The sequence below is a fragment of the Hypanus sabinus genome, chromosome 14, assembly GCF_030144855.1.
Source record: "Hypanus sabinus isolate sHypSab1 chromosome 14, sHypSab1.hap1, whole genome shotgun sequence".
Classification (NCBI taxonomy): Eukaryota; Metazoa; Chordata; class Chondrichthyes; order Myliobatiformes; family Dasyatidae; genus Hypanus; species Hypanus sabinus.
The window spans coordinates 24303428-24447606 of NC_082719.1; the positions used below are offsets into that span (position 1 = coordinate 24303428).

A 144179-nucleotide genomic window follows, 5' to 3' on the forward strand; every position below is an offset into this window, starting at 1 on the left:
CGAGGCATGCCAGACATCTGTTGTGTATTCGGAGATGTAGGACAGACGTTGCTGCTGGTAGGACGACCAGGGGTTGGATGCCTTCGTGAACGCGAAGGTAAGAGGATTGTGGTCCATGAACGCGGTGAACGGCCTACCTTCTAAGAAGTACCTGAAGTGCCGGATTGCCAGATAGAGCGCCAACAGTTCCCGGTCGAAAGCACTGTATTTGAGCTTGGGTGGTCGTAGGTGCTTGCTGAAAAACGCCAAGGGTTGCCAGTGACCCTTGTTGAGTTGTTCCAGTACCCCACCGACTGCCGTGTTGGATGCGTCCACTGTGAGGGCGGTAGGGACGCACATTCTGGGGTGCACTAGCATCGCGGCGTTCGCCAAGGCTTCTTTCATTTTAATGAAAGCAGTGGTGGACTCCTCGTCCCAGGTAATGTCCTTGCCCTTACCCGACATCAGGGCGAACAGGGGGTGCATGATTCAGGCAGCTGAAGGGAGAAAGCGGTGGTAGAAATTCACCATACCCATGAATTCCTGAAGGCCTTTGATTGTGTTGGGTCGGGGGAAGTGGCGGACCACGTCCACCTTGGTGGGCAGAGGGATTGCCCTGTCTTTAGTAATCCTGTGGCTCAGGAAGTTGATGGTGTCGAGCCCGAACTGGCATTTGGCCGGGTTGATTGTCAGGCTGTATTCATTCAGTCAGGCGTAGAGTTGACGGAGGTGGGACAGATGCTCCTGACGACTACTGCTGGCTATGAGGATGTCGTCCAAATAGATGAACGCAAAGTCCAGGTCGCGTCCCACCGCGTCCAGTAATTGCTGAAACGTCTGTGCGGCATTCTTTAGGCCGAACGGCATGCGGAGGAACTCGAACAGGCCGAACGGGGTGATGAGAGCCGTTTTAGGGATGTCGTCCAGATGCATCGGGATTTGATGGTGTCCCCTGACGAGGTCTACCTTGGAGAAGATCCGTGCGCCGTGCAGGTTTGCTGCAAAATCCTGTATGTGCGGCACAGGGTAGCGGTCCGGTGTGGTAGCCTCGTTCAGCCTGCGGTAGTCGCCGCATGGTCTCTAGCCTCCTGTTGCCTTGGGCAGCATGTGCAGGGGGGGAGGCCCATGGGCTGTCGGACAGCCGGATGATCCCCAATTCCTCCATCCTCTTGAAATCCTCCTTCGCCAGTCGGAGCTTGTCCAGGGGAAGCCTTCGAGCATGGGTGTGTCGGGATGTGGTGCTGTACGCCGTGTCTGGGCTTGGCTGCCGTGAACTGCAGTGCCAGAACCGATGGGAAATCCGCCAGGACTCTGGTGAAGTCATTGTCAGACAGCGTGATGGAGTCTAGGTTTGGGGCCGGCAACTGGGCTTCACCCAGGGAGAACGTTTGAAAGGTCTTGGCGTGGACCAGTCTCTGCCTCGGCAGGTCGACCAGTAGGCTGTGAGCTCGCCAAAAATCTGCTCCCAGGAGCGTTTGGGCTACGGCGGCCAGTGTGAAGTCCCATGTGAACCGGCTGAAGCCGAACTGTAGCCGCACCGTACGGGTGCCGTAGGTCCTTACTGTGCTGCCGTTCGCAGCCCTCAGGGTGGGACCCGGTTCTCTGTTGCGGGTGTCGTAACTCATCAGAGGTAAGATGCTGATCTCGGCTACGGTGTCGACCAAAAAGTGGCCTCCCAACTACTTATCCCAGACATACAGGAGGCTATCCTAATGGCCAGCCGCCGTAGCCATCAGCGGTGGCTGACCCTGGCTTTTCCTGGGAACTTGCAGGGCGGGCTATAGCAGCGGGCTTCTGCGCCCCACCGCTGGTGGTAGAGGCACCATTGTTTGTTGTTCTCCTCACCCCTGCCTCTGGGGTTAGTGGGCTCTGCGGCCAGGCCTGGTCTGGTCTGCTGCCGGGAGCATGGCCTGGTGATCTGTGTGACGGACGCCCACTCTCCTTCTTGGCTTTCCACAGCACGTCTGCCCGGGCCGCCACCTTCCGGGGGTCGCTGAAATCCGCGTCGGACAGCAGCAGGCGTATGTTCTCAGGCAGCTGCTCCAGGAATGCCTGCTCAAGCATGAGGCAGGGCTTGTGTCCTTCGGCCAGGGACAGCATCTCTTTCATCAAAGCCAACAGTGGCCCATCCCCCAAACCATCCAGGTGCAGTAAGCGGGCAGCTCACTCGCGCCGTGAGATTCCAAAAGTCCTTATGAGCAGGGCTTTGAATTCTGTGTATTTGCCGTCCTCCGTGGGTGACTGTATGAACTCCTCAACCTGGACGGCTGTCTCCTTGTCGAGGGAGCTCACCACGTAGGAGTAATGTGTGGCATCTGAGGTTATCTGCCGAACGTGGAATTGGGCTTCTGCTTGCTGGAACCACAGGTGAGGTCCAGAAGCTTGGCAGTTTTAATGAAACTGCATGAACAGATGCGGCGTCGATCATCTCCAGTCCAAAAATTGTTTGGGCCGTCGGGGTCACCAATTGTAGCGGTGTGCTACAGTCCCATCTCCAGAGCCCAACACCAGGTAGAAAGGCAAAGTTGTGGAGCACAGCATCTTGGGGACCAATAAGATAAGGCAAAGCATTATGTCTCATGTGTGAAGGACAGACTATTGCGACCAGATCATAATGTGTTTGAGCAGAATTTTAGTATTCTCAGAGCATCAGAAATCCTCACAGTCCCTGGCAGTATGCAGTTCAGAGGAAGAATCTGTTTGAAAGGTATAAGACAAGCAGCTTACCAGAGTTATCGGAACTTCTGAGCCATTTCAGGAATCCTGAAGCAAGATATTGATGCTTGTAACAGAGGATGTAGTGTGGTCACTTAAATCGAGTCAGTTGCTGGTGCTGCAGCTGGTGAGAGTGCACAAGTTTTAGCGAAGAGCTCAGACAGTGTTATAGAACGACTGACTGGGCCGATTTAAACTCAGACTGGGTTTTTCCCCAGATGCTCCAGTTTCCTCCCACTTCCCACACTCGTGCAGCTTTTTGGCTGCTGCAAATTGCTCCTGTTGTGTAGATGATCAGTGGAACCTGAAAGGAGTTCATGGGGATTTAGGGAGCAAAGGTTAACAGGGAAAATTAATGGAGAAAGAAAAATTAATGCTCTGTGAGTCAACAAAGACTCAATGAGCTGAAGTGAGGTCCTACAGTATATCATAAAAAAATCATAAGAACTATGATTTGTTGGTAGCTCTGTCTTTGTTGTTTGCCTTAACAGGTAACAACATGCACACAACAGTGGCTGCCCCAATGCTCAATGCACGTCAGAGGTGGAAAATCCAGGTTACAACAGTTCTTTTGCAGTTCTCACTGTTTATTGTTGATATCTCAGGGTCATTTTTCTGTGCTCATTTGATGCAAAACCTTCATTGAATTGGACTTTGATTTCACTTGCCATCTCTGGTCATACCTTGTACAGTTTGTCCCAGGCCTACAAACACCTGACTTACAGACACATGTACATGCAAACAAGAAATTCAGAAGTCTTTGACATGTGTACATACGTTTGTTTGGACTAATTCAGAATTATTTTTCTCTCTCTCCCCCTCTCCCACTCCCCTTTCTTATGTATTCTGTGTTTTAGATACCTTTTGTTACTATAATGTGGAGGTATATATATGACATTGAGTGCATTTGTTAGTCTATTTTGTGATATATGGACTAAATTAACTGAAGGGTGTCTGCAAAAATGGAACCCACTCATTAGCTGGGTATGCCCTGTAACTTGAAGGAGCCATTTAAAATGATGAATTTGAGTGATTCGAGTGGAGATCACTTCCATTAACTGAAGGGTTAGACATGCATAGTATGTCTAACGCTTCATAGACATAGGTAAGCAAGTTAGAGAACAGCAGAAATTGATTCTTTACACAGTAACATTTCGGACTCTGCATTATAGCAGTGGAGCTAGTAACTGAAACAAAGAAGGTGGAAGCAACTTTTATTTGCCAGTTCCTGCATCATTGCTTGGCAATCAGAATGTGCAAAGTTAAGGAGTGGATATGGAGGGGAGAATCTTCACTATTCCATTGTCCAATGCAATTATCAGGTAGTTCCATTGATTGTTCAGCAGCAGGCCTACCTGTTCTGGCCAGATTAAATATCGCGTGTTTCCCATGTTAACATTTAATAGGACATTAGATAGGTCTTGATAGAAAAGGAGATAGAGGGAGATTGGGAGCTGCGTAGGTAAATGGGATTAGTTCTCGTGGTTGTGCAATATTCGAGCCAAACCACAAGTTTCCTTTATGCCGTTTCAGTGTAATTGAATGCTTTACCACCTTCTTTGATTTCAGATGCAGTGCAGCTGCAGCGTCAATTAAAGTTAGTCTCCTGACTACGACAGTAATGTCAATCCCATGACCGGGCTGGTGAATCTGACACCATTAAGTGGGCAACAAAGTCAAATATCAAACATTTGCTCATTATTATATCTTCCGCAGCTGAATGATAAAAACAGTTCAAGATAAAATTTTAAAAATTCAGTTGCATGAAAGAAAACTAAATGACTGTTGTTGCAATGTGAGTATTATTAAAGGTAAGTTAATACTAATCGGTAAGCTGTTGGTACGAGAGCCTGGTTCCGCGGTTTGCGGGGTTTTTACTTCTAGTATGCATTGTGTATGTAGTTCCACCGCCCATGCCGCACGAGGTACCTGAAAGCCTCTGTATTGTAAATATCATCCCAGATAAAGATGTTCTAATAGCCATAAAATTGTCAAGTTGTCCTTTTGTAAAGTAGAAGTTACTACATATTTTTGGCGACGAGGTGAACTGGTTTTGTGGATGTGTCAGTACATTTCAACCAGGAGCTGCATAGGGACGAGGAGCCTGGTGTTCAGATGGCTATATTCGGGTCTATCGGAGAATTTGTGGAGGGAACCGAGGACTGGCTGGAGTATGAGGTAAGGTTGGGACACTATTTTGTGCTAATGGAATTACTGCGGAGGCTGAGAAGTGCTCTATTCTCCTGAGTGTGTGTGGGGCAAAGACATACAAACTGATAAGGAACTTAGCCACACCGCAGAAACCGGGAGAAATTCCATATGACGAACTGGTCAAGCTCATGCGTAACTAACACAATCTGAAACCTTCGGTGATAGTTCAACGGTTCAAGTTTCACAGCCATGTCCGGAAGCCAGGGCAGTCTGTGGGCGCTTTTGTGGCCGAGCTTCGGCAGCTGTCGGAGCATTGCGATTTCGGAGCCGTGTTGGATGACCTGCTCCGTGATAGATTAGTATGCGGCATTAATAATGACGCCGTACAACGCCGCTTGTTGGGGGAAACCCCACCGTTGGCTTTCAAGAAAGCCCTAGAGATTGCCCAAGGCATGGAGATGGCTGCTGATAATGCCAAGGATATACAGAAAGGACATGGGGGGTCGCAGTCGACGGCAGTGCTCCAAGTCAGGAGGGAGAGTCGTAGACAGGAAAAGCGGGTGGAATGTTTTCGGTGTGGAGGAACACATTATGCAAATGTTTGTAAATTCAAAGATACTGTCTGCCATGCTTGTAGCAAGAAGGGACATTTAGTTAAAAAGTGCAGGAGGATAAGGGGTCAGGTTAAGCCCGGGCAGGGGAAAGCTCAGCAGACTCAGGCAGCCACACACCACCTAGGACAGGGGTCAGCAACCTTTACCACTGAAAGAGCCACTTGGACCCGTTTCCCACAGAAAAGAAAACACTGGGAGCCGCAAAACCCGTTTGACATTTAAAATGAAATAACACTGCATACAACGTTTTTTTTGCCTTTATGCTATGTATAAACAAACTATAATGTGTTGCATTTATGAAATTGATGAACTCCTGCAGAGAAAACGAAATTACATTTCTGCATGCAACAAAAACATTTTGAACTCCGAAAAAAAGACGTTGGGTTGAAAGTTACTTTTAAGTAAAATACTCAATGTCTATTTGAGTCCTTCTTGTATTTATGAAAAACGCCGAACTTAAATTTTCCGCCAGCAGCAAACCAAAAATAACGTCAGCCAGCTGTCAGCCTGAAAAATAAAAGGACTATTTCACTGAACAATGAAAAAATATGAATATACATAAAATAATAGGCAATTAAAATATTTATCATACTTGGTTAATGGGATTTCTGCTCCTGGACCTCAGCGCACAGCGTCTGCACATCAGGGCTGTATGACGTCACCTTCATCTTTACACAGGATCGCAAGCTGTCATCTGTGAAGCATGCGCGATGTTTGTTTTTAATAAAGTTCATGTTGGAGAACACCTGCTCACATACATATGTGGATCCAAAGATCGACAGGACTCCAAGCGCATACTTTTTCATGTTTACATAAATGTCGGGCACAGCATTCCATGTTTCAAACACAAGTTGGTCCGGATTTGGAAGGTTTTCAATATCACTCCATTTGTGATTCTGAGCAAGAACGGCCTTCTGACGGGCAACATCTTCAAGGTCTGCTGTCAAGCGTCTAAACTTGGACACCCATATGTCTTTGTCGGCTATGTCGGCCAGTTCCATCTCAAGATCAGGTTGACTCACACCTGCCAATGCAGTCGTATTCAGTAGGGAAGGATCGATGCTTAAGGGAGTGACCGGGAAGGATAATGTGTTTTTTTCCTCTCTGAACTCACAGAAGCGTTTCCCAAACGATGTTTGCATTGCGATGATTGCAGAATGTAAATACTCCGAAATTATCATGTCGTGACCTTGTTTGAACTCTCTCAAATTGGGGAAGTGAGACAAAGTGCCTTTCTGTAAATCTCTGGCAAGCACTGTCAACTTGCGCTCGAATGCCAAGACATCCTCCAACATGTGCAGGGCTGTGCGTCCTTTCCCCTGAAGAGCTGTGTTCAGCGTGTTCAGGTGCGCTGTCATGTCTACCATGAAGTGTAGCTTTTCCAGCCACTCTGGCTGTTCCAGCTCAGGAAAGTTGAGCCCTTTGCTGCCCAGGAAAGTTTTCACTTCTTCCAGACACGCGACAAAGCGTTTCAGCACCTCCCCTTTGGACAGCCACCGGACTTTGTTGTGCAGCAGGAGATCAGAATATGCGCTTTCCATCTCGTCCAGTAACAAACGGAATTGACGGTGATTTAAACTTTTTGCCATTATTTTATTGACAATCTGAATGACAACATCCATTACTTCTGTGCATTCTGGAGGAAATGTTTGAGCGCACAGTGCCTCTTGGTGCAAGATGCAGTGAAAAGTCAGCAGCTTTCTGTCCAGCGACTTCTGCAGTAAAGCCACAAATCCCTTGTGCGTTCCCGTCATATTCGGAGCCCCATCAGTAGCTACTGACACCAGATGGGTGGTCTTTATTCCTTTGGCTCTTAAACAATTCAAGACAGCCTCACAGATGTCCTCCCCCCGTGTTTGGTCTTTTAGAGGTATCAACTCAATCAGTTCTTCCTGTGGCCCGGCAGAGTTTACATACCGGCAGAACAACGCTATTTGTTCAATATCGCCTTTGTCTTTAGACTCGTCACAGGCAATCGAGTAGGCCACAGCTGAATTGATGTCTTTAATTTGCTGTCTTGTGATGTCTTCTGCCATTTTTATGGTTCTGTCTTTGACAGTCTTTGCAGAGAGGGGCATATCCCTGATTTTCTGCACAATTTCACTCTTGTTTTTAAAGTCCGTGAATAGATGTTCTGAAATCTTAATGAAAGATTCTTTTATATATTCACCATCTGTAAACTGCTTCCCGTGCCTGACTATTTCCTGAGCGGCAATATAACTGGCGTATGTCGTTGATTTTCCTGACTTCATCCATTTCTGGAAATGATTTTTGCTCAGATCAACCTTCCGCATCAGTTCCGAAACGGCTTTTTTTCTCTCATCTCCATCCGGATATTTTTGAGCAAAGGCTGCGTGTTTACTCTGGAAATGCCTTGCGACATTTGACTTTTTGTTGTTTGCTAGTTTCTCATTGCATATTAAGCATACCGGTAAACCAGTCTCGTCAACAGTGAAAGCAAATGAATCTGTCCACGTATCATTAAACGTTCTGTTTTCTTCAGTCACTTTTCTTTTTTTAGAATTCTCCATAGTTGGCTTACCTTGGATCGAAAAATTAAAGAAATCGCGCACTGGCGGGTGTCAGGTATTGGCAGTGGTGACGTATATTAATAGCGATAAAAACACGTTGCAGCGGTGTGTTCAGGCAGTCAGTAAACTGCAGTCGAATAACTTTATTCGAACTAAACAGCCTTGCTTCTAAGCCTCCCTCAACCCAGCCCCCATGGACGCAGATGCTGCAAAAGACACGTACTCACAAACCCCCGTAGGCAATCTCCCTTAGCCGGAATGCTGGCTAATTGAGAGCCGTTTCGGATGTGTCAGAAAATGTGTCGCCACACTTACATTGTACAAGATCACCATAATCTTCAAATTTAGAATTACATTTCAAAAGCTAACAAACTAACATAAAATACATTTTAATTAAATACTGACCAATTATTTCCCAAAGCCACAGGGAGCCGCAGCACAGCGGTGAAAGAGCCACAAATGGCTCGGGAGCCGCAGGTTGCCGACCCCCGACCTAGGAGAAGCAGACGAGGAGGCAGCGGGTGCCTACAACATACTTGGGGTGGAAATGGATGAGGGACCACCTGAACCCTATTATGCCACAGTCACTGTCAAGGGAAAGGACATTAAGTTTGAGATTGATTCAGGGGCTACTGCATCGGTCATTAGTGAGGAGAGCTACAGGAGGACATGGGGATCCAACCTGCCTCCCATCAGACCATCTAAGCTCCAACTCAGGACCTATACAGGGTAGCCCATACCTCATTTAGGGGTGTTATATGTGGATATTTCAGCCGTGGGCCAGAAGGCTGAAACCAGGCTGGTGATAGCTAAGGGCAGTGGGCCCAGTCTTTTGGGCCGTGATTGGCTTCGCAAATTAAGTATGTACACACACAATGGAGGACATTCTGCAGTGGTATAGTGACATTTTCAGGGACGAGCTGGGCACACTGACGGGCGTGACCGTGAAACTTCATGTTGACCCTGAGGCCACACCACCTTTTTTAAAGCCCTATGCCGTGAAAGGCAAAGTCAAGGAGGAGCTGGAACGTTTACAGGGGCTGGGCATCATTGAGCCCATCCAGTTTTCCAGGTGGGTGGCTCCTACTGTTCCAGTTTTGAAGGCAGATAAAACGGTGAGGATACATGGGGACTACAAGCTTACGGTGAATTGGGTCTCTAAGCTGGAGGAGTACCCATTGCCACAGGTGGATGACCTGTTTGCGACCCTGTCAGGGGATGAGCTGTTCACAAAGCTGGACATGAGCCATGCCTACCAACAGCGGCTGCTCGACGAGGATTCAAAGGAGTACGTCACAATCGATACGCCCAAGGGATTATTCAAATACAATTGCCTGGTGTTTGGAGTGGTGTCTAGCCCCGCCATTTTCCAAAGGACAATGGAGTCTTTGCTGCAGGGGATTCTGCATGTAGCAGTATATTCTGATGATATTTTGATCACGGGAGCAACGGAGGGGGAGCATCTGGCTAACTTAGAACAGGTGCTGAAGAGACTCTCAGACACGGTTGCAGTTGAAACGTGGAAAATGTGTGTTCCTGGCTCTGAGTGTGACCTACCTGGGACACAAGATTACAGCTGAGGGGCTTTGCCCAGTGGAGGACAAAGTGAGAGCTATCAAGGAGGCCCCAAGCCCCAGGAGCTTCACTGAACTCAGATCATTTTTGGGCATGGTGAATTATTATGGCAAGTTCCTTTGGGACCTCTCAAAGGTTTTGGCCCCACTGTATAAGCTGCTTCACAATGACACTAAGTGGCAGTGGGGCGAAGAGCAGGAGGAAGCCTTCAATAAAGTGAAAGAACTCCTCCACTCAGCGAAGCTGCTCGTTCTCTATGACCCAGACAAGGAGATCATCCTTTCTTGCGTTGTTTCACCCTGTGGAGTCAGGGCAGTTCTCTCACACGTGATGGAGGACCGTTCAGAGAAGCCTATTGGTTTTGCTTCACGTACCCTGACGGCTGCTGAGAAGGGATATTCACAGCTAGACAAAGAAGGTCTGGCCTTTGTTTGTGTGGTCAAACACTTCCATCAGTACCTCTATGGACGTGTATTCACAATTTATACGGACCATAAACCACTGATGAGCCTTTTTGGGGAGACCACCGCTAGCCTCAGCCAGGATACAGCGTTGGGCTCTCACATTATCAGCCTACCAGTATACTATCGTGTACAGAGTGGGTGGGGATAATGCAAACGCCACTGCGCTGAGTCGACTCCCTTTACCTGAGACGCCTGTTACTACATATGTGCCTCCAGAGACTGTGTTTTCATTAGAGAGGCTGTCTGAGACACCTGTAAAGGTGACCCAGATCAAGCAATGGGCAGACAGGGACCCAGTCCTGTCCCAAGTCAAGACTTTTCTTTCACTAGGTTGGCCCAGAGTTGTGGAAGGAGAGGAACTGAGGCCTCTTGCCAAACGCAAGACGGAACTGAGTCTGCAGGATGGTTGCATTTTCTGGGGGGGGGGGGGGTGAGGGTCATCGTGCTTCCCCCTGGACGTTCACAGATTGTGGAGGAAATTCATGAGACTCACAGAGGGGTGTCTCAAATGAAAAGCTTTGCAAGATCCTACATCTGGTGGCCAAGAATGGATCAGGATCTGGAGAACAAGGTAAAATCATGCACGCAATGTCAGACCAATCAGAACATGCAACCACCGGCTCCTTTGCACCCATGGGAGTGGCCAGTCTACCCCTGGTCTAGGCTACATTTGCACTTTGCTGGCTCCTTTATGGGGCAGATGTTTCTTGCAATGGTAGATGTGCATTCCAAATGGATCGAAGCTCACATCATGAGCAACATCACAGCCCCCTCAACCACAGACAAACTCAGGCAAGTGTTTGCAGTCCACGGGCTGCCTGACACTCTGGTCACTGATAATGGCCCGACGTTCACCAGTGAGCTGTTCAGTGAGTTCATGTGGCAGAATGGCATTCGGCACATTCGGACGGCCCCTTTCCACCCAGCCTCAAATGGTTTGGCTGAGCGGGCTGTTCAGACAGTGGAGGAAGGCCTGAAGCGGATGACAGGGGGCTCTCTTAGTACCCGGCTTTCACGTTTCCTGTTTAAAGACTGCCTCACTCTACAGACTATAACTCCACGCACTCCAGCAGAGATGCTGATTGGACAAGATTGGACCGCTACACCCAGACATGAAGGCAAAAGTGGAGCGAAAGCAGGAAAAGCAGAAGGAGGGACATGATCAACATGTGCGAGAGGGACAGTTAGAACTGGATGACAATGTCTATGTGAGAAACTTCAGCAGCAGCAATAATCAGCAATGGCTACCTAGGGTTATTCTTGAGCAGAGTGGTCCAGTCTCCTATGTTGTTAAGCTGACTGAGGGGTGTGTCTCCTGCAGACATCAGGACCATGTGCACCTGAGTCATGATTCTTGGTTCAGAGGTGGACAGTTCCGTGGAGTTTCCAATGGTGAGACAGACTACTGAGGAAGCATGTCCACCAGTGACTCTGCTAAAGGGAGAGACATTGGCAGAGGGGGCAGTGTCCCCTGAAGAGGATGGACATTCTCACACAGACACACAGACCCCTCTCATGTCTCCAACAACAGAGCTCACCAGCGGTGCCTGCTGGGTCACCAGGGGTAGTGCGTAGATCACAGCGCCCTCTCAAACCTCCTGACAGACTGAATCTTTGATTGGATAGTTTCTTTTGTGGCTAGATTGAATGTTGAATTTGCCATGTTTTTTAGGTGTTTTTGTATTGGTAACCTGTTGCTAATGATACTATTGTTTTTATTTCCCAGTTCTTCTGTATTTGGATTTTTCTATGTTGGATTTTAAAGGGGAATAAGTGTTGTAATGTGAGTATTATTAAAAGTAAGTTAATACTAATCGAGAAGCTGTTGGTAACAAGAGGCAGGATCCGTGGTTGGTGGGGTTTTTACTTCCAGTATGCATTGTATATAGTTCCACCACCCATGCCGCATGAGGTACCTGGAAGCCTCTGTATTGTAAATATCATTTGCCGTCCCAGATAAAGATGTTCTTTTGGCCATAAAATTGTCGAGTGATCTTTTGTAAAGTAGAAGTTACCACAACTATTTTATTCCATTTGAACAAGTTGTGTTGTCTTAACCATCAAGCATTGTCTTAAGCAAACAAATTTTGACCCACTATCTTTTTGATCATCAGACACTAAAATCTAACAGTCATAATATAACAAGCAAATACTTACAGAAAGAGAAGACAAGATGAACATTTTATCCCTAACAACGGCATTCTGTACTTTGCCAGAGTTTATTTGTTTGTATTTTGTAAGAGCAACTTCACAGCATGGAGGCAGTCACAGGGAGAACATACAAACTCCTTGTAGGCGGCAGCGGGAATTGAACCAGAGTTGCCTGTACTGTAAAGCATTGTGCTAAACACTGCCCATCTGTATGGATGGTATGCAAGACAAGCTCTTCCCTGTATTTTGGTACATGTGACAATAACAAAACGACTTCCCCAATTTCTCCAGTAATATTTAGAAATAACTTCCATATTAACTCAATCACAAAACAAAAGACATACTGAAAATGTGTCCACTTGTAATGCCTGCCAGTATGCAGATAAAAATCTACTCTCCAGTTTAACACACTCAATTCATTAATCCTTTAAATATCTGAAGGTTCACTTTACAATCTGAGTAAGTTCAAGACACACTTTTCTCAAATCTCAAAGATCATGCTTCCTTTTCAAGTTAACTAGGGCTAGACACTAAAGATCAGTTCTACCAATGGTACTAGATGCAAAGTATCCAGATCCGCACCAAATCCCAGTCATTCTATGTTCCCTGGCCTGCAGTAGGTTGAGTTACAGCAGTGCCTCTGATTTATCATCAGTTTCAATAACATTATCATTTCCTGTCTCCGTAATTTTCTCCAGTACTGCCATCCTCTGGAATGTCAGTACTCATCTAGAATTAGATGACATCTAATTACTGACATCTGCCCTTCTGCTCATCCCAGAATGTAATCACACCACTGATTATTTTATGTCACTCTTGCAAAGCACTTTGAGGTGTTTTTCCTACATCAAAGTCATTAGATGGAGATGGGTTTTTACAACAAAATGAATAATAAAATGCTCAGCACATTTGATGTCACAAACTGAGCAACTAGCTTGCCTTGATCCCACCATGTTGTCTCTATGGTTATAAAAGCTCACCAACGTCTCTACTTCATCAGGAGGCTAAAAAGAGTTTGGCATGCCTCCTTTGACCCTCAACGATTTTTATCGATGTACCACTGAAAGCACTCTATCGGGATGCATCACAGCTTTATGCGGCAACCGCTCTGCCCATGGCTGCATGAAACTGCTGAGAGTTGTGGACAAAGTTCAGCTCATCATGGAATCCGGCCTCCCGTCCGTGGGCTCTTGTCTATAATTCTCACTGCCTTAGTAAAGCAGGCAGCATAATTAAAACACCCACCTCCCTCAGAGCAGACGATATAAAAGCTTGGAAACGTGTCCTGCCTGGTTTATGGATAGGTTCCATCCTGTTGTTATAAAACTATTAAATGGTTCCTTACTATGGTACGATAGACTTTTGACCTTACAATCTACGTCTTTTTAACCTTGCACCTTACTACCAACCTAACTGCACTTTTTCAGCACTGTATACACTTAATTCAGCTCTTCCTTATTGTTTACCTTGAATTGCTCAATACACTGCCATAATTTACTTACTTACTTATTGAGATAGGGTGCAGAATAGGCCCAGCCAGCTCTTTGAACTGCACCGCCCAACAATTCCCTGATTTAACCCTAGCATGATCACATAGCAATTTACAATGACCAATGGTATGTCTTTGGACAGTGAGTCAAAACCGGAGCACCCACGTAGTTACGAAGAGAACATACAAACTCCTTAAGGCAGCAGTGGGAATTGAACCAGAGTCACCTGCTGTACTGTAAAGCAGTGTGCTAACCACTCTGCTACCGTGTTGCCTAACTGTATGGATGGTATACAAGACAAGCTCTTATCTGTACTTTCTACATGTGACAATAGCAAAACAATTTCCCCAATTTCACCAGTAATATTTAGAAATAACTTCCATATTATTAACTCATCACAAAAAAAGACTCTCTGAAAATTTTTCCACTTATAATGCCTGTCAGTATGTAAATAAAGATCTACACTCTATTTAACACATTTGATTAATTAATCCTTTAAATATCTGAATGTTCACATTATAATCTGAGACTGAGGTCAAGGTACATTTTTCTCAAGCCTCAAAGATCATGAACCTAGGGAAGAGACGAGTATTTCTGCACTGCGATCCCTTTTACAAAAATTATTTCTGCAAAAATTGATGCCAACTAGTTCACTGGAATATGTGATGTGACAGCAAAGTTTATTTATTTGCCATTTAGTCACCATGATTGGGGAGGCTGTCAACTCTTGTCTGTACAATGTGAAAGCTAGCCATTAAACTAGTCATTTAAATTTATCATTAAAATAGCTACTGTTTTGTGTTTACGTGATGTGACAAATCATGACAAGCAGACATTTTACTAATGTGCATTTGTGTTGAAGTCAGAAAGTTTATTGCCTTTATGTGTAAGCCAGAAATATTTTAAAAAGTTTGATTTTCATAAATGACGAAGGAGGTTTGGAAGAGAGGATTTAAGGACCTAGGTAGAAAGCTTAAAAGCAGGACTTCCAGGTTAGCAATCTCTGGATTGTTGCTTGTGACATGTGCCATTGAGGGTAAAAATAAGATGATTTGGCAGAGTAATGTGTGACTGAGTAACTGATGCAAGGGGCAGAGTTTCAGATTTCCAGATCTCTTCTGGGGCAGGTTATTCTTAAACAAGAGAGAGACCAATATCCTTGTAGGCAGGTTTGCCAGTGCTTTTGGGGAAGGTTTAAACTAGCTTGGCAGGGGGATGGGAACTGGAGTGATAGAGCTGATGGTTTACGAGCCTTTGCAGTGTGTAGTGAGACTGTCAGAAAGGACAGGCAAACGATAGGGCAAAATTACAGTCAGTAGGATAAGTTGCAGTTTAAATAGGGGACAAAACCAAAAAGGGTGATGGGTACAGGATGAAACATTTTATATTTGAATGTACGCAGTATACGAAAAAAGTAGATGATCTTGTAGCACAGTTAGAGATTGGCAAGTATCAGTCATGGCTGAAGGAAGTTATAATTGGGGGATTAAAATCCAAGGATACACATTATATCATAAGGACAGGCAGGTAGGCAGAGGGATTACATGCTTCATTGGTAAAAAATTGAATCAAATACTTAGAAAAAGGTGACATAGGATCAGAAAGCATAGAATTCTTGTAGATGGAGTTAAGAAACTGCAAAGGTTAAACGACCCTGATGAGAATTATATACAGGCCTTCAAAAAGTAGCCAGGATGTGGGCTATAAATTACAACAGGAGATAGAAAAGGGATATCAAAAGGCAACATTATGATAGTTATTGGAGGATTTCAATATGCAGGTAGAATAGAAAAGAGAAAGTTTGTAGAATGCTTGCAAGATGACTTTTTAGAGCATCTTGTGATTGAACCCATTGGGGGATCAGCTAATCTGGATTGGGTGCTAAATAATGAAACAGATTTGATTATGAAGCTTACGGTTAAGGAACTCTTGGGAGTGAATGATCATAATATGATTATAATACACCCTGCAATTTGAGAGGGCGAAGCTAAAGACAGATGTATACACATTAAAGTGGAATAGAGGAATTAAAATGTCATGACAGAGGAGCTGGCCAAAGTTAATTGGAAGGGGACATCTGCAGGGACGACAATAGAGCAGCAATGACTGGAGTTGCTGGGAGCCATTAGGGAGGTGCAGAATAGATATATACCAAGAAGAAGTAGTATTCTAAAGGCAGGATGACACAACCATGGCTGGCAAGGGAAATCATAGCCAACATAAAAGTGAAAGGGAGGACATATAATAGAGCAAAAAATAGTGTAAAGTTAGAGGATTGGGAAGCTTTTATAACCAGTAGAAGGCAACTAAAGAAGCCTAGCTAACAATATTAAAAGGAATACCAAATGATTCTTCAGATACATAGAGAGTAAAAGGGAAGTGAAAGTAGATATTGGACTACTGGAAAATGACACTGAAGAGGTAGTAATGGGGGGGGGGCAAGGACATAGCAGATGAACTTAAATATTTTGCTTCAGCCTTCACTGTGAAAGATACCAGCATTATGCCAGAAGTTTGAGAGAGTCAGGGGGCAGAAGTGATTGCAGTTGTTCTTGCTGTGGAGAAGATGCTTGGGAAACTGAAATGTCTGAAGATAGATAAGTCACCGGGACCAAATAGACTAAACCCCAGGGTTCTGAAAGAGGTAGCTGAAGAGATTATGGAGGCACTATTAAAGATCTTTCATGAATCATTAGATTCAAGAATAGTTTGAAAGGACTGGAAAATTGCAAATGTCACTCTACTCTTCAAGAAGGGAGGGAGCAGAAGAAAGCAGATTATTGACCAGTTAGCCTGATCTCAGTGGTTGGGAAGATGTTCGAGTCAATTGTTAAGGATGTGGTTTTGGAGTACTCGCCGGTGCATGATAAAATAGGCCAAAGTCAGCACAGTTTCCATAAGGGAAAATCTTGCCTGACAGATCTGTTAGAATTCTTTGAGGAAATAACAAGAAGGATAGACAAAGGATAATTGGATGATGTTGTGCACTTGGATTTTCAGAGGGCCTTTGACAAGGTGCCGCACATGAGGCTGCTTAACAAGATGAGAGCCCACGGTATTACAGGAAAGATCAAAAATATGAGGCTAACAATGTCTTGGGAGTCATTTTGCAGAATTCCCTAAAGGTTAATTTGCAGGTTGAGTCAGCAGTGAGCAAGGAAAATGCAATGCTAGCATTAACTTCAAGAAGACTAGAATATAAAAGCAAGGATGTAATGCTAAGGCTTTATAAGATACTGGAGGGGCCTAACTTGGAGTATTGCAAGCTAATTTGGGCCTCTTATTTAAGAAAGGATGGGATGAAGTAGGAGAGGGTTCAGAGGAGGTTCACTGGAATGATTCTGGGAATAGCAGGGTAATCATATGAACAGTGATTGATAGCTCTGGAACTTTACTCCCTGGAGTTTACAGTAGAAGAATGAGGAGGGATTTCATTGAAACTTATCAATTGTTGAAAAACATGGATCAGGGGTTCCCAACTGTTAACTGAGGGGTCTGTGGATCCCAGTTTGGGAACTCCTGGCCTGGATGGAGTGAAAGTGAAGAGAATGTTTCCTGTGGTGGTGGAGTCAAGGACCAGAGGGCACAGTCTCAGAATAGAGAATTTAGAAGGAGTGGAGGAGAGACTTCTTTAGCCAGAGGGTGGTGAATCTGTGAAATTTGTTGCCACGGGTGGCTGTGGAGGTCAGGACATTGGTTATATTTAAGACAGAGCTTGATAGTTTTTTGATTATTCAGGGTGTTAAAGGTTACGGGGAGAAAGCAGTAGATTGGGGTTGAGAGGATAATGGTTCAGCCAGGATGGAATGGTGGAGCAGACTCAATAGGCCGAAAGTTCTTGTTCTTCTCCTATGCCTTATGATTTTATAGAGTTACATGGAGTTATTCAAATATTTTATATGGAGGTGATCAGTCATAGTGCAAATTAGTCCCAGATCTGCTTACTTTGCTTCCTGTATGATTTTCAATCCCAAATGAATTCACATCAAATGGTGCACATGTATTCATCTGTTTGCCATATATATAATTACACCAACAATATAATCTCATTGTATTTGATTCCAAAAGATACTGTAGGTTTTATTCAACTTAAATGAGTAACAAATCACATGTTTAAGTTCTTAATGTGAAACATGAGATTTTGTTATATTAGATGCAATGTTATTTTGTAGCTCTCTTCCTTGCAACCCTTTACGCCATTCCTTAAGAGTTTCCATTGATTTCCATTGAAAGGGTAGTGTGCTATCGAGACGACCTGAAACAAATTGGGGCCTTATAGTGACTGCAGCAGATGAGCTAATTCAATATTAATTGCACTTTACCCTTGGCAATCTCTTGGTTTTATAAGCTCAGTTCCACAGTGATTAGTTTATCTGCCAACTGCTTCATTGAGGCAGATGAAATCAATTTAAATACTGCTAACAAAATTGAATTCAAGCATGTCCCTTAACTGGAGCCTGTGCTTGATAGTTAATGTTATACAGCAATGTGCAGAGTTTTAAACGAGAAGATAACTCAAAAGGTCAATTTTTCCTTCCAGGAACTACCAAAATTAAAATAAACCATCTGAGTTCAAGGCGCAGCAATGTTTGTATGCATCTTAGTAGAAGCACCTACAGATACAGTATATATCAAGAGCTCCCTTATAATCATTATTTCAGAAAATAGAAATTAGTTTATTATTTGACTTGGCCTGTTATGATCACTTGTACAGATTTCTATTGAAAAGCATACTGGTGAAACAAATCAATTCATTATACAATACATTGAGATAGTACGAGCTAAAGGAATGCAGAACAAAGTGTCATGGCTACAGAGAAATTGCAATGCAGGAAGACAACAAGGAGCAAGACCATAACAAGTCCATCTTATTGTACTAAGGAACTATTCAATACTCTATAACAGTGGGATAGGCGTTACCCTTGAGATTACTTTCAGGTTTTTGTATCTTGTGCTTGTAGGAGAGGGGTGAAGAGAGAACGTCCAGGGTTGATGATGTCAGGGTTGGAATTGGAGCAGAACCTGGCCTTGCAGTGTTGAGAGTACAGGGTAAAGTGGGAGGTCTGAGGATGCAACATTAAAGAGTACGTGTACTAAGAGTAATCATGGCAGAGATGTTGCTGCCCATCCTTAACTGATTGCTGTCTGTTGGTTGGAAAGTCAAGGATCCATTTGCAGAAGGAGGTGTTAGCTTGCGGGTCTTGGAGATTGCTGCTGACTTTTCTTGAAATTATATTATTGTAGGTGGACTGTAATCAATAAATAACAGTCTAATGTAAATTACTTTACTGTCCAGATGCTCCAAAGCTCAGAAAAATGGCAGGAGCCATCAACCTGTTTCAGCGATAGGAGAATAAGTGTGTGTTGGGGTTGACTGGGAGGATGGAGTTAATGTGTGCCATGACCAGCCTCTTAAAGCACTTCATGATGCTAGATCTCAGAGCCGCTGGGTAGTAGAATTAAGGCACAGGTACTGGTGTAGCAGTGACTTTCTTAACACAAGTTGGGATCTTCAGATTGATACAGCTGAGGTTAAAAATATCCACAATGCACTTGTTGATAAAATCCATAATGGTAGTGACATACTCACTTAGGCAGTCCCTAAGCAGCTAATTAACTTCCAACATGAGGAAATCTGCAGATGCTGGAAATTCAACAACACACACAAAATGCTGGTAGAACACAGCAAGCCAGGCAGCATCTATAGGGAGAAGCGCTGTCGACGTTTCGGGCTGAGACCCTGCATCAGGACTAACTTCCAATTTGGGTGACTCCATTCCAGGACTTCCAGTATCAAATAGACACAGCCACTTTCCTCAGCAGTGAAGTAGGAGGCTGGGCTGCAGGTTAAGCCGAAAAATTGTGAGTTCAAGCCCCCTCCCAGCATATTACAAGCTATTGAGAACAAAGTTGATGAGACTGACCTAGCAAAGAGAACTGAAGGACTGTTGTGTGCAAAATATCACCAACGTATGCCTTACCCCTGCCTCATATGACTGCCCACACAATTCACCAGGTGGACCCCATTGTGTTCTTGAGCAAAGTTAGAGATGGATGGGTTTCCCTTATTAACCAATATTGCAAGATGTTTAGGCATGCTCCTGCTCACCTATCTTGGAACATCTAACAACGAAATATCACCCATACTATCTGCAGCGGGAGTTTTCTTCAACTATCCTGAAAGCAAACTACATCTCACTTCAGGTGGAGGTGAAACCTGCATTCAATGAACTATACTCTGGTTATTATTGCTGGTGTTCTTCTCACATTAGGGTGGCATGGTAACACTTTACAGCATGCAGCTGTAAGGCTGGGGCTCGATTCCTGCCACTGCCTGTAAAGAGTTTGTACAGTCCCCCGTGACCTGGGTGCTCAGTTTACTCACACATTCCAAAGACGTACAGGTTAGGTTTAGTAAATTGTGGGCATGCTGTGTTGAAGTCAGAAGCATGGTGACACTTGTGGACTTCCCAGTACAATCCTTGCTGATGTAAATGATGCAAACAACACATGTTATTGTCTGCTTCAATGTACATGTGACAAAGGAAAGCTGACCTCTATTTGTGCCTAGTAGGGTGATTACTATGATGAGCTTCTACACTTATACTTCTTCAAAGAACCAGGCCTCAGGTTAACTCACAATACGTGCTCCATCATGTAGGAGTACACCAAAGAATTTATCAATTATTGTAAGGTGCCCGCAATGTTCACACGATTCCAGCAAGAGGGAATGTAAAGGCTGTAGCAGAAAGAAGTGCTGTTTACATGATGTAACAGCAGATTGCGTGAGTGACTGGAACTGCAGATGGTGTGTACGTGATTGGGAAAGCAGAGTTTTAGAACATAACGTGGGAGGAACTAGAACCATATCTACTTGAAAGGACTTTAATAGCAGAGCGTGAGAGCATTGGGGCAGCACAGAGTAGGATTGATGAGAACAATATGCAGTTGGACTGAGTGGAACAGTACACAGTGGGTATGATTGGAAGATCATATTGTGAGCAGTCTGCTGGAAGAAAACAATGGAAGAAATAAAGTAAATGAACAAGCTCGTTTCTGACCTGAAGCTAAATGTGCCTTAACCAATGAACAGTGGACAGTGATCTCAAGGGCTCTGACATGAAAGGAAAAATGTTTTCATGTGCTGACATGAAAAAATGATGTGCTGATATGAAAAGAATTTACCCTAAAAGAAGGTCTAACATCAAGGTACAGCAAATCTCCTAAGTAAAAATAGCAATAGAGGTTGTGCCACAACTCAGTTCTCCCCTGCAGCCTAACATCAGAATGGGATTTGCTATAATTCAGTTCGAAGAGTTTCTGCTGTCGTACAAAGTACACAGAGGCATCCTCCGCTCCTTTGTGCAGATACTTATTCTGTGGTTTATACTGACAAATTTAGTGGAGGGAATGAAGAAACCAATGGTGATGAATGAATGACAGCGAGTCCTTGTCATGCAAATTTAATTGTAATTACTGGAACTACTTTCTCAATTTAATTCTCAATGGGTGTCATCATTGATATTGAAACCGAAAATGACAGAAATATTCAGAAAGTCAGGCAGCATCTATAATGAGGGTAGGAAAGTTAATATTTTAGGCCAGTGACATTTCATCAGAATTAATTTGGGAAAAAATAGTTTAATTGACAATATACAGAGTCACTGTATATTGTCTCCTACTCTGTCTAAAGGAAGCCTTTCATTCAGGAAACAGCCTTCTTTCTGGGCACCTTGTAGTTCTCAGAACTCAATATTGAGTTTGATAGTTTCAACTAGCCAGCTTTTCCAGTTTGTGCCTGTACTGGCCAGTTCTAATGCAAGATAGTCAACTTGTAACATTAATTTAGTTGTTCTCACTCCACATTTGCCACCAGACCTACTGAGTGTTTATTTTATTTCAGATTGCCCAGATGCTTGTGTTCAGAAACTTATTTATTTATTATTAAATATTTATTAATACTTTTTATTATTTAGAGATACAACATGGGAAAAGGCTCTTCTGGCCCAACAAGCCACACCACCCAATTACTGTGCATCCTTGTGCTCAATTAACTTATTAACGTTCCATTAGCCTTCTTACTTGCCAAACTTTTGCCCATTATTTAACCTATCACTATCCCTTTGCAAGCTCTTGCTGTCCTCCTGTCACTTTGGATCAGCATATTCGTCTAGAGTAACATTATGCCTTTATCTAGGTCATTAATATAAATATTATTAAGATATTATTAAGACTCAGCACTGCTACCAGTGGCATACCACCAATTACTGACTGCCAATCCAAAAAAAATCCATTCATCCCATTTAGTTTTCATTGATTTGAAAGTAGATCTGAAAGTGCCCCTCCTACTTTCAAATCTCTTACTATCTTTCCTTTCAGTTAGTCCTGACAAAGGGTCTCAGCCCGAAACGTCGACAGTGCTTCTCCCTATTGATGCTGCCTGGCCTGCTGTGTTCCACCAGCATCTTGTGTGTGTTGCCTGAATTTCCAGCATCTGCAGATTTCCTTGTGTTTGTCATTCATTTATCCATTCAGTTTACTACACATCCTCAAGGGACTTTAATAAATTTGTCAAATACATTTTCCTTTTCATAAACTAAAGCATATTAAAACATGTTTGTCATCTCAATTAACTAATTCCAATGAAAGTCATCAACCTGAAATGTTACCACCATTTCTCTCTCCACAGATGCCACCTGATGAGTTGAGTGCCTCAAGAATTTTCAGTTTTTATTTTAGATTACCTCCATCTTCGGCTTTTGAATTTTGATTTTACGTCTACCTTCACTGGAAAAGGAACCGTAGTGTTTGTGATGATGTCAGACACAAACCGATGTTAAGCCAGGAGTTTTAGGATTTTGGAACAGAGATAATGAATGTCAGGGCATAAAAGGAAGAGAACTTGGAGATTACATTTATATGCTTGCTAATACTGTCTACAGAATTTGGAATTGCTGTGGGAGAAACTTGACAAACTGTTGTAACCTATTAGATGTAAAATAGTCACATACATTGTTAAAAGAGGAATGGCAATGCTCACATTGGTCTCAATGCTCAAAGTTCGAAGTAAATTATTCATCAAAGTACATATATGTCACCACATACAACCCTGAGATTCACTTTTTGCAGTAAATGCACAGAAGCAACACATGATCATTGAAAACCACACACAAGACAGACAAACCCAACCAGTGTGCAAAAGGGAACAAACTTGTAAATGCAAAGAAAGACAAAGTAATAATAATAAATCAATAGGCAATAAATAATGAGAACACAAGGTGAAGAGTATTTGAAAGTGAATCCATGGGTTGTGGGAACATTTCAAAGATGGGGTGAGTGAAGTCATCCCCTATGGTTCAAGACCCTGCTGAGGAGTAATAACTGTTCCTGAATCTGGTGGTGTGGATCCTGAGGCTCCTATACTTTCTTCTTGATGGTAACAGTGAGAAGAGAGCATGATCTGGGTTGTGGGGATCCCTGATGCTGGATGCTGCTTTCCTGTGACAATGTTTCATGTAAATGTGCTCAATGGTGGGGAGGGCTTTACCTGTAATGGACTGGGCCATATCCACTATTTTTACAGAATTTTCCATTCAAGAGCAGTGGTGTTTCCATACCAGGCTGTGATGCAGCCAGTCAATATACTCTCCACTGCACATCTATAGAAGTTTGTCGAAGTTTTAGATATCATGCCGAATCTTTGCAAACTCCTCAGGAAGTAGAGGCGTTGTTGTCCTTTCTTGGTAATTGTACTTGTATGCTGGAACTAGCTCAGATCCTCTGAAATTATAACACTGAGGAATTTAAAACTGCTGACTCTCTCCACCCCTGATCCCCTGATAAGGACTGGCTCATGGACCTCAGGTTTCTTCCTTCTGAAGTCAATAATCAGCTTCTTGATCTTGCTGACATTGAGCGAGAGGTTGTTGCTGTGGCACCACTCAGACAGATTTTCGACCTCTCTCCAATATGCTGAAAATGGCATTGGAGTTGTGCTTAGCCACACAGTCATAAGTGTAAAGCGAAGAGGGCATGAGGCTAAGCACAGCCTTGGGGTGCACCTGGGCTGATGGAGATTGTAGAGAAGATGTTGCTGTCAATCTGAACTGACTGGGGTCTACAAATGAGGAAGGCAAGAATCCAATTGCACAATGAGCTATTGAGACCAAGGTCTTGGAGCTTATTGATTAGTTTTGAGGCAACAATGGTATTAAATGCTGAGCTGTAGTTGATAAAGAGCATCCTGGTGTTTGCATCTTTGCTGTCCAGATGTTCCAGAGTTGAGTGAAGGGACAATGAGATGGCACCTAATATGGACCTGTGCTTCAGTAGACAAACTGGAGCAGATCCAAGTCACTTCTCAGACAAGAGTTGTAATGTTTCATCACTAACCCCTCAAATCACTTCATCACTGTGGATGTAGGTGCAACCGATTGATGGTCACTGAGGCAGGTTATCACATTCTTCTTGGGCAATGGTTTAAGTGAAGTCTGCTTGAAGCAGGTGGGTACCTCAGACTGCTGAAATGAGAGGGTAAGACCTCAGTGAACACTGCAGGCAGTTGATCAGCATAGGTCTTTGCTACTTGGCCTGGAAGCGCTTCTGGGCCAGATGCTTTTCATGGGTTTACCCTCCTGAAGGCTGCTCTCACATCACCATCAGAGACTGAAATCACAGGATCATCATGGGCTGTGGAAGCTTGTGATGCTCTGTTCATGTTTTAATGGTCAAAGAGAGCATATTCAAAGCATGTACAGCTGAAGCAATCCCATGGCCACTCCTCTGCCCCTGTTATCTTCAATTACGAAGAACTACCTAAGAAGACAAAGAAGAACGATATTTAAGGTATTTTGTTGGTAGATAAGGCTATTCATTCATCTTTAGTTGATGTAATCAGCTGAACTGTCAGTAAAGATTTGAAAAGTAATGACCAAATTCCATGAATTACACTCTCCTGGAGCATATTTTATTTTTTCCTACTCAAGAATGAACTCCTGGTTGAAATCTCTTTTCTCCCTTTGAATTTGATGCCAAAGTAACTGGAGGGTGCATAAGAAATGCTTGTTTTATTGAATAGCTGATCAGTTTTGCACTGGATTCCTGGGGTTCTCAAATCTGTGTATGAAACTTACTCTACATATTAAACTTACAAGTGACTATCCTGCCCACGCCAGAGTCTGCAAATTTCAATTGTTGACACTATTCATTTCTAATAGGTGTCAAAACAAAGAGTTGTACTTAGGAGTTATTTTGCTGTCTTATTCTTTCATTTTTGTCTTTATGAGGTTGTAGACCATTTCCTTTAGCTGTGAACTTATGTTAAAAAAACTGGTAAGGAAACTTTTCAAGGTCTAATGAACCTTTATGCAGAAAATCAGAAGCAGAATCAGAATTAGGTTTAATATCACTGTTATATGCCATGAAAATGTCATCGTGTGGCAGCAGTACATTGCAATACATAATAAAAAAGAAACTATAAATTACAATAAGAAAAATATATAAATTAAATTAATATAATAAAAGAAGGCAAAAAAATTGTGAAGTAGTGTAGATAGGTTCATTGCCCATCAGAAATCTGATGGCAGTGGGGAAGAAGCTGTTCCTAAAACATTGAGTATGTGTCTTCATGCTCCTGTACCTCCTTCTTGTAGCAATGAGAAGAGGTTATGTCCTGGATGACCGGAGTCCTTAATGATGGATGCTGTCTTTTTGAGGTATCAGCTTTTGAAGGTGCCCTTGATGCTGGCAAGACTAGAGCCCATGATGGAGCTGGCTGAATTTGTAACTTTCTGCAGCTTTTTCTGATCCTGTGCAGTGGCCCCTCCAAACCAGATGGTGATGCAACCAGTTTGAATCCTCTTCAGGTACATCTGTAGAAATTTGCAAGAGTCTTTGCTGACATACCAAGTCTCTTCAAACTCCTAATGAAAATATAGCCAAATTCTGGCTTATTTGTAATTGCATTTATATATTGGGCCCAGGATAGCAACGATGGATCCAACTTCCTGGTTAAGACTTGAATCAAAGCTTTTAGTCATTATTTTGTGAGAATATTAGCTAACATGAGATTTTTTTTTTTCAAAAGAGAAGTGTAATGAAGCAGTGATTGAGTAAAAAAATTACTATTTTCCAAAAGTAGAGATATGAAAAATTTTCTTGCTCCACATTTAAGAAAAATCTACACTTATCTTCAGTATGCATGTTAAGATGTACAAATGCCCAATTATCAAAATGAATTAGCATTTTTGAAGTATTGCAGGGAAACATAAAAATGGCAGCATCTATTTATAACAGATTGCCCTTGTCAGGGGACTCCACCTTTAAACAAGTTATCCTTAATACTCTACGAACTCATGATGAGTAATATGCTCATTACTGAGGCATTACTGTAACCCTGAGTTTACAAAACTACAACTCATTGACTTTGAACCTTCTCTCAATCTAACAATGAGTTTACTGTACAGTAAGAAATTATTTTGTTTTGTTTCTTTCTGTACCATTTATGAGACAGCTAACTTATGGTTATCAGAGATAAAATTAAATCCTTCTGTCGTCATCTGTAACCACTGTACTTTAGACTTCACTGATTTATTCACCTTCAGCCTCTCGGGTATTGCTTGGTCAAATCATATAACATATAACCATATAACAATCACAGCACGGAAACAGGCCATCTCGGCCCTCCTAGTCCGTGCCGAACTCTTAATCTCACGTAGTCCCACCTACCCGCACTCAGCCCATAACCCTCCACTCCTTTCCTGTCCATATACCTATCCAATTTTACCTCAAATGACACAACTGAACTGGCCTCTACTACTTCTACAGGAACCTCATTCCACACGGCTATCACTCTCTGAGTAAAGAAATACCCCCTCGTGTTTCCCTTAAACTTCTGCCCCCAACTCTCAAATCATGTCCTCTCGTTTGAATCTCCCCTACTCTCAATGGAAACAGCCTATTCACGTCAACTCTATCTATCCCTCTCAAAATTTTAAATACCTTGATCAAATCCCCCCTCAACCTTCTACGCTCCAATGAATAGAGACCTAACTTATTCAACCTTTCTCTGTAACTTAAGTACTGAAACCCAGGTAACATCCTAGTAAATCGTCTCTGCACTCTCTCTATTGATATCTTTCCTATAATTCGGTGACCAGAACTGTACACAATATTCCAAATTTGGCCTTACCAATGCCTTGTACAATTTTAACATTACATCCCAACTTCTGTACTCAATGCTCTGATTTATAAAGGCCAGCGTTCCAAAAGCCTTCTTTACCACTCTATCTACATGAGACCACCTTCAGGGAACTATGCACTGTTATTCCTAGATCTCTCTGTTCCACTGCATTCCTCAATGCCCTGCCATTTACTCTGTATGTTCTATTTGGATTATTCCTGCCAAATTGTAGAACCTCACACTTCTCAGCATTAAACTCCATCTGCCAACGTTCAGCCCATTCTTCTAACTGGCATAAATCTCCCCGCAAGCTTTGAAAACCCACCTCATTATCCACAACACCTCCTACCTTAGTATCATCGGCATACTTACTAATCCAATTTACCACCCCATCATCCAGATCATTTATGTATATATTTACCACCCCATCATCCAGATCTAATTCAATTTTCCCACTTCTTTGAAACTGTGCTAAATATCCAATTTTTTGTGTGGATAGTCCAGAGGAAATGGTGAAATATGCCACAATGGACAATTGGATTTTCCAGTAATTAAGATTAAAATTTTTCCACAGTGAACGCAGACTCAAAGTAATAACTTATTCTATTTTGGAGCTGTCATGAACTGCATAAAGACTAGCACAATACCAATAATTAGCTTTTGTCACCAGAAATAAAATCAATTATTTTTTAAATGGGTAAGGCATTGCTGCTTTCTATTCCAAATATATACTGTTGAGTTTTTCCATTGTGAAACCATTCAGATCCATTTCACATGAAGTAAATATACTTTCTATTACATGCACTGAATGTGTGATATTGCATGTGCCTTGAACTAAGCTTGTGGTAATCTTTTTCATTGAAGTCAATACAATAAAATTCACAAGTGGAGCTCAACATGTGAAAACCACTATATTGCTGATTAATGGCAAGCATTTTTTGCACGTAGCACAAAAAAGCTATTTTTGTTCAGCAGGAAGTTTTTCCCAACATTCAAAAAATCTGAATAATGTATTTAGTCTGCAACCTTTCCAAGTGTATTCTTTCCGTGTGATCCTGTTTTACAACAAAGAAAGGTTTTCAAATTCAAGTAGACTTCAGAGGGAAGGTATTTTACAAAGAACTCAAGACCGATTGCATAAACACAAGAGACTGCAGAGACTACTGAGTAACGCACATAAAATGCTGGATGAACTCAGCAAGTCAAGCAGCATTGATGGAGGGGAGTAAAGCATCAATGTTTCATGCTGAGTCCTGATGCCCGGTCTCACCCCAAAATGTCGACTGCTTATTCCCCTCTACAGATTCTGTTTGGCTTGCTGAGTTCTTCCAGCGTTAATGCGTGTTATTCCAATCGCACAATACTTTAACCTATTAAAATGTGAGCTCCTAAAATAGGCTACAAACACTTTCTTTAGTCCCTTCATCTCTGATAGTAAGGTGATAATATTAAAGATACATCTCAGTGTCTATGATGGATGTATACAAAATTTAATACCCTTTTTGAAGATGTCGATGTTTTTATATCTAGTCTCCCATTTCATGTAGGTAAAACTCACTCAAAACAAATTACAAGAAGTAATAAGTCAAGGATTTTATAGAATGCGTGGGCTGTCTTGTGTCATCGCTTGTACAAACAAATAGCAACAATACAGCTATCAACTGAACAAACTTCAGTGAAGGCAGAAACACACAACTAAACGTCAACGTCAACGTTCATATTACATTCTTTGCCCATCACCTACAGGAGGCGCTGTCTCAAGAAGGCAACATCCATCATTAAACATTCTCACGATCTGGATCCTTACTCCTGCAGCTACCTTCAGGCAGGAGATTCAGAAACCTGATCACCCGGCACAACAACAGCTACTTCCTTCAACCTTTCGTCTTTGAATCAACCACACTTTGGCAACACTACAACCACTTCAATACCTTTGCATTATCATAAACTTTATTTTAACTGTGTTCTTTATTGTAAAAATTGTGCATAATTTATGAACACATATTTCTGCATATGGTATTAGCTTACAGCAACATACACAAAATGCTGGAAGAATGCAACAAGTCAGGCCTGACTTCTGAGTTCCTCCAGCATTTTGTGTGTGTTTAATTTTTGTTTTATTTGTTTTTCTTGTGAATGCTACTTTTATGATGCTGTGATGCTGCAGAAGGTAAGTTTTACGTTGCTCCTGTGCATATTTGCACTTTTGCATTTGACAGTAAACTTGGCTTTTGACTTTGACTTTGATTCAGTTTTGAAAGATATTGTGAAAGTCTTCCATTCCCTGGTGGGAGTCACAAGGGAACTGGGTGATGCGCTTCGCTGAATCCCCTGAGTTGGGGAGCCTGGGTTCACTCACTCCATTGGGTTTCCCTGGGAAAGCCTGATGCTCAGTTTCCAGGCCCTCCCTCCAGTTCAGCGACCCGTCTTTGGGAGCACAGCCGAGGCTTCTCAGTCCCTTGACTACTTATTCCTTGGGTTTTAGGGCAGTCGATCTGACATCATAGCTCTTCAATCATGCCGCCAATTTCTAATTCCAGTCCTGACATCAATGTGACGAGCATTCAGTTCATGATGACAGACTAGAAAAGCTCGTTTAACTCATCAGCGGTTTTTATTGCAACAAAATCAAAACCAGACAGTGGGCAGAACCCACTCAGCCTCATAAACAAGGGAGAGGTGATTATTACACACCCCTGGTGACAGAGTGACCCACAAACACACAAGCAAATAACCGTATAACCCAAGCTGAAATGTAACAATAAATGAACTGGAACATCCCATCATAATCCGACAAAAGCATCTTAACAGAAGAACAATAAGTAGCACTGGTCGTTAAGAATATTGGGATGGGCTGTCAATCACGTCCCCCTCTCCCCGCCTCCCCCCGAGTGCCACAATATATATACACTTAATTTGTTCATTTTTGAAATAAAAGGAATAAGTGCATTAATTGACTATCTGCAGTATGTATGTAGATACAAGGCTTATTGTTAAGTTTCTGAACAGACTTCATGTAGGATGGCCACATCACTCCTAAAGGACACCTTTAACTTATCCATTCATAAAGAGCTGCTGTCTCCCGGCTCCAGTCAGAATGGGAGTGAAATGGAAATTAAACTGAGAGGTGACAGGGAGCTCTGACAGACTATCTGACAAGGAACTGTTTTATATTCTCCTGCTCTTTTATGGCAGGGCAATGTCAATTGAAGAACAAGAAGCTCCTTTTTCATCTGGGCGTGTTGCAAGCTTCTGGATTCAGTATCAATTTTACAACTTCAATTAGCTTGCTTTCACTGTCTAAATCAGAACTGGCCAGTTTTGCCTTAAGTCATCCATCTGTGTGTTCCTCCGTTTTCTTTTCTCTCACTAGTACTACAGCCTGAGCGGCTGGGCATATCCCACAGCCGGACCAGCTGGGTATATCCCACAGCCTGACACGCTGGACATACCCATGGCCTGATCCGCTGGAGATACCTCGCACTCTGACCCACTGGACATACACCACAGCCCTGAAGATTGCAACTTCCTGCTTTCCTTTGCTTGTAGCCTCACATTCTAACCACCCACATTTCATTGACATTAATCATGTTCTCTTTGCTAACTGCCAATAGACAATAGGTGCAGAAGTAGACCATTCGGCCCTTCGAGCCTACACCACCATTCTGAGATCATGGTTGATTATCTATTATCAATACCCGGTTCCTGCCTTGTCCCCATATTCCTTGATTCCCCTATCCATAAGATACCTATCTAGCTCCTTCTTGAAAGCATCCAGAGAATTGGCCTCCACTGCCTTCCGAGGCAGTGCATTCCAGACCCCAACAACTCTCTGGGAGAAGAAGTTTTTCCTTAACCCTGTCCTAAATGACCTACCCCTTATTCTCAAACCATTCCCTCTGGTACTGGACTCTCCCAGCATCTGGAACATATTTCCTGCCTCTATCTTGTCCAATCCCTTAATAATCTTATAAAATACAATCAGATCCCCTCTCAATCTCCTTAGTTCCAACATGTACAAGCCTAGTCTCTGTAATCTCTCTGCGTAAGACAGTCCGGTCATCCCAGGAATTAACCTTGTGAATCTACGCTGCACTTCCTCTACAGCCAGGATGTCCTTCCTTAACCCTGGAGACCAAAACTGTATACAATACTCCAGGTGTGGTCTCACCAGGGCCCTGTACAAATGCAAAAGGATTTCCTTGCTCTTGTACTCAATTCCCTTTGTATAAAGGCCAACATTCCATTGGCCTTCTTCACTGCCTGCTGCACTTGCTCATTCACCTTCAGTGACTGATGAACAAGGATTCCTAGATCTCTTTGTATTTCTCCCTTACCTAACTCTACACCATTCAGATAATAATCTGCCTTCCTGTTCTTACTCCCAAAGTGGATAACCTCACACTTATTCACATTAAACGTCATCTGCCAAGTATCTGCCCACTCACCCAGCCTATCCAAGTCACCCTGAATTCTCCTAATATCCTCATCACATGTCACACTGCCACCCAGCTTAGTATCATCAGCAAACTTGCTGATGTTATTCTCAATGCCTTCATCTAAATCATTGATGTAAATTGTAAACAGCCGTGGTCCCAATACTGAGCCCTGTGGCACCCCACTAGTCACCACCTGTCATTCCAAGAAACACCCATTCACCATTCCCCTTTGCTTTCTATCTGCCAACCAGTTTTCTATCCATGTCAATATCTTCCCCCCAATGCCATGAGCTCTGATTTTACTCACCAATCTCCTATGTGGTACCTTATCAGATGCCTTCTGAAAATCGAGGTACACTACATCCACTGGATCTCCCCCGTCTAACTTCCTGGTTACATCCTTGGAAAAACTCCAATAGATTAGTCAAGCATAATTTGCCCTTGGTAAATCCATGCTGGCTCAGCCCAATCCTATCACTGCTATCTAGATATGCCACTATTTCATCTTTAATAATGGACTCTAGCATCTTCCCCACTGCTGACAGGACAATAGTTTTCTGTTTTTTTCCCTCCCTCCTTTCTTAAAAAGTGGGATAACATTAGACATTCTCCAATCCTCAGGAACTGATCCTGAATCTAAGGAACATTGGAAAATGCCCTCATTAACCATTTGACTGGACGACCTCAACTTATCAGCATGGCAACTCTGTCCGCTCATAATTTTGTAAGCTTCTACCAGGTCTCCCCTTACTCTCCAAGGATGTGGAGAAAATAATGCAGGTTTGGACATCCTCTCTCTATAGCTAATACACTCCAGTCCAGACGTTCTGGTGAAACTCTCCTGTGTCCCTCCTATAGTGGGTGGCCAGAATTTCACCCAATACGCCAAATGTAGTCCATATAAAGTCTTACATAGATGTTTCATGATAAAAGCTGGCTTTTATATTCAATGCACCAATGAAGGCAAGCATTCTGTATACCTTATTTGCCATAATATTCACCTATGTTGGTACTTCCAGGAAGCTACGGACTTGTACCACTAGATCCTCTGCACACAGTGCTCCAAAGGTTCTTACCATTTACTGTAGATTTTTCTTTTGCATTTGACCTCCCAAAATGCATCACTTCAGATTTGTCCAAATTAAACTCCATCTGTCCTTGTTTCTTCTGAATTTCCAACTGATCTATATCCTAGTGCACCCTTTGACAATCTTTCTCCCTATTCTTACCTTCACCAGTTTTCATATCATCAGTAACTTTACTAATCTGATGTACATTTTCATCTAGATTGACACTAAGTTTGGGAGTGTAGTGGACAGCAAGGAAGACAATAGGAAAAATGGGCTGAAAAATACGGGTGGAATTTACTGCAGACCAGTACGATGTGTTGCAACCAGAGTGGGTCTTGCACAGTGAACGCTAGAGGAACTGAGGAGTGTGGTAGGACAAGGGGTTCTGGAAATACAGGTCCACAATTCATTGAAAGTGGCATCATAGGGTCGTAAAGAAAGCTTCTGGCACCTTGGTCTTCATAAATCAGTGTATTGAGTACAGAAGTTGGGATGTTATGTTGAAGTTGTATAAGAAGTTGGTGAGGCCTAATTTGATGTATTGTGTGCAGTTTTGGTCACCTACCTACAGGATAGATGTAAATAAGATTGAAAGAGAACATAGAACATTTACAAAGATGTCACTGGAACTGGAGGACCTGAGTTTTAAGGAAAGATTGAACAAGTTAGGACTTTATTCCTTGGAACATAGAACAGAAAGGGGAGATTTAGAAGTATACAAAATTATGAGGGTATAGATAGGATAAATGAAAACAAGCTTTTTCCACTGAGGTTGGGTGGGGCTACAACTAGAGGGCATGGGTTAAAGGTGAAAAGTGAAAATTTTAAGGGAAACATGCGGGGAAACTTCTTCACTCAGAGGGTCGTGAGAGTGTGGAACGAGCTGCCAACACAAGTGGTGCATGCAAGCTCAATTTGAACATCTAGAGAAGTTTGGATAGGAACAAGAAGTTAGCAGTATGGTGGGTTGTGGTCCCAATGCAGATTGATGGGAGTAGGCAGTTTAAATGGTTCAACATGGACTGGATGGGTTATAGTGCTGCACTTTTCTATGACTCTATTACTATTATTAATGTACTGTATACTTTAAACAAATAACCTTGCAGACACCAGAGATTACAGACCCCTGGTCAGAGAAACACCTCTCCACAACTATCCCTGAATATCGGCAAACTGAAGGAGCTGCTCATTGTTTTCAGTAAGGGAGCAGTGCACACATGCCTGTTCACAGTAACCGTGCTGAAAACAAGAGGGTTAAGAGCTTCAAGCACCTCGGAGTGAATATCTGTCCTGGTCCTGGTCTAAACATGTAGGCACAACAATCAAGAAAGTACACCAGCACCTCTGCTTCCTTGGGAGGCTAAAGAAATTCGGCATGTTTCTTTTGCCTCTTACCAATCACTATCAGTGCACCATAGACGGTATCCTACTCAGATGCATCACTTGGAGTGACAACTGCTGTGCTCATGACCATATTTCCTAGTTTGCTGTACTCCAGCGCCTGAAGCAAAGGAATAACAGAGGTATTTTCCTCACCTGTGGCTAACGAGGTCACAGTAATCTTTGTCACGGCCCCAGCAATCTTCTCTCTTGCTTTTCTCAGTATCCCATCAGACCCTGAGGACTTATCCACCTTACTGTTTTTCAAGAGACTAAACACCTCCACTTCTTAATATCACAATTTTTCCCTTTTTCACTCGTTTTCCACTACTTATTTAGTTTAATTTTATAGTTTTTATTCTTCTGTATTGTAATGTAGTGCTACCACAAATCAACAATTTTCCCAACATATGCCAATGATATTAAACCTGATTCTGATTCCGATCCTTACTGGAATATCAACATAATCCCACCTAATCTCACCACTATCGATGTTCTTGGTGAATAATATAAAATACAAAATATAAAAGACCTCGCCCACTTCCTCTGCATTTCTAGCCACCCTTTTTCTCCTAATATACAGATACGTATAAAATATCATGTGATTCTCCTTAATCGTACTTGCCAAGGACACTTCATGCCTCATTTTAGCTCTTGTAATTTTGTATCTATGCTTTTTTCCTCACTTCTTTTAAATTCCTCAAGAGCATTATCTGAAATCGGGTTCCTTAACCTTATATATGTTTCCTTGTAGACCATTCCAGTTTTGTCCTTTAAAATTCAAACATATTTCCATGCATAATTCTATTTGACTTTGATATTCATATTATGATTTTCTGAGGTCTCCTTACCTTGTAACTTCTCATAGATTCCAGCTCTTTTCCTTTTGATACTGTCAGAATAACTAGAATCCGGTTCTTTTCTGCTTCTCTCCATGCTTAGCCAACAGAGTTGAATGAGACACCGTAAGATTTGTAAGGATCATTCTAAGACCAAAGGAATTCTGAAATATCATTGCCAGTACATCCACTATGCCAACAGCCATCATAAGGAAGATTGTCATCAGTTACATGTGATTCTTAGTTCTTTCTTCCTTCAGGTTCCTCATTCTCATGAGTTCTAAGTTTCCACTATTTCCAAAGTTTATTTTGCTGTCTGCTGCTAGTAAGGCAGATTATTAATAGCTTTGCCCTTAAGGAACACACAATTGCACTCCCAAGTCACTTTTGCAGATTTTGCAATTTCTTTGTTTGTTGTTTTTGTTTCACTAGTTTACTTCCAGTCTCTAGCTTTTCTCCACCTATGCCCTGATCATCCTTTTCTGAATTGTGGTATTCTGGAAGGGCCTTGACGCTTTAATTAGGCTTCATCCAAATGGCAATGAAGAACTCCCTCAATTATACTGGTGGTTCTGCCTGGAGTCATGAGCGCAGCTGACTGCACTGAGACTTTAACCCACTACCTTCTGATTCAAAAGCAAGAGTGCTAGTACAGCACAGCACAGTGGAAAGAAAAACCTAAAAGTTTGTTCTTGTTGCAAGCAGAGAATAGAACATAGAACATAAACCCTAGAAACCTACAGCACATTACAGGCCCTTTGGCCCACAATTTTGTGCCGACCATATAGCCTACTGTACTCTTGAAACTGCCTAGAATCTCCCTACTGCAGAACCCTCTATTTTTCTAAGCTCCATGTACCCATCGAAGAGTCTCTTAAAAGACCTTATTGTATCCGCCTCCACCACCGTCTCTGGCAGTGTATTCCAAGCACCTGAAAACTCTGCCCCCTCGTGTTAGTCATTTCAGCCCCTTTGGCTATCCACATGATCCATGCCCCCAACATCTATCATAGAGGATCGAGGATCATAGAGGATACACCTCTAACCCATCACCTCTCATCCTCCGTCACTCCAAGGAGAAAAGGCCAATTTCACACAACCTATTCTCATAAGGCAAGCTCTTCAATCCAGGCAACATCCTTGTAAACTTGCTCTGCACTCTCTCTATAATCTCCACATCCTTCCTGTAGTGAGGTGACCAGAACTCCAACTGGGGTCTGACCAGGGTCTTATATCGCTGTAGCATTACCTCACAGCTCTTGAGCTCAGAATAGTTAAATCAGGTAAATTTCACCTAAGCTTCACACGACCAGACTTCCACATGTGCCTGAGTGAGAAGGAAAGTGAAATAGATTTAGCTTCTGGCTATAATCAACAATGTTAAGTGTTGGAATACAATAACCAAATTCCCTTTCGCTGTTTGTCAATTGCTTTGATTGGGCTGTGAAGATTTACTTTCCATTGCATGTCAGTCTCTCTGCAGCATCTGAAGCTGAGGAGTAATCTGACTGAAGTATATAAATTATGAGAGGTAAAGGGAGTGTGGAAAACTTTTCCCAGGACGGAAATGTCAAATACTAGAGTGCAAGACCTTAGGTTGAGAGAGGGAAAGTTTAAGGGAGATTTGTATTACAAATTTTTACAAAGAGAATGTTGAGTGCCTAGGGCATGCAGTCAGAGGAAATGGTGGAAGCAAATCTGACAGTGATGTTTAAGAGAAATTTAGACAGGTACTGTATAGGTATAGTCTTGGATGAAAAGTTTAAACAAGTGTTATTGTCAGCACAGGCACCTTGGGCTGAGGGGCCTGTTTCTGAAATGTACTGTTCCATGTTCTAATCAGCTTTTAGATCTATAATATTATTTTTGAAATTCAGAAGCTCTCCGGTCTAATGTTGTGTCTACAGGAAGTGACTGGCAAGTTAATTCCAAAAAGGTTAGAATTAATCAGTGGCCTCTACAAAAGCTTGTTAGCATCGTGTGGTCCCACATTTTTGTTCATTGTGACTGTTGATTCATTATTTTCATTGATTTTTGATTATCATAGAGTTTTTCAGCAGGAAAAGCGGTCACTCAGCTTTCCAACCACATCCACACTAACCAGTGGGCACCGAACCCCATTAATCTGCATCTTCCAGTGCTTGGGTCATGCATTTCTATGCTGAGCAATCCAAGTGCTGTCTGGAGATTTGCTAGATGCTGTCAGCATCTGTTTCTGCTACTCTCTCACGTAGTATATTCAACACCCTCTCAGCATTCCAGGTCGAAAAGGACCACCTTGGATCCTCACTAAATCCCATCCCCCTGACCTTAAATCTAGAAAGACGAGAAAGTCTGCAGATGCTGGAAATCCAAGCAACACGCACAAAATGTTGGAGAAGCTCAGCAGGCCGGGCAGCATCTGTGGAAAAGAGTGAACTTTCAACATTTCAGGCCAAGATCCTTCATCAGAATTGGAAAAAAAGGTGTGGAGTTAGAGCAAGAAGGTGGGAGAGGGGAGGAAGAAGTACAAGGTGGTAGGTGATGGGTGAAACCAGGAGAGAGGGAAAGGGAAAGCAAAGGGCTGGGAAGCTGATATGTGAAAGAAGCAAAGAGCTGGAGAAAAAGGAATTTGATAGGAAAGTGCAGAAGATCATGGAAGAAAGGGAAGGGGGAGGAGCAGCAGAGGGAGAAGATGGGCAGGTAAGGAGATAAGGTGAGAGGAAAATGGGAATGGGGACTTGTGAAGGGTGAAGGCATGGCGGCGGGGGGGATTACCAGAAGTTTGAGAAATTGATGTTCATGCCATAGGTTGGAGACTGCCCAGATGGAATATAAGGTGTTGTATGCCACAGGTTGGAGACTACCACCAAGCACATCTTTCCCTCTCCCTACTTCCCACTTTCCACACTTCCTATGTGATTCCCTTGTCCATTCATCCCTCCCCACTGGACTTCCTCCGGGTACATCCTTGTGAGCGGAACAAGTAGCATATCTGTCCCTACACCTCCTTCCTCACTACCATTCAGACCCCTTTCCAGGTGAGGTGACACTTCAGCTGTGAGCTTGTCTGTTGGGATCATCTCCTGAATCTGGTGCTCCTGGTGTGGCCGCCTGTGTATCGGTGAGAGATTGGGAGAGCACTTCGCTAAGCACCTACGCTCTGTCTGCCAGAAAAGTGGCCACCCACTTCAATTCCAATTCCCACTTCCATTCCCTTATGTCAATGCATGGTCTTTCTACTGTCGCAATGCAGCCACACTCAAGTTGGAGGAGCACCACCTTACATTCTGTCTGGGTAGCCCCCAAACTGATGTCATAGAAACATAGAAAACATGCAGCACAATACAGGCATTCAGCCCACAAAGCTGTGCCGAGCATGTTCCTAACTTAGAACTACCTAGGCTTTACCCATAGCCTTCTATTTTTCTAAGCTCCATGTAACCATCCAGGAATCTCTTAAAAGACCCTATCGTTTCCGCCTCCACCACTGCTGCTGGCAGCCCATTCCACGCACTCACCACTCTGCGTAAAAAACTTACCCCTGACATCTCCTCTGTACCTACTTCCAAGCAGCTTAAAACTATGCCTTTTTGTGCAAGCCATTTCAGCCCTGGGGTAAAGCCTCTGACTATCCACACGATCAATGCCTCTCATTATCTTATACACCTCTATCAAGTCACCTCTCATCCTCCGTCACTCCAAGGAGAAAAGGTCAAGTTCACTCAACCTATTCTCATAAGGCATGCTCCCCAATCCAGGCAACATCCTTGTAAAGCTCCTCTGCACCCTTTCTGTGGTTTCCATGTCCTTCCTATTGTGAGGCAACCAGAACTGAGCACAGTACTCCGTGGGGTCTGAGCAGGGTCCTATAATGAACATAAATGTCTCAATTTTCCGATAATTGCCACCCCTTCACCATTCCCACTCCCATTTCCTTCTCTCATCTTATCTGCTTACTTGCCCATCACCTCCCTCTGGTGCTCCTCCCCCTTCCCGTCTATCCTCTCCCATCAGATTCATCTTTCTTCAGTCCTTTATCTCTTTCACTTATCAGCTTTCCAGCCTTTACTTCACCCCTCCCCTTCTCCCGGTTTCTCTACCACCTTCTTGCTCTGACACCTCATCTTATTGTTCCAGTCCTGATGAAAGGTCTCGGCCTGAAATGTCGACTGTTTGCTCTTTCCTTGCCTGGTCTGCTGAGTTCCTCCAGCATTCTCTGTGTGTTGCTTCAAACTATAATCTCTGGTCAATCTATCATTGACATGGAGAAAAGTTCCCTGCAGTCTACCCTATCTATAGCACTCATAATTTTATTTAATTCACTTATGTCGCCACTTAACATCCTCTGTTTCAGGGTCAACCGAATAAATCTCTCTAGTCACTCTTTGTAAGTGAACTGCTCCATCAAAGACAATTTCATATTGAATCTCCTTTGTACACTCTCCAGCACTCCTACATCTTTTCAGCGTGGGGTGACCAGACTGTATGAGGTTTTCCAGCTTTGATCTGACTGAGGTTTTCTAAAGTTGTTCTTGGACTGCAGTTCAGCATTCAACACCATGACTCTCCCAGGCTCGATAAGAAGCTCAGTATCTCAACTTGGATCCTGGAATTCCTGTTGGATTGGTGACAGGTGGTAAGTGTGGTGTCCCTCACCTCTGCCCCTCTGACCCTTAACCCAGTGCTGTGTCCTAAGACCCCTCTTCCATTCCCTATACATCCACGACTGTGTTGCCATGCACAGCTCCAATATGCTGATCAAATTTGCAGTTGACATGACATTGATAGCCTTATTTCCAACCGTGATGAGACAGGAGAAGTGAACACCCTGACACAGTGGTGCCAAGAAAACAACCTCTCCCTCAATGTTGAAAAAAACAAAGGAGTTGATCATGGATTACAGGAGGAATAGAGACAGGTTAGATACTATTGACATCAATGGGACTGTAGTTGAGAAGGTGAGTGGTTTCAAGTTCCTCTGTATACACATCACCAAGGATTTCATCTGGACTGTACCTACTGGTTGTATGGTGAAAAAAGCACAACAGCGCCTTCTTCACTTCAGACAGCTGAAGAAGTTTAGTATAAGTTCCCACATTCTCAGGACTTTCTATCGGGGCACCTTCGAGATCATCCTGACTGACTGTATCACTGCTCTGGGACAGCTTCTTTCATCAGATTTATCAATACATGTTGATCTGATGGCATATTAGATGGTACACTGACTTGATTGTGTATCTGACTTGTGTACATGTATACAAGACAATTATGTATACAATCTTAGTGTCTAGGCAATATCCTCTCACATTTCACATCTTTACTGCGATGGAGATTCAACATGAAGATTTTTACTTCCTTGGATATAAGAAATAAATAAATACAAATACCTCTTTGCTCTTGTATTCATTGTCCTTACAAATGAAGGTCAGTACCACATATGCTTTAATAACTACATTATCTACTTGCCCTGCCAGCTTCAAGGATATTTGGATGTACAGCAAAATGACTCTGTCCTTACGTCCTCCCTACCATTCATCAACTATGCCTTATCCTCGTGAGTGCTCCCAAAATGCATCACCTCATAATCATATGGATTGAACTGCATATATTGGTATCATCCCATGACCTACTGTAAGACTACCTTCTAATAAGTTCATATTTCTTTATGTCATCTGTGAATTTACAGACCATGCTTCCACATCCACAGCTAGACTGTGAATACATCATTACTCACAGGCATTCAATCATATGCACCTCAACTATCATTGTGCCTCCAATTGCCAAGTGTATTTTGGATCCTATTAATTAAATTCCAGGATTCCCTGGGCCATAACGTTTTGGACCAGCTCCCATATTCAAAAGGCCTTATTGAAGTCCATGTGAATCACATTGGCTACACTGATTGCGTTTCCCTAGCTAACATTAGTTTTGAATTGAGATATCAGACCATAAGACATAGGAGCAGAGTTAGAGACTGGTCTGCCATTCTATCATGCCTGGTTTATTATCCTTCTCAACCCCATTCCTCTGCCTTCGACGCCCTCACTAATCAAAGAGTGAAGACAGGCTCCAAATGGGAGCTCCACAAATAACACATGCCGGTTAAACTTTGGAAATTAACATGCTAACTTGGAGTTTATTTCTAATTAGATTAATTTAAACTAGAGCTGAAATATTATAAAAGGCATCCATGGATTCAGTATTCATCTGCTGATTGGGAGAATGCTACAGGAGTAGTAAACTATAGTCTCCATTCACTGGCTTCCACTGAAGGTGTGGTGTGTCCTGATTGAATATAGCAGCTGATTAATACACCCTGTCCTAGAAGAACTGAGGCTATTCACCCCCGAGAACAACTGATGGTGTGAATAAGCACAGCAGGATTTCAGATGGCAAAAGCATCATTTAAATGGCCTTTTGCACGTCATATGTCATCTCAGAAAATACAGTTGATCACAAACCATCGGGCTCCCATTTTCTCAACCTGCAGCTGGGTTTCAGGAATCTGAATGGAGAAAAGGAGAGCCCAGAAGCCTATAAGACATAGAAGAAGAATTAGGCCATTCAGCCCATCGAGTCTGCTCCACCATTCCATCATGGCTGACATTATCCCTCTCAACCCCATCCTCTTGCTTTTCCCCAACCCCTTTGACACCCTGAATAATCAGGAACCTATCAACTTTTAAATATACCCAAAAACATGGATTCTACAGCCATTGCTGGCAATGTATTTTTCAATGTGATGTGCGATGAGTTGAGGAGGAAATTTTAAAAAAGCACGCCCACACCATTTGCAGCTTTATAGACATGGAGAAATTGTGGAATAAGTAGAAAATGAGTTTGAAGATGCCATCATCATCTAGGTTCCACTCCACTGATGTAGTGACAGCAGCATTCTAGTGTAGTGGCTTGCATAATACTTTTCAAAACCAGTGACCAGTGATCAATTCCTGCTGCAGGACAAACGGATCAGTAGGTTAGTTGTGAACTTGGTCTTGGAGCGACGGAGGATAAGAGGTGACCTGATAGAGGTGTATGAGATGATGAGGGGCATTGATCATGTGGATAGCCAGAGGCTTTTTTCCAGGGTTGAGATGGCTAACTCGAGGGGGCATAGCTTTAAGGTGCTTGGAAACAGGTACCTAAGGGATGTCAGGGGTAAGTTTTTCACATAGAGAGTGGTGGGTGTGTGGAATGCACTGCCGGTGGCGGTGGTGGAAGTGGACACAATAGGGTCTTTTAAGAGCCTCTTAGATAGGTACATGGAGCTTAGAAAAATAGAAGGCTGTGCACTAGGGAAATTCTAGGCAATTTCTAGAGTAGGTTACATGGTTGGCACAGTATTGTGGGCCAAAGAGCCTGTAATGTGTTGCAGATTTCTATGTTTATGTTCTATGATATGTATCGGGTATGGCATGAGCCTTGCAATGTTACTAAGTATGTGAGGGTATATTGAAGATCATAAATAATCGGCCCTAATATTGAATTGGACCTTTGTGCATTTGATAAGTGCTTGAGTCCACACATAGGCCATTGTCTCTTGAGCTGTGCCATGTTTCTCAAGGACCTCCAATAATGTTTTCCACTCTCTGTTGCAAACACAAACAACCTCTCCCTAAGAGGTGGAGCCACAGTACAGCTCCACTTTAAGAAATGCATGTGGCCTGTCTTAATGAAGTCCATCCTAGTTTCAATTGACTTTACCACTATCAGGCTGGGAATCCTGCTGATGTGCTAAGCCAAAAAAGAATTTAATACTGAATGGATGTTGAAATCGCTATAATGAATTGGCAACACCGCATACTTTAGTCAAATAGTGTGGGGTAATTATGCCTTAGATTCTCCGTGTTCTAGTTTCAAAGGCTTTGCAGTTTAGCCACCATTTACTAAGCTAGCTCAGTCACATGCTGAAAATGGGCTTCTCCCTTCATGAGAAAGAGCATTCTGTCTCAAGCTCTTTATTTCTGATTCACTCATTAAGACACAGGAGGATAACTGTCAATTTAAACAAAGTGCTTTATTAAACAAAATAACTTGAAGAGGGATTTCTCTACTGTATGCCATCTACCACGCAGGCAAAACCAGTTCTGCTCTATTTGAAGCCCAAGTTTTGTAGCAATAAAATAAAGAATAACAGGTCACAGGTCAATGCTTAAAGGGAGGCACACCCGATAACATATCTTACAATATATCTTGCACTATCTTACATGTTAACAATTAAAATTCCAGTTGTGCTCTTTTTACCAAAGGTCATTCCATTTTATAAATCAAAGTGACAAGCACATTGCAACACCACCCATGTAAGCTGTTTAAGGGCCCCAAACAGTCCCTCCAGATGATGCAACCCTTCTATCTGTTGGGGTCATCCACTGTATACAGTGCTCTTCTATACTGGTGAAAACTGACATAGATTGGGGGACCACTTGCTCAAGCATCTCCAAGTACATAACTTCCCAATAGCCAGCCATTTAAATTCCTATCCCCAATCCCATTCCAACATGTCGGTCGCTGGTCTCCACTTTTGCCACAATGAGGGCACTCGCAAGTTGGAGGAGTGACACCTCATATCCCATTTGGGTAGCTTCCAACCCAATGACATGAATATCGATTTCTCCTTCCAGGAAAAAATTTCCATCCCCCTTCCCTCTTCTTCTATGCCGCACAGAAGTGTGTTTTCCGAGTACTGAATGGACTCACCCAAGTTGGGCTGTGACATTAGCCTCTCCTTCCGAATTACCTCCCCCCATCTTCCCCGCCTCACTGCCGAGCGACTTATGGGAGCAAACAAACTATCAGTGTGGGGAAATTTTCATTTTAGACTCAGTCCAGTGTGGTGATTTTTGAAGAAGATTATTCTTCGCCTACGGACAATTCTGATAAGGTTAATGATGAAGAATTACAATCTTCTGAGTTACTTCATTAGTCCAACAACGGATACAAAACTATAAAAAAGTTTATTTTCACAACCAATACACAAAGTACAAACATTAAGTATTTACAAGGCAGTGAATGAATTCAAATTAAAATATGTTTATTACTGTAGATAAAACAGTCAATTTCCACTCTTGGAAATCCCCCATTGTACCCATTGTGACTGCATGCGCCAGGCAGGCACGAACGTATTCTCGGAAGGCAGGCAGTCAGCCCTGGCACAGCCCTAAACTTTTTGTCACGTAGACTGTAACTGGCCATCTTGGCCTGGCCCAGAACCAAGACCACCAGTAGGTCCCCCACCCAATCCACCCCTTCTGTACTGGGTGGCCATATAAGGAGGAGGAGGCTATTGTACAAGCAGAACTTCAGATACTGTACTTACACAGGGGCTGCAGCCTGTCACATGTAAGCGAAGTACACCGACTCCTCCCGGCCACAGAATGGACAGGTGGACGGGGTGTCAGTACCTGTCGCACAGTACTGCCCCATGCAACACCCTCCACCCCAGGTCCCCATTGTACAGGGGAAGGATCCCCTGCTTAAAGGGGTTTCCACTGGGGACCTCCTCAGGTGGCAAAACAGACCGCCAAGGTGAGTCTGGTCAGCAGACGAAGACAAGGAAGTGAAAGATGTGCTGGAGCAGAACGTACAAGAAATGCTTTGGAGCATCACGGAAGGGCAGGGTGTGCATCCCCGCGAGACGGCTCACGGTGTGGGACCCCTGCCTGTGTGGTATCCTGGGGCTGGGTCCGACAGGCCATTCCAGCCCATCCAGGTAGTGCAGACGGAACCCTCTCCACTTCCCTGAGCCCTCTCTGCACCCACTGCACTGTGATGGGATGAGGACCGGTCCCCATCACAGCTGGAGAACCCTGTCTGGATAAGACCAGGCCCCCTACCCCCAACAGCTCCAGGTAAAAGTGAGGCAGCTCCCTCAAAGTGACACAGCTGATGCTGCCCACTGGATGTCCCATGCCCTTTTTTTTAAAATAAAAATTATAAGTTTATTTTACAACACATATACACAGAGGTATAGTTACTACAGTCTACACCGTGGGGGGACTATCACTCACAGAAGCCCCACAATGTGCCCACCGTGACCGTGTGCCCTCTCTCCTAGGACAGCCCAGCTCGGACGTACCCTCGGAAAAGGGACAGGCAGTTGACCCGGACAGCGCCCTCCATCTTCCATCACCTAGACCCGTTAATGGTCATCTTGTCCAAGACTAGGACCAAGCTCTCCAGGAAATCCTCCTGAGCCCCGTCCCCTTCCGAACTGGGTGCCCGTAGATGAGGAGTGTGGGACTGGGACCCTCGCCCGTGTGCTATCCCGAGGCCTGGGTCCGACAGGCCATTCCATCCCATCAGGTGGTGGTGGTGCAGACGGAACCCTCTCCATTCCTCCGAGCCCCCTCAACACCTATTCTGATGGGATGGGGACCAGCCCACCCACCCCGGCACCTGGAGCACCGTCCCCCACCGGCTTGGGGGCATCCTGTCTGAGTGAGACAAGACCCCATACCGTCAACAGCTCTCAGTAAAAGCGAGGCATTTCCCTTAGGGCTGATGCTGTGCGCTGCAAGTCCCGCGCCCTTCAGGCAGTGTCTCTGGAGAAAGTGCCTCACCGGTGCATGCCATCTCGGAAGGTGGTCAGTATAGGGGTATCTCTGCAGGGTGCTGAGGAGGAAATCATCTCATTCCAGTTGTAGGTGAAATCCGTGTGCGCTTATCTCAAGATCAACCCAGAATTGATAAATTCATTATGCTTGCCTTTTCAGTTTTTATAATTTAAGAGAAAGAAAGCGTAATTTTAAGAAAGGTAAGATAAGCTTAACTATCTTTTTTTTCGAGAAAGATCAGTGTCATGGTCCGGTCCGTGAAATCCACATTCCAGTTCACGGTCCAGGCAACGCTCCTTATTCCAGGTTTTCCGGGTTTCCAGTTTCTGTTGAAGCTGCTGAGTCTTGTTTGGGCTGGCCTCATAAATAGCTTCAGGATTCAGCCTCTGTCTGCTGGATTGTTCCTGTCCAAACCCCTTGGCTGTATCCCTTCTCTTCACCTCTCTGCCTCTGCCTCGCCCTGTTTTGAACTGTCTGTCTGTGTCCATGCCTTTGCTAGGTAGATCTGGCTGTTTTGCTGCTACCTAGTGTTGGGAACTGTTTTGTTGTGTTCAGTGTACTGTGTAATGAGTCCCAGCCCTACGTCCTGTACCCAACGAGAGGTCCTGACTTGGTGTTCTGTGTTCCTGTCTCTTCCTCGACCCAGGCTCTGTGTTCTGTGTTCCTGCTTTCCCTCGACTAAGGCTCTGGGTTCTTGTCATGTCCATGTGCCTTGCCCAGCACAGGAGTACCTTGCCCAGCCTGGTGCTGGGATTCCCTTGTCTTATGCTGAGGTTCCCTTGACCTGTCTAGAAGTCTCACATCCAATCCTGTGCCTCTTCTCGTCCTGTAGCCACGTCCTGTCCTCGCCTGGTTCTAGAGTCCGAGCTCAAGTCAAGACCCAGGTTCTGGGTCTTTGTCCAGTCTCTGGCTCGGAGTCCAAGCCCAGGCTTCTAGTTCCCAGTTCCATGTCCTGGTTCCGCTATTCTCGTCAAGTCCTAGCTCAGGTCTGGAATCCTGGTCTTGTCCAGGGCTGGTGTCATGTCCAGTGTCCTTTCTTCCCCACTTTCCTTGCTTCCTTCTCACACCTAGTCCTGTTCCTGGTAGTTCAGTGTCTGTGTCTTGCATTTGGGTCCACTCCCAACACCCCCCGTCTGTCAGTCGGTTAAAATTTAATTCTCTATTCAAAAGAGAATTGACAATTATTTTTGGATTATTATCCCTACAACTTACCGATTACTCTAACTTACTGTGAGCTCTAGATATAACATTTTTATGCAGGGGTTCACTGAGACCTCAAAACTATTTCAAGGGTCTCTCCAGGGCAACAAGGTTGAGAAAGGCTGCTCTAACCTCTTACAACTTCTCCTTATCAGCCTATCATCTGGTGCCCCCCTTCCCTTTCCCTCATGGTCCACTCTCCTTCCCTATCAGATGCCTTCTTCTTGGTCCCTTCATCTTTTCTACCATTTGGCTTTGCCTATAGTCTTTTAGCTAGTCCTCCCCCTCCCCCTACCTTTTTATTCTGGCATCTTCCCCTTTTCTTTCCAGATCTGAAGAAGGGTCTTGGCCTGAAATGTTAAATGTTTATTGATTTCCATAGATTTTCCCGACCCGCTTAGTTGCTCCAGTGCTTTGATGTATAACAATGTGAAGTCAGGAAAATATAGGTAGGTTTGGTACACATACAAGGTCGAGTTAAGGTTTTTTTAAGTTGGTTCAAGAACCTGATGGCAATGGGGAAGAAGCTGTTGTTGAACCTTGAGGACTGAACCTTTAGGCTCTTGTACCACCTGCTTGATACCAGCCATGAGAAGAGGCCTTGACCTGGATAGTTTTAAAGATGGGTTGTTTTAATAGTCCAATTCATTTGAGAATAAGGGATAGGGTATTTAGAACTAAGAAGAGCAGAGATTTCTACAACTCAAGGCTAGTGGACAATTGGAATTCCCTGCTCTGGGTGCTGGCGAAGCTCAGTTCGTACATTCACTGAAAACCGATATCGATACAGTCTGTCCACATGAGTAGAGTGCAGGAAAACGGCACTGATGCAGATCAGCCACGATCTTGACAAATCACAGAGCAATCTCCAAGGATGGTATACTCACAGCTTTTCTTTATATTCTTGTGCTATAACTTTTAAAATATTTGACCCATTTATCTTTGTCGCCAGGTTTGTGGATGATACAAAGATAGGTGGAGGGGCAGGTAGCGTTGAGGAAACAGCAGTCCGTAGAAAGACTTAGACAGATTAGAGGGGGAATCTCATTGAACCTATCAAATATTGGAAAGCCCAGATAGAGCTGATGTAGAGAGGATATTTCCAATATTTGGGGAGTCTATGAACAGGGGCTACAGTCTCCGAATATAAGGACATCCCTTTAGAACAGATGAGGAGGAATTTCTTTTAGCCAGACTGTGGTGAATCATTGCGACAGATGGCTACAGAGGCAAATCATTGTGTATATTTAAAGCAAAGGATGATAGGTTCTTGATTAGTAAGAGTATCAGTGGTTACAGATAGGAGAATGGGGTTGAGAGGGATTTAAAAAAATCAGCTGTGATGGAATCACAGAGCAGATTTGAGGGGCCAAATGGCTTAATTCTGCTCCTAGGTCTTGTGGTCTCATGGTTTGTGGAAGTCAAGTTCTGAGATCATAATCAGTCGCAATAATATTCAAATCTATTCATGGCTTTTGTTCACAAAGGCATAGGATGCTTTTCTTCATTTGTATTTCTCTCCTTTATCAGGTCAGGTGCTTCTTGATGTAGTTAAAGCCTCTGTTGAGTTACAATGCCAAATGGAATTCACTCACACAGAACCTGAGCCGAGAGTAGCAACATTGACCAAACGCTGAAGGAACTCCAGTCAAGCGGTTTATATGGACGGAAATAAACAGGTGACCTTTCAGACAGAAATGGCAACTGTTCATTTCTCTCCATAGATACTGCTTGATTTGCTGAATTCCTCCATGATTTTGTAGGTGTTGCTCAAGAATTTTAGCATCTCTAGAATTTCTGGTGTTTTCAAAGTTGCCAGAGACCTGGCTGAATCTAAGTCTACTGAGTTCTACTCTTCCAATGACAGCTATTGGTACAGAAATCATGACGCTTTTGATTTGCATATTCATTGCTGAAGAAATATCTTTGTAAATCCAGTGTGACCTGTAAATTTTGAAATGCATTACAGTCTGTCTGAAGCCTCAGCTTTTCAGCTTCTGAGACTGATAAAGGACGTTGAAATATTGATGATTCAAAGAACAAAGGGAAGTGCAAAGAGCCTAAAAAAAGGGGAAGCAGGATACAAAGTTGAACATATCTTCAACAACAGTAAGTGTGAAGTGATGCATTTTGCAGTAATTAAACACCGTATGGTGCTGGGAATGAACAAAGGGATTTGGGAGTACAAGTTCACAGGATAATAAGGCAGTGACGCTGCGCTGGAGCTGCTGATTCATCTGGGCCAGACCTGTGTCACACTGGGCAGGAAGAGCTCTGACAGCCATCTGCTAGTCAGGAATACATTTGCCTATATGTGGTACAAATATGTAGACACTGACTTGATCACCTTGGATCAGGAAAAGGCCTTTCATAAAATGTTGCAAAACATATACACATGATGGATCTTTTCTGATAGGGAGGGGATCCACAAAAGGATACAATTGCTCCACACAGCCATCAGAAACACAGTCCAGTGTGGGAAATGAAAAGCATCCTGGTAAAATATGGAGTTGTGGAGACCCACTTTCTGAGCAGGCGAACCGGCTCACAAATAGCCAGCGCGCGGGGGGGAGACTTTGGTAGTGCACCTCTGACATCATTTCCGCCTGGAGAGGGCGGGCGCTAGGGATTAAATGCCAGCTCCGCGAAGTTTGAATAAACTAGTCTCGAAACGACTTACCGACTGCGTGTCATCTCTAGCTCTGTATGTAGTACATCGCTACATTGGTGATCCCGACGGTCCAAACGGGATTTGGACCAAAGATGACCGACTCTTCATCTGTTCACAGAGTTTTGCTAAAACTGCTGACTTTCTAGATGCTACGACCACGAGTGTGGTTTAGCCAAGTAGAAGCCCAGTTCCAGATTCAGCAGATATCCTCTGATTCCACGCGTTACTACCACGTGGTGAGCACCCTTGACCAGGAGACGGCCGCCCAGGTTGCGGATTTCATACAGTCGCCCCTGGAAGAAGGCAAATATGAAGCATTCAAAGTGCTGCTCATTGAGACCTTTGGCCTCTCACGGTGTGAGCGAGGTGCCCGCCTGCTTCACCTGGACGGTTTGGGAGACAGGCTGCCGTCAGCATTGATGAACGAGATGCTGGACCTGGCTGACGGACACAAGCCCTGCCTCATGTTCAAACAAGCGTTCCTAGAGCAACTGCCTGAGGACATACATCTGCTGCTGGCCGACGCAGATTTCAATGACCACCCGGAAGGTGGTGGCCCGGACAGATGTGCTGTGGAAAGCCTAGAGGGAGAACATGGCATCCATTGGTCAGACTACCAGGCCACGCGCCCATCAGTGGACCAGACCAGGCCCGGCAGGGGGGCACACACAACACAGAGGCAGGAGTGAGGAGGCCAGTGAACAGTGGTGTTTCTGCCACCAGCGGTGGGGCACAAAAGCCCGCCGTTGTCGCCCGCCCTGCAAGAGCCAGCTGCCGCTAATGACCATGGCGGCTGGCCACCAGGACAGCCTCTTGTATGTCTGGGACAAACAGTCGGGATGCCGCTTCTTGGTTGACACTGGAGTGGAAATCAGCGTCTTTCCCCCGACGGGGTATGAGACCCGCAACAGGAAGCCACCCTGAGGGCCACAAACGGCAGCACGATACAGACCTACAGCACCCGCACAGTGCAGCTGCAGTTCGGCACCAGCCAGTTCACGTGGGACTTCCCACTGGCCGCGGTGGCCCAACCACTCCTGGGTGCGGACTTCTTGCGAGCTCACAGCCTGCAGTTCGACTTGCAAGGGAAAAAAATGGTACATGCCGACACTTTCCAGACATTCTCCCTGGGTGAAGCCAAGTTGCCGGCCCCACACCTGGACTCCATCATGCTGTTGGATAACAAATTCACCAGAATCCTGGCGGACTTAACATCGATTCTGGCACCACAGTTCACAGCAACCATGCCCAGACACGGAGTTCAGCACCACATCCCAACCCAGGGACCACCCCTCCACGCCCGTGCATGAAGGCTCCCCCTGGAAAAGCTCCACCTGGCGAAGGAGGAGTTCAAGTGGATGGAGGAATTGGGGATCATACAGAGGTCCGACAGCCCATGGGCCTCCCCTCGGCACATGGTGCCCGAAGCAGCTGGGGGTCAGAGACCATGCGGTGACTACCACAGACTGAATGAGGCTACAACTCCAGACTGCTACCCCGTGCCGCACATACAGGACTTTGCAGCAAACCTGCACGGGGCAAGAATATTTTCCAAAGTAGACCTCGTCCGGGGATACCATCAAATCCCAGTGCACCCTGAAGACATCCCCAAAACAGCACTCATCACCCCGTTTGGCCTGTTCGAGTTCCTCCAAATGCCGTTTGGCCTGTAGAATGCTGCACAGACGTTCCAGCAGCTAATGGATGCGGTGGGACATGACCTGGACTTTGCGTTAATCTATTTGGATGACATCCTTATAGCCAGCAGTAGTCGCCAGGAGCATCTGTCCCACCTCCACCAGCTCTACTCCCGCCTGAGTGATTTCGGCTTCACGATCAACCCGGCCAAATGCCAGTTCGGTCTCAATACCATCGACTTCCTGGGCCACAGGATTACCAAAGACGGGGCAACACCTCTGCCCGCCAAGGTAGACGCGATCCTCCACTTTGCCTGGCCCAACACGGTCAAAGGCCTGCAGGAGTTCGTTGGTATGGTGAACTTATACCACCGTTTACTCCCCGTATCATGCGCCCTTTGTACACCCTGATGTCGGGTAAAGGCAAGGACATTACTTGGGACGAGGAGGCCGTGGCCGCTTTCGTTAAAGCCAAGGAAGCCTTGGCAGATGCCGCGATGCTGGTGCACCCCAGAACGGACGTTCTGACCACCCTCACGGTGGACGCATCCAAAACAGCAGTCGGTGGGGTGCTGGAGCAGCTCTTCGAGGGTCACTGGCAACCCTTGGCGTTCTTCAGCAAGCACCTACGACCACCCGAACTCAAGTACAGTGCTTTCGACCGGGAGCTGTTGGCACTGTATCTGGCAATCCGGCATTTCAGGTTCTTCTTAGAAGGCAGGCCGTTCACCGCGTTCACGGACCACAAACCGTTGACCTTCACATTCACGAAGGTGTCCGATCCCTGATCGGCTCCCCAGCAGCGACATTTGTCCTACATATCCGAGTAAACGATGGACATCCAGCATGTCTTGGGAAAGGACAACATCGTGGTGGACGCACCCTCCAGACCAGCTGTCCAGGCCCTGTCCCTGGGGGTGGACTATGCAGCACTGGCGGAGGCGCAGCAGGCAGACGACGAGATGCCCAGCTACAGGACCACGGTCTCGGGTTTGCAGCTGCAGGACTTTCTCGTAGGCCCAGGTGAGAGGACCCTCCTGTGCGACGCGGCTACCGGCCAACCTCGCCCCATCATCCCGGCAGCCTGGAGGCGGCAAGTTTTTGACTCCATACACGGTTTGGCGCACCCATATATCAGGACAACTGTCCGGATGGTCTCCAGCAAGTTTGCGTGGCACGGACTTCGCAAGCAGGTCAGTGAATGGGCCAGAATGTGCGCGCAGTGCCAAACAGCCAAGGTGCAGCGGCACACTAAAGCCCCGCCACAGCAGTTCGAACCCACCCACCGGAGGTTCGACCACATTCATGTGGATATCGTTGGCCCCCTACCAGTGTCCCGAGGAGCGCGGTACCTCCTAACGATGGCAGACCAGTTCACGAGGTGGCCAGAGGCGGTCCCGCTCACCAACACATCTGCCGATTCCCGTGCCCGAGCACTGATTGCAACCTGGGTAGCACGTTTCGGTGTACCAGCCCACATTACCTCCGACAGAGGCGCCCAGTTCACCTCCAGCCTGTGGTCGGCTGTGGCCAGCCTGTTGGGAACGCAGCTACACCACACCACTGCCTACCACCCAGACTAGTGGAACGCTTCCACCGTCACTTGAAGTCGGCTCTCATGGACCGCCTGAGAGGACCTAACTGGGTGGACGAGCTTCCCTGGGTCCTGCTTGGAATTCGCACAGCGCCCAAAGAGGATCTGCACGCCTTGTCGGCTGAGTTGGTATACGGCGCACCCCTGGTTGTTCCAGGAGAGTTCATACCAGCCCCAAGGGGACAAGAGGAAGGACCTGCCACAGTCCTGGACAGACTATGTGAGAGGCTCGGCAACATGGCCCCCGTACAAACTTCACAGCACAGACGGACCCCGTCCTATGTACCCAAAGACCTACAGAACTGTAAGTTTGTGTTTGTACAAAGGGGCGGACACCGGGCACTGCTACAGCGGCCGTACGAGGGGTCGTTCAAGGTGATCAACAACAACAGGTCCATGTACGTTCTGGACATTGGGGGGAAAGAGGAGGTTTTCATGGTGGACCGACTCAAACCAGCCCATGTGGACTTGGAGCAGCCGATCAAGGTTCAGGTACCGCGGCGCAGAGGCAGACCTCCCAAACAGAGGCTGATCCAGACTGTGGACATTGGGGGGTGTATCGCCAGTTCTGGGGGGGGGGTTATGTGACGACCCACTTTCTGCGCAGGCGAACTGGATCACAAATAGCCAGCGCATGGGGGGAGACTTTGGTAATGCACCTCTGACGTCATTTCCGCCCGGAGAGGGCGGGCGCTAGGGATTAAGTGCCAGCGCCGTGAAGTTTGAATAAACTAGTCTCGACTTACCGACTGCGTATCGTTATTTCAGCGCTGTGTGTAGCACATCGCTACAGAGTTAACAAATCTGCCACTTCCCTTGTTTTGTTTTTTCTCCTGTTTGTTGTGCTAAGTTCTTTGTTGAGTTCATCGGGAAAGTTGTGAGGATCAAAGGTCTGACCGTGCAAGCCAGTGGAATATCCTAACCTTATGTCAACCCTTCCCATACACAGTTGCTCTTGTTTGCTCTGATCCGTTGTTGATCCACGGCTGTATGAGTTTCTGCAAGCAGTTCAAACTGAGCTTCAAAGCTAGGGAATACCTCAGCAAAAATTAACTTCCATCGGCAATTCAGAATGCTATATTCTGGTGGCAGACAGGATAAACTATAAAGTAAAGAACACAGTTCCAAAAGGACCATAGCAACAGAGAGAACCTGAATATGGTTCATTGAAAGTGGTTAAAAGTATATGGGATTCTGGGCATACAAGAGCAAGGAGGTAATGATGGCCTTTATAAAACACTGGTTCAGCCACAACTGGAGCATTTTTATCAGTTTTGGCAGCCGCACTTTAGGAATGATGCTGAAGTCTTGGAGAGGGGGGCAGATTAAATTTACCAAATGACCCCTATGATAGAACAGCAAAACAACACTCTTACCACCTCAATCCTGTCTCATCCAGAAATGCACCAGTTTACATGTTTAAAATTTCCTCAGCACGTTCAATGGTATTACAGATCATTAGGGATAAAATTAATGATTAGATAAAATAGTCAACCAACTGCTAAATTACTAAGAAAAGTTCAGAACTGCTCAAATTCTTAAAATATTCCTTCACATTTATTTCATCCTTCAGTTTCCACTCCCAAAGTTAAGATTTATAACCTCAGTGATACAAATAAATTATATATAGTTAGGAATCATAATCTCTTAATGCACAGAAAATTGATTAACATTGATTAAGTCCAGTAAAAAGACTCTTCCAGCTAGTTGTACTTCTGTGTTGGGCATTTCATGATGCTCTTCATTATCATTTACATCTGTTACAATTGCATGTTGTTTAAAAGGTTGTCCTGTTGTAAATAGTCCTACATTGCACCATGACAACACAGTATATCTAGATAAGAAGGTGGCATAGTGGCATCAGTGCTGGACTTTGGAGAGAAGGCTCCCAAGTTCGAATCTTCCTCTTCCTCTTCCCCTACCTCCATCTTCTGTGTAACATTTTGCCTGGGCTGAATCTTCCAAAATGGCCTTTCTAGACAATGTTTATGGTGTGATTTATGCTGGGTTCTGTACTGGTAAGGCCATTTGAAGTTTGCAGAAAAAAAACTGATCACAATGTCACGTAATATGCAGATTTATGTTCAATACCCATCTGTGCAAAACCCTATTATTTTCACATTGGACCTCCACAATCATCTCAAAACCAGAGTGATACAACTTATCCTTAACTGGGGGGGGGGGGTCCATCAGAAAAAGAATATCTTCACACTTGTGCACAGCGATACATGCACCAAGAAGCAGGAAGGGCCCTCAATTTTTGCCTAACAGAAAAGTACCATCAACCAGAGGACTGGCAAGTGGCAATTGTTGTACCTCTATTTAAGAAGGTGTTACGGATCCAGCAACAATAAGTATATAAGTGAGGCAGAGTTTTTATAACAAACAAAACATTTATTAAACACTGAAAAGCAAACCCCCCCAAAAGTAAGCAAACCACTAACGTAACCGGAAATCAGCTGCTGTGCGGCAGCTTAAACAGTTCTTAAAGCAATGAAGCTTAAACAGTTCTTAATGTGATGTTGCAAAAACAGTTCTTCAAAGTAGTACTGCAAAAGTTCAAAATGCTTACAGTCCATTAAAGGAGAGACTTTTTAGACAATTTAAATTCTCTTTCATGCCATCTTGCTGCGGTTCCCAGTCGAACTATACTTTTCCTACCGAAGAATTTACGAAGATGGGAATGAAATGGCTTAAAGGCACTGACAAAACTGTTCCCAATCCTTTCTGCTATTTCACAGGGATTACCACGGGCACAGCCAACGAACTCCTTCCGAATGAGGACCTGTTTCACCATCGAAATCGATTTTCCTCGATCTTTTAACTCCTGAACTCCGATCTTCACGCTCCACTGATTTTTAACTGGCAGTATTATAAAGAAACTGCCGGCAATGACCTTTTAAACTTTAGGCATTAAATAAAACTCCACCTTTCAACCAAACTGCATCATAATATTGGACCATGCAGTGGCATGGAGTCAAAATGGCTAATCCAGCCTCGAACTGCCCCTCCTCACAAGAAGGGGTCTTCCTTTTATACCCTGTAAAAAAAAACCTGTCACATGACCTCTACTGGCAGGAAAATGACGTCACTCCACCATCACAAGACCACTACCTTAAGTCCAGTATAGCTTCAACACCACTGTCACGTGTCATGGGTACGTAACAAAGGGAATAAGGAAAAATCCTGGGAAATATAGACCAGTGAGCCTCATCGGTTGCAGGGAAATTGCTGAATACGAAAACATAGATAGGACCCCAAATTTTTGCCAAACAAACAAGAACCATCAACATCTGAGTTAGTTACTAATCATTTTCTAAGGCTGCTGTTATAAATTTTCATAGACTTGCTGTTCTCTTGAATTATTTTAAAGTGCCAAAAGCTAGAAGTTTGCTTTATTTGGCTTTTGCAATAAACCAATTGCTTCCTGACATGGGCACAGTGGTTGGCACTCCCCTTTTCAGTTCATCAATACAAGGTGAACAAACAAAGGGTTGATTAAACTGGATAAGCTCTTGGAAGAAGGAAGAGCAGGAGAGGAGGAAGTTTCCCAGCTGGAATTCATATCTAACTACAGCATACCAGAAACAATTTCCCCCTTTGAATTAGAGTGACAGATAGTGAGTGAAATATCTGTGTTTCAGTAAAATGTGCTTAAGGATATAATAATAGCATCAAACTGTTAGTGAACCTTTCAGCCAACACATGTTGTGATGATGTTCACTAAAGAATCAAAATTTATATTATTAGAGATGAAAGTATAGTACTTATATTTAATATACTTCACCGCTCACCAGTACAGTGTACTTTGTATTGGAATTGGAATTGAAATTGGTTTATTATTGTCCCATGCACTGAAATACTGTGAAAAGCTCATCTTGCATATTGTTCATACAGAACAGATCATTACACAGTGCACTGAGGTGGAACAATAACAATTTCATTGTATCTCTCATCAGCACATGACCTGTTATCTGGAAATAAACACACAAGTCAGATTTGAGTTTGAGCATGTAATTAGAAATACAAACTCTGGAACAAGGCAAGTGATCTAACTATTAAACACCATGCAAAATAAGTAAATATTGAACTTGACCCAAAGAATATTTCCAAAAGATATAGGAGCAGAATTAGGCCATTTGGCCTTTCGAGTCTGTCCATTATTTATATAACCATATAACAATTACAGCACGGAAACAGGCCATCTCGGCCCTTCTAGTCTGTGCCGAACACTTATTCTCACCTAAACCCACATATAACCATATAACAAACAATTAATCATCATTGCTGATCAAATTTTCCTCTCAGCCACAACTTCCTGCCTCCTCCCATATCCCATCATGCCCTGACCAATCCAGAATATATCCAACTCTGCCTTAAATATTCATAAAAACTTGGTCTCCACGACTGCCTGTGGCAAAGAATTCCACAGATTCACCCCTTTCTGGCTAAAGAAATACCTCCTCATCTCCAACAAGAGAAAATCTGCAGATGCTGGAAATCTGAGCAACACACACAAAATGCTGGAGGAACTCAGCAGGCCAGTCGGCATTAGGAAAAGAATACAGTCGACTGTACTCCTTAACATAGATGCTGCCTGGCCTGGTAAGTTCCTCCAGCATTTTCTGTGTGTTATCTCCATTCTAAAGGACATCCCTCTCTTCTGAGACAGTGTCCTCCGGTCTTAGACTTCCACCAGAGGAAACACCACTACTCATTCATGTTATCAAGGCCTTTCACCATTCAATAGGTTTCAATGAGGTTACCCCATCATTTTTCTGAATTCCAGTGAATACAGAGCCATCAAACGCTCTTCATATGGCAAGCCTTTCTATGCTGGAATAATTTTAGTGAACCTCCTTTGAACCCTCTGCAGATTCAGCCCATCCTTTCTAGGGTAAGGTGCCCAAAACTGCTCACAATATTTTATATTGATATTTCATATCAATCTACAATGATTGCATATGTGAATGTGTGAGAGATGAGTGTAATATGAGAAGACTTCCAGCCAATGATCTGAGAGGTGAAAGATACTACGCAGAACACCTATGCAAAAATTTGAACTGGTATTCAAGAGTTTTCCAAAAGGAATGAATGGTAAAAAGATCAGTTTTACCCTGTTGTGGTGGAGGGAAAAAGCCTTAAAAAAGGGAAGTAGTTGCTTTAGGGTAAAAGTCAACAAGATCTTTGGACCTCTGTGTGCATGACTAAGCTCAAGAAAAATTTAGATCATACATTGAATGACTGGACTACGTGGAGCTTGAAGCAGGAAGTGATGTCAAAATCCAAAAATGGAACATATATGAGTGCAAAAAAGCAGAAGTCCTGACAGGCACTGGGCCAGAATTTTATGACATGGCTTCTTTCAAAAAACAATCTGAAGTTTGTTTGATATCTATCGTGTGGAAACTTGAAGTCATTAGAGTCGTCAGTCAAACCACAGTCATCAGAGTTGTTTTGAAGATGTAAGTTAAGAACATAGAGCCAGGATCAGTGTGAATATACATTAAAAATGTTATCCTTCCATTTCAGTCTTGGTGTCTTTACAGTAACTGACACAGGCAATTGAGTAAATACTGTAAAACCAGATATTTGAACATGGATGCAAGGTCACTGTGTTGATGGAAATGGCAAGGAGATTGTCTGCACCACGTAATGGGTATGGCTACAGCCTGTGGTCAGGGAGCCATTGCAAAATCCAATTTTCTGAAATGATTCTCTAATTTACCATTGATGTTGTTGAGTACCACAATCTTGTTAGATGTTTCAGTTGCCAATCTACTATTCTTGTAAATAATGTAACATAAAATAATACATGATAATACAGCGTGGGCTGTACCATTCAGTTAATGCAACCCTTTATATTGCCAGCAATCGCAAGTCAGGATTTGGTTCCCACAGCTTGTACATACTCCCCATGACCATGTGGCTTTCTCTGGGTGCTCCAGTATTCTCCTACCTATAACAAAGAAGTACCAGTTGGGATTATTGAGTTTTGGACATGCTTTGTTGGTGCCAGAACTGTGGCAACTCTTGTGGTGCACACAGCACATCCTTGGATTGTGTTGATCATTGATGTAAATGCGGCATTTCACCGCATATCTCGATGCCCAAGTGACAAATTAAGCTAATCTTTACTATCATATAATATTACATCTCTGCAACATACAGATCCAAGTTAGGACAAGCAATAAAAACAGTTCCAGTGGGAATATAAAACTTTGTCGGAAAGGAGTCATTCAGACAATGGCAAACTGGGATTATTCAATACATATGCCACAACCATTAGTGTCAAGGAGTAAAAGTGCAGATTACAATCTAGTGCATTACCATGAAAATTGATACTGTTGTACTCTACTCAACAGAGTGTTAAGGTATTTTAGAAGTTGAGCTGAATACTGTTGTCAGAAAAGACAGTCAGACAGAAAATCTACTCTGGTGAGCTTTTACAGATGTTAGTGGAAATGGAATGCAGTTACCCCCTAATCCAGATAATAATGAAAATAGTGAATATCTGTAGGGATGGACTGGTTAGGAAAATCCATGCTGGATTGGACAAATGATTTCAGCATTGACACTTCAAAGTTTTCTTTGACCTGGTGCTGGAAAGACATGGTAGCATGTGCAACGGGATACACCGTGCACAGTAATATCAGATTAGATGCAAGGTAGGATATTGCAAGCCCGGAGAATTCTTGTATGCTCTAAAGAGTGATATTGAGAAATAACTGACTGAGCTGGAATGAAATGGTGTACTTGTGTAAACTGACCAGACTGCTTGCACCTTTTGTGAGGAAGACAAAATAGTGCAGTCCGTGGAGACCACACTACCGTACTAAATCAAGCTGTAGCCATTGAACGATACCTACTAGCCTCTTCGAAACCCCTGAATGTGGAATTAGCAGGAATAAAGGTATTCAACAAAGGGAAACTCCACCGTGCCCACAAGGAATTGAATATTGACAAGGATGGTTAGACAGCTGGCCATCAACATACACAAAGGACTCTCCTGAAACTACAGCAGATGAAATTGCACTTGTGGTGGAGCACTTGTTTGTTGCCAAGAGAATATACAGGACAGTACGTGAGCAGCACGTGATCTTGAAGTGAACTCAACACGTGTTGAATTTTGGCAAATATCATGTTTCCCTGGTTTGATGGTTGGTGCCAGTTGTCTACCATGAGTTTAGAAGCCACAAGGAATCATTACCAAAAATGAATACCAAATCATTCAAGATCCAGTTTATGACCTTTTACTGAATATATTTGACAAGGATTGCTAATTGAATTCAAAATTTATTTTTGATATCATTTTTTAAAGATCTTCAGTTTTCCTAAACTGATTTTTATTTGAACATGCGGGCAAGAAATAAAGTTCAAAGTAAATTTATCATTAAAGTACATATATGTCACCATATACAACTATGCAAATATAAAAGGAAAAAAAATAAATAATTAAGCAATAGATATCACGAACATGAGATGAAGAGTCCTTGAAAGTGAGTCTATAAGTTTTAGGGCCAGTTCAGTGATGAGCTGAGTGAAGTTATCCTCTCCTTTAGAGCCTAATGGTTGATGGGTAATAACTGCTCCTGTACCTGGTGGTGTGGGTTCTGAGGATCCTGTACCTTCCTCCTGATGGCAGCAGTAAGAGAGAGCATGGCTAGAATGGTGGGGGTCCTTCATGATGGTTGCTACTTTTCCATGACAGCACTCCATGTGGGCGTGCTCAGTGGTGGGGAAGGCTTTACCCATGATGGACTAGGCTGTATCCACTGCTTTTAGTAGGATTTTCTATTCAAGGGCACTGGTGTTTCCATACCAGGCCATGATGCAACTAGTTAATAAACTCTCCACCACACATCTATAGAAGTTTGTCAGAGCTTTACATATGCCCAAATCTCCGCAAACTTCTAAGATAGTTGAGGTGCTGTTGTGCTTCCTTCATAATAGCACTTAACTGCTGGACCCAGGATAGATCCTATGAAATGATAGCACCAAGTAATTAAAAGTTGCTGACCCTCTCCACCTCTGATCCGCCAATGAGAACTGACTCATGGATTTCTAGTTTCCTTCAGAAGTCAATAATCAACTCCCTGGCCTTGCTGAAATTGAGTGAGAGGCTCTTCTCGTGGTACCACTGAGTCAGATTTGCAGACTTCTATGTTATAATTTACAATAACATAATCTTCCTAATTTATCACCACCTTTGATTCAGCCAAAGGCAGAGCTATTGTCAGCAAATTTAAATATGGCATCTGAGTTTGTTGCTGGATCACAGACACTGTTGGGGCAAGCGAAAATGCCCTGTACAGGGTTGGCAAGAAATATTTGCAAAGGGGATATATTATTTGCCCATCTTGCTGGACTGTCTAAAAGGACTGGACATGGGAGAGATGAATTACATTGATTTAGAGAATATATACTCAATTACAAGAAAACCAAAATGTATGTTAAGCTTAAAATTAGCATGTTGATTCAATATCAAAGTGAGTTTCTGTCAAAAGTACTCATAGATATACTGCGTTTTGTTGGGTACAAACTGAGGATTAATTTTTAGGAGAATTGGAATAATGACAATATGTATATTTCAGCAAGAAGTCCAGAAAGACCAGCATTGTTTAATGTATTTTTAAAAAAAACTAAATATGTAAAATTATTCGCAAATAGCTTTATAATAGAAAGTTACATTATCCTTAAATTGAATTCATAAGAATTTTGCCATGAAGTAGTTTAGCTGGTCATAACATTTTATGGCTTTTCAGTTTATAACTGCTTGACCCATAAACAAATTGCACAGATCATGCTGTCTTCTCCAACTAACTAAAAGACACAGTGTTATGAAATGTCCCAGAAAATTTCTTTCTCTGTTCTTGATATGATGTGAGGTTTTGACCTTGTTTTGACAAATTTATGTAAATTACCATCACCCTACTATTTTAGGAACAAGAATAGAACTTCCACAGATACATATGTCTATTAGACTTATATTTAACAGAAATTATATTATCGAATTATTTGTGTGTTTCAACTCAAACAGAATAACAGAGCTGTGATATTACTTTCAACAATGATATTGCATCAGTGTATTCTCAGATATAATATGATCATTCCAAGAGAAACATCATTGCAGAAGAAATTTATGATATGGTTCCAATGAATAATTCAACAATGCATGCAGGAAGTTGATTTGGGAGTTTAGACACAGCATTCCTACAATTGTATAGTGTTGCCTTTCCTAACATAAATACATAGATATGCTGGCATTTGTTATTTTAACTATCCTAAGATTTGAAATTAAATTCATTTTGATCACCATCCTTGCTTTATCTTTTACTTTTCTAATCTCCCAGCTCCTTGTTCTATTCTCCTCTTCCAACCTCCCCCATCTTCTTAATATTTAAATGTCGACATTGATGTGGGGAAACTGTCTAATGTATCCCTACATGAGCAACAAATATTCACACACAAGAAACAACAAACGGCATTTTCCATTTTACACAGATCCTTCAGCAAAATATACCGAAGTACTTTACAGGGCATTATTAAGCAATAAATTAATGCCAAGCCACATAAGGAGATGTAAGAGCAGATGAACAATGGGTTGATAAGAGGACAGGTCATCTCAGTCGAGGAGAACTGAAGAAGTAGAGAGATGTTGGGAGAAGTTTCCGAAGTTAAGGTTCTTAGCAATTCAAGTAGGTTTAATGATTAAATTCAGAATGCTCAAAGGCCAGAATTGTAGTGATGCAGGTATCTCAGTGGATATAGGATTGAAGGAGATATCGCATTTGGAAAGCAAGTAAGATCATGCAAGGAGTGAAAAACAAGGATGATAATTTAAAAATCAAGTTCTTGCTTAGATATTTGCCAGGATGAGTCAGAAACCACAGATGTGATGGGTGGCTAAAATATGGTGCAAGTTAGATAGTTGGGGAAATTTCAAATTTACGGCAACTGGAGTTAAATATGTAAATGTTGAGTTCAATGCATAGATAAGAACAGAACCCAACAATAATGGTCCCATCAAACAGATGGCATGGGAGAGTACAGGGGTCATATAGTGAGATTGTCTCTGTCAAAGACTGCAGGAGTGTAGCAGGACATCTGCTTGCAAATTTTTTGAGAGACTTCTCTGAATGTCAAAAGGAGGAAGGCAGATGTCTGCCTAATTACATTTTGGGAGGCCATAACACTTGAAGGAAGGAATGATCAGAGCAGGATTAATAGTTTGAAGAATTCATGATTTAAGGCTTGCTGTTCTAAGGATCTGAGTGATGCCTGCACATGTGAAGAAGGGAGTAAAGAGAGAACATTGCGTGTGCTTTGGAAAGAATTCTGGCTTGTATAGGTAAGAATGGAACTGAGTTCATGCATCATATCCATCTGGATGACAATGAAACATGCTTACAAATGCAGCTGTCACAGAGGCCAGGCAAAATTCTGGGTGGTCAGCAATTCAGTGAGAGTGGAAATGTGGATGCTGAGGTGTCTGTATTGTGGACTATGTAATTTTGGAGAAGACTAGACAAGAGAAATTGGAGAAAGAAGCAAGTTTGGGCCAATTTTCTTCTCTATGCTGAAAGAAGAGAAAGAACATAAGGAAATTTCATCATTAGCTGAAATTATTCAGTTTGGGAAGCTGGAGCCTCAAACCTGACGGCCTCCTGGGGCTTCATCATTAGTTTGCAAGAAGGCAAACTTTCACAATGAACTGTGTATTGTTTTACACATGGGAAGGAAGCTTTATTGTTAGATTATAAGAGATTAAAATCACCCTGATATCTTTCTCATTCAGGAGCTTGTGAAGGTGCCAGAATAATTCAGCCATTGGAGTCTTTCCTTCTGCATGTAGTCAGTCTCATTCTCTCCTGTCACCCTGCTGCCTGCATGGCTGTAATTATACTGGCATTCTGCAGCAATGTGGCAGAGTCTAAAGTAACATGAGGAACCAAATAAAAACTGGGGGGTGGGGGTAACACTCACCCCAGAATCTGTGGTGTGATGGCCTCTGAAAATCTCTGGCAGTTTGCCAATGTTTCTGGCAGCTGAGCGGTCGTAGGAGCTGCCAGATAAGGTGGCATTTGCAGTTGGTGGTTTTAGTGAGCATGACCATCTTTTCATTGAGGGAATGGAAACTCAGCGGCTGACAAACTTATTAGGTGTTCTGGGGCTATTGAACTACAGGATTAGGCCATTTAATCCATTAGGACCATTCTGCAATTCAATTGTTGGTGTTTCCTTTTAAAGTATTCCCCTGCATTCTTCGCATAACCCTTTAACAATCAAGAGTCTATCGGTCTCTGCATTAAGTACACCCAGTGGTGGGTGGTGGGAGTGCTGATGCTTTATGCTGGAATAAGTGGGAGAGGAGAAGGGGTTTTGGGGTTCTTACATTTTTTTTTCTGTCATTCATTCTTTCTGGTTTTTCTTCTGTTTTGAGGATGTCTGAGGGGAGTGAGAATTTCAGGATGTACATTGTATACATACTCTGACATTAAATGGAACTATTGAACTAAAGTTGAAATAGAGCAATTCAGCCCATGGCAAGTCAAGTGCTCGTGTGACCTTGCCAATGCTGAAATGAGAAGCACATGTCCTCCCCGTGGAATACTTTGGTTTTCCCTGGGTGCTCCGGTTTTCTCCTCCAGTACAAAGGCATACCAGGTAGTATCATTGTAAATTGCCTTGTGATTAGGTTAGTTTAAATAGGATGTTGGGGGCTGCTGGGGCAGTGTGGCTTAGGGGCTGGAAGGGCCTATATCATTGCTAAAAAAACAATAAGGCAATTAACTATTGCACTGATTTGTAAAGATCTAATGGTGAGGTTGCTGAGGGTTTTGGTCATCTTGTCCTTGGTAGAGAGCTGTCCAGGCATGAAAAGATATTTTTGCAGCAAATATGTTGGCAATGATGCTCAAGGAAAATCTGAGGCTAATCCATTTGATTCTGCTTTCATTGGCATTTAGAAGAACAAAACTGAGGGAGAATGCCAGTGTAAATGTTGAGATGTTTTTACTGGTATGAGAACCGTGGATCATGAGACATAGTTACAAGATTAAAGGCCAGTTCTTTGAAACAGAGGTGTACGGGAATTTCTTCATGAAGCATGGTAAATGTCTAGAATGAGTCTTAGAGACTATATTTCAGATGGAGATGGATAATTGTTTTGAAAAGTCAGGGAATTGAGGGCTAATGGCACCTTACCCTGAGGAGGAGTCGAGAGGTTGTCTGGGTTGATCAGCCATGATCATATTGAATAACTTGAGGAGCCAGGTGTTTCTATTTCCTTGTGCTCTCAAGGTCCAGGTAAAAGGTTCTCTGTCTGAAGACACTGAAAGGAGTTATGTTTTCATTGCCTGTGTATCCTGGGTTGAGAAACATGACCTGCCATCCGTAGCCAGACATTACCATAGCAATACTTACAAAAATAAATAGTAGTGCATATAGAAGTATCCCAAGGAATCAGAATGAGCAGTAAAATATTCTAAAAAGGCAGCTCACTAAAAACAGCAGTACTCTATGGAATTTAAAGTAGCCAACAAGTAGTTTGAAGATGTCAAGTTAGATGTTGCAGTATTGCACAGTGTCACCTTAGGACCATATGATATAGGAGCAGAATTAAGCCATTCAAGTCTTCCCACCATTTCATCATGGCAGATTTTTTTTTCTCCTCTCAGCTCCAATCTCCTGCCTTATCGCTGTATCCCTTCATGCCCTGGCTAATCAAGAATCTATCAACCAGTGCCTTAAATATACTTAATGACTTGGCCTCCACAGCCACCTGTGGCAATGAATTCCACAAATTCACCATTCTCTGGCTAACAACATTCCTCCTCATCTTCGTTCTAAAGGGAAACCCCTCTTAAATGGGCAGTAAGTGGATTAGACTAACATCTCCTACTCCAAGATGAACTAAGAGGAAGCAAAATGGATATGTTGCACAGAAGAAGTCCAACTTATTTGGATACGATATTCTGCTGCAACACTTCTGTTGTAACTCTGCATTCTGAATTAAGTTTTACTTTATTACCTCAGCGTAATTAAGAATGGCATGATGTGTCTAAATAGCAAGCAAATCATAACTTTTCACTGTTGATAATAAACCAATGCCAGTGATAAGGGACGTGAATGTTGCACATATTGTTTACATCTTCTAGGGCATGCATCCCACTAGGAAATTCAAGATTCAAAAACTTTATTGTCATTCCAACCACACATCAGCTCTACAGGGCAGAATGAGACAGCGTTTCCCAGGAGCAGTGCAATCATAACATAACAAACACAACAAATATTAAACACTAGGATAAATAGTAAAACACAACAACCACATGTCAGTTAAAATCAAGTTATAAGTGTCCAGTGCAAGTTAAAAGTGTCCAAAGCAGAGTCAGGTAGAGCAGCTATTTGGCAATCTGACTGCCTGTAGGAGGAAGCTGTTTAGTAGCCTTGTGGTTTTAGTTTTGATGTTCCTGTAACGTTTACCTGATGGCAGAAGAACAAACAGTTTATGGAGAGGGTGTGAGGGGTCTTTAATGATGTACCATGTCTGCTGGAGGCATTGACTCTGAAAGAGGTCTTGGACAGAAGGTAGGGAGACTCCAATAACCTTCTCTGCTCCCCTAACCACCCTCTGCAAGGCTTTTTTGTCGGCAGCACTGCAGCTGGAGTATTAGGTTGTGATGAAAAAGGTCAGCACACTCTCAACCACGCCTCTGTAGAATTTAGTTAAGATGTTAGTGGGGACAGATGTTTGTTTAAGTTTCCTCAGAAAGTGCAATCTCTGCTGGGCTTATTTCACAATCCCAGTGGTGTTCCTGGACCAGGTGAGATTGTCCGAGATCTGCACCCCAAGGAACCTGATGTTTTCCACTCTCTCCACTGTGGAGCCACTGATGCTGAGGGGTGTGTGCTCAGGCTGAGACCGTCTGAAATCGACGATCATCTCCTTGGTTTTGGTGACATTAAGAATCAAGTTGTTGTCACTGCACCAGCTCTCTATGTGTGTGACCTCCTCCCTGTACATTCTGATGAGCCCCACCACTGTGGTATCATCAGCAAATTTAATGATCAGGTTCTCCTTGAATCTGGCTGCGCAGTCATGTGTTAGCAGTGTAAACAGCAATGGGCGGAGCACACAGCCTTGTGGGGATTCAGAGCTCAGTGTGATGGAGTCAGAGACGTTCCTGCCAATACGGACTGACTGTGGTCTCTCTGTCAAGAAATCCAGAATCCAGCGACACATGGCAGTGTTAAGGCCAAGTAGCGACAGTTTCTCCACTAGTCTCTGCGGGATGATGGTATTGAACGCTGAACTGAAATCAATGTACAGGATTCTGACATAAGTGTCTTTATTGTCCAAGTGAGAGAGAACTGTGAGCAGTGTGGTGGATATTGCGTCCTCTGTAGATGCTAAGCAAATACATGGAAAATGATGATAGGAAAATGACATGGTGGGTCACAAAATCCTCACATAGCAGGAGGATGCCCTTCACCCAGCAAGTCCATGCCAAGTGATGCTGTCAATCCAATTTGCCTGCTGTTTTCTCACATTCATCCAATGTGTCTTTTTTTATTCAAATGCCTAAGCATTTCTCTTTGTAAGTCTGTTTTCACTGTTCTTGCAATAAATTAATCTTCTTCATAAGAAAACTCTTCCTTCACTACCCACCCCTCTGTATTTTTTTGCCCATCACTTTAAATCTAGCAGTCGCTGAAGAGTTATCTGTGCTGTTAAATTTATGGAAATAAGAGCGTCTCATTGACGGTTACTCCAGGCTTAGATTATCAGGAGCACTCTTTACACTGAGAGGCAATTTTCTTGCTTGCTGATGCAGCACTTTGCAAGACAAGTCTGTAAACCAATTAAGGAGCAGAAACTTTCAAACTAACATGGCTACTGACTGCAGGCAATTAGCATTATCAGTCTACATTAATCCAATTGAAAGTGATTGTTCTCGCAAATGCCACCTATCAAATATCTGAATATCAATCATAGTTTAAACATTGGCATAATTTTCTGTACATTTTAAACTGAAAGGTTATTTTATCAAAGCTGGTTGTGTTAACTGAAAAAAAATCTTTTTTTAGCCAGTGTTTGGCAATTTTCAAACCATCAACAAGAAGTAACCTCGCTCACTCATTCCCATGCACAACACTAGCTTCCTTTTCCTAATAAGACTTCCCAGGGTGTTTTACTAGAATTAAGTCAAAAATAAAGGCTGGACATTTGGAAAGTGACCAATATTTGGCAAACAAGGTGTGTCATAGGAAAGGGAGACAAAGAGGTTTTGTAACCACACATACTAAATGCTGGAAGGAATTCAGCAGGTCAAAACCTGATAAAGGATCTCAGCCCAAAACATCATCTGTTTATTTCCTTTCACAGATGGTGCCTGACTTGCTGAGTTTCTTCAGCATTTTGTGTGTATTTCTCAAGATGCCCATCATCTGCAGAATCTCTGCTGCCACAAATTTTGCAAGCGTGTCTTGAGACTTACCATAAGTCAATAAAAGATAGGTGCAGAATTAGTTCATTCTGCCCATTGAGTCTACTTTGCCAGTTCGTCATTGCTGATCCATTTTTCCTCTCAAACCTATTTCCCAGCCTTCTTCTCATAATCTTTCAAACCCTAACTAATCAACAACCTATCAACATTCACCTTGAATACACCCAGTGACTTGTCCTCCACTGCTGCTTGTGGCAATAAATTCCACAGAGTCACCTCTCTCTGGCTGAAGAAAGGCCTCTCCATCTCTATTCTAAATAGATGTCCCTTCATGCCCTCTGGTCCTAGACGTCCCCACTATAGGAAACATTCTTTCCACATCCACTCTATCTAGGCTTTTTAACATTTGATAGGTTTCAATGAGTTCTCTTGACATTCTTCGAACTTCCAGTGAGTGCAGGCCCAGAGCTATCAAAACCACTCATACAATAACCTTTCCATTCCAGGAATCATGCTTGTGATCCTCTTCTGGAATCTCTCCAATGTCAACACATCCTTGCTTAGAGAAAAGTCCTAAAGCATCTCACAATACTCTAGGTGAGGCCCCACTAGTGCCTTATAAAGCCTCAGTATTACACCCTTGCTTTTATATTCTAGTCCTAATTAAATAAATGCTAACATTGCATTTGCCTTCCTCACCGCCGACTCAACCTGCAAGTTAACCTTTAGGAAATCTGGCACGAAGACTCCCAAGTCCCTTTGCACTTTAGATATTTGAATTTTCTACCCATTTAGAAAATAGTCTATGCTTTTGTTCCTTCTACCAAACTGCATGACCAGACACTTCTTGACACTGTATTCTATCTGCCACTTACTTATCAATTCTCCTGATCTATCAGTCCTTCTGCAGTGTCCCTGCTTCCTCAGCACCACCTGCCCCTCCACCTATCTTCTTATCATCCACAGACTTAGCCACAGAGTTATCAAGTCCCCAAATCATTGACATAACATAAAAAGAAGCTGTCGACCACTGTGGAACACTACTTGCCATGAGCAGCCAGTCAGAATAGACCCAGCTTATTCCCATTCTTTGCCTCCTGCCAATCAGCCAATGCTCTCTCCGTGCTGGCATACTTGCTGTAATAACATGCGCTCTTATCTTGTTAAGCAGCCTCATGTGCAGCACCTTGTTAAAGGCACTCTGAAATTTCAAGTACACAACATCTACTGACTCTCCTTTGTCTATCCCACTTGTTATTTGCTCAAAGAATTCCAACAAATTTGTCAGGCAAGATTTTCCTTCAAAGAAACCATGCTGACTTAGCCCTATTTTATGATGTGCCTGCAAGTACACTGAGACCTCATCCTTAACAATCGACTCCTACAGCTGCTCAGCCACTGAGGTCAGTCTAACTGGCCTATAATTTCCTTTCTTCTGCCTCTCTCCCTTCTTGAAGACTGGAGTGACATTTGCAATTTTCCAGTTCTCTGGAGCCATGCCAGTATCTGGGGATTCTTGAAAGGTTATTAGTAATACCTGTCCAATCTCTCCAGCCACCCCTTTCAGAACCCTAGGGTTAATCCATTTGACTTACATCATAGCCTCAAGTTTTCTCCAAGCCCTTATGGTCATTGAAGTGGGTCCTCAAAAAGGACCTCCACCCAACAGAATGACTATTTTCTGCTTCCCATAGATGCTGCCTGACCTGCTGAGTTCATCCAGAATTCTGAGTGTGTGTTTCTCAGCATTTCCAGCATCTGCAGAATCTCTTGTGTTTAAGTGGCATTGAAGTTGTAATATCGAGGAGCTTGCAAAGGGTTTTCCACAATTTAGGCTAAAGAACCGCCACCAATGTAGGAGCAAAGGATAGCATGAGAGACTTGTCATGCAAACAATGGTTCAAAATCCTCTTGGAAAAACACAGAGGAACTCTGTACACTGAGGAAATTCCCATTCTGACTCTCAGTCTTCAGTAACTTACTCTGCCTTTTTCATATCACTGCTCAGTTTTCTAGTCTGTAAAACACTTGGGAAATGATTTATTACAGTAAAGATGCTACTTAAATTCAAATAGGATTACTTGGCAGAATCTATGCCAGCATGTAGAGTTCACTTCAGGGTACTATCTAGGCCACAGCCAGCTGGAAATGATTAATGGACCTTTAATTCCTCAGCCACTGATTTTTGTATTACAAGGTTTAATTCACAATTAGACATACTTCATGTTGGTTTAAGAAGAAAATAAATCAGATTATGAGATGCCAAAACTCTTGCAAAGTACTTAATCATAATAGATCCTGAAATAAATAGCAAGCTATGGTTCATGATACCTTCTGATATTTATTCAATGGTTAAATGTATTTTAATACAGTCAACAAAAACAAGGTTTTCTTTCTCTGTTAACTGTGTACGTACATGTAATGATACCTCTGGACACACCTTCAGTAATGTTCCTGGAATCATCGGGTGTTTCGGGTCTTTCAACATCATAACCCTCCTCCAGGTGACCCTGCCGGGGCTGATCAGACCCCAGCTTGTGTCCAGATAGCTGGCTACTTATGACTCCATGGCTCCCCCCTTTTGAGCCACAGCCATCTTGAGGCCCTCTCTGCCGCATCGGTGGTACTGCGGATGGCTCTCCTCCTCCTCTCTCCCTTGATGCCCAAGTTGCTGTAGGCTCTGGCTAAGGAATGGGCTGCGAATCCCCTACATCCAGCCTCGCTCTCTATCCAACCTGCTGACAGTTGCTGATCAGTCCTGCGGACTTGAAGAGCTTCCTTTCAAAGGCCTTTTCCAAGCGATCCCATGGGACTGTCAGCTCCAGCATCACCACCTGCTTGGTAGACTCAGACACAAGGACAATGTCTGGTCTCAGGGTGGTGGCTGCAATATGGTTGGGGAACTTAGCTGCCGTTCAAGGTCCACCAACAACTGCCAGTCCCTTGCAGAAGTCACGATGCCGGCAGATGTTCTTTTGGTGGGTATTGGCTGTTCCCCAGCTCTGACAAAGGCAATGGCTTGCTTGGAGAGTTGGGACCGCTTCGCCCACTCAACTCCTGCACTGATGGCTTCAGCGAAGGTCTTCAGGACCTGATCATGCCTCCATCGGTACCGTCCCTCACCAAATGCCCTTCTGCAGCTGCTGAGGATGTGCTCCAGGGTTCCTCACTTGGAGCACTGTGTGCAGGTTTGATGGGCTTCGAAGCACATCGTACACTGCCTGGATGAGAAATTGGATGCGGTGTGGCTTGGCTTTCCAAAGTTCAGCTCAGGTCACTTTCCTCTCAGCCGCATTCTCCCATCTTGTCCAAGCTCCCTGTTGCTTTATTCCCACCTTCTGATACTTATTCAATGGTAAAGTGTATTTTAATATAGTCAACAAAAACAAGTTTTTCTTTCTCTGTTAAAAGAAAGAACAAGATAATTATTGTAATCAATGTCCTGCTTGCCAAACTGCTCACAATGCATGTGTTAGAGTTAATCAATGCTTCAAAACAAAAGACAAAAAATTTTTTGAATATCTTACAACTCAATCAGCAAGTGCAAAAAAAATTGGATTAAAATTTCAGTCAATGATTTTATGTTAGATCTGAAATGTTAATCTCACATTCCTCTCACTATTTTACTGCCTGTTGAATGAGTTTAGAATTTTCAGCTTTTATTTCAGGTTTTTAATTGGAAAAATCATATATGTTTCTTTTAGTTGATGGACTTTTAAACCGAGATCAGGTTACAGAATCATGGGACAGTTAGAATGACACTAATATTTTATTTAAACTAACAATCACTAAATTTTTGTGTTATGCAATTAACATTGTAGCAACTCCTCACACTCAGGGAAGGAAGAGAAAGGGTTTGTTGAATTCCACTGAAGATTTCAGGAATAAAAATCAGAAGTAAAAATGATTAAAACCGTAAGTTTCTCTTCCCCTTGAAGGCCAATGTACCCATCAGCTTCATGTTAACTGAAACTGATAGAGGTTACTACTTAGACTAATGTTTCGAGGACACAGATTGGTATGCATTCATAATGAAGGACCTCATCATTTCATTGTTGTATTTTGCTGCTGAAATTAAGGGACTTAATATCTTCTGCACATTGACGGTGCAACACTGACTCAATGTTACATTAAGAAGTAATCATTCTAACTGGCTTCACATTGGACCGAGGTAGCTCACCTCTGATCTCAAGAATATTGTCACAGCTTTCAGGGTCCTCTCCTTCCTTCCCTAACAATTGCTGGAAACCACCTTTCATCTTCCAGGATGCTGTGCCTCTGGTCTTAGCCCCAATATGCCCTGCTATCTGAAATCTGCTCTGTTACTGACGGCCTTGAGTGACCACCTCCAATTCTTGAGAGTCCAAAAGTTCAACTGCGCAGCTGCAGGAAATACTCTTCAGATCAGGTGGCATCTGTAGAGACAGTCACAGGACGAGAGTTAATGTTTCAAGTTGATGACTTTTCATCAAAACTGATTGTTGGGGATGAATGGTGGAGCTCTCTGAAGGTACCCATCGTACACAAAAGGATTGGGAGGTCAGAGGTTAAGATGGGTGTGAATTCCTTTTGGCTGAAGTGGGGAATGGGTTAGTTGGGCAGGGATGATGCTGAGGAATAGCAGTCCTCGAGCAAGCAGAGCTGGTGGAAAAGCACCCACATACTATATAGTTGAATCAGTATCAAGTTTATTATCACTGATATATGTTAGGAAATTCATTGTTTTGCAGCAGCAGTGCATTGCAATGCATAAGAAATACTATAAGTTACAATAAGAAATATAAAATTGAATAAGTAGTGCAAAGAGACAGCAACAAGTGAGATAGTGCTCATGGGTTCATGGTTCATTCAGAAATCTGAAGGCAGAGGGGAAGAACCTGTTCTAAAACATTGACTGTATGTCTTCAGGCTCCTGTACCACTAATAGCAAAGAAAAGAGGGCATGTATTGGATGGTGAAGGTCTGTATTGATGAACGCTGCCTCTTAAGTCATTGCCTCTTTGATGGTGGAGAAGCTTTTGACTATGTTGCAGCTCGCTGTGTTTACAACCCTCTGCAACTTTTTGCCATCCTGTGCATTGACATCTCTATACCAGATGGTGATGCAACCAGTCAGAATGCAGCCAACACCTAGAAGCTTGCAGGAGACTTTGATGACATGCCAAATCGAAACTGGAATGAAATATAGCTGCTGGTGTGCTTTCTTCATAATTGCATCAATATTTTGGACCCAGGATAGTTCTTCAGAGGTATTGAAACCCAGGGACTTGAAGCTGCTCACCCTTTCCACTTCCTCAACACCTTGGAATGAGCCAGTCTGTAACAATAGACTTTGGACTATTTGAACCAGCAGATTTCAGGCCAAACAGAAGACGTCTTATACCAAGATGAAAGTGTTTCAGCAACATTCGGTGCTTATTTTTGTGTATGTCCCTGGGAATGTCTATGGATAACAGAGTCTTGCGAGAAGCTGCACAAGCTGAACTTCAATGAAGAACACTTTATTTCTTTCCAGACCTTCTTGACAAGCACATATTCCAGAAGTAGAGTAAATGAATAATCATCTCCTCTACCAGCATCCACCTCAAAGACAGTGTTAGTGTGATTGAATGGCCAACTCTCGATGCACAATTCGATGTGAAGGACCCTTCTCGCCACCAACCTGGCAAACTTTCTGAAAGTTCGAGTACTGAGGCATACAGCAAGTAACTTTGACAGCTTGGGGAACTATCCAAGGAGATCCACCAGTCTAACTGACTGAAGATAAAAGAGCTGCACAAGTACTTTCTGGAGGGGTGGGTGGTGTGTCATAGTCCACCCAAATGGAATAATCTAAAATAACAAGATTAAATTCATTTCCCAATAAGATTTGCACCTTATTTGTCTATCGACAATCTGCTTTCTCCGTAACTAACTTTAACACTACATTCTCCATTTTGTCTTTGCTTTTCTCTTTGTACTACTTTGCAATACTGATGTTTTTGAAGGATCTCTCTAGATGGCACGCAAACCAAAGTTTTTCACTGTATCTTGGTAAACATGACAATAATAAATCTATAACCAATTACTAATTCCTCACAGCACCACTGATTGGATATAAGCTCAGCTTCTGGTATTGCTGTGTTTTTGGGTAGCCCCGGTTCCACACGCTGGTTGATGCAGCCACACTGATGTATGGAGGGCATCTTCAGTACATTTCCCTCCACTTTGCTGAAGATTTTTCCATCAGGTTTCCAAAATCCCACAAAAAGAACTGGATCCAGCCCAGTTTATCACAGATGGAGTCCACCTCACCATTGAGCACATCTACACAGGATGCTGTCACAGGAAAGCGGCATCCATCATTAAGGACTCACAGGCCATGCTCTTTCCTGACAGTTGCCATCAAAAGGAAGTCTTCTTCTTTGGCTGCCCATCGATTTTTGATGATGACTGAGGCCTGGGCGAGGTTGTATGAAAGACCTGCAGTTGCCCATGCTGCAAGTTTCCCCTCTCCTCACCACCAATGTGGTCCAAGGAAAGGGCATTAGGAACCATACAACTTGGCATTGGTGTCATCGCAAAGCAATGTGTGGTTAAGTGCCTTGCTCAAGGATACAACACGCTGCCTCAGCTAAGGCTCGAACTAGCAACCTTCAGATCTCTAGACCGTCACCTTATCCACTTGGCCATGATCCTCAAACACACATCACCAGGTACAGGAAGTTATTACCCATCAACCGTCAGACTCTCGCCCCATTACTGAACTGTTCTCACAACCTATGGATTCACATTTAAGGTCTCTTCATCTCATGCTCTCAATATTTATTACTTATTCATTTATTATTATTATTATTATTATTATTATTATTATTATCGATGTTTTCTTTTAATATTTCCATTGTCTGTTGTCTTTTGCACATTGATTGTTTGCCTGCTTGTTGGCGGCAGTTTCATTGATTCTATTGTGTTTTTTGTACTTACTGCGTTTGCCTGCAAGAAAGTGATCTCAGGGTTGTATATAGAGACATATATGTACTTTGATAATAAAATTACTTTGAAATCTGCTTTTTTTTCTCGCCAACCTTGTTCAAATAAAACTCAGATTGGGAAAACACTGAAAATCTTTAAAAAAAAGAAATGAAAAATAAATTTTGAGTTCAATTAGCAATACCTGTCAAGTATTTACTGTAAAGGGTCATAAACTGGATCTTGAATAGTTTAGTATTTGTTTTAGATAATGACTCCTACTTTCTCTTCATACATGGTATACCACTGGCGTCAATCTTCAAACTAAGGTACGTGCTAAAATGCAGCACACAATTAGTTCACCTTAAGATCACATGCTGCTCATGTAGTACCCTGTATACTTTCTTGGCAACAAACAATGGTCCATCCAACCCTAGTACAATTTCATCTGCTGTGCTTTGAGGAAAGTAGAGTCCTTTGTGCATGTTGATGGCAAACTTTGCCAACATTCCATTCTTTGTGGGCATGTTGGTGTTTCATGTCATTGAAAACCTTTGTTCATACATGGAATACCTTTCTTCCAGCTAATTCCACATTCAGGGGTTTCGAAGAGGCTAGTAGGTATCGTTCAATGGCTACAGCTTGATTTAGTACGGTAGTGTGGTCTCCACGGACTGCACTATTTTGTCTTCCTCACAAAAAGCGCAAGCAGTCTGGTCAGTTTACACAAGAACACCATTTCATTCCAGCTCAGTCAGTTATTTCTCAATATCACTCTTTAGAGCATACAAGGATTCTCCGGGCTTGCAATATCCTACCTTGCATCTAATCTGATATTACTGTGCACGGTGTATCCCGTTGCACATGCTACCATGTCTTTCCAGCACCAGGTCAAAGAAAACTTTGAAGTGTCAATGCTGAAATCTTTTGTCCAATCCAGCATGGATTTTCCTAACCAGTCCATCCCTACAGATATTCACTATTTTCATTATTATCTGGAGTAGGGGGTAACTGCATTCCATTTCCACTAACATCTGTAAAGGCTCACCAGAGTAGATTTTCTGTTTGATTTTCTGATTTTCTGATAACAGTATTCATCTCAACTTCTAAAATATCTTGACACTCTGTTGAGTAGAGTACAACAGTATCAATTTTCATGGTAGCGCATTAGACTGTAATCAACACTTTTACTCCTTGACACTAATGGTTGTAGCATATGTATTGAATAATCCCAGTTTGTCATTGTCTGAATGACTCCTTTCCCACTGGAATTGTTTTTATTGCTTGTCCTAACTTAGATCTGTATGTTGTGGAGATGTAATATAATATGATATTAAAGATTAGTTTAATTTGTCACATGAACGTCGATGAGCAACAAAATCCAAGGATGTGCTGGGGGCATCCCGCAAGAGTTGTCACGGTTGAGACTCTGACACAGCATGCCTACATCTTACCAATCCTAACCTGTACATTTCTTTAAAGTGGGAGAAAAATGGATAAAGTCTTTAATGAAAAATATATTCACACTGATTCTGACTCCCTGTTCTTAATTTACAGCTTTCAACCAACTCTGATGACTTCGGTTTGACCGACGACTCTAATGACTTCTTTTAGTTACTGCATGATAGTTTGAAACAAACTTTAGATTACTTTGTTAAAGAAGCCGTGTCACAAGGTTTCGGCCCAATATCTGTCAAAATGACTGTTTTTTTGCACTTGTATATGGTCCATTTTGGATTTTCACATCATTTCCTCCTTCAAGCTCCATGTAGTCCATTCATTCAATGTTAGATCTAAATGGTTCTTGAGCTCAGTCACGCACGTGAAGGTTCAAACATCTTGTTATGGCTTTTACTCTAAAGCAATTACTTCCCTTATTTTTAATGCTTTCTTCCTCCACCACAACAGGACAAAACTGATCTTCTTCTTACCATTCCTTCCTTTCAGAAAACTCTTGAATGCCAGTTTAGATTTTTGCATGTATGTTCTGTACCTCTGCATAATATACTGTATTTGTCTTCTTAGATCACTGGCTAGTGCTCTTCTCATATCATGTTCATTTCTCACACTCCCGGCATATGCAGTCATTGTAGATTGATATGAAATAATTTTTGGGTCAAGTTCAATATTCATTTACTTTATTTGGAGTTTAATTTGCTAGATCACTTGCCTGGCTGCTCCAGAGATCATGTTTCTAAATTGCATGCTAAAACTCAAATCTGACTTGTGTGTTCATTTTCAGATAACAGGTCATATACAGCAGAGGAATACAATGAAATTGTTTACTGTTCTACCTGAGTGCACTGTGTAGTGATTTGTCCTGTATCAGCAATGTGCAAGATGAGCTTTTCACTGTATTTCAGAACATGTGACAATAATAAACCAATTTCAATTCCAATTCCAACACAGAATATACTGCACTAGTGAGTGGTGAAGTATATTAAATATAAGAAGTGTGCTTTCATCTCTAATAATATAAATCTCTATTCCTTAGTAAACATCATCATAATATATGTTGGCTGAAAGCTTCACTAAAGGTTTAAAGCTATTTTTATAGTTTTAAGTACATTTTACTGAAACATAGGTATTTCACTCACTATCTATCATTGTGATTAAGATGAAGAAATTATTCCTGGTATGCTGTAGTTAGATATAAATTCCATCTGGGAAACCTTCTCCTCCCCTGCTCTTCCTTCTTCCAATAGCTTATGCAGTTCTATCGATCCTTCGTTTATTCACCTTGTGTTGATTGCTGCAAAGGGGAGTGCCAACTGCTCCACCAACGTCAGGAAGCAACCTTATGCAAAAAATATATGAATTTGTTTCCAGATATTGGTCCAGTTCTTTACCTTATTTTTATATATAATATAATATAAAATAATGCATAAGACCAGTAGCTTTTGACAATTGTAAATAATTCAAGAAAACATCAAATCCATGGAGATTTATAACAGCAGCCATAGGACACCATTAGCAACAAACCTCAATATTGTTATATAGAGCAGTACAACACAGGAACAAGCTCTTTCACACATACTGTGCCAAACCAACTAAAATGTAAGTCAAAGACCCACATAATTTAATCCCTCCTACCTGCACAATGTCCATATGCCTCTATCTTTCTCACATTCACATACCTATCTAAACATCTCTTTAAAAAGCCTCTGATGTTTTTGCTTCTACCACCATACCAGGCAGCACATTCCAGGCATCCACCATTCTCTGAGGTGAAACTCCACCATGCCCACAAGGAATGGAACGTTGGCAAAGCTTGCCAGCAACATGCACAAAGGACTCTACTCTCCTCCAACCACTGCAGATGAAATTGTACTGGCGGTGGACCATTTGTTTGTTGCCAAGAAAGTATGCAGGGTATTACATTACCATCTGATTACATTACATTACCATCTGATCTTGAGGTGAACTCAATGTGTGCTGTATTTTAGCAAATGCAACCTTTCCTTAGTTTGAAGATTGATGCCAGTGGTATACCATGAGTGAAGAAAATGTAGGAAGTTATTACCTGAAACCAATATTAAACTATTTGAGATCCAGTTTATAACCTTTTACAGTATATACTTGACAGATATTACTAATTGAAGTCAATCTTTATTTTTAATTTATTTTTAAAGATATTCAGTGTTTTCAAAATCTGTTTTATTTGAAGAAGGTTGGCAAGAAAAAAAATCAGTTCAAAGTAAATTTATTACCAAAGTACATATATGTTATTATATACAACCCTGAGATCATTCTCTTGCATGCATACAAAAACTTACTCTTACATCCTGTTTAAACTTACTCCCTCTCACCTTCTGATGAATGCCCTCTGATAATAGACATTTCTACCCTAGGAGAAACATATTCCCTGTCTACTCTATCTATGCTTCTCCAACCATTAATTTCCCTACAACTGACGTGAGACACACCAGTCTATAGTTCACAGGATTTTTCCTTATTTCCTTCGTAAATAAAGGTACAACAATTGCCACTTGCCAGTCCTCTGGTTGATGTTTTCTTTTGGTTAGGCAGAAATTGAGGATCTTTCCTGCTTCTTGGTACGTGTATAGCTGTACACAAGTGTGAAAATATTCTTCTTCTGATGCATTTCCCCCTGAATTAAGGATAAGTTGTATCACTCTGGTTTTGAGGTGATTACAGAGATCCAATGTGAAAAAAATAGGGTCTTGCAGAGATGGGTATTGAACTCTGGTATATCTTCACAAGTTACTGGACCAAGACCTGTTGCCTGGTGATCCTGCTGACTACAATTTCCCAAGGTTTTTCAATGTGACCATCACTTTTGCCTTCCTTGCCTCAGGATCCTTTCAAACAATTGTAGCATTTCGCAGGATATCACAGCCTGCTGCGAGGAGATACTGTACATGGTGCTTAGTTTTCCAAGGCACCAATGGAATCAGCTTTATCATAGTGTGAAGGTGTCCAGGCTGGCTTCCTATAACTATCAAACCACTAGCACAGTCCACCCAGTAAAATTAATCAACCCAAAGACCCACCCACTCCTTCAATGTGCACCTGGCACTTAGCCGCAGGTGTATGGATACAACCTGCAATATACAATGTTCCTGGGATTGTTGCCTTTGACTTGGGATAGTGTACCCTTGTAATCTCCCTGATCTTTTCACATCTGGTTGGCTGCTTGGAGACAAGCTATACTCCCTCATAGGATGGCTGACAACACCATAAGAAACACATTGACTGCAACCAAGGATAGGGCAATTGATGTGACAGCAAGGAATTTTGAGGTTTGCAGATATCAGGTACTTATGATAAATATTGACCAGTCTGAATGCATCTTCCAACATGAAACAGCCAGGTTCTCACAAATGCTTTGCTGCCCTCTGGAGAACATGAGAAATGGAAGAAGAGATGGGAAGGAAAAGGAAGGAGATAATGTTAATGCAACCGAAGTAAGCCACTTAAGCGCCAGAAATGCAGAATGGTTACAGGAGGGAAGGTGGTCGTTTGGCCCATTTAATCCATACTGCCTCCAATTAAGAATAATTTGCTAATCTCCATCTCCTGTCTCTCCCCATTGCCTTGAAATTTAATTCTTAATCAGACACTTATCCAATTCCTTTTTAATCCATTCTGTCTCCACCACTACCAAACCCTAAACACCTACTTTTTCCTCATGTGAATTTTGCCAATCGCATTTGTTGTATGTTCCTTGGATGTTGATCTTTCTTCAGTTTACTTCTAATATCTCACTCAGATCTTTTCACCAGCTGCTCTATTAACTGAGAGCAACACCACACTCTCTAGTTTATCCACATGATGCTACAGATGTGCAAGATAGATGAGCTGGTTGAGTGATGTCACAACAGCAACCTTGTACTCAATGTCAGAAAGACCAAAGAACTGATTCTGGAATTCGGGAAGGGGAAGTTGAGGGAATATATTCCAGTCCTCATCAAAGGATCAGCAGTGGAAAGGGTGAGCAGTTTCATGTTCCTGGTGTCAGGCTCACTGAGGATCTGTCCTGGGCTCAACATATTGATTCAATTACAAAGAAGGCAAGATGCTCGCATATTTCTACAGATGTCCCATGGAGAACATTCTAACAGGTTGCATAGCCATCTGCTATAGAGGGGCCACGGCAAAAGATTTGAAAGAGCTGCAGAAAGTTGTTCACTCTGCCATCTCCATCATGGGAGCTAGTCTTCCCAGCATACAGGACACCTTCAGCAGTGCAATGCCAAAAAAAGGTTGCATCCATCATTTAAGACCCCCATCATCCAGATCCTGCGCTCATCCCATTGCTACAATCATGGAGGAGATACAGGAGCATGAAGACACACACTCACTGTTTCAGGAACAGCTTCTTCCCCTTAGCCAATTTATTTTCTATACATATACTTGTTATTGTAATTTTATAGTTTTTTTATTATCATCTATTCAAATGTACTGCTGCCAGAAAACCACAAATTTTAGGATGTATACCAGTGATACTAAATCTGATTCTGATTGTTCTAGGGATCATTTGGTATCTTTCCTCTGCCCGCACTCCAAAGTTTTTGCGTCATTTCTAAAGTGTGGCAACTAGAACTGAACATAATATTCCAGTTGTGACCGAACCAGTGTTTCATGAAGGCCGTAATTACCTCCTTGCTCTACTATACCCAGGGTCCCATTTATTTTTAACCACTTTCACTGAACAATATTTAGATACCCTCTGTTCCTATGGTTCTTTTGGAACTATGCTCTTTACTTTATATTTTGTCCCATCTGCCACCAAAATGTAGCATATTGAATTTCTCAGTCATCTCTTTGCCCTCCATCTTTGCTGGTAAGTTACCCAGTTATGGGGTTCGTAACAATGTGGGGGCTCATCCGGGACTTGATACCAAATTGGAAGGCCAGTAAATCGGGCTTTTAAGTCCAAACTTGGATCTGGTTGCGCGGGTAACCAGACGAGAAACCAGCAAAGATGGACATAGATGAATTCATAGAAAACCCGACTCTGGAGGTGCTAGAGGCTGCCACAAAGTCGGACTTGATAAATATTGCGAAAGGACTAAATCTCGCAGAGGTGAGGTTGTTGATGAAAAAGCAGGAGGTGCGGAGGGCCGTAACTCAGTATTATATTGTGAAGAATGTGTTTTCGGCTGAGGTATTGAAAAATATCCCTGGAAAGTTAGCAGCTAGTGGGACGGATCAGTTAGAGTTGGAAAAATTAAGGTTGGAACATGAAATTAAGTTAAAACAGCTGGAAGCAGCTGAAAAGGAAAAAGAAAGAGCCAAAAAACAAAGGGAGCATGAGCTTCAGCTAAAGGAGTTAGAGGTGAAAAGGGAGCAGGAAAGAGCTGAGAAGCAGAGGGAGCATGAAATTAAGTTAAAACAGCTGGAAGCAGCTGAAAAAAGAGAAGGAAAGGGCCGAAAAGGAGAGGGAGTATGAAGAGAAGGAGAAACAGAGGCAACATGAGCTGGACATGGAGAAGTTCAGGCAAGAGCGAAGAGCTCAAGGGCCAGACCGAGAGGAGCGGTTTAATGTTAGTAGGGAGTTTAGGTTGGTTCCTCCATTTGAGGAGACGGATGTTGGTAGTTATTTCTTGTATTTTGAAAAGGTAGCAGTGAGTCAGAAGTGGCCCAGAGATCAGTGGGTGGCGTTGTTACAAAGTGTGTTAAAAGGGAAGGCACAACAGGCATATGCGGCGTTGTCCATGGAGGAGGAGGAGTCTGAGAATTATGAGAAAGTAAGGGAGGCCATTCCTCAGACCTATGAATTGGTACCTGAGGCCTATAGGCAAAAGTTCAGAAATTTCAAGAAAGGGTGGAATCAGACGTGTACAGAGTTTGCCTATGAGAAGGGTGTGCTCTTGGATCGTTGGTGTGCAGCAGAAATGGTAGAAGAAGATTTTTGGCATCTCAGGGAGTTAATTCTGATTGAGGAATTTAAAGGTTGTGTTTTGGATGATATCCGGATGTATTTGAATGAGAAGCCGAATAAGTCCATATCCGAATTTGCTAGGTTCGCAGATGAATATGCCCTAACCCACAAGACAAAGTTTTCCTCGAATAAAAGTTATCAGAAAGACCATGGGAATGGTAGAGAAAGCCCACCGGCTGAGGCAGAGATTCAGCCAGGAGCTAGTGGTAAAAATAAGGAGGAGGAAAGGCAAGACGGCAGGAGAGGTCCTGGCTTGACCTGTTATAATTGTGGAAAGGTGGGTCATACTGCATCTAAGTGCCTTGCTCCGAGGAAGGAGATAGGAAAAGGGAAAGCAGCAGTCCCTACAGGATGTATTGTGGTGATCAGTAAATCAATGAGAAAGCCCCAGGTAGACAGAATACGAGAGGGGCCTGAGAAATTTATTTCAGAAGGAACTGTGTCTGTGAAAGAGAGAGACACACCAGTTCCAGTGCGGATCTGGAGAGACACTGGAGCTGAGCTGTCATTGATTCGCAGTACGGTACTAGATTTTGGTCCCGAGACTGGAGAGGTAGCTTTGAGAGGCATAGGAAAAGGGACAGAAGCTATGCCTTTGCATAGGATCATTATAAATTGTGAGCTGGTATCTGGACCAGTTGAAATAGGGGTGCGATCAGAATTCCCGAGAACTGACATAGACATCCTTCTGGGTAATGATTTAGCTGGTGGTGGGGTTTGGTCAGCCATGGAGCTGACGAGCCAGCCTGTAAGTGTTGAGGACAGGCCCATAGATTCCAAGATCTATCCCGCATGCGCGACCACTTGCAGCATGTCGAGAAAGGCAGCTGAGAAAGAGACCAGTATCGATTAGGCTGAGACATTTTTACTGACCCTGTACCAAGAGGGGTTAGAGGGTGGTAGAACGGAGAATAGGGAGGTGAAAAAGAGTAAGGGAGAGGAGGTAGACCTGCCCTTAGCCAGGAGGAAATTTATAGAGGCACAGAGTAAAAATGAGAAACAGATAAGGCTGTTAGAAGGTCCAGGGTTGGACATGGATGATCTGTCTGGTTTGGCAGAACTGTTTGAAGAAGTTGAAAATTTTAAAGGTATTCCCGATAATTAAATGAGAGCAGTCCTAGATGAAAAGGATGCCATTACCTTGAAGAAGTCTGCTGAGTTGGCAGATGAGGTTGTTTCAGCCCGCAGGGTTGAGTTTACTCTGGAAGGGAGTTGCGCAGAGAATAACTGGGAGGATCAGGGGAACTTAGAATTTGAAAAGAGTATGGGTATTGAAAGCCTGGAAGAGGCAGATGTCCCATTTGAGTGTGTTCAAGATGTGGATGCACGTGGTACTGAACCTAGTAATGGAACTCAGAAAAAGTCTGAGGTATTTGATTCAGTTGAAAAGGAATGCAGTCCTTGTGGGTCAGATGGACTTGGTTCAGTGAGAAAGGGTTAACCGTGGTACTGGTGGGAAGTGAGAATTCCCAGTTGTTTGTGTTCAAAGGTGTGTTAAAAGTTAGTGAGGAGATAAAAGGTGGTGAGGTGAATATTATTATTGAAGGGAAAGGGAAAAGTGTAGTTCCTAAACTGAATGAAGAAAATTTAAAGTCTGGATTGATGTTAGAAGCAGTAACCAGGCTGAAGGGACAATAGCTTGTTAACATGGTGCCTGCGAATCAATTACAGGTTGATTTGGAATGTAAAGGTGCCCCACACGCTATTGTTATTCAAGAGTGTGCTGTGAAGAGGCAGAATTTGAAATGCTGTTTGGACAAAGAGGGATCGCTTGCAGATTTTAAACTGAAAACCAATAGAATGAAGGGTCCTGAAGATAAAGCTAACGGCTTGCTTAAAAATAAAGAATTGTGTGGAAATTCAGCCAATGGACTAAGTTTGGAAAACATTGTTGATAAAATAACTCCTATGAAAGGAGCATGCAAAAGCCTATTCCCCACTGGTATACAAGCTAACCACGTGGGAGTTGACTGGAAAAGGGGCGAGGGTTGACGGGATGCCACTTTAAATAACAGGATCCGGTTTTAACAGATTTCGACAAAGCATGTAACTAATATAGACAAACCCATGGAAGATTGACTGTTAAGTTTGAAAGTAAAATAAAGATTAGTATTTGCATGAAGTTTTGTAATATACATGAAAGCTAAGATCACAACTCTTTAGTTTTGTTTTGCTGAAGAAAAGGAATAAAAATTGGTGGTTATTAAATTGGAGTCTGATGCTACAAGAATTTATTAAGATACAAGATGTTAAGATATTAAAGGAAGTGACAATGTAATCGCTAACTGTTTAGATGCTGAATTGAATGTATAACTGTATTACTTTGTAGTGAAAAAAAACTCTTTGGTATTGTGTTAGATACTGAAATCCTGTAAGACTCTGTATTAATTAATTTTTGCCTGTAGCAAAAATCCTAGAAGGAAGGGGGTGTTACAAATGTGAAGCAATTCTGGGGGCCAAAGGGAACAAAATAGCCCCCTCTTTTTTGAGAATCGCAAGATCGCTATTAATTCGGGTCTGGGACCCAGGAAATGAGAAAGAGAGACACTCAGAATACACAAGGTTTGCAATGTGTCCTGGCCTCAGGAGAATGGAACCACTGATAATGGCCATTGTCTCTTGGAGACAGCATTGTGTGTTGAGTACTGTTCTATTCATTGAACCCCCTCAGGGGACAACCAGAGTGGTCTGGTTGAGGGATTGCATCATTCCAACCTGATTGACATCTGAGACCCCGTGAGTGAGGATAAAAGATGGGTCTGGGGAACAACCCCTTTAGACGCACCAGGAGAAATGCTAGAAATCCCGTGACAGACGGTGAGGGGCTCGTGTGCATCCTCCCTTGCCTGGGTTGGTGGGCTCACCACGGAAGAACGGTTTAGCTAAAGGAGAGGCCACAAGTGAACGGTCACGACAACGGGACTCCTGATGGATCGAAATCGTAAAGGAAAGCCAGCAAGTTTTTCTCCAAATCTCTCTCTCTCTCTCTCTCTCTCTCCAACAATTGCAACACAGCGGTCCCCAATGGCTGCAGCCTGCATGAACTGAGTGAACTTTATATTTCCATCGGACAATACATTATCCCCTAGACAATGATAGAGATTAATTCTTATTGATTATTATTATACCTGCACTTTTAGATTTAGTATTGACGACGTATATTTTCTGTATATTTGCATTGATATTATTTTTGTGTATTTTTACTAATAAATACTGTTAAAAATAGTATCATCAGACTTCAATGGACCTCTCCATCTTTGCTGGTAAGTGACCCAGTTACGGGGTTCATAACAGTCCATTCTGCCAACATACCTATGCCTTCATCAAGTCTTCTTCCATCCTCCTCACAGGTTACTTCTGAGTTCTGTGACGTGTGCCAGTCTGGCAGCATCTACGGAGGGAAATAAATATTCAAATGTTTTGGGCTGAGACCTCAGATAACCAAAAGTATTCACCTCTCAATCTTTTCCAGATTTCAGCATCTACAGCCTCTTGTGTCAGTGTTCTTTTTTCACACCCTAATGAAATCTGATGCATTCATAATGAACTGGTCCTTGCCCCGTGACCTCATGTTTACACGCCAATGGAATGATTCTCTTTCATGTTTGTAGTCAATCTTTTCTCACAATTCCTTTGCTTCTCACATTTTCTTTTTTTTCCTGATCTTTTACCAATCAGTCTGGATCTTTTTTTTTCCCCAAATAAACATCCATCTGAGATCTAGAAGCTGAAATCCAAAACAAAACAAGAATCTGCTGTGGGAACTCAGCAGGTCAGGCAGCAACTGGGAAGAGAAACAGTCAGTCAATGTTTTGGTGTCCAAGTCTTGGCATGAAATGTTGCCTGCCCATTTCCCCCCTACAGATGCTGCCGGACATGCTGAGTTCCTCCAGCAAATGGTATGGTGTAATATGTTCTTGCGCTTACACTTTAGGGCTACAATTTACTGCTCAGCTGTTTCCTAAAGCTCCTCTCCGGTTGTTCAGCAGATGCAACAACAAACATTAATGTCAGACATTTGTGCTTTGAAGTACTCGAGGATTCAGCCATATATTGTTTCATCTCCAACTCGGTGCATTGTGGGAACAGTGATCATGGGTACACAGGACCCACAATGTCCATGAAAGACATCAATTACCTCTTTGCATTACTGCCATATATTTATTTTACCCCAGATTCCACCACTAATGTACACACTAAGTCCAATTTACTGTGGCCGATTAACCTGCTGATCTACATGTCCTTGGGATGTGTGAGGAAACTCTAGCACCCAAAGAAAACCCACATGGTCACAGGGAGTTTTCACTCAGGAGACAGTTACAGAGCCTTTTGGAAGTGAGGCAAAGCAGTAGCAAGATCCTGGACCCAATACAGATTACAACAGAGGAGGTGTTTGCTGTCTTGAGGCAGATAGGGGGGATAAATCCCCAGGGCCTGATGAGGTGCTCCCTGGGAGGCAATGGGAAGCAAATGAAGGAATTGCAGAGCCCCTAGCAGAGCTATTTAAATTATCCTTAGCGACAGGTAACGTACCGGAGGATTGGAGGATAATTAGTGTTGTTCCCTTGTTTAAGAAAGGCTCTAAAGTAAACCAATAAATTATAGGCCGGTGATCCTGACATCAGTAGTGGGACAGTTATTGAAAGCTATTTAAGGGACTTGATATATGAGTATTTAGATGTACATGGACTGATTAGGGATTGTCAGCTTGGCTTTGTGCGGGGTAGGGCATATCTAACCAATCTTAAAGATTTTTTGAAGAAAGTTACCAGGAAAGTGGATGAAGGCAAGGCAGTGCATATTACCTACATGGACTTTATTAAGACATTTGACAAGGTACCGAATAGGAGAATGGTCAACAAGGTTTAGTTGCTTGCCAGTCAGGATGAGGTAGTAAATTGGACTGGACATTGGTTATGTGGGAGAAGCTGGAGAGTGGTAGTAGATGGCTGCCTCTCCAACTGGAGACCTGTGATTAGTAGAGTGCTGCAGGGATTGGTGCTGAGTCCATTGTTGTTTGTCACCTGTACCAATGAATTGGATGATAATGTGGTTATCTGGATCAGCAAATTTGTGGATGAAACCAGGTTGGGGTTTGTAGCGGAGAGCGACTATCTAAGCCTGCAGCAGGATCTGGACTAGCTGGAGAAATGTGCTGATGGAATTTAATGCAGACAAGTGCAAAGTGCTGCACTTCAATAGGATTAACCAGGGTAGGTCCTACACAGTGAACAGTGGGGCACTGAGGAGTGCAGGAGAACAAAGGGATCTGGGAATACCAGTCCATAGTTCATTGAAAGTGGTCTCTTGAGTAGGTACGGTCATAAATGAAGCTTCCTTCATGCTGTAAATTCCGGAGTATAAGCCGAGAATTTGGCCCTAAATTTGGGTCCTAAAATTAGGGGGTCGGCTTATAAAGAGGGTGCCAACTTTGGAAAAACGAATACACAGAAGACAGGTTGTATTTATTGGCTGTTTTTGAGTCAAATTCATTCCACTGTCGTCTGTATTTTCAGCTTTCAATGCTGTTTTTGTCTCACCGGACAAGTGCGTTTTGAAGACGTCCCAGACAAGTAGTGACTTCTCTTCACCGAAACCGTCGGGGCATCGACGCTACACCTCTTTAACCCACTTCAAGCAATCTGCTTTGTCCATCCAGCAGTGTTCTTGAATGTAAACAACACCCCACGGGAATTTTCTGAGCAATCTTTGTTTTTTGTCTCAACACAAGATCACGTCTATTCATAAATCGGGTGCACCATCTTCGCGTAGCTTTGAAATTTTCGCTGACTTCACAGTGTTTTTCGGTCCATTTCAACGCTTGAACTCAAATCCTTTCTCTGGTAACAATGTATCCGGACGATCTCCGGTGATTCACCCACTCTAAAACTTTTTCTTCCAGTTCTGGCCACTGACATGTTTTCCTGCAGTTTGCATATTTCGTCTCTGGCGTTTCCCTCAGTGTGTCCTCTGCCTTTCTCCACTCTCTCACTTGTTTCTCGTTTACACTAAACTTCTTAGCAGCTGCAGAATTATTCATTCCTTTAGCAAAATCAACAACTTTCAGCTTGAAACCAGCATCATATCGCATTCATTTTAATCTTTTGTACATGGTAGTCGCAAACTCAATACTGAGTAGACGTACTGATCCCGCCACCCCGTGTTATGTTTTAACAAGATTACGATGGGTGCTAAATGGTTTCACGGGGGTTACAATTCTGAGGATTCTTTACCATTGGAGACCTAATCCAAAATTTCCCTCCCTGATTTATTTATTAAGAATTCGCTTATAACACTCTAAAAATGTAGGCCTGTTTTCTTAGCAGGTACTGGTTCACTAAATTTCTCGGTTCCAAATCTGGCAAAGCTGAGATGTGAGATCCGGCATGTGAGATCTTGTGATCTTTTCTGGTTAAATCAAAAACCTCTAAAAAAGGGGTCAGTTTATACAAAGGTAACATGAAAAAGTCACTTTTTTAATCCTGAAAATGGAGTCGGCTTATCCTCCGGAATATACGGTAAATCAAAGCATTGATTACAGAAGATAGGATGTTATGTTGATGTTGTATTAGAAATTGGTGAAGTTTAATTTGGAGTGTTTTGTGCAGTTTTGGTCACCTACCTACAGGAAAGATGTAAATAAAATTAAAACAGTACAGAGAAAATTTACAAGGATGTTGCTGAGACTTGAAGACCTGAATTATGAGGAAAGATTCAACAGGTTAGGACTTCATTCATTAAATTTAGAAAATTGAAGGGAGATTTGATAGAGGTATACAATATTATGAGGAGTAAATGCAACAGGCATTTTCCACTGAAGTTGGGTGGGACGACAACCAGAAGTCATGGGTTAAGGGTGAAAGGTGAAAAGCTTAAGGGGAACATGAAGGGGAGCATCTTCACTCAGGATTGTGAGAGTATTGAACATGCTGTTAGTGTAAATGGTGCAAGTGAGCTTGATTTCTAAGTTCAGGAGAAGTTTTGATGGATACATGGATGGCAGAGGTATGGAGGGCTATGGTCCTGCTGCAAGCCAGTGGCACTAGTCAGTTTAAGTAGTTCAGCATGGACTGGATGGGATGTAGTGTCTGTTTCTCTGGGGTACTTTTCTATAATTACTCTATTAGATTTTTGAATTGACAATAAAGCCATGAACACCACCTCAGTACTTTTTTTTGTACTGTTTACTTAACAGTATATTATACTGTAATTTACAGTTTTTTAAATTATATATTACAATATACTGCTGGTGCAAATTTTACATCACATGCTGGTGATGTGCTGCTGCAACAAGAGCATTCCTGTGCAGGTCTGACAAAGATTTATGAGGGAAAACCCTGTCTCTACACAAGAGAGGTACAGCCTAGTGGAGCGGTTGTCACTGGAGTAGGAAGGTTCTGGCTCAAACAGGGCTTTGACGAGAAAAGGTGGAGTCTAGGTAAGTTCATTCCTGATTTCTTATTCAACTCCAGAGAAAATAGGGGGTACGTCTGCAGAGCCAGTGTTCTGTTCTGGGTGTCAGATGTGGGATTTTCAAGAGACTCCCTGCCTCCCCGTTGGCCACATCTGTGCCAGGCACATTGAGAAGCAGCTCCTTAGAGACTGTGTTAAGGAACTGGAGCTGCAGTTCGATGACCTTCGACTTGTTAGGGAAAGTGAGGCAGTGGTAGCAGCTAAAGGGAGGTAGTCACCTCAAGGCTGCAGGAGACAGATAAATGGGTGACTGTAAGGAGACAGAAGGGGGAGCATCAGATAGTGAAGGGAATCCTGGGGCCGTCCCCCCTCAACAATAAGTACTCCATTTTGAGTATGGTGGGGGGGATAGACCTGTCTGCAGGAAGCAACAGCGGCCGTGCCTCTGGCACTGAGTCTGCCCCTGTGGCTCAGAAGGGTAGGGAACTGAAGAAGAGGGCAGCATTAATAGCATTAATCTATAGTCGGGGGGACAGATAGGTGATTCTGTGGATGCAAAAAGGAAACATGGATGGTGGTTTGTCTCCCAGGTGCCAGGGTCTGAGATGTTTCTGGACACGTCCACAACATTCTGAAAAGGGAAGGTGAGCAGCCAGAGGTTGTGCTACATATTAGTACCAATCGAAAGAAAAAGGATATAAGGAGTTAGGAGCAAAGCTGAGAAGCAGGACCTCATGGGTAGTAATCTCGGGATTGCTGCTTGTGCCAGGTGACAGTAAGGATAGGAATAGAATGAGGTGGCAGATAAATGAGGGGCTGAAGGATTGGAGCAGGGGATAGAGATTTAGATTTCTGGACAATTGGAACCTCTTCCTGGGCAGGTCTGAATTGCACAAAAGGGACGGGTTGCACTTGAATCTGAGGGGGACCAATATTCTTGTGGGTAGTTTTATTAGAGATGTTGGAAGTGGTTTAAGATAATCTGGCAGGGGAATGGGAACCAGCATGATAGAGCTGACGATGAACCAGCAAGTAGCTGATGAGTGTAACATTAATGTAAGGAGGGACAAGCCAATGATTGGGTACAAATGCAGACAGAGCAAAGAGTTAAATTGTATCATGGATGCCAAATTCAAAAGGTCAAAGAATGCAAGACTGAAGGTGCTGTATTTAAAAGTGTGCAATGTTTGGAATAAGGTGAATGAACTTGTGGCACAATTAGAGATTGGTTGGTATGATATTGTGGGCATCACTGAGTTGTGGCTGAAAGAAGGCCATAGTTGGGAGCTTAACATCAAAGGATATACTTGTATTAAAAAGACAGGCAGGAAAGCATGGGCAGTGGTATCACTCTGTTGGTAAGGGATGGAATTACATCATTAGAAAGAGTCAGAGAATGCTGAATCTTTGTGGGTGGAGATAAGGAATTGCAAGGGTAAAAAAAAAATTAAGGAATCATATATAAACCTCCAACTAATAGCCAAGATGTGGGAGCTGGAAAAGGTGTGTAAAAAGGGTAAGGACACAATAGTAATGGGGGTCTTCAATATGCAAGGGGATTGGGAAAATCAGGTTGGTTCAGATTGCAAGAGAGGAGATTTGTTGAACGCCAGTGAGATGGCTTTTTAGAGCAGCTTGAGCCTACTCAGGGAAATGCTATCTTAGACTGGGTGTTCTGTAATAACCCAGATTTTATTAGGGAGCTTAATGTAAAGGAAAACTTAGGAGGCAGTGATCATAATATGATTGAATTCATACTGCAATTTGAAAGGGAGAAACATCAGGGACTGGAGGAGGGTACTGACGGGGATGACGGCAGATCAGAGGTGGCTGGTTTCTGAGAATAGTACACAAGGCGCAGGATAGATACGACCCACAGAGGAAGAAGTTCTCAACTAACAGGGGTAGGCCACTGTGACTGACAAAGGAATTTAAGGCCTGCATAAAAGCCAAGGAAAGGGCATATAAGGTAGCAAAAGTGAGTGGGAAGTTGGATGGTTGGGAAGCTTTTTAAAAAACAACAAAAGGCAATCAAAAAAGCTATAAAATGGGAAAAAATGAATTATGATGGCAGACTAGCCAATAATATAAAGCAGGATACCAACAGTTTTTCAGTTATATAAAGAGTAAACGGGAGATGAGAGTTGATATTGGATCATTGGAAAATGGTGCTGGTGAGGTAGTAATGGGGACAAAGAAGATGCAGATTAACTTAAATACTTTGCATCTGTCTTCACTGTGGAAGACATTAACAGTATGCCAGTGGTCCATGTGTGTCGGGGAGCAGGAGTGAGTGCCATTGTTATTACAAAGTAAAGAAGTATTAGGAAAAACTCAAAGGTATTAAAGTAGATAAGTCACCTGTGCCAGGTGTACTACATCCCAGAGTCCTGAGAGAGGTTGCTGAAGAGATATTGGATGCATTGGTCATGATCTTTCAAGAATCACTTGATCCTGGCATAGTCCTGGAGGACTGGAGGACTGCAAATGTCACTCCACTCTTTAAGAAGGAAGGAAATCAAATGAAAGGAAATTATAGGCCAGTTAGACTAACCCCAGTGATTGGGAAAGTGTTGGGGTCTATTAGCTTTGTTATTAGTCTATTAGTTTTGGGGTACTTGGAGACTAATGATAAAATAAGTCAGAGTCAGTATGGTTTTTGGCAAGGGAAATGTTGCCTGACAAATCTGTTAGAGTTCTTCGAGGAAGTTAAAAGCAAGGTGGACAAAGTGGTCGTCATTTACTTGGATTTTCAGAAGGTGGCACACATGAGACTGCTTAACAAGAGAAACTCCCATGGCATGGAGAGCAGAATGGCTGACAGGCAGGAGGCAGCGAGTGGGAATAAAAGGAGTCTTTTCTGGTTGGCTGCCAGTGACTAGTGGTGTTCCTCAGAGATCAGTATTGTGACCGCTTCTTTTCACATTGTTTGTCAATGATTTAGATAAGGGAATTGATGGCTTTGTGGCAAATTTTGAGGATGATATGAAGATAGGTGGAGGAGTAGGTAGTGCTGAGGAAGCAATGTGATTGCAGCAGGACAAATTGGAAGAATGGGCACAAAAGTGGTGCATGGAATACAGTGTTGCAAAATGTATTTTCATTTTGGTAAAAGGAACAATAGTGCAGACTATTATCTAAATGGGTGAGAAAGTTCATACATCAGAGGTTCAGAGAGATTTAGGAGTCCTCGTGCAAGACTCCCAGAAGGTTAATTTACAGGTTGAATCTGTGTTAAAGAAAGCAAATGCAATGTTGGCACTTATTTCAAGGGGAATAGAATATAAAAGCAAAGAGATAATGCTGAACTTTTATAAGACACTGGTCAGGTCGCACTTAAAAGTATTGTCAAAAATTTTGGGCTCCATATCTCAAAAAGGATGTGTTATCATTGGAGAGAGTCCAGATGGGGTTCACAAAGATGATTCTAGGAATAAGAAGTTAACATATGAGGAGTGTTTAGCAGCTTTGGGCTTGTACTCACTGGAATTTAAAAGAATGTGGGGAGATCTCATTGAAACCTACTGAATATTGAAAGGAATGGATAGGGTGGATGGGGGTATCCAGAACTCGAGGGCACAGCCTCATAATTGAGAGGCAGCCCTTTAGAACAGAGGTAAAGAGGAATTTTTTTAGCCAGAGGGTAGTAAATCTGTGGAATGCTCTGCCACAGATTGCGGTGGAGGCCAAGTTCGTGGGTATATTTAGGACGGAAGTTGATGTTTTCCTGATCGGTCAGGGTATCAAAGGATATGGCAAGACTGCAGGTGTATGAAATTGAGTGGGATTCAGGATCAGCCATGATGGAATGGCAAATCAGACTCGATGGGCTGAATGGCCCATTTCTGCTCCTATGTCTTATGGCCATACGGATAGTAAACCTGATTGTGAGTCTATGTTTTTGCACAAAGATGAAGTTGAATAATGCAGATTGAACAGATAAGATGTAAGGAGGTGTATAGACTGAGGGAGAATCTGCAGTGTGAAGTGGTGTGATGTAGATGTGGCAGAGAAAACACTAAAGGCCATTGAGTGTCAGGAGTAACAATTTATCATGCCATGGGTGATTGTGTCACTGTGCTCAGTTTCCCGATGAGCTGAAGCCGTTGTTACACAGAATTTGATAAAAGGGGACTATGTTCCTGATGCTCATTTCCAAGGCAGCCTCTCACCACACTGGTAGATTTGCTACCTCTCTCATCACTATGAAGTGTAAATTCCTTTGGTTGCTTCAGGTCCTCAGCATAAGACCCAATGAGAAGCCACAGCGGTCAGCAAAAATGCAGTATTTTTATAACGCGGAACTATTACATCACTGGCCAAGCCTTCAGAGTATGTCTGTCACCTCACACATCAGGAATTTTAACTTCTCTCTCCTATACCAACACATCAAAGTTCACACTCAGCTCAATACCAGAGAGGCCTTGTTTATAGATGTCTCTATAATGGATTTAGACTAGATGTAAAAACTCTCCCTAAAGTGTTACTTTAGACCTGCTATATATCCATTTTTGTTTTATCTTAGTCAGATAGATGTTAGTAGAGTTAATGTGGGAGTGATCAATTAAAAAAAAATCAAAATAATGTCAACTGTATTTGTAAGAAATAACAAATGGGTATCAAAGTCAGCTTTAGTTTTGTAGATTAAGGTCAAGGATGACTGGTCGAGTCTTTGTTGGTGGAGGTTGAGGAGGGAGGGGTTGAAGGAGAGGTAATGCGAGATATTCTAATAAACATTAAAAAACCAAAAAGACAAAAAAAAATTAGTAATGATATGAAAGACAAGAGGAAGTGGAGACAGACTGAGGCTGTATATAATCCTGTGTGGCGGTCTGCACACACGGGGCTCGAACCACCATCGGGGCCTGCAGGCAGATACGTGTCCCGCTCGGGGCGGACCTTCCGGGGACGGTCTGATGTCATGGTCGCAGGGACCCATGGGAGGGGGGATTTAAGCGCATGAGTTCGAATCAGTAAAGCCATTCCGAGTTCAGCTCTCTCTGCCTCCATGTGTTCCTTTCATAGCGCCTTGCGCACCACCACTTTGGTGACCCCCGACGTTCCAGACGGCATCTGGAACCAGCGACTCTGCAACCAGCCATGAATCCGAGCAATTCACACAGCGCGGTCGCTCTGAAGCTTCCGACTTTCCGGGCCACTCAACCCCACGGTTGGTTCGAGCAGGCTGAGGCCCAGTTCAGTATCAGAGACATTACAGCCGATGCTACACGGTATTACTACATGGTCAGCGCACTTGACCAGGAGACGGCAGGCCGGATCATCGACTTTCTACACCAACCACCAACGGAGGACAGGTACACTAAGCTTAAGGCGCTCCTGATCCGTACCTTCGGACTCTCCTGCCGCGAACGAGATGCGCGGCTCCTACACATGGACAGCCTGGGCGACTGCTCTCCATCCGAGCTCATAAATGATATGCTGGCACTCATGGATGGCCATAAGCCGTGACTTCTACTCGAACGGTTGTTCCTTGAGCAAATGCTAGAGGACATCTGCCTCCTCCTCCTTGCGAGTGAGGACTTCAGCAACACGCACGGGGTCACTGCTTTGGCAGAGGACGTCCTTTGGCAGAGCAAGCAACGTGGAGCAGCCTCCATGGGCCTAGCCACTGTCACGCATCCCAAAGCCCAGGCCCTGCAACCGAAGCTGCCGAGACCCACGGAGGGAAAAGACAAAAGTTTGGAACAATGGTGTTTCTATAACCAAAGATGGGGCTCAGGCACGCGCTGCTGCCACCCACTGTGTGCTTTCCGGGAAATGCCGGGGCCAGCCGTCGCTAATGGCTACGACAGCTGACCAACGAGACAGCCTCCTGTACCTCTGGGACCCTTACTCTAGGTGGCGCATCCTGCTAGACACTGGGGCCGAAGTCAGCGTACTCCCCCCATCAAATATGGACACTCGTAACGCGATCCCAGGCCCCGAACCCACTGCCACAAATGGTGCCAGTATTCAGACGTATGGCCTGCGAACTATCACACTGCGCCAGCTCTGCCAACGCCCGAGCAACCGTGGGCTGGCAATCAATCCTGCGAGATGCCAGTTCAGGCTGACGGAGATCGAATTCTTGGGCCACAGAGTCAACCGACGTGGCGCAGTTCCCCTACCAGACAAGGTCCAGTCCATCCGCCAGATCCCCAAGCCCAGCATGGTCAAGGGCCTGCAGGAGTTTGTAGGGATGGTCAACCTTTATCATCGGTTTGTGCCGACGGTGGCCTGCATCATGAGACCCTTGTTCAGCCTGATGGCCGGCAAGGCCAAAGAACTGGCATGGGATGCGAAGGCGTTCGAGCAGGCCAAGGAGGCGCTGGCAAAGGTGGCCCTCCTAGTGCACCCGAGAGTCAATGTACCCACGGCACCCACAGTCGATGCTTCCAACATGGCAGTCGACGGAGTCCTGGAGCAGCTCGTCGAGGACCAGTGGTGACCACTCGCTTTCTTCAGCTGGTACCTACGGCCACCAGAGATGAAGTACAGAGCCTTCGACAGAGAGTTGCTAGTGCTCTACCTGGCTGTCCGACATTTCCAGTACTTCCTCAAGGGAAGGGAGTTCACGGTGTACACGGACCACAAGCCCCTCACCTTCGCACTGGCCAACGTATCGGACCCAAGGTTGGCTCGGCAGCAGAGACACCTGTCCTTTATTTCGGAATTCACCACGGACATCCGCCACATCACAGGGAAGAACAACGTCATCGCCGATACACTGTCTCGCCACTGCCTCCACTCAGTAGGCATATCGTCCTCAGGAATAGACTACGCAGCACTGGCAGAAGCACAACGGTCGGACACCGAGATCCTGGCTTACCGCACTGCCGTTTCAGGGCTCCAGTTGGAGGACGTCTCCGTCGGCCCAGCAGCGGATCGACTCCTGTGCGATGTGTCTACCGGCAAACCCCGACCCATGGTACCAGCGGCGTGGAGGCGCTGGGTGCTAGACACGCTGCACGACCTGGCCCACCCGTCCATCCGGGCATCCATCAAGCTGGTAGCGGACAAATTCGTCTGGCACAGTTTGCACAAACAGGTCGGACACTGGGCCAGGACATGGTACACTGCCAGACTGCCAAAGTCCAACGGCACATGAAGGCTACCCTCCAGCAGTTCCAGCCGACGCACAGCAGGTTCCAACACATCCACGTGAACATCGTTGGCCCCCTGCCAGTCTCCTGGGGTGCCAGGTATATCTTTACCATGGTAGACAGGTTCACCAGATGGCCGGAAGCCATACCGCTCACAGACACGTCCACTGAGTCCTGTGCCAGGGAGCTCATTGCAAACTGGATCACCAGCTTCGGCCTCCCAATGGACATCACCTCCAACCGAGGGGCGCAGTTCATGTCTGGTTTGTGGACAGCACTGGCACAGCTCCCGGACACCCAGCTGAATCACACCACAGCGTACCATCCCCAGTCCAGCAGTTTGGTAGAGTGATTCTACCGGCATCTCAAGTCGGTCCTGATGGCACGCCTCAGGGGCCCCAACTGGACAGATGAGCTTCCCTGGGTTTTACTGGGCATCCGCACAGCCCCAAAGGAGGACCTGGGCACCTCCTTGGCAGAATTGGTCTACGGCACCCCCCCGATGGTCCCAGGCCAGTTAATATCAGAGGCCCGAGGTTCGAAGGAAACTCCAACAGTAGTGCTAATGAGGCTGTGGGACAAGATAGGGACCCTAGCACCAGTCCCGAGCTCCAGGCATGATCCCATGCCATCCTTCACCCCTAAAGACCTCTGAGATGTGAGTCTGTTTTTATTCACAGGGGCATGCACAGGTCACCCACCTCTACAGCGGCCATACGAGGGACCATCCAGCACATCGGAACCACATGTGTCGTGGAGGTGGGTGGCCGGGAAGAGACTTTTACAGTGGACCGCCTCGAACCAGCACACTTGGACATTGAGCAACCAGTGAATGTTCCCGCACCGCGCCAGTGAGTCCGTCCACCCAGGCAAGCCACACAGACTGGGGGCTCCACTCCCCTGATGGACGTTTCTGTGGGGGGGGGGGATGTTGCGATCTGCGCACACGGGGCTCAAACCGCCATCGGGGCCTGCAGGCAGATGCGGGGTCCGCTCGGGCTGGACCTTCCGGGGACAGTCTGATGTCACGTTTGGTCGCAGGGACCCATGGGAGGGGGGATTTAAGCACATGAGTTTGAATCAGTAAAGCCATTCCGAGTTCAGCTCTCTCTGCTTCTGTGTGTTCCTTTCATAGCGCCTTGCGCGCCACTACACCCGCGTAAATGAGCGCTGTGTTTTTTAAATTACATTGAGACAGCAAAATAGTTCCTTCCCCCTCTCTGTGACAGATGGCACAAAAACAAAAAACAGCATTCATGTTGACGATGACAGCACTAGATCAGAATAATAAAAGTAACAAGTTAAAACAATGAGTTGCAAATATATAATTTGTAGCATGCTCTGTTAAAAGAATAAATTTGAACATTTTATCATACTCGAATGGAGAAAAATAAAACAATTTTAACTGGTCAAAATGATCCAAGTTGTATATTTCATGAAGTTTAAGAACTCTTGGATGTAAGATTATGAAATGGCTTGACAGGACAAAGAGGCACCTCATTCCTCACCAAGATGGGAAGTGAGGGACTCCTCCAACGACAGATGGAAATGAGAGCATGAGGTCCTGAAAGGTCTGGCAATAGATTGTCTGCCTTTTGTTTTTGATAAGGCCTTCGTTAGATTAGCTGTGGTATGAGAGAGCAAAATCTTCTTTATCCCTAAATATAATCCATCCGAAATTGTAACCTGATTAAAATGATGGTTCCCTCAAATGACATGGAACCCTAACAATTGTAAGGTAATTAAAGATCCTCCACCTCTCACATCTGGAACTCCAGAGAGAGAGGATTGAGACAGTAGGCGGGATGATATGATGATTTTCAGAACTATGATCCCTACACATCAAAATGTCAGAATTTTCCAACAGAAAATACCTCCACTGAAGTATCTTCTTTGAAAACTGTAATAAGCCAGGGAACAAGAGTGGAAATTATAATTTTTTTTGTTCAAAGTGCAATGGTGGAATTAGCTTCTGTACTTGCTGGGTGAAGAAATCAAGCATATCTGTACACTGGACAAGATTTCAAATGACATCAGTAATTGTGCTTGCATCTATTTTCCAATTGTTATTTAACTTTGTCTCATCATCTTACATAGTCTGCAAATATAAAAATCAATGTAAATTCCTGAAGCTTCAAAAATCGTATAAATATTTGAACAGGTAAAATCATCTTTCAAACAATTCCATTGAAAGGAAATAGTAATCATGAAATCCAAGAGTGGTTGTAATTTTTAAACAGATGATATGGATATGGTCATAACAAAATTAAACAGTTCAGCAATGATTTAAAACTTCTGTGATAGTCATGTCAATAATATTAATTTATATTATATGAAGTAGGATTTAAAGTAGAGGGAAAGAATAGCATTGAATAGAGCTGAACAATTGTAAAACAGATTTTTAACCTACCACCCAGGGTAAAATAGTTTTTGCAGATCATTGCCCCTTTACAGGAATTATCCAAAACATTGAAAAGGAAAATTAGGCCAGTTTTTAATCAGGGGAGATGTTAAAAAGCTGCATAACAATATGCCAAAAAAAAACATAATTAGCTATAGTACACAGTAATTAGAGGAAGATTTTTTCCCCTAAGGTTTGATTACATCGCTTGAGTATCAACCATTTTAACTTAGAAATCCTCCAAAAGGACAAAACGTCTTGTCAGGGTTTGCAGGGTTGTGTGCCTCAATGACCCAGAGAGCTACGCTGGCTGGAGTCAGAGACCCCATGCCAGATAGGTCCAAGGATGGAAGCCAGACTACTGGTCCTCCAGGTTTCTGGGCTCAGCTCAGGGCTAACAGCTGTGACTGGTTGAATTAAACTGTTATAGAAACAGCAATGAAGAATCCTTCCACATCAGCGTGCAGTCCCTGTCTGGCGGTAGTGAAAACCCAGAGGATGCTACTGGCACAGTGAAGGAAACCCTGAACAGTACCAAGACCAAGACAAAAATTGGTTTCTAGAATGCACAAACCATACTGCAAGCTAGCACAAATAACTGCAGAAATTTGTAATTACAGCCATATACAGGGTGTCAGTGAAAACAGATGGGCAGGGTCTGGCAGAATAAAGGCAGCAACTGGTGAAACAATTTTATACTGTTACGAACCCCGTAACTGGGTCACTTACCGGCAAAGATAGAGAGGTCCGTTGAAGTCTGATGATACTATTTTTAATAGTATTTATTAGTAAAAATATACAAAAATAATATCAATGCAAATATACAGATAATATACGTCATCAATACTAAATCTAAAAGTGCGGGTATAATAATAATCAATAAGAAATAAGCTCTATCGTTGTCTAGGGGATAATGTATTGTCCGATGGAAATATAAAGTTCACTCAGTTCATGCAGGCTGCAGCCGTTGGGGACCGCTGTGTTGCAATTGTTGGAGAGAGAGAGAGATTTAGGAGAAAAACTTGCCGGCTTTCCTTTATGATTTCGATCCGTCGGTGTCTCGTTGGTGTGGCTGTTCAAGTGTGACCTCTCCTTTAGCTAAACCATTCTTCTGTGATGAGCTCGCCACCCCAGGCAAGGGAGGACGCACATGAGCCCTCACCGGCTTTCGCTACTAAATGCTGTCACGGGATTTCCAGCGATTCTCCTGGTGCGTCTTAAGGGGGTGTTCCCCAGACCCCTCTTTTATCCTTACTCACGCGATTTCAGATGTCAATCAGGTTGGGATGATGCAATCCCTCAACCAGCCCACCCTGGTCATCCCCTGAGGGGTTTCAATGAATAGTACAGTATTCAATACACAATTCTGTCTCTAAGAGACAATGGCCGTTATCAGTGGTTCCGTTCCACTGAGGTCAGGACACATTCCAAATCTTGTGTATTCTGAGTGTCTCTCTCTCTCATTTCCTGGGTCCCAGACCCGAATTAATAGCGATCTTGCGATTCTCAAAAAGGAGGGGGCGACTTTGTACCCTTTGGCCCCCCCAGAGTTGCTTCACATTCGTAACAATACTCAGTTAGGAAAGTTGGTCAGCATCATGCTGTCGTTTGAAAACAGGCATGGAGAGGTGTTTACTGAAGTGGACACCAATCAACAGCGGCTGATGAGAGTCAGACTGAAAGGGAATCAAAAAAACGTGACTATGATCCAGTACTGTTCTCCAACTAATGATAGTGACATTGAAGAAAAGGACATTTTCTACAAACATCTGCAATTGAAGATAGAGTTAACACCAAGCCATGCCCTAATCATCGTAATGGGAGATCTAAATGCTGAAGTGGGAAATTACACTTCACTAGGGTGATGGGCACACGTTGATCTGGAACAGCGAATAACAATGGGGAAAGACTGGTGGAGTCCTGTGCCATGAACAGCCTGGACTTTCCACATGATGAAATCCACAAACTGACATGGTGCTCACTCAACGGACATGATAGGAACCAGACGTGGAGACAGTCCTCGTATTATCAAGAGGAGTGGATACAGGAAGATATCACCACCTAGTTGTAGCAGTGCTGAAACTCAAGCTGAGAAGCACTGGGACCAGAACCAATGTACCAAGTGTTTTGATGTTGAGAAGCTCAAGGACATTTGTGTGAGATCAGCCATTCTGACACATTAACTAACAAAACTGTTTTGAACATTACAAATCCCTATAAGGTGCACCCATAGGTGGGATGTGTTCTGTTTTCCAGCACCTTAATTTGGGAAAAATGCCCAATGATTTAAATATTAAATAGCATAGTACTGGTTTAGTTAATAATTCCCCACTAAGGAAATAGTAACTTGAATTCTATTGTTTAATTTAATTATTCTACAAACTATGCAAACTCATTGTATGTGTTATAAAGAGCTGTTTTAACCTTCCTGACCAATCCCACTCATTTCCCTTACACTGGCAAGAAAAATCATATTTGCACAGCTACTCCACACAGCCAGGCTAAGAACCATTTGAGTCTAGTCCCAGATGATGCTCCCAGCATCCAACACTGCCAGCTCTAATCACTTACCTTGGCTGCTGGCAGTATTTTGGCTCCAGAAGCATTGGAAGCACTTCACTTTTGCTATGGAACTGTCCTTGAAGGCAGACAGCAAAATACAGCAAATAGGTAAAAAGTAAAGTATCCACGCATTAAGAAATTGCTGCACAACATTTTTTTTTGTTAAAATAACACTCAAGATATTGAAGTAAGCAGGCAAACCAGCTCTTTAAAATGTGACACAAAACAATTTCAGCTCCACAATCTTGTTACTGCATATATAAATCTCACAATTTAACAATTATCATTACAGGGCATGTTGATGATAAACCCTGGTACATAGAATCCATGTTCAATTTTGCATCACCAAAGATTGAATTTTAAACTCAAAAAGAAGCATTTGTTGAAGTCACATTTGCCAAGCCTGGGGGAAAAAATACACGTCACAAGTACTGCCGTAGGCTGATTCACTCAAGGGTGAGCTGTGAGAGAATAAGCAAAGAATGACGATTGCTATTGATCCATCCTGATTTATTTAAGCCACCTTCAGCTGAACCTTCTGCTGTGGAGAGGAAACTGTTTATTCAGAAAGAAGTCATGTGGGCCAGAAAGTTGTTGCATCAACACAAAGAATCTCACATTAAAGATGCTCCCATTTAACCAGCATCACTTCAACAGATTTCAGCAGAAACACTGTTAGCCGCTTAAAAAGGATTCACTCCCTCAGTTCCAGAGGAGTGGAGGAAACCAATACCAGAGTTCTGTTAAAGAGGCATTTAGATAGACGCACATGAATATACAGGGATGGAGTGGTATGGATCATGTGCAGGAAGCACATGTGCAGAAGCAGTTTAATTTGACATCGTGTTCAGCACAGACACTAAGCCAAAGGGCCTGTTGCTGTGCTATACTGGCTTATGTTCTATGTTGGTTAATGGTAGAGCTAGAATTATTTGAATTCAGGCCCATGCTTCCACAGCTAGGGAATCATAAAATTACATAGCCATTAGTCCAGAATAGCTGAACCAGTATTTTACTCCAAATGATCTCCTATTTCAATCCTTGCCCTCTATTTAGGGATCTTATTGTACATATCATATTGTTTCTTTTCTATTTGAATGAATCTTGGCTGTCCTTCTCCTGCCTGCATATAGACAGAGGCTAAAGAGGAAGGCTCCGGGGATAAGGAGATGGTTGCAGAAGACAGGGGAGTTCCTATGTGATTGTTTCAAGCCAGGTTCAAGGACTCATCAGTAGACCTGAACCAGTACACCACGGTTAGCATGGACTTTATAAAATAGGTCGTAAATGAGTGTGTCCCCACAAAATTATTCAGAGACTTCCCCAACCAGAGTCCCTGGATGAACCAATCTGATAAGGGCCAGATCAGAAGCATTCAGGTCTGGTGACCAAGTAAGGTACAAGGGGTCCAGCTATGATCTGTAGAAAGCCACCTCATGGACAAAGTGGCAATTATGGACTCAGCTGAATCAATGACGGATGCCTGACATTTGTGGTCGAGCTTGAATGCTATAACCTCTTACAAAGTGAGCTCAAGCTAAATGGTTGACAACAGGGGTATGCTTCAATGCCTTCTATGCTCACTTAGACTGTCAAAACATAGAGGAAATTCCACAAACTCACACAGCCCCAACGACACTGTGATTTCAGTCTCTGGAATTGACGTGCGGCCCAGGTGGGGTACCTGGCCAAATTTCAAACACCCGTGCTGATCAATCAACAGGCTGGAGTACTTATCAATACCTTTAATCCTTCATATTGGCAGTCTGAGGTACCACCTGCTTCAAGCAGATCTTGATCATGCCAGTACCTCAAAAGAACGTGGCAACTTGCCTCAAAGACTATTGTCTAGTAGCACTTACATCCACTGAGATGAAGTGTTTTGGGAGGTTGGTATGAAATACATCAACTTTTGCTGGAAAAGTGACTTGGATCCACACCAATTTGCCTACCAACTCAACAGGTTCACAGCAGGTGCCATTTCATTGGCTCTTCACTCAACCCTGGAACATCTGGATAAAAAAGGTACATCCTTCAGGATGCTCCTTATCAACTACAGCTCAGCATTCAATACTATGACCCCCTCAAAACTAATTAATAAGCTTCAATACCTCCTTGTGCAATTGGATCCTCAATTTCCTCACTTGCAGACCAGAGTCAGTTTGGATTGGTCACATTTCCTTCCCAATCTCCATCAGCACAGGTGCACCACAAGGCTTTGTGCTTAGACTCTGCTCTACTCGCTTTGCACTTATGACTGCGAGGCTAAGCACAGCTCTGATGCCATATTTAAGTTTGCTGATGACACCAGTATCATAGGGCAAATCAAAGGTGGTGATGAATAATGGGAGATTAAACACCTGGCTGAGTGGTACCACAACAACAACCTCTCTTTTAATGTCAGCAAGACCCAGGAGCTGATTATTGGCTTCAAGAAGAGGAAACCAGAGGTCCATAAGACAGTTCTTATTGGGAATCAGAGATGCAGAGGGTCAGCAAGTTTAAATTCCTTGGTGATATCATTTTAGAGAACATGCCCTTGGCCCAACATGCAAGGACAATCACAAAGGGAGTACTACTTCCTTCAAAGTTTGCGAAGATTTGGTATGACATCTAATACTTTGACAAACCTCTATAGATGTATGGTGCATCACAAACAGGCATGGAAACACCAATGCCCTTGAATGGAAAATCCTACAAAATGTAAGAGATATAGTCCAGTCCACTTCAGATAAAGCCATTGAGCATATCAACCCGGAGCAGTGACGCAGGAAAGCAGCACCCATCATCAGGGACGCCACCACCCAGGATGTGCTTTCTGCTCGCTACTGCCATCTGGAAGAAGGTATAAGAGCCTCAGTATTCACACTACCTAGTTCAGGAACATTTAATAGCCTTCAACCATCAGGCTCTTTAACCAGAGGAATTAATTTCATTCAACTTCACTTGCCCCATCATTGAACTGTTCCCCCAATCCATGTACTCTCTTTCAAGGTCTTCATCGCATGTTCTCTTTATTTGTTGCTTATTTATTATGATGATGATGATTATTATTATTATTTTTTTTCTCAGCTCAAGCTGGTAAAACCTAAGGGACGGGCATAGCCGTTGTCAAGTGCTAGGAACTTTCGGCCTATTCTAGTGGTGATTAGTATTGTAGCTTTCTGAAAATTTACATTGACATTATTATGTAGCCCTAATTGTTTAATGCTATTGTGCAATGCCTTTGGGATGACACCAGTTGTAGATATTACTATCAGGACAATGTGTACCTTATTCATGATCCAAAGTCTTTCAATTTCCTCTTTTAATTCAACATATTTCTGTTGTTTTTCACTTATGAATTTCTGTAAGTTATCTGTGTTTGGAATGTCTATATCTACTAAATAAGTTGTTCTTGTTTATTTATCCTTTAATATTATATCCACAGTTATTATTGTTTGTCCATCTGTGATAACTGATCGGTTATAATTTGTGGTATTCTGACTCTAAAACTGGATCAGGCTTGGATGGTGTATTTCATTTATGTGTTTGTATTTTAAAGCAAGATTTTGAGAAATGATGTTTGCCATTTGATTGTGCTTGTGTAAGTAATCAGATTGTGTTAAACTGCTACAGGATCCTGTAATGTATTAGATTGTTTCTGTTTTCCTCTCGGCAATCTTTTCATTTATCATCTTGAATTTGTTGGTCCTTTATTATGCGTTTTTGATACTTTTTTGTGTTAAACTCCTGGTCCCATATTGCCACAAGGAGCCCCTTCTGTTTCTTGGAAGATGTCTCCAACTCTGAGCTGAGCATTCAACGCTTCCTTGTGAACATCTAGTCTGCTCAGATCGTGGGGATGTCTTCCATGGAGGGTCATGCTCTTCCATTGGTTAACTTTTTCTTCAATAGTGATAATGTCTTCATTTTTCTGGGTTGTGCCCTCACTTAAGTTCAGTGGTGTATACTTAACCGAATTACATATTTGTGCATCGAGTGCTGATTCCTACTTAGAAGTTCTATCTGACTGTTGTGTAGATTTTTAATGTCTGTTATTCCTCTTCCCCTTTCTGTCCTAGGTAGTGTTAATCTAAGTGGAAAATGTACATAATGTTTTCTGAAATTTGTCATTTTAATTTCTTCCTTTTCTTCATAAATTTTCCAGATTGCTTTTGAACAAAGATATTATGTCAAAAGAATACATAAATATAGGTATAGCAAAAATGTTTATTGCCTTTGTTATATTTTTACTGTTGACCTCTGTTTGGCAGATCTTCTTAAGCCTTAAATTATGATTATGCTAATTATTCTCTTTTGTATTTGTACAGTTTGCTGTTTTATGATCATAGATTTTTTATAGTCTGCCCTATTGCCTGGGGTCTTTCATCGATTCAATTATGGTTCTTGGATTTATTGAGTTTATTAAGTACATACATGTACTTTGATAATAAATTTACTTTGAACTTCTTGAATTTTTGAACCTTTGATAAAAAATTAAATAATTATAACCTCTGCTTTAACAACATACAGTGGCATGCAAAAGTTTGGGCACCCTGGTCAAAATTTCTGTTACTGTGAGTAGCTAAGCGAGTAAAAGATTACCTGATTTCCAAAAGGCATAAAGTTAAAGATGACACATTACTTTAAAATTTTAAGCATGATTACTTTTTTTTTCCATCTTTTACAGTTTCAAAATGACAAAAAAGGAAAAGGGCCCAAAGCAAAGATTCGGGCACTCTGCATAGTCAGTACTTAGTAACACCCCCTTTGGCAAGTATCTCAGCTTGTAAACGCTTTCTGCAGTCAGCTAAGAGTCTTTCAGTTCTTGTTTGGGGGATTTTCGCCCATTCTTCCTTGCAAAAGGATTCTAGTTCTGTGAGATTCTTGGGCTGTCTTGCATGCACTGCTCTTTTGAGGTCTATCCACAAATTTTCGATGATGTTCAAGTTGGGTTGTGAGGACCATGACAAAACCTTCAGCTTGCGCCTCTTGACATAGTCCATTGTGGATTTTGAGGTGTGTTTAGGGTCATTACCTTGTTGTAGAAGCCATCCTCTTTTCATCTTCAGCTTTTTTACAGACCGTGTGATGTTTGCTTCCAGAATTTGCTGCTATTTAGTTGAATTCATTCTTCCCTCTACCAGTGAAATGTACCCTGTGCCAGTGGCTGTAGCACAAGCCCAAGGCATGATCGATCCACCCCCGTGCTTAGCAGTTGGAGAGGTGTTCTTTTCAAGAAATTCTGCATCCTTTTTCTCCAAACATACCTTTGCTCATTGCGGCCAGAAAGTTCTATTTTATTTTCATCAGTCCACAGGACTTGTTTCCAAAATGCATCAGGCTTGTTTAGATGTTTCTTTGCAAACTACTGACGCTGAATTTTGTGGTGAAGACACAGGGAAGGTTTTCTTCTGATGACTCTTCCATGAAGGTCATATTTGTGCAGGTGTCGCTGCACAGTAGAACAGTGCACCACCACTCCAGAGTCTGCTAAATCTTCCTAAAGGTCTCTTGCAGTCAAATGGGGGTTTTGATTTGCCTTTCTAGCAATCCTACGAGCAGTTCTCTTGGAAAGTTTTCTTGGTTTTCCAGACCTCAACTTGATCCCCACCAGTCCTGTTAGCTGCCATTTCTGAATTACATTACGAACTGAGGAAACTGCTACCTGAAAAAGTTTTGCTATCTTCTTATAGCCTTCTCCTGCTTTGTGGACATCATTTTTTTATTTTTCAGAGGGCTAGGCAGCTGCTTAGCGGATCCCATGGCTGCTGATTGTTGAGACAAGGTTTGAGGAGTCAGGGTACTTATAAAGCTTTCAAATTTGCATCAATCATCTAGCCTTTCCTAATGATGACTGTGAACAAGCCATAGCCCTAACAAGTTAATTAAGGTCTGAGACCCTAGTAAAAGTTATCTGAGAGCTCAAATCTCTTGGGGTGCCCAAACTTTTGCATGGTGCTCCTTTCCTTTTTTTTCCCTCTAAAATTGTACAAAACAAAAATAATACACTAACCTTGCTTAAAATGTTGAAGAGTATGTTTCAAGTCAAGTCGCTTTTTATTGTCATTTCAACCATAAACTACTGGTACAGTACACAGTAAAAATGAAACAATGTTCCTCCATGCTACATGAAACAACACACAACTACACTAGACTATGTGAGACAACTCAAGGCTACACAAGACTACAGACTTACACAGGAGTACATAAAATGCACAAAACAGTGCAGGGCAGTACAATAATTAATTAATTATCAAGACAATAGTCACAGTAGTGGACAAATTTCAATATAATAATAACTGATATAGATGTCAGTCTAGACTCTGGGTTTTGAGGAATCTGATGGCTTGGGGGAAGAAACTGTTGCACAGTCTGGTCGTCAGAGCCCAAATGCTTCAGTATCTTTTGCCAGATGGCAGGAGGGAGAAGAATTTATATGAGGAGTGCATGGTTTCATCTTTAACTTTATGACTTTTGGAGATCAGTTCATCTTCTACTCACTTAACTATTCATAGTAGCAGAAATTTTGACCGGGGTGCCCGAACGTTTGCATGCCACTGTAATTCCACTGCATGCCACTGTTTTTGATCACTTGTTGCTTTCCCACCAAAATATTGGAAAATTATCACCTTTCATAACTTCCAGAATCATCCTGCATCCATCTCCGCACTTGGGTGTTCTAACTGTGACTTCTCATCTCAGGAAAAAAATTTATCACCATTGAATTATACTTACAAAAATATTTCACTGTAATTAAAAGTTGAACTATAGGAGGAACTCAACAGTTCTAACAGGATCTGTAGGGCAAAGGGATCATTGGTGTTTCAGGTCAGAGCCCTGCATCAGAACCCAAACTTTCAATCATCCCTTTGTCTCCACAGATGCTGCTTGACCCACTGAGCTCTTCCAGCAGTTTGTCTTTGCTGCAGATTTCAGCATCTGCAGACTCTTGTCTCCCTTTCAATGTAAGATTATTTTCATAAATACATAATAGTTGGGTATCAATTTCATAATAATTATTAATAACATAATAGCAATCATAATTGTTTCACATCAATAGTATGCATCCATAATAGTAACTAACCTAGCCCAGTATGTTCTGTGAGTTCCTCTAGATGAGGTAGGATGATGCCACTGGACATATGGTTAAAGCTCCTTAGATGGGGTTCTTGCTTTGCCTCTGACAAAGTGAAGTTGAAGAAACCCAAAAAATACAAAATTCTTAGCCATCCATTTTCAGCATTAAGCTAAATGAATCCCTGGCAGGCTGGATAATGTAGATACATATTGTGATTTGGCGACACCTTCTGGTCAATGAATGCACAACTTTTCTACATGCACCTTCTCCTATCTCCTTGTGCAGGATTCCATAAGATTCTATAGATTTATAGACTTACTTGCAGTGTCTAAAGCCAATAATTTGTAAGCAACAAAATTCATCTCTTCATTGTCATATTGATTTTATGTAACCATATATTTTTGTTTACCATATTAAGCATTAGAAATTGAAATATTGGTCAGTTTCAATTTGGAAGTCCAATAACTATTTTGGTTCTAATTTAATAGTTACAGGGGTTTTTTTTGTGATATCATTATCCAAGCAGAGAAGTAAAAAATAACAACAAAATCTTTCCCCAAAGGGTGGAGAACTTTCTATCAGGTAAGTTTTCAATGTTTCAACCGTACAAATCTAGCAAATAGAGTTAGACTATAATCCAGATGTGGTCTTACCTATGTCTATTCAACTAAAGCATAACTCTTGAGTTAATAATCCTTCTCAATAAATAATTTCATTCTATTAGTTTTCTTATTACTTACTGTATTTACACATCAGTATTTTGTAAATTCTGTAGGACACCCAGATCTCTCTGCATATCAGAGCTCTGCAGTCTCTCATCAAGTAAATCTTTCTGTGATGAAACTCATGCAGCCAATCCGTAACATGTACCATACAAGTTCCTAAATAAAGTAAAAGGCACAAGACTAATCTATAAGCTGCATTCAAGACATTGAGCAGTGCTTCATCAAGTAGTCATACAAGTTTACAGTGTTAAAGATATATGAGCTAGACTCAGCTATTTGTTGTGCAATGTGATCTGCTGGAGTAAATATCTTCTTTTGCATCCAAGGTGCATTTACACATTGTGAAATGATTCTCTCAATTCTGTCTCTGCCATCTCTATTACGTTCCTCTTCTAGACCTTCCTAATTTTGGGTAAGATTGGTAAAATGATGACAAAAACCATCACTGACTTCTGAACAAGTGATGGTGTTTTCTATTTAGTTCATCAAAATCCTACATACATTTACAAAAAACATTTTTAAAGTATTTTTTGGAAAGGAATAAAGAGTCAATGTTTCTGGGTGAGACCTTTCATGGGTCCTCATGGTCTCCATTGGTCAATTCTTCATTCCTCTCCATTGATGCTACCTGACTTGTTGATTTCTTACAGCAATTTAGTTAGATAGATAGATAGATAGATAGATAGATAGATAGATAGATAGATAGATAGATAGATAGATAGATATAGATAGATAGATACTTTATTCATCCCCAAGGGGAAATTCAACATTTTTCCAGTGTCCCTTATTGTAGCAAAACTAATTACATACAGTATTTAACTCAGTATTTATGTGTTTTACTCTGGATTTCCAGCATTTGCAGAATCTCCTGTGTTCCTAATTTCTCTAAAACTCATGCAGCCACTAGATCCTTTTTCTCCAGACTTGTCCAAAGTCACAAACCATTCTTATTCCTTACGTTAGCTGTATGCCTCCTCTGGATATGACATTTCCCTCTTACTATAAGTCTAAAATTATACACACCATTCTAAAAGATAATTAACTATTTGCTTGTACATAATAAACTGTTCTTATTCTTGTAGACAAGATCCAGAAGTGAACCAAAACCTTACTAGTTTTTTTGTTGACTTTATCAACTTGCTTTTGAAGACATGGAATTATTCAGTAGTAACTTTGGCTTCTCCTTTTCTTATTCATGATTTTTATCAACTTAACATTGAATTAATCTACAGCCACTCACACCACAGTAAATGGATTAATACATATTTTGCTGCAGTAAATTGAATTTCCCGTTTGTCTAACCATTTCTGAGAAATGAACCCACTAGAAGGTCACATGGTGGTTCTCCGAATCCCCTTAGAAATAGGGCTTTAACTTCGATGGTGTTGGTACCAGGATTACTCTATAGTGTGGTAAACTGATACAGCAGAGAGAAAAAAAATCACACGTGGCTGTAAGGTTTATGCTTTTTTCTCAACTTCAAACACTGAGCTAGTGGGCACAATCTCAGGATAAAGGGTCAGCCATTTAGGAGGGAGAAGAGAAAGAAGTTGTTTAGCCAGAGGATTACAAGACATTGGAATTCTCCATTTCGGGAGACTGTGGATGTGGATTGTATTCAGGGCTGAAGCTGTCGGTTAATTGGATTGTGAGAAGTAAATGAGGTGCAAGATAACTCATAATTAAAGTCATTAATGTCATTTTTTAAAAATTGGATAGGTATATGGACAGGAAAGGAATGGAGGGTTATGGGCTAAGTACAGGTCGGTGGGACTTGCTGACATTAAGCGTTCGGCACGGACTAGAAAGGCCGAGATGGCCTGTTTCCGTGCTGTAATGGTTATATGGTTATAATCTCACTCAGTTGTAGTACTGGGACATATGACCAACTGCTGCTTCTATTTCTTATGTTCTTACATTTTAATTTACTCCCAAGAATTTTTCAATTTTGGTCTCCTAGATATAATTCCAGAAGTCACATTCTTGTTGTTACACTTCACTGCAATTTAATAGAAAGTCTGTGATGATTTTATATAGCTGCCACTTCACCTTGCTGAAATACTGATGCTATCACCTAAGTATTGTTGTGATCCTGCTTACTGAAAACAAAAACTACAGCAGACATTAACAACATTCTGGAGGTTTGTCTCCTGTTGCTAAACTGATTCATTTGCATGATTACACCGTTCAATAGCTTACCACCAGCTTTAAATTGTCATGTTAGTCAACTTATAATTGGATCTTAATACACTCTCCAACTTCCCATTCAAGTGAAGGGCATACCTTCAAGATTTGGAAAAGAAGTTAATAGGCATACCAAAAACATTTTTGATTGTTTACAACAATTTTTCCACTTGCTTGTTGTACTATCCTTCATTTATAGAATATGGCCTATTCCATTTCAATGTGACATTCTTAAATTCTTCATGCAACATTTGTGTTGCTTAATATTGTAATTTTGGTCTTTATTTGTCATTGGTATATCATGCATTTGGAAGAAGATTCTCAAATTCAACTTCATTTCTTATTATGGACAAATGTAACTGTAATGCATAATCAAAGTCACTTACACTGAGTTAAAAGAACACAACTAATCTCTTACTGAATTAATTCCAGTGCTCTTGTTTCATGCAAGCAAATCTAAAGTTTGCAGTATAAATCAATGCATCACAGGACTTATCAGTGTTTACACGTTGTATCATTCATTATTTTGGCTACAAGATGTTCTTATCTTCTTTTCTTTACAAAGCTACCAATTGCTGTCATTTTATTCTCATAACCATTGATAGAGAATTTAAATCATTTGAAGCTAGGCATTGAATTTCCACCATCTCTTGTAATGTTAAATAATTATAGAACATAGAATGTAGAATAGTACAGCACATTACAGGCTCTTCGGCCCACAATGTTGTGTCGACCCTCAAACCCTGCCTCCCATATAACCCCCCCCCACCTTAAATTCCTCCATATACCTGTCTAGTAGTCTCTTAAACTTCACTAGTGTATCTGCTGCCACCACTGACTCAGGCAGTGCATTCCATGTACCAACCACTCTCTGAGTGCAAAACCTTCCTCTAATATCCCCCTTGAACTTCCCTCCCCTTACCTTAAAGCCATGTCCTCTTGTACTGAGCAGTGGTTGCCATGGGGAAGAGGCGCTGGCTGTCCACTCTGTCTATTCCTCTTAATACCTTGTACGCCTCTATCATGTCTCCTCTCATCCTCCTTCTCTCCAAAGAGTAAAGCCCTAGCTCCCTTAATCTCTGATCATAATCCATACTCTCTAAACCAGGCAGCACCCTGGTAAATCTCTTCTGTACCCTTTCCAATGCTTCCACATCCTTCCTATAGTGAGGCGACCAGAATTGGACACAGTACTCTAAGTGTGGCCTAACCAGAGTTTTATACAGCTGCATCATTACATCGCGTCTCTTAAACTCTATCCCTCGACTTATGAAAGCTGACACCCCATAAGCTCTCTTAACTACCCTATCTCCCTGTGAGGCAACTTTCAAGGATCTGTGGACATGTACCCCCAGATCCCTCTGCTCCTCCACACTACCAAGTATCCTGCCATTTACCCAATTTCCCTCAGGATCAATAAAGTATGTCTGTCTGTCTGTCTGTCTGTCAATTTACTTTGTACTCTGCCTTGGAGTTTGTCCTTCCAAAATGTACCACCTCACAATTCTTCAGATTGAACTCCATCTGCCACTTCTCAGCCCACTTCTGCATCCTATCAATGTCTCTCTGCAATCTTTGACAATACTCAACACTATCCACAACACCACCAACCTTTGGGTCTTCTTCAAACTTGCCAACCCACCCTGCTACCCCCACATCCAGGTCGTAAATAAAAATCACGAAAAGTATAGGTCCCGGAACAGATCCTTGTTGGGCACCACTAGTCACAACCCTTCAATCTGAATGTACTCCCTCCACCATGACCCTCTGCCTTCTGCAGGCAAGCCAATTCTGAATCCACCTGGCCAAGCTTCCCTGGATCCCATGCCTTCTGACTTTCTGAATAAGCCTACTGTATGGAACCTTTTCAAATGCCTTACTAAAATCCATGTAGCTCACATCCACTGCACTACCTACATCTATGTGCCTGGTCACCTCCTCAAAGTACTCTATCAGGCTAGACACGATCTGCCCTTCACAAAGCCATGCTGACTGTCCCTGATCAGACCATGATTCTCTAAATGCCCATAGATCCTATCTCTAAGAATCTTTTCCAACAGCTTTCCCACCACAGACATAAGGCTCACTGGTCTATAATTACCCGGTCTAACCCTACTACCTTTTTTGAACAAGGGGACAACATTCGCCTCTCTCCAATCCTCCAGTACCATTCCTGTGGACAACGAGAACATAAAGATCCTAGCCAAAGGCTCAGCAATCTCTTCCCTCAACTCGTGGAGCAGCCTGGGGAATATTCCATCAGTCTCCGGGGACTTATCCTTCCAAATGTATTTTAACAACTCTAAACACCTCCTCTCCCTTAATATCAACATGCTTCAGAACATCAACTTCACTCATATTGTCCTCACCGTCATCAAGTTCCCTCTCAGTGGTGAATACTGAAGAGAAGTATTCATTGACCTCGCTCACTTCCACAGCCTCCAGGCCCATCTTCTCATTTTTATCTCTAATCGGTCCTACCTTCACTCCTGTCATCCTTTTGTTCTTCACATAATTGAAAAATGCCTTGGGGTTTTCCTTTACCCTACTCACCAAGGCCTTCTCATGCCCCCTTCCTGCTCCTCTCAGCCCCTTCTTAATCTCCTTTCTTGCTACCCTATATTCCTCAATAGACCCATCTGATCTTGCCATGGGGTTTTCTTTTACCCTACTAGGCAAGGCCTTTTCATGCCGCCCTTCTTAAGCTCCTTTCTTGCTACCCTATATTCCTCAATAGACCTGTGTTGCCTTTATGGCAGTTATTTAGTTTATAATATTTTCACTTAGTAATTCATTTGTTAGTATTTTCTAGTTAGAATTAGAATTGTTTAAAGTATATTCATTGCCTGTAAAATATATCGGCATGCAATGACATCACATCCGGTTTCACCGCGTCTTGTGGGAAAATACCGGTTTGGGATCGACACAAGGGCGGGGGCTCGCACGAGGCAGACCCGTGCAAGAATTTGTTTATAAGCATTAGAAATCACAGTGAGAGCAACGCTGTAAGTTAATAGATAATCAATATGTTGAATTAAAATGTTAACGCCGATCCCATTAAAAGTAACGACGGCCGATGAGGTTTATGTTTTCGTTAGTTAAAGAGTTGCGGATAGTTTGTGTTGAAGTGTATTTAAAGCGGTCCATGGCGTAGGTAGATTTTGACTGTATGCTGCACTTTAATGCAATGCAGTTGTAGTTTACTTTTACAAGTATTTACAATGTAAATGTGATATCAAGAAGGGAACAAATACTGTATCAATCTTGTATTGTTTTATCAACAGTTTTCACCATACGTTAATGTGAAGAGTGAACAGTAAATGGTTAATCTTACTACGACCTTGTTTCAATGACTACAGTTTATCTCGGCGTTTAATTCGGTGTTTCATTACAACCGAGCGAGAACGCTACAGTGAAAAAGCGGCATTATCAGGTGTTTCAAGTGCTGCAATGTCATCTCAATCCAGCATCAAGTTGATGCCACCCAGCGACAAGGGCAGTAGGGCATCATCAAATAAGGCCGCCCAGGCAAGAGCTAAAGCAGATGCCGCCCATGTGCGGGTGGACTACGCCAAGCGAGCAGCAAAATTGAAAATGGAAGCGGCTGCCAAAGAAGCCGAAATCCAGAAGGAAGCGGCTGCCAGAGAAGCCGAAATCCAGTTGGAAATGGCAAGGATATCGGCAGAGTTGGAAGTGCTGGAGCTAGAAGGAGAAGAAGAAGCTGCCAAGGTGGAAGCAGAGTACATAGAAGAAGCTGAAGGACTGCATAATCTGACCAACGTAAGTTCTACTTCAGAAAGGACCAGATTGGAACGCTCAAGCGACTATGTCCGATCTCAAATAGACAGGAAGGCTCGTCCTTCCTCTCCATACGTATTCGATCACATCCCATGTCATGAGGAACCTCAGGGAGGCCCGATTGCATCACATCCATACGAGGAAGACGATTTACCCTCGCAACTCCGCGATGAAGTCAAGAATGAAAGAGCTGATGACAAATACTTCTCGACACCAAACTTACAAGATTTGGGGGAGAAGAGATGCAGAGGTCGAATTCAGGACAGCAAATTCCATAAGAAATGTATGCCCTCAGTCATATACGTGCCAACGTATTTCCCCAGCCTGCATGCCACTTACAGTTGATCCCATGATGCAGTAGTTAGCACGACGGGATCTCGTCACTTCGGGACTGTACCAGTTCGACGACAACCCTGCAAACTACCGTGCATGGTACTCCACATTCACCAACGCTATCGACGGAGTCCAGCTCAGAGCAACCCAAGAGTTGGATCTTATGGCGAAATGGCTGGGAAAGAAATCATGCGAACAGGTGAGACGCATACGTTCAGTGTACATCAACAAACCCGAGCTAGCCTTAAGCAAAGCATGGGAGAGACGTTGGGAGGGCTATGGGGCCCCTGAAATTATTGAAGCGGCACTCTATCGACGTCTGGAAAATTTTCCTAAGGTGTCAGCCAAAGATCACATTAAGTTAAGAGAACTTGGAGATTTACTCATGGAGATCCAAGGCGCCAAAGAAGATGGCTACTCAGCTGGTCTAGTATACCTAGATACTCCATACGGGATTAGACAAATCGTGGACAAACTTCCTTTTGGGCTGCAGAACAGGTGGCTGTCTGTTGCCTCAGAGTACAAGGAAGACCACGATGGTCGATTTCCTCCCTTTAAGCACCTCACTAGGTTTGTGTGCAAGGAGGCGAAGATGTGAAACGACCCTAGCTTGGTGTAAATTGTTCTGGTCCAGGAAGCAGTACGATTTACACCAAGCCAGGTAGATCCTCTTCGAATACTTTCAACATTGATAAACCCGTCTCAGTGCTTAAGACTGAAGTCTTTACAACTAACAACGACCCTAGCAAGTATTGTCCATTGCATAACAAACCTCACCCCCTCAAAAGATGCAGAACGTTTAGTGAAAAAGTCCTTGAAGAGAGGATGGCCCTTCTCAAGGAGAAAAGAATATGTTTTCAATGCTGTTCCTCAACCTTTCACCTTGCCAGAGAGTGTACGATCGCCGTGAAGTGTCCGGAATGTGATAGCACTAATCACGATGGGGCCATGCATCCTGGCCTGTCACTGCAAACCGACAATGCTCCTTCACCCCCACAACAGGACGGCGGGGAGGGAGAGGCTCACTCCAGGACAACAGTTGTCAGCTTGAGCTGTACAGAAGTTTGTGGTCAAGCTCAGTCAAGCCGTTCTTGTTCAAAGATCTGCCTCACTAAGGTGTATCCTAAGGGAGCCAAAGACAAGGCCATCAAAGCCTATGTAATTCCGGACGATCAGAGCAATCGCTCATTAGCCAGTCCAGAGTTCTTTAAATTGTTCAACATTGAGAGTGAGCAGTTCCCATACTACCTTAGAACTTGCTCAGGCAACGTGGAAACTCAAGGAAGGAAGGCAGAAGGCGTCCAGATCGAGTCCCTGGATGGTAAAGTCGTCATCTGTCTCCCTCCACTCTTAGAGTGCACTGAAATCATGAATAACCGCACTGAGATCCCGACGCCAAGTGCGGTGCTACACCAGCCACATCTCCGCCACATCGCCAAACACATCCCAGAACTGGATCCAAAAGCAGAAATACTCCTGCTATTAGGAAGAGATGTTATCTGGGTGCACAAGGTTAGGCAGCAGGTCAATGGACCACACGACGCCCCCTTTGTGCAACGCCTGGATCTAGGCTGGGTGGCGAAAGGAGAGGTGTGCCCTGGCGATGTACACAAACCGACGGTTAGCACACTCAAGGCCAATGTGCTAGAGAGTGGCAGTCATTCAATTTTCCAACCCCGCACAAGTGTCCCGTGTATTAAGGAAGCACGACAAGGCTTCAACAAATGTAAAGTAACTGACGAGACGCTGGGTCAGTCAGTCTTCGTTCAAACTGAGCATGGTAATAAACTTGCTCAATCAGCTCAAGATGCCATTTTCTTAAAAACAAAGGACACCAAGGTCTTCAGAGATGAAGCAAATAATTGGGTCGCCCCACTACCTTTCAGAGAACCACGCCAGTGCTTGCCAAACAACAAAGAGCAGGCAGTCAAGCAGTTCATGCTCTTGCAAAAAACCCTGAAAAGGAAACCTGAGATGCAGCAACGCACCCGATTGACCCACGAGGTGCTGTGTACCCTAATGGCAGAGGTCACAGCCATTATAAATGCACGACCACTCCTACCTGTGTCTTCTGACCCAGAAAACCCCTTCATACTCTCGCCATCAATGCTCCTTACGCAGAAGGCAGGAGCTCCCCCTCCACCAGGAGACTTCTCAGACAAGGATTTGTACACAAAGCAATGGAGACAAGTCCAAGCTCTGGCAAATCGGTTCTGGTCTCGCTGGAGACAGGAATATCTACCCTTGTTGCCACACAGACAAAAGTGGACAGAACCTCACAGGAATCTTCAAGTTGGAGACTTAGTCCTGCTCAGGGACAAGCAAATCGCCTGCAACAGCTGACCAATGGCCAGAATCACTGCTACATTCCCTCGTGGGGATGGACATGTCAGGAAGGTCGAGTTGAAGACTACCGACCAAGGCGATATGAAAATTTACCAAAGGCCAGTTACAGAAGTCATTCTACTTCCACCTAATGACTGATTAATAGACTAAGTTTTGTATTATGTTCATTGTGACCTTACAAAGGTCAAGTGGGGAGTGTGTTGCCTTTATGGCAGTTATTTAGTTTATAATATTTTCGCTTAGTAATTCATTTGTTAGTATTTTCTAGTTAGAATTAGAATTGTTTAAAGTATATTCAGTGCCTGTAAAATATATCGGCATGTGATGACGTCACATCCGGTTTCACTGCGTCTTGTGGGAACATACCGGTTTGGGATCGACACAAGGGCGGGGGCTCGCACGAGGGAGACCAGAGCAAGAAGTTGTTTATAAGCATTAGCAATCACAGTGAGAATAACGCTGTAAGTTAATAGATAATTGTTATGTTGAATTAAAATGTTAACGCTGATCCCGTTAAAAGTAACGACGGCCGATGAGGTTTATGTTTTCGTTAGTTAAAGAGTTGCGGATAGTTAGTGTTGAAGTGTATTTAAAGCGGTCCATGGCGTAGGTAGATTCTGACTGTATGCTGCACTTTAATGCAATGTAGTTGTAGTTTACTTTTACAGGTATTTACAATGTAAATATGATATCAAGAAGGGAACAAATACTGTATCAATCTTGTATTGTTTTATCAACAGTTTTCACCATACGTTAATGTGAAGTGTGAACAGTAAATGGTTAATCTTACTGCGACCTTGTTTCATTGACCACGGTTTATCTCGGCGTCTAATTCGGTGTTTCATTACACCCGAGCGAGAACGCTACAAGACCCATCTGTTCCTTGCTTCCTAAACCTCATGTATGCTGTCTTCTTCCACCTGACTAGATTTTCCGCTTCACTTGTCACCCATGGTTCCTTCACCCTACCATTCTTTATCTTCCTCATCGGGACAAATTTATCCCTAACATCCTGCAAGAGATCCTTAAACATCGACCACATGCCCATAGTACATTTCCCTACAAAAACATCATCCCAATTCACACCCTCAAGTTCTAGCCTTATAGCCTCATAATTTGCCCTTCCCCAATTAAAACTTCTCCTGTCCTCTCTGATTCTAACCTTTTCCATGATAATGCTAAAGGCCAGGGAGTGGTGATCACTGTCCCCCAGCTGCTCACCCACTGACAGATCTGTGACCTGACCCAGTTCATTACCTAATACTAGATCCAGTATGGCATTCCCTCTAGTTGCCCTGTCAACATACTGTGACAGGAATCCATCCTGGACACACTTAACAAACTCTGCCCCATCTAAACCCTTGGAACTAATCAGGTGCCAATCAATATTAGGGAAGTTAAAGTCACCCATGATAACAACCCTGTTATTTTTGCACCTCTCCAAAATCTGCCTCCCAATCTGCTCTTCGGTATCTCTACTGCTACCAGGTGGTCTATAGAATACCCCCAGTAGAGTAACTGCTCCCTTCCTGTTACTGACTTCCACCCATACTGACTCAAAAGAGGATCCTGCTACATTACCGACCCTTTCTGCAGCTGTAATAGTATCCCTGACCAGTAATGCCACCCCTCCTCCCCTTCCCCCCCTTTCTATCCCTTTTAAAGCACTGAAATCCAGGAATATTGAGAATCTATTCCTGCCCTGATGCCAGCCAAGTCTCCGTAATGGCCACTACATCATAATTCCATGTATGTATCTGAGCTCTCAGTTCATCACCTTTGTTCCTGATGCTTCTTGCATTGAAGTACACACACTTTCACCCTTCTACCTTACTACCTTTACACCGTTTATTCTGTTTCTCTTTCCTCATTTTTATTCCTCTTTCTTCCTTTATTCTTCATTTTCCTTTATAGGCCATACAAAGTGATCTCTTTGATGAGCAGGCCGTTCACCACCATATGCTTCTCTCCCTCCGTGAGTGAAACATCAGAGCGTAATGTGAAATATCTACAAAATGTATTCCTGCAACCTGTCAAGAATTCTTTAACATTGTCTCCCTGAGGACAAGGACAACAAATATATATGAGCATCATCCACCCTACTTTGTACATGATTCTTCACTGTGGTCAAGACCTGGAGTTCCTTAACAACACCAGGAGAGCCATAAACCAGGCAGATTGCACATATTCAAGAAGACCACACCTTTCTTAGGATGAAATAGAGAGATTAAATGTTTGCCCACATTCCAAGGAGGAATAAATAAAAAACTGAACAACAGAAGTCTGTGAGAATCTCCTGTATAAATGCTATTCCCTTTTCTTAGTTCCTTCGTTTCTGACGCATCTGTTCCCAGGTTCTGGTTTTCCTTTCCAGGACATCAGAGATGTCCCCCTTCTTCAAAGAACAGGGTTTCCCTTCCTCCACCATTGATACTTCCTTCACCTGCATCTCCTCCGTTTCCCAAACATCCATGTCCACCCCATCTTCCCGTTGCCTTAACAGTGATAGAGTTCTTGTCCTCACCTACCACCATGAGCTGCCAAATCCAACACATCATCCTCCACAACTTCCGCCATCTCCAAAGGGATCCTGCCACCAAACATACCTTTACCTCCCCCCATCTGTTTTCCACAGAGATGCTTCCTCCGTGATTCACTTGTCCATTCATCCCTCTCCACTCCCTCTTGGCACTTATTCCTGCAAGTGGCCTAAGTGCTACAAATGGCCATTCACCTCCTCCCTCACCTCCATTCAGGGCCCCAAACAGTCCTACCAGGTGAGGCAACACTTCACCTGTGAACCTGCTGGGGTTGTATATTGGTGTCTGGTGCTCCCGATGCAGCGTCCTTTACATCGGTGAGACCCATAGTAAATTGAGGAACTGCCTCATTGAGCACCTCTGCTCCATCCACCAAAAGCAGAACTTCCCAGTGGCTAATCATTTTAATTTTGAATCCATTCCCATTCTGAAATATCAGTCAACAGCGTCCTCTTTTGCTACAATGAGGCAACCCTCAGGATGGAGAAGCAACACCTTATATTAGGTCTGGGTAGCCTCCAACTTGATGGCATTATATATCAATTTCTCCTTCCTGAAAATAAAAGTTCCCTCTCCCCCCTTCTTTATTCCCCACTATGGCCTCTTACCTCCTCTCACCTGCCAGTCACCCCCTCCTGTGTCCACTCTTCCTTCTCTTTCTTCTATGGTCCACTTCGCTCTCCTATCAGATTCCTTCTTCTCCAGCCATTTAGTCTTCCTATCCACTTGATTTCACTTATCACCTTCTAGCTATTCTCCTCCTTCTCCCCACACTTTTTTATTCTGGCGTCATCCCACTTCCTTTCTAGTCCTGGCTCAAAATGTCTACTGTTTTATTCATTTCCATAAACGTTGCTTGAGCTGCAGTATTCCTGCAGCACATCTTGTGTGTTTGGATTTCCAGCATCTGCAGAATTTCTTGTGTTTATGATCTGGGGGAATCTGGAGCATTGCTGAATTTACTATCTAAACTTCCCCTCTTCTGCCACACGTGGAACAGAGTCATGGAACACACAGCACAGAAATAGGTTTTTCGGCCCATCTGTTCTGTTCCAAATCATTAATCTGTCTAGTCCCATCAACCAACACCCAGAGCATAGCCTTTCATACCCCTCCCATCCATCTATCTATCCAAATTTCTCATAAATGTTGAAATCAAACGCACCCTCTACTAGTGCTGACAGCTCATTCTACACTCCCACCACCCTCTGATGAAGAAATTGCCCATATTCCCATTAAACACTTCACCTTTTACCCTTAACCGCTGATCTCTAGTTGCAGTCTCAGTCAACCTCAGTGGAAAAAGCCTGTTTGCATTTTCCCTATCTATACCCCTCATAATTTTGTATACCACTATCAAATCTCCCCTCAGTCTTCGACATTCTAGGGATTAAAGTCATACCTTATTCAAACTTCTTCTAAAGCTCGAGTCCTGGCACCAGCCTTGTAAATTCTCTTTGCACATTTTCAATCTTTTTTACATCTTTCCTTTAGGTAGGTGGCCAAACCTAGACACAATGCTCCAAAGTAGGGCTCACCATTGTCTTATACAATTTCAGCTTAACATCCCAACTTTTGTACTCAATACATTGTTTGATGAAAACCAATATGTAATTTTTTTTCTATGATCCCATCTAACTGATCTCACTTTCAAAGAATTATGGACCTGTATTCCCAGATCCCTCTGTTCTACTACATCCCTCAGTGCTGTACCACTCACTGTGTAAGACTTCCCAAAGTCCTGGTTGGACTTCCCAAAGTGCAATACCTCACACTTGTCAGCATTAAATTCCATCTGCCATTTTTCAACCCATTATTCCCCCTGGTCCAGATCCCTCTGCAAGCGTTGATATTCTTGCTCACTATCTATTATACCCCCAGCCTTGGTGTCATGTGCAAATTTGCTGATCTGATTAACCACATTATCATCCAGATCATTGGTATAGGTGGAAAACAACAGACCCACTGATCCCTGTGGCATTCTAATAGTCACAGGCATCCAGTCAGAGAGACAACCATCTGCTACCAGTCTCTGGCTTCTCCCGCAAAGCCAATATCTAATCCAATTTATTGTCTCCTCTTGAATGCCAAGCAACTGAACCTTCTTGACAAACCTTCCATGCAGGACCTTGTCAAAGACCTTGTGGTGTCCATGTATCCACTGCCTTGCCTTCATTAACTTTCTTGGTAATTTCCTCAAAAAACTCTTTAAGATTGGTTAGACACAACCTACCACACACAAAGTCATGCCGATGTATCTTGAAACATTCTCCTTAATGCAAATCAAAAGACTTCCTATATTGATTGAGACAGATCCTGCGTCGATCTGTAGGGATTGAGAGTTGTTGTACCATCCAAGCTGCGAATTAAAGTATTGGAGGAGCTACATGCGGATCATCTAGGCATGGTCCAAATGAAAGTGTTGGCTGGAAGCTTTGTCTGGTGACCTGGAATAGTAGTGTTTGCAGTTACAAAGTGGCCTGAACTGTTCCCAATAGACTATACTACAGTCTCACACATCGTACATGTGTTGAGAAACCTCTTCCCAAGGACTGATGTTCCAGAACACTTCTTGGATCACAATGGATCACAGTTTGTTGTGGAACAGTCATTCCTGAAAATGAATGGAAGAAAACTCATTTCATCTGCACCGTACCATCCAGCTACAAATGTCTTGGTGGAAAGATTTGTCTAGAGTCTAAAGAACGCACTGTGAGCAATGTTAGAAGAACACACCATATGACGCTGAATCAGAAGCTTGCCAATTTCTTCCTTGCACCTTTTTGTTGTCACGTGAACAAAGTCACCAGAGAGCTGCAATTGATAGATATGAAAAGTTGTCATTTTATTTGATATACACACTCACAAATAAGCTGACAGCCTTTGGAGTCTCTCTCTCTCGAGATCCTTTCAGACCCAAATAGACACAAATAACTAATTTAAATCAGTGTTGTTTGGTCTTCTAACTAACTTGCTTCAAGGTACCTTAAGGAGAACCTATTCAAATCAGGCAGCAAAACTGGCCTACCTTAGAATCCCGAATCTGCCCCCCCCCACCAGCAATTATTTATGTGCATCTCCATCTACCCTATCATCCCCAATGGTTACCTACAAAATGTTAAGCAGATTGTTCCAGAACATTGAATAACCATCTTTAAAACTACAGATTTATTTGATACCTGTTGGCTCTCCCTGCTGGCCATTTGCAGTTTAATCACATTACTTGTCTTCACTCCTTCATTCTCTGATAGCAAAAACTCTCTCTTTCCAGGGGCATCGGCATGGCAAATGTATCGGGCTCACAGCCCCTCTCATCAGTGCACAGGAGAAGTTGGTGGGGGGGGGGGTCTCTATTTGAATGACTGCAAGGACCTCTCCTGGGTGGCACCCCTTTCTGAACTATCCGGTTGATCGCTGGCCAGCTCACTAGTATTCACACCCCATCCAGGATGGGTCTCTGACTGCTTTCAGATGCCATGTACAATCTTTCTCAGTCTGTCATGCCATCAACATTTTGGAACTTGGTGTATCTGCTGTAACTTAAATCCCTCCCCATCTATTTTCCCCAAAATCGTTTCTATTCTATGCTATTCAACTAATCATCTACCTTGAGGAACCAGCCTTCATTACAGAGTGTATCACGCTATTCACGGCTTTCTGTCCCGCTCTCGGTGTCTTCTACCTTCGCGTTTGCTGTGGGTCTGTTTCCATTAACTGTGGTCTGGTCTGGTGATGTTCATCTTAGGTTCTCTGTAATGACACGGTTACTGGGTACACTTGGTCCCCCGCTCTGTCTCTGGGAGCAACAAGAAGGTGAGTCGTCCGGTTTAACCTGAGTCCAGTGTTTCCACTGGCTGCCTCACCAAGTCTGCACACAGAGTCAAGTGTCACTCTCAAAAGTACAATCAGAGTTCCTATCCATCTGGGAGCACCCTCCCTGCTCACCCAGCTTTGAGAGGACCATCTCCTTTCCCTCCAGCTCTCTCTCATCAGCAACGTGCTGCTGTTGTTTTGCTCGGTCCTTCCTCAGCTTATCCTGGTTCTCCTTCACGTCTCCTAAAATCCTGTGGAACTGGCAGTTGTCGTTTCTTCCTATACACCTGTAATTTCTGTTGCTTCTAGTTCTTCCACTGCCCTCCTCACTCTGAAGCCACTCGATCACTTTCTGCTCCTTACGCGTTTGCTTTCTGGTGAATCATTACAGAAATCACCTCAGGTAGCTGCACAACTTCCAACAGCTCCTGGCTATGCTCGGCCTCTCCCCTCAGAGCCTCCTGACGATTCCCACACGTCACGCTCTATCTCCTCCCTACCTGGAGCTGCAATCTCTCCGCGGGCTATGTTAGCTGCTTTGCAAGTCACACATGTCAACGTTCCTGTCCATGCTATTTCTCCTTTTCCTGAGTGTATGATCACACCTGCTTTACTCAGTGTGTCTATGCCCAGGATAGTGCCTTCATTGTTTGGGCACACCCAGAAATCTACAGGAAACTGCACTTCATCAATCTCGAGTACCTGGGCTGACTTCTCCCCGGCCTCATTGTTTCATCTCCTGTACTGGTAATGGAAATCGCCTCTCCAGTCATGGACAAGGGTAGATCAGTTATTGATACTGACAACCCCATGTCCACTAACACTTCACATTGCTGGTCCCTTAATAAACCTCTATGTACATCGGTGGATGACCACCACTGGTAACAGAGGCTGATGTCAGCCATTTATATGACCTCACCAGTTCTGTAATCTGGTCAGCAGCCAAATCAGAAAGAAAGGGTGCTGCTGTGGAGTCTGCCTGATATCGTAAGTGATGTTTACACGTTCCTTATTTTTCGGGACACTGCCTCCAAACATGGCCTGAAAGTCACAGATGTAACAAATCCTCACCTTTACCCTCCCATGTCTATTCCAGCAGTTCCTTCCTACATGCTGCTGACACACAAAGCAAGTTCATTCTGATGTCTACATTCACCATGGCCACTTTACAATTTCTCTTTCCCTTCCTCTGGTCCATCTCTCTGGCCCATGAAACTATCACAGGGTAGGTCGATCCCACCATTATCCCTAAATCTAAAACTTCCTGGTGGGCCGAGCTCAGGCCTTCCTTCAACATTTTCAGGAAGACTTGGTCATCACTCCCTGCATTATCCAACCCAGAATACTCCACCTATGCTTGATATTTACGATCTGCATAATCCATGGCTGTCTCATCACTGCCATTATTGTTCTCCATTTACTGTCACCTCTCCCCAGTCGCTGCCTACTTTCCCGCTAAAAAAGTGATATTTTTCTTCATTGCTGGCATTCCTGATGGTTGCCCATGTATCATCCTGCACCTCTTGGGCCATACTATCCCACACATTAGTCAGGCTCTTGGCATTTACCAACATGTGTACATCTTTCGGGTTCATCTAGCGAATTTCAAGCATTTCCTTGAGCTTGCGCCAGAATTCCAAATTCCCACATGAGACTTTAAGTGAGGGCAACTTTGACAAAACACTCTGTTTCTCCCCGGGGGTGAAGGGCTTATAAATGGTTGTAATCAAGGTCACGGCCAGATCAGCAGGGTTCCTGACCTGAAATTACCTGATCTATAGGTGCCATTCTGACAGATATGACTGGGTAAAACTTCTCCCTGAAATAGCTCCACTCTAATTCCCACACTACACAAAACATAAAATGACAGATACAAGTTAAATAGTGCACTCTTAAAACCACAGAGTATGTACTCTGCAATCTGCCACTTAAGTGCACCTAAAGTCATGATACCTGTTGTATTCCTTTGCATCTGTTACAGCACTCATGCTGAAATACAGTTCCTGGAACAAGTAGATACCGAATCTTCAAAAACCACCTTTCTCTGCTGGTGGCCCCTTCTCACCGAACTAACACACAAAGATTAGTCTCTTACATAAGCACCCACACACAACTTGTATATCAACCAGTTCAGCTCTCCGCTGCGTCCGTGATACCTAGCGATCCCATAGTCACCACTCCACACAGGTCCAAGTGCGAGTGCTAATTTTAAAAAGGCTCACCCACTTAGACTGCTGAGATCACTGGCCACGTGAATCTACTTCCCATTTCCATTCCAACATGGCCTCCTCTACTGCCATGCTGAGGCCACACTCAAGCTGGAGGTACAACACCTTAGATTCCATCCGGGTAGCCTCCAACCTAATGGCTTGATCATCGATTTCTTGAACTTCTAGTGCTGCCGCCCCCCACCATCCCCCATTCCCATTTCCCTCGCTTCCCTTATCTCCTTACCTGCCTATCACCTCCCTCTGGTGCCCTTCCCCCTTTCCTTTCTTCCATAGCCTTCTGTCCTCTCCTATCAGATTCCCCCTTCTCCAGCCCTTTATCTCTCCTCATCTGGTTTCACCTACCACCTTGTATTTCTTCCTCGACTCACACCCCCCCCCCCCCCCCGCACCTTCTTACTCTGATGTCTCATCTTTTTATTTCAGTCTTAATGAAGGGTCTCGGCCTGAAACGTCGACTGTTTAGATGCTGCCTGACCTGCTGAGTTCCTCCAGTATTTTGTGTGTGTTGCTTGGATTTCCAGCATCTGCAGATTTTCCCTTTAAACCTGCAGACTGAAGTGACTATGACAACAATTATGTAGTTGCTCAATGCATTCGATGACATCTTGGGAAAGTACATGATGTCCCTGTGGTTTCTTAGCTTGTGCTCATTAATATGCAGGCATGCAGTAAATACATGGGAAACAAGGTGAATTGTAAGAAATATTTGAGCATATTTTCAGATGATACACACATGACCAAATATGTCACCAACTGATATCATACTTTTTTACTTATACATTCTGACAAAAGCAAAATCCACCCAAATAAGAAAAAAAAAGCATCGGCTTGAGTAACAAACCAGTGAAGGAAACAGTTGACAAACAGAGTCTGTCAAAAATGACATATGTTTAGAATCATTATTATAACAGATTAAATTTTCAAAAATTAATTGCTATGTGCATAAATTAGTACAACATAACAGCAGATGTAAATTTGCTGTTATTCTTACCTCAGATTTATAATACTTTGGAAGATTAAATGCAGTGTAAAAATCACTACAACGATTCCTCGTGATCAGTTAAGTAAGGCATGGCATATTTTTTAAACTCTAATAGTAACTTAAGAGAAGTTATAGTATATTGCTCGGTTTAGGAGATTTCAGGTAGATCTTGGGACGATCTCCCCCCGAAGGGAAAATTTTCATATAAGGGGAGAATGTCCAGAGAATATTCAACTTTGGCCAAATAAAATCAGGAGTGAGATCAATTGTCACATATTCCTTAATTGTTGCAAAAGCAATGATGGAATCAACATTATAGTAGCTGGATTTAGTGCTACATCCACAGTATGAAAGGAGGGATTTAAATCTGAAAAGAAAACATTAAAGAAGAATGCTCACACTTATCACCTTTTCTGCACCATGGGCTCCAAGGTTTCTCCGAACCATGCGATAACCCAGTTGCAGCCTGGTAGCCTCTAGTCAGACTTCAGCAGTCTTGATCCGTTATGCCACCAAGTGGCCAGTCTCCATCTCCACTGGAAATGCATAATAACACAAAACACTCAGCAGGACAAAGAGTGTTAGGTCTGAAATTTTATTTCACTTTCCTTAGATGTTCCCTGACCTGTCAAATATTTTCAGTGGTTTCTGTTTTTAAAACAGATTTGGATATGAATCTGTGCCAGATCCTTACAGATTAGTATTAAAATCAGTTGAGCTTATATTCCTGTTCCTTGAACTGTACATTGTAATACTGAAAGCATGTAAAAAAATAACCATTATGCTAACAATCAGTAATTTAAATTATTATCTACAAAGGGTGTTGCACAAAAACTAAACTATCAGGACAAATGATATTATTCCAGACCGCTGGATGGCAGGTGATGATAACAGTTTAAGTTGTCTAATTTTTTTACTTTGACACACAAACCAATGATAAAGATGTGTCCGCTGCTGGTGACCTCTGTTGCTTACGTACATAAATATGGCCATGTTCCTCCTGGATCGGTTTTCACTCGGCAGTTCTGGGAATGCTATTGCGTGTCTAGTTCAGCTGAAATTGCTTCTGCCATCAGCCATAGAACACTGCTAAAAACAAAACTCACTATTTCTACTTCAATCCAAGCATATCCCATTCTTTCCAAGAACGTTTCAAGTACCATATCTGATGGTGTGGGTGAAGGTCGAAAATGAGATTTGACAAAACTGATGAATTAATAAACTCACTCCTTACATTCTCATATGTTATAGATGGGCTTCATCAAACTCCTCCTACACAGATATTACTACAGTTCACTGCAAAGTGAGATCCTGATTTTGCTTTTAATGCAGATGTTACTCACAATATCCTGGGGGGAAATCTTATACAGTGTAGAATCACCAGGGAATGGAAAGTAAAATGAAGGTACTATATGCTTTATTCATATACCTTCTAGTCTTTTCCTTTCTTTGTTTATAACCTATAAACTTAAATGCAACATAACTATTAGTACTGCTAAGTTATAATTTTAATCATTTTTTGTGAATTCACATAAAATATAAGAACTGAAAATAGATATTTCTAATTATCAGTGTTGTGACTGTGATCAAAGTCACCAGAGAGACACTGAAGCTGGTGATATAGAAATATTCATTCATCACAACAAGCAGGTATCATTCCAGAGACTCTCTTGGTAGAGGCTCACAACCCAAGAATATATCACATTCTTATACCTTATGATTAAAAGTAACAGCAGGTGATTCAATACAATTTCAATAGTTACAATAACATTGTTCACTTCAATATTCTGGGTTGACAATGCTCCCTTTGAATTCTATATCTACAGTGGGAGAGTACTCTGACTATTCGAACAACTTTTTCATAAAGTAATTCACAAAAATAGTCTAAAAGCTTCTGAAGACACCCAAAATTAATTTTGTCTGGGCTGTCTCTGAATACACAAATGTTATTGATCGCCTATACCTGTGACAATGTTTGATATGCTAAGTGATAACGTCAGTCAGCTTTGTCCGCTTGAACTGAAGTCACCATGGTTGTCTAGTTAGCCCATGTTGTCTAGTTTGATTCAGGCCAATTAACACAACCTCATTGTCTGAGTGTTTGACTCATGCAGATGCAAATGTCTCATGGTCACCATTTTGCAAACTATATCTTAGTCTGAGGCTTTTAACTACAATTTACAATAAAAACCAAAAACTGGTTCTCGCTTGAATTAATATCTGCTATATTCACATAACTCCAGAATACTCCCCAACAATCAGAGGCAATTTATATGAGGGCCATGAAAATGCTATTCAAACACCATTAATAATTCATATTAAATATTTTTATATTTTACCTCTTTCCAAGTAATGGTGTAGAAACAGGAAGTTTGAGCCAACAAGGTAGCAGTACAACTGAAATGCCATGTTGCTGTGGTGATGCAGTCTAATTATAGCAACCCAGGGTGCATCTTGAAGACTACTCTGATTCCAGTAATAAAAGTTGACAGGACAATACAAGGTAATTCATAGCTTATTTACATTGAGAAACTAGAAATTAGAGCAGCAGTTTTCCAATACAGCCAGAGGGCACTGAAAGTTTGTAGCTATTTCTAAGTCAGAATTGCAGAAATTTTAACTGTTCCGCCTTCGCCAATGGTTGTATTAGGCTCCTCCAGATTTCAAGCAGGAAACAAGATTGTTGTCGTTGTTATGTCTGGCAGGTATCCCTTTCTCCTAAGCAGATAATGATGTAATACTGGTTTAATATATCTCTGGATTTCTATAACTTCCAGCCATATTTACAGCAGAGAATTGGGACACTCTGACTAAAGTTCATGGTGCTTTCAAAATACAATTCTTCATGTGGATCGCGTAGACCACTGTAAAATAGTTGTTACTGCCTTCTTCCCATTACCAGCATGTCTAATGCAATTGTCATAAAGCTACGATCGTGACACAGAGTAATGTGTAATCACCATTGGCTAGGCAGCAACATTGGCACACACTGCTGATTTTCCCTCTTAAAATTTATTTCATGATTACCCTGGAGATTTCAGCATAAGTAATCTCATGCCTCAGACTGAGTGTCGCATCTCTTATCAGAGTGGATCTTACGTCATGCAGAATAAATCAGATGTGATGTGAGCGGATTTCCATTTGCCATTATACTCCTTCGTATTTACACCAACAAAAGGGAAAAAAACAGCATTCCAATATAATTGTGGTCCAAAACATTGAGGAGTACTTGTAGAGAGAAAGGTTCAGCTGGACCCACCTATTACATTGCTCTGCCATTGACTAAACTTGGCAGCAGATACAGGATCTAGTCAATGGAATGGCTTCCCAAAGTGGTCGAAACGTCTTTAAGAAAACTCATTAGGGAACAATATAGCAACCAATCAAGGGTAAATGAAGTTTGTGATCAATGCCTTCTCGGCCCAGCATTCTGAGAGGCTTATTAAAGTCTAAAAGAGAACTGATTGAGCAGATCAGTCCACTGGCCCTGCAACCTGAACAGAGTTCCCCAGTATGCTGGAGAATCCCACTTGGCACTCCATAAAGGGGGTGGACAGATACACATCCCCATGTTATGGGCATGCCATGTTGATGCCCAAATATGTGACAGCACTTGCAAGCTGCCCCCCACCGCATTTTTAGTGTGTAGTAATTGTTAATGCAAATGATGCATTTCACCACATGTTACAATGCACATGATAAGTAAAATGAATCATGCATATCATCAGCACCCTCTCCGTAACACATAGGAGCAGAATTAGGCTAACTCACCCATCCGCTCCACCATTTCTCAATGGCTCATTAAATTTCCCTCTCAACCACATTCTCCTCACTTTTCCCTGTAAATCTTGATCAAAAACCTATCAATCTCTGCTTTAAATATACCTAATGACTTGCTCTTTGCAGCTGTCCTTGGCAATGAAACCCACAGTTCCACCAGCCTCTGTTTAAAGAAATTCCTCCCCATCTCTGTTCTAAAGGGAAGTCTTTATACTCTGAGATTGTGCCCTCCAGTGCTTCTGAGCTGTCTCCCTATCGGAAACATCCTCTCCACAAACAATCTCTTTAGATCTTTCAATTTTCACCAGGTTTCAAAATCCCCGAAAGTTCCTCTAAACTCCAGTGAATACAGGCCCATAGCCATCAAATGGTTCCCATATCTTAACCCTTTTGTTCCCAGGATTATTTTCATGAACCTCCTCTGGATCCTTTCCAATGCCAAAACATCCTTTCTTAGGTATAGGGCCTACAACTGTTCAGAATATGCCAAATACTATATGGTATGGCCAATGCTTTATAAAGTCTTAGAATGATCTCATTGCTTCTATATTCCAGTCCTCTATTGATTTTCTTTTCTATGTTAGTTCAACTATTTTACCAAAGTGAATAACAATACAATCGATGACATCAACCAGATAGCTATTTATAATTGTTCCAAAGGATCTATTGCCTGGTGTACAATATAAGCTCTTAATTTCTAATCAGCCATTGGATAATGTTACTTCACTATTAAGCTGGTTCTTAGCAATAAAGTATTTTTGATTACAGACAGACAGACACACGTACTTTATTAATCCCGAGGGAAATTAGGTTTCGTTACAGTCACACCAATCAAGAATAGTGTAGAAATATAGCAATATAAAACCATAAATAACTAAATAAATTATGTTTGATTATGTTTGTATATGAGAAGAAAGGCCTTATTCATGGGCTGTGAGGTTAAAAATAATTTGGAAAAATCCTCAGCAGTAACAGTCTGGACATAATAGAGAGGCCCAGGGCTGTTTACCAACTGGCCTCACAAAATACACTGTGGATTTTGAAACAACTCCATAGCTACTTCATGCAGACTTGGAGTTAATGTTATATTGCATGGATTGTTGCAGACAAAATAAATGTAATGGTGGCTTGTACAGAGGAGGTGTTCAGTATGCACATGCTCACAAGGAATCTAACTTCAGCAGAGGTTAAAAAAAAATTCTTCGTCAAAGTTGGGATTAAACATTAATCTCAATTTTGATGATGAGTTTTTTTGAAGGTTTTCTTTTAATTATAAAAAATGTCTGCAGGTGTTGGAAACATGAAATAAAGAAGAAGAGAGAAAAAACACTAAGGATATTCAGCATCCATGGAGACAGAAACAGAATTGATGTTCCAGAGTCTTTGACTCCGCGTTCCTTTGGCTGGTGACTGTATCCTTTACAACCACTTGGTCTAAGTTCTGAAACTCCTTATCTGGGAACCCTATGGGAGTACTTCTAAATCAAGCTGGCAACAGTTCAGGAAGATGGCTTAACTCTATCTTTTCAACAGCATTTGGGGCTAGTCAATAGAATGCTGAGTGTCTAGTGAAGCTTGCATTGCTGTGCAAGATGTCTTGTCCATTGAAACACAAACAAAACAAATAAAATAAAATGTTGCAACCAAGACAAATTATCTGCTTGTTCTATCACTGCCTAACTTTGTAGGGAGATCCTGCAGCATGCATTAACCTTTAACAAATATATTCAAGGTTCCTGCATAAATTTAGTCATGAGACCAACACCTGATTGCTCACGGCTAAATTGCTATATTTGCATTATTTTATTTTAACAAAAGATGCAGAGTAAAATTTGCATCAACAGAGCCTGCTATCAAGCCCTGTCCCCCAAAATTTGGTACAGCTTCCTTATCCCATTTGTAAGAAGGTGGAGGGGTGATCACAAATTGGGTAAGAACACAGGAAATGTCCCACCCACAAAGTTGTTTCAAGTTATCAGTTAAATGCATAGCTCAATGACTGGTGTGGGAGAAGTGAGTTTGAATGTTTGAGACATTGGCGCTGGTATTGGGTAAGGAGAGAAGTGTACGTATGGGACATGCCGCAACTAAGTCATGATAGGACCAGGGTCCTGGTGAATCACAAAACTAGGACAGAGGCTAGGGCTTTATTTTGGGAGATGGTTTCAACAGCTAAGAAATGTATGGAAAAAAATGAAAAAGGAGAATGTAGGAGATTTTCAGAAGTATTAAGAATAAAATTTAGAAAGGGAAAATAATTTGACTTCAGGCAAAATTGAGACAAGGTTGCAATACAGAACTGTTACATTTGAATGCACACAGTATACATAATAAGGTAGATGATCTTGTATGCTCAGTTTGAAACTGACAGATATGAAGTCATGGACATCACTAAGTTATGGCTGAAAGATCACAGCAGGAAGCTTAACATCCAAGGATACATATTGTAACAAAAGGACAGGCAGGTGGGCAAACGAAGTTGGGTGGCTGTGTTGGCAAAAAAAAATGAAACAAATCCTTAGAAAGAAGTGGAATAGGAATCAGAAGATGTAGAACCCTTGTGTGTAGAGTTAGGAAACTGCAAGAATAAACTCGGATGAGAGTTACATAGAGGCTTCCGAATGGCAGCCAGGATGTGGATTACAAATTACAATAGAAGATTTAAAAAAAAAACAAAATAATAGGATATTTTTACAATGGTCATGGGGAATTTCAATATGCAGGTAAATCAAGAAAATCAGTTTGGTGCTTGATCCCAAGAAAAGGAATCTGTATAATGCCAACAAGATGTCTATTTAGAGCAATTTTTGTTGAGCCCATTATGGAAAAGGCAATTGGGTGTTGTGTAATGAAGCAGACATGATCAGGAGCTTAAGGTAAAGGAACTCTTAGGAGGCATTAATTATACTTCTGCATTTTGAGAAGGAAAAGATCAAATTGGATGTATCGGTATTACAATACAGCAGCAGTAGCTTGAATTTCTGGAGTCAATTTGGAAGATGCAGAATTGGTTCATCCCAAACAAGAAGAATCATTCTAATGGGTGGGGGGGGGGGTGGCAGAATGAAGCAACTATGGCTGACAAGTGAAGTAAAGACAGAATAAAAGCAAAAGTGAAGGCATACAATGCAGCATAAATTAGAGGGAAGCTAAAGAATTTAGAAACATGAAAAATCAACAGAAGGTTACTGAAAAAGCAATAAGGTGTAAAAAGTTGATATATGAAGGTAAACTAGACCATAAAATAAAATAGCATATCCAAAGAATTTTTTTCTCAGATACAGTACATAGAAAGAGAGGCACAAGTGAATATGACACCACTGGAAAATAGAGCTAGAGGGGTAACACAGCAGGACAAAAAATGGCAGATTAACTGAATAGGTATTTTGCATCAGTCCTCACTATGGAAGACATCAACAGTTTGTCAGAAAATAGAAAACGTTAATGTGCAAAATTAAGTGTCATCTCTATTACTAAGGCAAAAGTGCATAGAAACTGAATGACCTGAAGATAGATAAGTCATCTGGACCAGAGGACTACACCCCATTCTTCTGAGTTGAAGAGATTGTGGAGGCATTAGTAGCGATCTTTCAAGAATCAGTAGATTCTGAATGGTTTTGGAGGAATGGAGAATTGCAAATGTCACACCACTTTTTAAGAAACAAAAGGCCCATTAACCTGGGTCCAGTGGGTAACAAGATCTTACAGTTAATTATTAAAGATGAGGGTTCGGGATACTTGGAGATACCTGATAAAGCATATGCAATTCAGCATGATTCTGTTTTGAAAAATTGTGCCTGATGAATCTGTTGGAATTCTTTGAGGAAATAACAGGCAGGATAGACAAAGGAGAACAGTGGATGTTGTTTACATGGATTTTCAAAAAAAGAATGTAAAAGGTAAAAAAAAAGTTACAGAATTGGAGATCTGGCTGTAAATTACACCATGCTCTTCAAAAATACGTCTTACTTACCTGAGATATTTGTGCACCTAATTCAACATTCTTTTGTGCTTCCCAGATCTCACAAAACTCCAACAACTGAAGAGAGGTAAAAAGAGGTGATTCAATAGGTCTAAGACCCCAAATGAACATGAATACTTGCTTCAAGCACCACTCTGTGCCCTGTGGAGAGACTCCTGGATCAGCCCTTGTGATAGAAATCCCATAAAGAGATCCACGTGATGACCAATCTGCATCATTGGTTGCTCCTTCCATTGTAACACAATGCCCAAGATGCAGTATGTCACCCTGGTCTTTTACCTATGTTCAAAAGCCAACCAATGCAACAGGCCCCGATGGTGTACCTGGTAGGGCTCTGAAAACCCGTGCCAACCAACTGACACAGACTTTTCAAAGATTTTTTCAAACTCTCATTGCTACAGTTGGAAGTTCCCACCTGCTTCTGAAGGTCACCAATTATACCAGTGCCCAAAAAGAGTCGGGTGAGCTGGAATGCCTTCACAACTCTCATCCAGTGGCATTCATCTGTAGCGATGAAGTGCTTTGAGAAGTTCATTATGGGTAGAATAAACTCCAGCCTAAGCAAGGATCTGGACTCACTGCAATTTGTCTATCGCCACAATAGGTCTACAGTGGATGCCATCTTATTGGCTCTTCACATAGCCTTGGATCATCTACAATACTATAACTTACATCAGGCTACTATTTATTAACTAAAGATTAGTGTTTTAACATAATCATTCCCACAGTTCTGATTAAAAGCTCCAAAACCTGGGCCTCTGTACTGTTGAATTCTGTCCATTTGTGCTATGTAGGCATTTAGTTGGGATGATTACTTTCCATGTTATGAGTATGTACACAAAGGTAGTAGAGGAGGATCGTGGGTAAGAAAATGACAGCCTTGTGTACTAAACATGAACAGAGAAAGTAAAGTTGTTAAAACAAAAGAAAATCTTGCCTTTGTTGTTTAAACATAAACATTGGTTGCAGAGGATGGTTACCAACTATAAGTTCATGCCAGTATTTGGTAAGAGGAAGCCTTACAAAAGCTGGAAAAATTAAATTCAAATATGGCCTCATGTTACTAAGCTCAAGAAGAAGAAGCAAGTCTTTGAAGTTGTATCATTGCTTTCCGGAAGAGTGGGAGAAACCACATTTGGAATTTCAGAGCAAGATGTTAACAAGGGTGATGTTACGTCTTAATCATTAACAAATGCATTTGACTCAATTTTTCTGAAGAAATAGAATCATATTTATGAGGCATGTTCAGACTTTGACATCAATTTCAGAGACATTTCTACAGACAGCAATCATTAACTATATGTACAGAATTTACACTTGCATCAAATAAATTGGCACAGAAGAGAAGTTTTGGAGGTAAGGCTGCCAAGACAACAATCGGAATTACTTTGAATGAGGAAGTGGCATGCTTCAGCAGAACCAAGAGAGTAGCAAACATAGTTCCCAGAGTGAACAGATGAGGGCACCATTATCTGGCACAAATCCATTAGACAAGCATGGCAGGAGATCAAACTTTGCTGTTTGTCAGAATACTTGTCACTGATCAAAAAGTTATCTGCACAGACGAGAGCAAGTTAAGTTAACTGAAGAAAATAACAAATTTGAAGATGCAGGAGAGTGACGTATAATATTGTTTGCAAAGGAATCACTTAATAATACAGAGAAATCTGATGCAGAGATCTCTGTATCACAGAATCTCTATGGACCACTGTTACTGATACAGGGTATTCATTTTTCGTATGTGGAGAAAAATGGCTTGAAAGCTATGTAAGTGAACTAAACCAGAATGAAGTGCAGAAACTAGTGAACACAGATACACCCAGTAATTAAACATTCAGATCTGAAGATGGAAATGTTTTGATACATTCCACCAAAAGAGTGAAAATTAGACCAGACAAAACGTGACATTGAAACGGAGGTGGTACCAGTGAACATTCCATTACTCTTGAGTAAAACACCCCCAGTGAGAGCAGGGCAGCACTGGATATGAAGAACGACCAGGCAACAGTGTTTCACCAGCCACTGTCTCCTGAGTTCACCAGCTTCGGACATTACTGTGTGAACATTCTCGGTAAGGACCTTACTGAGAATCAATGTGAGAATGAAGTACTAACTGTCACAGAGAGCATGCCCCCAGGTGAGAAACACAACATGTTGCTCAAGCTTTTCAAGCAGTTTGGACATGATTTGACTAATAAACTTCATAAACTGCTCAGGAATTCAGGAAACAAAGATGCAAATTATTTTTCCATTCTAAAGCAGATAGTATGCCAAAAGTTTGGAAAGTTCTGCCACTAGCATCGGAATACGACAAAACGGTAGCCATAGACCTAAAAGAACTGGAGCAAGGAGTGTAATATCTCCACATCATTGTTGAGTTCACATGTTTCAGTGCTGGTAATGTTGTAAACACAAAGAAACCCTCAGAGGTAGTGTTATTTGAAACTGTAGAATGCGCCTCTCAGTGAAATTGAAGCTGAGCAGCTCAAGTCAAGGAAAAGTCAGATTAGGTCAGAGTATATGGGTGCCAAGACAAAATAGACCTGACATTATGTTTGATGCCTGCATTTTGACATCCACCAGAAAATAAATGCCACTGTACAAACTTTACATGAGGCTAACAAGATAGTGCACATAATTCAATCTGAAAAGGTAGTCTTGAAGTTTCAACAGTTAGGAAAAGCTAGCTCACTGAGACTAGTAGTCTTCACTGATACCTCACTTGGAAATTTCCTCAATGGAGGTTCATAAAGGGGACAGTTTATTGAACTAATGGGAGAAGAGGGAAGATTGCTTCAAGGAGCAATGACTTAGACAGGCGGCATCCATTATTAAGGATCCCCATCACCCAGGACATGCCCTCTTCTCATTGCTACTATCAAAGGAGATACAGGAGCCTGAAGACACACACTCAATGATTCATTCCAGTCCCAGTTGGCATTACTGAAGGATACTACAGGCAAGTTAACACATCTAAGGAGACACAATAGAATGCAGATGCTATAATTTTGAGCCAAAGCAAAATGGTGAAGGAACACAGCAGGTTCAATAGAGATGTGGGATGGTCAACATGTCAGGTCACCTGCCTGTAATGTTGACCATTTCTTTGTCTCTGCACATGCTGCCCAACCTGTTGAGTTCCTTCAGCGTTTTGTTTAATACACTAAAGGTTCTGACTGGTCTTGCTGAGGCAGAGGTTAGCCTGAAGGACACAGCTTTAAATCTCTATGAAGATAAGCCAATATGAAAGAAACACATTAGTTTATCATTGTCTCCTTCACAATTTAGTATGGAAAATTTTGTTCTTCAAATTTGATGAGAAGTAGCGCAATTTACAAAATGATCATATCTATACAAACACAACTCATTCATTATTTGGCACCATGCATTATCTAACCTTATTCTCTCATTTATTACAGTGCAGTGAATGGGATCGAAATTTCAGAGAATGTCATTTACTATCACGGTGAAGGGCAATTACTGATAGTGACCTTTTCATGGAGCTGAAAGATACATTGAAGTAATTGAAAAATATGACTGAAATTGAATTGATACATAATATTTTTCACTAGCATTCTAGTTCAATTATTTTCATGTTGCTCCCAACAAACATATTTGTCCTATTTAACCAGTGTAATATATGAAAGAAAAGATTTAGATAATGCATGGTGCCAGCTACTGAATGAATTGTGCTTGTATTGATCTGATAATTTTACAACTGTGTAATTTCTCATCAAATTTTAACCCTAACAGAATTATCATTCTCTGTTTTATGAATTAATTGAAGAAAATTACAGTGCAGACACTCATTATAGAGTGGTCTTGTCATCTCAGCAAAAAGCAATTCCTTGTGGCTCCAATCTAATCTAAAGCTTACAATGTTTTATGTTCTGATAAAGGAATGCATGTCACAGGAGGAAAAAGTAACATTTTGTCTCACATGAAGCATGGACAACCGTGCTTGTGAAGTTCCTGGTCAATGGGAATGACAGAAAATACCAGCCTGCCACACTGTAGCATAATGATTAAGACTGATGAAGTAATGTGGTTACATAAAATAGGATTACATTGAGCAAACTATTACAGGAAGCTATCACTGAAACTGCATCTTGTTTCTTTGTAAAGTCACTCCAGAAGGCTCAACACTAGATGTGATTTATCTGGCACTTAACTCTGCTCTGGACCATCCAGGCAACAGGGATATCTATATCGAACTACTCTTCATGGACTACAGCGTGACAGTTAACACAATCACTCCATTCAAATTTATCATCAAACTTTAAGACCTGGGTTTCTTTACCTCTTTCTCTGTAACTGGATCCTCATGCTCCTCATTGGCAGATATCAGTCAGTGAGGCTTGGCAACAACATTCTCTCCTCACTGACCATCAACACCATAAAAACATTAGATCCTATGTCACTTCTTTCTAAGCAATTGACTTATTTATTTTACCAGCAGAGCCAGCACATTCCCTTTGCCCAACCCGCTGTCCTTTTCATACAGTGTGTATTCTTGGATGCTATGGTCTCCAGCTATGATTTTCTTTCAGGTATGACTCAATGATACCCACAATATTATACCTGCCTGTTTCGAACTGCGCTACAAGATTATCTGCCTTATTTTGTATACTGTGTGCATTCACATACAGCGCCTTCAGTCTCATATTTACCTCCCTTTTTGCAGGTGAGCCTAAGTCTGCATGCTCAGCCCCATGTTCTGCTCCTTATACATGACTGTGTAGCTGTGTTCCACATATAGATTAACTGCTGAAGATATCCAGTGTTGAATGAATCAGCAGACACATCTTGTTCAATGTCAGTAAAGCTAAAGAAGTGATGTGGACTTCCGGAACAGGAGAGAGGATAAACATGCACCAGCATTGGGGAAATCAGGAGTGGAGAAGATCAGCAGATTTAAATTCCCGAGCATTACCTACTGGATGACCTGCCTGGGGCCCAGCATGTACTGCAGCTGCAATTTCAAGTTAGATGCACCAGTGTCTTTATTTTCTTAGAAGGTTAAGGAGTTTGGGCATATCACTGAATATTCTAATAAACTCCAACGGTTGAAAAACCTGACTGGTTGCATCACAGTCTGGTACAGCAATTCAAATTGAACACAGGAGGCTGCAGAGAGTGATGGATTTAGCCCAGTACATCACAGACCCATCTCTCCACACCATTGGTAGTATCTACATGAGACATTGCATCAAAGATCTATTCTTCTATCTATCTATCTATCATCAAAGATCTCCAGCATCTTGGCCATGCTGTCTTCTTCCAGCTACCACTGGGCAGGAGGTACAGAAGCCTGAAGTTCCACGCCACTAAATTCAAGAACAGCTGCTTCCCTACAAGGACTTGGCTCATGAACCAAGCTGCACCTCCCTAATCAATGCCCTAGCATAGCAACACCATGAATACTTTGACCACGTTGCGCTACAACAAAATTAGGTTTTTTTTTTCCAATTGTACTCTTTCTTGTATGATTTTGTATAATTTGTTTAAGTTATGTTTTTGTGATTGTTGAGTGCCTGCTGCACAGTGGCTGTGATGCAGTTGCAAGTCTTTCTTTGCAATTGTCTAAGTGTAATTGAGCTTATGAGAACAAGGCCTCCGATCGCTGAATAACACAGCTCTAAGCTGAAATGAAACAAACTAAACTGATCATTCCAGGACTGTTTCATTGACTCTATGGTTTGATGTTTTGTATTCTGTGTTTTTTGCTGTTTGTGCAATTTTTTCTTTTTTTGCATTTTGGGTGTCTGATGTTTTCTCTGAATGAGTTCCATGGTGTTTCTTTGTGTTGTGGCTGTCTGTGGGTATACGAATCTCAGGGCCATATACTACATTCATATTTTGATAATAAATGTATTTTGAACTTTGAACTTTGAACTTGGACAATAAATTCCACATTGACTTTGCAAAGCCAAAACTGGCCAAGATTTTTTGTATAACCTCGCAGAAGAATTTTGGAAGTAGTTAACTATGAGAACTGCCCAAATGGGTTGTTGTAATTGGTAAAAAGACATTTACTTTTGGAAGTGGAAAAAAAATATGAATGAAATGGCGTGATGCTCATAAGTATATAGTTTATTGCATCTAATGGGCTCTTCTGTTCTTAATTTTATTTTAGTTTTTATAGTGAAGGGCAGAATACAAACAGAGATTCCCTGATGATAGTATTTAATTTCTCCAGAGTTCTACCAATTTTCTTTTGAGGACATCAGATCATAGCTTGTGGTATAATTGTTTTCTTTGCCCAGGTGAGGTGGATCTTGAACACAAATGCCGTATAAGGGAAATCCTGGAAGAGTTCTAATCCACAAATAAGATTGCTTGATGGAGCTACTTGAATTGAAGGGCACATATACTCTCTTGAAAGTGAGTTTATTGCCACATTGTTTGTATTAAATGGAATGACCTTGCTCAAGTGCAAATGTCAATTTTGAAGTCCTAATCTCCTGAATGAGTTGGTTGATGAAGCAATGTAGAAAGTTGATGGAGGAAACAGAGATATTTACAGCACATTACAGGCCCTTCGGCCCACAATGTTGTGCTGACCATGTAACCTTACTCTAGAGATTACCTAGAATTTCCCTAGCACATAGCCCTCTATTTTTTGAGCTCCATGTACTTCTTAAAATACCGTATTGTATCCGCCTCCACCACCACCACCACCACCAGCAGTGCATTCCATGCACCTACCACTCTTTGTGTGAAAAACTTACCCCTGACGTCCCCTTGGGACCTATTTCCAAGCACCTTAGAACTATGCCCCCTCGTGTTAGCCATTTCAGCTCTGGGAAAAAGCCTCTGGCTACCCACACAATCAATGTCTCTCATCATCTTATCCACCTCTTATGAGGTCATCTCTCATCCTCCTTCGCTCCATGGAGAAAAGGCCAAGTACACTCAAGCTATTCTCATAAGGTACATCCTCCAATCCAGGCAACATCTTTGTAAATTTCCTCTGCACTCTCTCTATAGTATCCACATCCTTCCTGTAGTGAGGTGACCAGAACTGAACACAGTACTCCAAGTGGGGTATGACCAAAGTCTTATATAGCTGTATCATTACTTCTCAGCTCCTAAACTCCAGTGCCATGGTTGATAAATGACAACACACCATACGCCTTCTTAACAACACTGTCAAACTGTGTAGTAACTTTGAGTATCCTATTGACACCAACCCCAAGATCTCTCAGATCCTCGAAATTGCCAAGATTCTTACCATTTATATTATATTCTGTCTTCAAATTTGACCTAGCAAAATGAAGCACTTCACACTTATTTGAGTTGAAGTCCATTTGCCACTTCTCAGCCCAGTTCTGCATCCGATCAATGTCCCATTGCAACCTCTGAAACCCTCCAGACTATCCGCAACACTCCCAACCTTTGTGTCATCAGCAAACTTATTAACCCATTCCTCCACTTCCTCATCCAGGTCATTTATAAAAATCACGAGGAGAAGGGGACCCAGAATAGATCCCTGTGGAACACCACTGGTCACCAGCCTCTATACAAAATATGAACCATCTACAACCACCCTTTGCCTTCTGTGGGCAGGCCAATTCTGGATTCAAAGAGAAAGGTCTCCTTGGATCCCATGCCTCCTTACTTTCTGAAGAAGTCTTGCACAGGGATCCTTATCAAATGCCTTACTGAAATCCATATATACTACATCCACTGCTCTACCTTCATCGATGTATTTTGTTACATCCTCAAAGAATTCAATCAGGATCGTAAGGCATAACCCGCCCTTGACAACGTCATGCTGACTATCCCTAATCGAGTTATGTCTCCCCAAATGCTCATAAATCCTACCCCTCAGGATCTTCTCCAACAACTTGCCCACCACTAAAGTCAGACTGACTGGTCTATAATTTACTGGGTTATCTCTACTTACTTTCTTGAACAAGGGAACAACATTTGCAACCCTCCAGTCCTCTGGTACTTCTCCCGTCCCAACTGATGATGCTAAGATCATTGCAGGAGGCTCAGCAATCTCCTCCCTCACTTCCCACAGTAGCCTGGGGTATATCTAAACCACTCCTGGTGACTTATCTAACTTAATGTTTTTCAAAAGCTCCAGAACATCTCTTTCTTAATGTCCATATGTTGAAGCGTTTCAGTCCACTGTAAGAAACCTCCATAATTGCCAAAGTCTTTTTCCCTGGTGAATACTGAAGTAAAGTGTTCATTAAGTACCTCTGCTACCTCCTCTGACTCCATGTACACATTTCCATTATCGCGCCTGACTCGTCCTATTCTCACACAGCTCATCCTCTTGCTCTTCACATACTTGTAGAATGTAGAATGTCTTAATCCTGCTCAACAAGTGTAGTGTACCTCGATTTTCAGAAGGCATTTGATAAGGTCCCACAAAGGAGATTGGTGGGTAAAATCAAAGCTCAGGGCATCGGGGGGAAGACATTGACATGGATAGAAAACTGGTTGGCAGATAGAAAGCAAAAGGTAGCGGTGAATGGGTGTTTCTCGGAATGGCAGGTGGTGACTAGTGGGGTGCCACAGGGCTTGGTATTGGGACCACAGCTGTTTATGATTTACATCAGCGATTTAGATGAAGGCATTGAGAACAACATAAGCAAGTTTGCTGATGATACTAAGCTGGGTGGCAGTGTGACATGTGATGAGGATGTTAGGGGAATTTAGGGTGACTTGGATAGGCTGGGTGAGTGGGCAGATACTTGGCAGATGACGTTTAATGTGAATAAGTGTGAGGTTATCCACTTTGGGAGTAAGAACAGGAAGGCAGATTATTATCTGACCGGTGTAGAGTTAGGTAAGGGAGAAATACAAAGAGATCTAGGAGTCCTTGTTCATCAGTCACTGAAGGTGAATGAGCAAGTGCAGCAGGCAGTGAAGAAGGCTAATAGAAT

At 42.6% G+C, this 144179-nt stretch overlaps 1 pseudogene; it reads left to right on the forward strand.

The window, feature by feature from the left end:
• Nucleotides 1-4809: 4809 nt before the first annotated feature.
• On the forward strand, nucleotides 4810-94537 carry LOC132405085 (uncharacterized protein K02A2.6-like; annotated as a pseudogene).
• Nucleotides 94538-144179: the final 49642 nt, after the last annotated feature.